The 111,294-nt window shown below is 43.8% G+C and overlaps 3 protein-coding genes and 2 long non-coding RNA genes across 6 annotated transcripts in view; 1 reads left to right on the top strand and 4 right to left on the bottom strand.

Moving 5' to 3' along the window:
- Window positions 1–5,488: 5,488 nt before the first annotated feature.
- Window positions 5,489–51,778, bottom strand: LOC119709395 (myosin-1B-like). Of its 2 annotated transcripts, none has more exons than XM_038157109.1 (38): window positions 51,560–51,778; window positions 51,328–51,471; window positions 51,080–51,236; window positions 50,735–50,762; window positions 50,522–50,636; window positions 50,344–50,436; window positions 18,150–18,213; window positions 17,959–18,057; window positions 17,750–17,853; window positions 17,525–17,663; window positions 17,071–17,189; window positions 16,830–16,979; window positions 16,032–16,202; window positions 15,480–15,786; window positions 15,210–15,292; window positions 14,703–14,790; window positions 14,491–14,608; window positions 13,684–13,807; window positions 13,464–13,600; window positions 13,105–13,360; window positions 11,919–12,161; window positions 11,636–11,812; window positions 11,405–11,550; window positions 11,227–11,317; window positions 10,749–11,138; window positions 10,507–10,633; window positions 10,154–10,272; window positions 9,689–9,885; window positions 9,140–9,323; window positions 8,888–9,053; window positions 8,592–8,716; window positions 8,097–8,405; window positions 7,751–7,954; window positions 6,964–7,089; window positions 6,699–6,869; window positions 6,503–6,607; window positions 6,265–6,360; window positions 5,489–5,761 (listed from the first exon to the last, which is right to left on the bottom strand). In XM_038157109.1, exons 1-38 carry the CDS (start codon window positions 51,761–51,763, stop codon window positions 5,609–5,611), a joined length of 5,829 nt encoding a protein of 1,942 aa, XP_038013037.1. In that variant the 5' UTR covers window positions 51,764–51,778; the 3' UTR covers window positions 5,489–5,608. The 2 variants fall into 2 exon arrangements, with proteins under 2 accessions (XP_038013037.1, XP_038013036.1); XM_038157108.1 differs by lacking the exons at window positions 5,489–5,761; window positions 6,265–6,360; window positions 6,503–6,607; ... (27 more) ...; window positions 17,959–18,057; window positions 18,150–18,213 and adding exons at window positions 38,151–38,431; window positions 38,837–38,932; window positions 39,072–39,176; ... (27 more) ...; window positions 49,128–49,226; window positions 49,311–49,374.
- LOC119709407 lies at window positions 25,213–30,731 on the bottom strand. Its single transcript, XR_005259355.1, has 3 exons — window positions 30,487–30,731; window positions 28,815–28,959; window positions 25,213–25,373 (listed from the first exon to the last, which is right to left on the bottom strand). It is a non-coding gene; the product is annotated as an uncharacterized LOC119709407 (long non-coding RNA).
- Window positions 51,570–53,879, top strand: LOC119709406. The gene is made up of 2 exons (XR_005259354.1): window positions 51,570–51,672; window positions 53,613–53,879. It is a non-coding gene; the product is annotated as an uncharacterized LOC119709406 (long non-coding RNA).
- Window positions 53,880–61,784: 7,905 nt separating this feature from the next.
- Window positions 61,785–79,097, bottom strand: LOC119709393 (myosin-1B-like). The gene is made up of 39 exons (XM_038157106.1): window positions 79,040–79,097; window positions 77,305–77,545; window positions 77,076–77,219; window positions 76,828–76,984; window positions 76,475–76,502; window positions 76,262–76,376; window positions 76,077–76,169; window positions 75,249–75,312; window positions 75,029–75,127; window positions 74,823–74,926; window positions 74,607–74,745; window positions 73,845–73,963; window positions 73,596–73,745; window positions 72,741–72,911; window positions 71,712–72,021; window positions 71,520–71,602; window positions 70,931–71,018; window positions 70,715–70,832; window positions 70,432–70,555; window positions 70,213–70,349; window positions 69,856–70,111; window positions 68,642–68,884; window positions 68,276–68,452; window positions 68,045–68,190; window positions 67,866–67,956; window positions 67,388–67,777; window positions 67,024–67,150; window positions 66,806–66,924; window positions 66,340–66,536; window positions 65,797–65,980; window positions 65,545–65,710; window positions 65,247–65,371; window positions 64,788–65,096; window positions 63,842–64,045; window positions 63,374–63,499; window positions 63,109–63,279; window positions 62,913–63,017; window positions 62,679–62,774; window positions 61,785–62,072 (listed from the first exon to the last, which is right to left on the bottom strand). Exons 2-39 carry the CDS (start codon window positions 77,506–77,508, stop codon window positions 61,917–61,919), a joined length of 5,835 nt encoding a protein of 1,944 aa, XP_038013034.1. The 5' UTR covers window positions 77,509–77,545; window positions 79,040–79,097; the 3' UTR covers window positions 61,785–61,916.
- Window positions 79,098–99,704: 20,607 nt separating this feature from the next.
- Window positions 99,705–111,294, bottom strand: part of LOC119709396 (myosin heavy chain, skeletal muscle, adult) — a 16,785-nt gene continuing 5,195 nt past the window's right edge. The window contains exons 13-39 of the mRNA XM_038157111.1: window positions 111,163–111,294; window positions 110,442–110,612; window positions 109,891–110,200; window positions 109,662–109,735; window positions 108,679–108,766; window positions 108,467–108,584; window positions 108,029–108,152; window positions 107,245–107,381; window positions 106,887–107,142; window positions 105,903–106,145; window positions 105,620–105,796; window positions 105,389–105,534; window positions 105,211–105,301; window positions 104,733–105,122; window positions 104,453–104,579; window positions 104,173–104,291; window positions 103,514–103,710; window positions 102,978–103,161; window positions 102,727–102,892; window positions 102,431–102,555; window positions 101,974–102,282; window positions 101,667–101,870; window positions 101,275–101,400; window positions 101,010–101,180; window positions 100,814–100,918; window positions 100,574–100,669; window positions 99,705–99,991 (exon numbers count right to left, since the gene is read on the bottom strand). The exon at window positions 111,163–111,294 is cut by the window's right edge and continues 18 nt beyond it. Of these exons, the coding sequence (XP_038013039.1) occupies window positions 99,836–99,991; window positions 100,574–100,669; window positions 100,814–100,918; window positions 101,010–101,180; window positions 101,275–101,400; window positions 101,667–101,870; window positions 101,974–102,282; window positions 102,431–102,555; window positions 102,727–102,892; window positions 102,978–103,161; window positions 103,514–103,710; window positions 104,173–104,291; window positions 104,453–104,579; window positions 104,733–105,122; window positions 105,211–105,301; window positions 105,389–105,534; window positions 105,620–105,796; window positions 105,903–106,145; window positions 106,887–107,142; window positions 107,245–107,381; window positions 108,029–108,152; window positions 108,467–108,584; window positions 108,679–108,766; window positions 109,662–109,735; window positions 109,891–110,200; window positions 110,442–110,612; window positions 111,163–111,294 (4,542 nt within the window). The 3' untranslated portion in view covers window positions 99,705–99,835. The remainder of the gene's footprint in view (window positions 99,992–100,573; window positions 100,670–100,813; window positions 100,919–101,009; window positions 101,181–101,274; window positions 101,401–101,666; window positions 101,871–101,973; window positions 102,283–102,430; window positions 102,556–102,726; window positions 102,893–102,977; window positions 103,162–103,513; window positions 103,711–104,172; window positions 104,292–104,452; window positions 104,580–104,732; window positions 105,123–105,210; window positions 105,302–105,388; window positions 105,535–105,619; window positions 105,797–105,902; window positions 106,146–106,886; window positions 107,143–107,244; window positions 107,382–108,028; window positions 108,153–108,466; window positions 108,585–108,678; window positions 108,767–109,661; window positions 109,736–109,890; window positions 110,201–110,441; window positions 110,613–111,162) is intronic.

Genomic DNA, 111,294 nt, shown 5'->3' on the forward strand with positions numbered 1-111,294 from the left:
TAAAATTGCTTTGTCTTCTTGGCCAAAGACAAATATCACCACACAAATTTGTGTTATCAATTCAAGTGAATGGGTGCAATTTCCTGACTGGTTTTGTCTCTAGCAGCATGTTTTTCCACTCGATTAATATGTTATAACTCAAATGAGACCATTCCAGAAAATAATCACAGAAGGTTGAAAAATTGTGCCGGATTTTCACCAGCAATTTTAACACTGCTTGTATTATCTCATATTTTCTTACAAGATTTCTAACAGGAATAATAGTAACTGTTCCTAGGAGGAATAAGATTGCTATATTATATATCTTAGAATATACTATGTAAGTATATATATAGTATTATTATATATTACACTATTTTAGTTTATATTTGTACATTATACCTACATTGTACATTGTGTGATTTTATAGACAGTGGATGCTTTTCTTACAATATATCCTTATGATGCTATCAAAAGTTATAATATATATTGTAGATTGGTATGCATCAATATTTGTATGTAATGTGTCAGTAGGCTGACTTTTAAAAGTATTAAACTATTTTCTTTTGATTGTTTTGTTTGACATTTCCTGAAATCAATTATATGCTAACTTTCCTTCACTGATTCAAAGCAGGCTGGTTATATTCCTTACAGGATTGCCTATTTACATTTTATAATTTTGAGGGATATATTCTAGTCACAATATTTGACAAAATTAATATAAATTACAACAGAAAGTAAACATGAAGAGTTTATTTTCCTGAGTGTAAATATTTAAAACTGAATTTAGAGATAGTTCCATCTCTCTTTTTCCAGTTATCCAAGTAGGTATCATCCTTTATTCAGTTCATTATGATTACAAATATTTGCTTATATAATTTTGTCACAATTAGGCAATACTTTCAGAGGCAGAAACAAGCCTATAAGGAAGCTCAGACTGAAATGCGTGCTTTTAACACTTTTGATGTTTTGATACACCAAATTCTAACCACATTCCTCAAGCTTCCATGTGAAAAAAGAACATATTAACATTATTTAAATATATATTTCTTTTCCTGTTGCTTCACAGTCAGTGCCAGTGACCCTTGATATTGGAGATAAATGCAAAAAAACCCCACCCCAAATAATTGGAAATTATTATAATTATTATAATTGGAATTTCTGATGGGGTTTTTGTTTGTTTGTTTGTTTTTCGTTTTCCCTCAGAACTGTTTCTCCAGGATCTGGTATCTCCTGGAGATCCCTGGGGAGAGTATAGGCAATGCTGCAGTGATCAGTACTTTAAAGATCACACTCTTTAAGAATCTTGTGACAAAAATAACATCAATCCAGCCCAATTCTCATACTGTATTTATACAATGGACACAAATATAATGACTACCAGGATTTCCAGCATACCTGCACAGAAGCCCTGCCTTACAGCAACTCTACCTGTCCCTAAAAAGTGAATAAATCAAGATCTTACCTTTTGTGAGACAAAGGCTTGCAGATTGGAAGATGAACAGTATTAAGAAACAGAATTAGTAACTTTCTTCTTACTGCTGCACCCCAGACAACATTTATAGACTGAAAACAAATGGATGGTTGGAAAGCAGACTGAAAATCCCAGCTGGCACTGGCATACCCCGATTGAACGAATGTGAGCATCCGTAGGAATGCACTGGAACTTGTGGAATGCAGAGCCAGTTTCCCTTCATTCTCAACCTCCCTAGTCCCAAGCCCTGAAACTCTTACCTTAGCGATTTCTGAGAAAGGACAAGACAAACAGATCCCAGGGTTCTTTTATAGGCTCTGATCTGCATATGTAGCCACCACCTCCTCTTTCTTAGGTCAAAACATTTCTGGCAATCTTAACTCCTAACAGAATTGCGATTCATATTAGAAGTGAATGGATATAATTAGACATAACAGGTCTGTGAATCAATGTCCTATAAATAATTTGACAAGAAAGCATGAGAAGGGGGGGAAGTGGGAGGGTGTGCTAAACGAGATGAAAGGGGCTTCATGGGTTCTGTAATCCATCAGATGCTGACTCGCACAGAAAAAGTGAAGAGTAAGAGCCAGTGTGTCGCGAAGGAAACTTGTAGGGATGGAGAGAAGTCACAGGCTCCTGCCTGCTGCAAGCACTCTGAGTCCTCAGTGTGGAAAAGCAGGAGGGGTCCTACTGAGAGGCAGTGATACTGCTAAAGGAAGAAAATTCCAGTGCAGGAGGAAGCATCTGAAAAGGAGCAGGAGTTGCAGAAGTGAGAATCAGGAGATTATAAGAATGACCAAGGACTAAGATGGAGCAAAGCCAAAGCAAGTGAAAGGGGGAAGAATAAGTCTGAATGTAGTGATAAGGAAGGATATGTGAATAAAGAAGAGGAGGTGTTTAAGTAAAGACTGGATGTGGCACTCAGTGCCATGGTTTAGTTGATAAGGTGGTGTTAGGTCAGGTTGTATTCAATGATCTCAAAGGTCTTTTCCAACCTAGTTGATTCTGTGATTCTGTGAAGTAAATAGGGATGTGATTCCAGTGGGCTAACAGCAAGTCACCATGGACAAAAGAAGCAATAAGAGAGCAGAACAAGTTTAGCCTAAAGATAAAAGCTTCAAAGCCAGAGGTCATCGAGTTAAGTCCCAGAGAAAAGGCACAGGAAACAAATTCTTGGTTTTGGAGCGGAAAGTTTTCTAAGATCCTATGAATAGCACTATGAAAGTATTGTACTGAACTTCAGACATACATCCCATTGGAATCAGGAGAGATGGCTGCTGTCTCAACATAGGGTAGTCATTCAGCATTACATTTGCAAGATAAGTGTGCTAGGAAAGATTTAATAAATTTCCATCCTCTAAAACAGAGTCAGTCATATCCTATGCTGCTCTGGAAGATAGGAAACTATTTTTAGAGAGATCTGAACCTCATGATAGTTTGTGTAAAAAGCCAATCTACTGTTCTGATCTCTGGGATATTCCTCACCCAGATGAGGGAGGGAACGTGTTCTATGTTCACAAGGATCTGAATGGTGAAGAGAGAAGTGGAACCATTCACTTTACTGAGAAGCAATTTCCTCCCCATGGAACAGATCCGGATTTGTTCAGGGTTTGGGGAGGTTTGGTTTTGGTTGGTTTTTTCAGTGTGGTGTTTTTGGTTGGTTGGTTTGCTGGCAATTTTTGTTTGTGTTTTGAGGTTTTTTGTTTGTTTGTTTCTTTTCATGTATTGGTCTTCACTTTCCAAATGACAGTTCCTATCACAAACAAGGGAATCTGAAGTGAGTCACATCTCAGCAGCTTCACCTGTCCCACAGCATATTGCCTCCTCAATTACTGTACCAGTTGTGCTCCTGTCTCTCTTAGCATCTCCTACTCAGAGGTCTGGATAAGAAAGTGAGGTAATTCCTTCCTCCTCTTCTCTCAGCTGTCTGCGTCTCTGTGATGGCACTGTAATCCTGGGTGTGGGAAGGAGATTGACAGACATCAGTTTCATGTTTGGAGCAAATTGCTTGATTAGGCCTGGCTTTTGCAATAAACAGATTCCTTTTGCACCTGCCCGGAGGGTCCATAATGCTCTGCATAGTTACAGTTCAAGGCCCTGCTGGAGGCTTCCCATCTCTCCTGTTGTGCCCAACCAGCGTCTTGCTCCCACTATTCCCCTCCCACGCCCTGCTTTTGCAGCAGAAGGAGCTGGACGGAGGTAGGCAGCCACACGGGGAAATACAAATGCATTAGCATTAGCAGAACAAAGTTCTCCCTCTTGTGCTTTGTTGGCAGAGGCCCCCTTTGGTTACTGCAGCTCCTGAAGCTGGCTCCAGGAGCATTTCCACCTTTATTGTGGCCTTTGTGGTGGGCAGGAGTGTTGTGGGGCCCCGCCTCCAGCCAGGATCTGTCCATACAAGGATTCTGGCACAACAAAAAAAAACCTATGGATGGAGGAGAAATGCAACGTGCTAGAAGAGCAGAAAAGAGCTTTTTGCTGCTCAGCTCAAGTGCAGTTCCCTCGTTCTCCCTGCTGCCCTTTCTGAAATGCAGTGGGTACAAAAGCAGAGATGTGTTAGTGGAGGTCTCTGATGAGCCCTTAGAAGAGCAGGGCACTTAGAAGCACACTGACCCATCCTGAGATGGGCCATGCAGCTGGGCTGTGTTTGACATCCCCAGAGTCACAGGGAAGACAGGTCCTGCTGATACAGAGTGTGCAGCAAGGGCCCACAGAGTTCAGGGGAGCACCAAAAATCCCAGAGATGCTCAGCTGTGATGGATCCTAAACTATCATTTCTACAATGGATGGAACAGTGTCCCTTCCCAGCTCCAGCTGTCATCTGGTGCTCAAATGTTACTTTTATATTTAATTAGGAATGTTTATAATATTAAAGCAGTGGTTTTACAGCACTTGAAGACTGACTGAAGGATTAGAAAGGATATCCAAAAGGGACATATGAAGGTCAGCTGGGGACTGACAGTTCTGGTGGGGTGCCCAAAGATGTTTAGGGCTTGCTTTAAATAAACAGCAAGTTTGAGAGAGCTGCTAAAGCTTGACAAAAAATACCAACTATGTCAGTTTCTCACTCTGCGTCTGGCAAAAACAAGTTTATCAGCAGCAGGAGAACCTATCCAGCTTTGCTTCTAATTTACCAGGCCCTTAGACACATTGAATGTGTTCCCAAACCATCTAATTTACTTACCCATCTATAAAGTGTGATCAGTATTTAGATATCTCATCCAACCACTGTTGTACTTTATCTTACTCTTCCAATCAATATATGAATGTTGACTGTCTCATTCAGCTAATGCAAAATACAATATTGTGGGCTAATAATCAGTTCTTAGAAAAATGAGCAGGCGCAGTGTGTTGAGAATGACAATAGACAGAACAGTTAGGTTGTGGACAGAGCAAAAGGGTTGAATCGAGGAAGGCAGTGGAAGGTTTCACTGAAATTATAAATAGAGTCCTCAGTCTTAGCTATTCTTTCTTCCATAGTATTTTAAATGTGGATTCTTCTCACTCATCCTACATGTGAATGGATATAATTTTGTGCTGTGCATGATATAGAATTACTTCAGAGAAAGGGAGTGGAGATATCTCTTCATGTCACTTCCTCACCATGTTGGTTTGACTGCTTGTCACTTCTTGGAATGAAATTTGAGTTTCCCCTACTTTTAATCTTAACCAAATAAGCAATATTTTCAATTAATAATTATTTACAAATTTATATATATATATGTGTGTGTGTGTGTGTGTGTGTATGCTAAATGCTTCAGGAATCTTTACTCCTGTTATTTTTTTTTCCTAAGAAGATGAAAATCACTTGAAACAATGTAGTCTTAGCCCATCAAAAAAATGCATACTTCTCATTACAAGAGGAAGAAAAAAATCCATAGAATTATTACCGTTCTTCATGCATTTTTTAAAAATGCAAATGTAAAAATGCTTTGCTGTTTGATATACTTTTAAATGTGAGGATAAACTGTGTACAGGTACTTCAAAAGTAATGAATACTAGAATAAATTAATAAATAAAACATCATAGTCACTGTTCGTATGCAAGGGTCTCTACTGTCTTTATTACCTAGACACAAATGATAATTACTGAAGAAAGCAACACAGAGGTTCACATTTTATGCATGCCTCAGGTCACTTTTTAGTCTTGGGAGCCTCATTCTTCCTCTTCTATCTTCTTATGAATCTCGCGGCTCTTGGCTCGGAGCTTGTTGACCTGTGACTCTGCAATGTCAGCCCGCTCCTCGGCTTCCTCCAGCTCGTGCTGGATCTTGCGGAACTTGGAGAGGTTGACATTGGACAGCTCCTCCTGTGTGGGGAAAGGCAGTTGTGAAAACAATGAGCAGCATGTGGATGTTTATTACCAGAAAACTGGGCAAACAAAAATTCAAAGCCACAGCTGGGCTAGCAGAGCAGATTCGAAACCATGATGAGAAGCTGCTCAGGGTGTTGTGTGTGTCAGAAGAGAAAAGAATACTGGAATGTCAAAAAGACATTATACACAGCATGGTCTAGGAAGAGTTCATGCCCTAGTCCTGAATACACAGACGGACAGCTCTTTCTGGCATCCAGGGCAAGGTAAAAGCAAAGAAATAGAGTGGGAAATGAGGCTTACAGCAAAACACATAGGGTTGGGAAGGTATATTTCCTCCCAAACTCAGCAAGTCTTATTCTCACAATCGCCATTGTATCAAAATATCATCGTGTTGCATCAAAACAGTCAAGGTTTCAAAAAGCAGTACAGAGGAAAACATGAATATAGAATTCCTCCTCCACCAAAAGAAAGTCTGGTTTGGACAAACTGGTACTTACAGCCTCCTCAGCTTGTCTCTTGTAGGATTTCACTTTCATTTGCAGCTTGTCCACCAGATCCTGCAGCCTCAGGACATTCTTCCTGTCTTCCTCAGACTAAAGCAATTGGAAAACAGAATACAGAGTCAATTCCTGGTTCTGCATCACGTGAGGTTAACAATTGCCCTTGGGGATGGTGGGGAGAAAATGTGACTCACTGAGAGAAAGCCCTGTGAGAGCAGCAGAGCTCCTGCCTTACCTGGTAGGTGAGTTCCTTCACCCTCCGCTCGTACTTGCGCACACCCTTCACGGCTTCAGCGCTGCGCTTCTGCTCAGCATCAACCTCCCCTTCCAGCTCCCGCACCTGCAAGGACAAGCCCATCCCTGCAGCTTCCCTGGCAATGCCTCTCCAAGGAGGGACATGCTCCCTCAGGCACAGCCCCAGCCCCACACACCCTGGCCTCCAGCTTCTGGATCTGCTTCTTCCCTCCCTTCAGTGCCAGCTGCTCAGCCTCTTCCAGACGGTGCTGCAGGTCCTTGACCGTCTGGTCCAGGTTCTTCTTCATCCTCTCCAGGTGGGCACTGGTGTCCTGCTCCTTCTTCAGCTCCTCTGCCATCATGGCCGCCTGATCAGAGCAAAGGGACAAAGCCATTTTGGGGCTGGAGATATTTGGGGGAGAGTACATTCACCATCAGCAATGCCAGGAGCGCCCAACTCACATCTGTGATGGCCTTCTTGGCCTTCTCCTCAGCATTGCGGGCCTCCTGGATGGTATCCTCCATTTCACCCTGGATCTGGGCAATGTCTGTTTCCAGCTTCTTCTTGGTGTTGATCAAGCTGGTGTTCTGTTGAAGAGTATGAACATGACTTTTTTTTATTAGCTTGCAGTGTCATATCAAGTACAGCTTTAGTGTTTTTTTTTTAAATATAGATTATGCCATCACGTCACATTGGATTCTAAGAGAACTACTGTTGTAGCTATTATTTTCTCAAGTGTGATGTACTTTGGTATTTCTTGAGCATCCTCTAAGAAGTCTTTTCTCAGACAACAAAGAAGGAATTTAGACTAAAAAATGAAAAAATGCTTTCCTTACCATTTTCACTCTAGCGACCATAAAACTTTGAGATGGTTTTATAGAATAATTATAGTGACATTGTTACATTACATTAATGACAGAGTTAGGGAGGTCCTATATTGTTCATGGTCAGCCTACATTTGCCTTTAAAGTCTGAAATGGAAATGTGGAAGGTGTTGAACTCAAAAAAAAAGAGTAAGAACCTCACAAAATTCTCTGCATTTATTAAGGTATCTATACTGCATTCTACTGAAAGTCATACTCTATCTACATCTGAAACAAAAGTCTTAATATTATCTATCACCTATTACTTCTTATTTACTGTGAAAGCCCCTGCATTTAACAAAACCCTGTTACAGTTCTGCCAGTCTTATGTTCATTTACACGTATGGAGCAATAGTATAAATGCTAACCATGTTTTTTAACTGACCTGGCTGTGGAGGAGCTGAACTCTCTCACTTGCATCCAGAAGCTCCTGCTCAGCCAATTTCCTCGACCGCTCCGTCTGCTCCAGGGCTGCCCGGAGCTCCTCAACTTCAGCCTGCAGCAGGTTTGCTCTGCGCTCCACCATGGCCACCTGCTCCTTCAGGTCATCCTGTGCTCTGACAGCATCATCCAAGTGCAGCTGAGTATCCTGGAAAGAGAGATACAATAGACTGGTAGACGTATGTTTTCGATTTCTGTATTTCCTATTTTCCCATTTACTTAAAAACCAAAATAGTTGTAACTTTGAAAAAAAATTTAGCTGTGTCAGAAATCAGCACATTGTGCCATACCTTGAGCACAGCCTGGGTGTTTCTCAGGTTCTTCTGTGCCTCTGCAGCCTGGCGGTTGGCATGGCTCAGCTGGATCTCCATTTCATTCAGGTCTCCCTCCATCTTCTTCTTCAGCCTCAGGGCTTCATTCCTGCTCCTGATCTCAGCATCCAGGGTGCTCTGCATGGAGTCCACGACTCGCAGGTGGTTTCTCTTCATCTGATCAATCTCCTCATCTTTCTCTGCTATCTTCCTGTCAATCTCAGCCTTCACTTGGTTGAGCTCAAGCTGCAGGCGCAGGATCTTCCCCTCCTCATGTTCCAGGGAGGCCTGGAAAAGTGGACACAAACATTGATAAGATTCCTAAAAGTTCTTCTTACATGCTAGGGAATTGCAAAATATTTTGTGATATCTCAGCTGTCTGTAGTCCCCAGCCAGAAGAGAGAACAACCCAGGCCTTTTCAGCCCTATTTCCTCATTTCTTTACTGCAGATGCCAGTGGTTGTGGTCACGTACCTCAGCTTCCTCGAGAGCAGCCTGGATTTCAGATTTCTCCTGCTCAATCTGCTTCTTCACTTTCTCCAGCTCATGAACTGCCTTTCCTCCCTCCGCAATCTGCTCCGTGAGGTCGGAAATCTCCTCTGTGGGAACAAAGATCAATGGCACGGTCAGGCACAGAGCAGAAAGGGAAGGGCCCTGTCCCACCAAGGTGACAGGCAGCTCTGCAGACCTGCAGGCACAGAGCCATGAACAATGGTGGTATTGGCTGACAGTGAGAAAGGCCAGGGAGGAGCAGAGCGCCAGGGACTTACGCTGCAAGTTCTTGTTCTCCCGCTTCATTGTTTCCAGGTGGTCCAAGGACTCCTCATAGGCATTCTTCATCTTGAACAGCTCCGTGCTGAGAGAGCGCGACTCCTTCTGTGAGGCCTCCAGCTCAGCCTGCGTTTCCTCATACTTCTGCTTCCATTCTGCCAGGATCTGAAGAGAAACGGGCTGTCAGTAGGGCTGTGGCCATCCCGGGGCCCTGCTCTGGCCAGGAGGGCTAGTGCTGGAGGCCAAGAGACCTTGTCAAAGTTCTTCTGCTTCTTATCCAGAGCAGCGCAGGCAGCATTGGATCTCTCCACATCAATCATCAGGTCCTCCACTTCATTCTGCAGCCTCTGCTTTGTCTTTTCCAGGGAGGCACATTTGGCATTGACAGCCTCAACATGTTCCTCTGCATCCTGCAGCCGCTGGGCCAGCTTCTTCCTGGGAAGCGGTAATCATAAGTAAGACTGTGGCATGAAGCAGCATGTTTTTCACAAGAGTAAGCTTAACCTCTTGGTACTGTGTGATCCACATTCAAAAGGGGGTGTAAGACTTCTCCCAGACAGCCTCTCTATTTCCATGTCTGAATTCTGGAGCAATCCTGCAGCAGCTCCCTTTCTGCTGGCCTCTCTCTGCTATTCTGTACCTTTCTGCTTTTCCTTAATGTATCCCTACTTTCTGTCATATTTTGTCTCTTTGTGACCCCACTCAAAGCGGAATACTGACTTCTTCCCAACAATGTCACAGAGGGGTCCTCAAATTTCCATTCTTAGTCCCTGACAGTATTCTCCACATTCCCCACGTACTTGGCCTCCTCGAGCTCCTCCGTGCGCTGAATCGCGTCCGTCTCGTATTTGGTTCTCCACTGGGCCACTTCACCATTGGCCTTGGACAGGGCTCGCTGCAGCTCCCCCTTGGCCTCCTGCTCCTCCTCATATTGTTCCCGGAGCAAGTCACAGTCGTGGCGAGCGGACTGCAGGGCGTGGGCCAGGGCGTTCTTGGCCTTGGTGAAAAAAAGAAAAAAAAACAGTGGGAAATTTAATGGAAATATCTTGGGAAATCTTCTTAATGAGAAGATCTTAGAAAGATATCTTATGGGAAAGGTATGTGAACTTGCAAAAGAATTACTGAAGAATTAATGGATAGACTGCAGGGAAAGAGAAGCAGTGCTTCTATGGGAAAACTTGCACTCCATTATCTAAGGGGTTATTTTTGTCCCTTTTATCTTTTTGATTAACTGATTTCATATATTTAGGAAAAAGCCTTCTCACCTTTATCTCTTCCTCTAAATGCCTCTTGAGTTCCTCAATCTGCTGGGTGAAAGCCTGTTTGCCTCTTGACAGCTGAGAAACCAAAGCATCTTTCTCTTCCACCTGACGTGAATATTCACCTGAGAAAATTAGAGATATACAACAGTATTAATGCCATTTATGATGACACTTCAAACATTGGGAGATATAAAACCAGATAATTTGCAGTCCATGGTCAAATTTATGATCCCCTTTCAAGCATTTCTCAGAAGATGGGACACAAAGTGTGTTGAAAAGATCACGTGCCAAGAAGAGTATTTTTGCAATAACTCTGAGACATTATTGATCTGCACATGTAGATGTGGGTGTCTCACCTGACTCTGTCTGCAGACGAGCTCTTTGAGCATTGAGATCATTGATCATGCGCTGATGTTCTTCTTCCTTGGACTTAATCTCACTCAGCTGATCTTCCAGAGTGCGGCACATCTTCTCCAGGTTGGCCTGTGTTTCAGCATATGGAAAGCGATGACTTACCCATCCACACGCTAAAGAAAGCAAGGAGCAAGGATTGCGTTGCAGTCCACAAGGTCAATGAATCAATAAAATAATTGTGTACCTTGGCTTTGGAGACAGACTCCATGTTACTGGCCAAGTCGTCAATCTCCATCTTCAGCTCACTCTTCTCCTTCTCCAGCTTCTGCTTCACGCGTTGCAGGTTGTCAATCTGCTCGCCCAGCTCAGCTGTGCTGTCCGCGTGCTTCTTGCGCAGGGCTGCAGCCGTGGCTTCGTGCTGCAGCGTGGCCTCTTCCAGGTCACGGCGCATCTTCTGGAACTCTGCCTCACGCTTCTTGTTCATCTCCACCTGAGCTGCTGTGGCCCCTCCTGCTTCTTCCAGGCGCTCGCTGATCTCCTCCAGCTCCCTGGACAGGTCAGCGCGATGCTTCTCTGCTTTAGCACGAGAGGTTCGCTCTGCCTCAATTTCCTCCTCCAGCTCCTCAATGCGGGCCTGCAGAACAGCAGGGAGCCTTCACAGCCGTGCCCCCCTCCTGCCTCAGCTGAGCCTGAGCAAGGCAGGGCAAGGAACAGGGACTTGCCTGCAGCTCCTTGATCTTCTTCTGAAGTTGCATGCCCAGGGCCTGTTCATCCTCAGTTTTACTCTGGATCTGGCTGATTTCAAAGTCTTTCCTTTGGGCCAAGTGAACTGTGTTAGAGCTCCAAGAAAAAAGACAAGTGCTGCAGCCCAGCACTCAGGTGCCCCAGAGACACACTTACTTCTTCAGTTTCTCATCCAGCTGCTGCTTATCATTCTCCAAATCCATGATGCTGTCCTGGGCCAGCTTCAGGTCCCCTTCTAGTTTCCTCTTAGCTCTCTCCAGGTCCATGCGCAGTTTCTTCTCTTGCTCCAGGGACCCTTCCAGCTAAACACAACAAGACCATCAGGCCTCTGCCAGCCAGGCTGGACTCCATACCTGTCCTGTTCCTGCTCTATGTCTGTGTGCTTACATCATCCACTTGCTGTTCCAGCTTGGTCTTGGCTTTGGTCAGAGTATTGACTTTGTCTTCCTCTGCCTGCAGGTCATCCAGGGTCTGCTGATGGGCCTCTTGGAGGGCTTTCTTCTCTTTTGTCAGCTTGGCAATGGTCTCGTCCAAAGCTGCCATCTCCTCCGTCAGGTTTTTCACCTTAAGGAAGAAGGGAGCAAATATAAATCAAGGAAGTAGATATAGAAGTCTTGTAATAGCACACAGCCCATTTTCTAGAGTGTGAGTGACAGGTTCTACCTCATACCTTGTTTTCGGTGGCATGCTTTTCCTTCTCCACCTTGGCCAGTGTGAGCTCAAGGTCATCAATATCTTTCTTCAGCTCTGAACATTCATCCTCCAGCTTCCTCTTCTTGGCTGTCAGCTCAGCATTAATTTCCTCTTCATCCTCAGCTCTTTCAGTCACTTCCTTAATTTTGGCTTCCAGCTGGATTTTGGTTTTGATGAGCTGGTCACACCTTTCCTCAGCATCAGCCAAAGCATCAGCTTCCTATTAGAGAAACATGGATTTGTTTGATAATCACAACTGTTTTTAAAAGCTGAATAGAGAAATCATATTTCTCACTGAGGAAAAGAAACATGGAATTATTATCTTTTGTTTTCTTCTAGGAAGTTTTCTTTTTTTGCACAGACTCTTTTAAATCAGATTAGGTTTTTATTCTGTTTCATTTTTTTACTCTCATCATATATTGCCTCCTATTTTTCCTATGGATATGATGATAATATCCTGCTGTTCTTTTATATTCAAGAGTTTAGATTACTTTCTTTGAAAATTAAGTACTGTATGTAAATGTGTAGTGTTTTTTTATTTTTCTTTTTGTAAGATTTTCTTGGCAAGACTGACATTGTAATAATTTTCTTTGAGTGAGATAAATTGATATATAGTCTAGGTGCAATCAAACGTTTCAATTTGAACCTGAGCTTATTTTGAATCTGTGAAGCAAATATCTAAATACACAAGGTAATGTTTAGATATTGACCAGTCCCGTGGTCTCACAGTGGACTTAGGAGGTACCTACAGGGCTGTGACAGAATGCAGAGGTTTTTTTTGTCCTCCTGGAAAAGTGGTTGCAGAAAGACAGGTGACATACCATGTATCATATAAAATGGTATAGAGGTCTTTCGCCAAACAACTGAAACCAGAGAAAGTTGTCAAATGAACTGCTCCACAGACTCTGCTAACTGTAAATTCTAAATCTCCAGTGACTACACTGGATGTTATGCGGTGAACCTGGAGAAGCAGACCTATGCGCATACACGCTCATTCCAAAAGTCTAGAACCTTATTAAAGGTTTATTACAAAGGTGACACTGAGTGGTCTGAATTCTACCTTCCATTATTCATATTAAAATATTTTCTCAGACAATTTATTGTGTAACATGAGAGTTATGTGGTGTGAGGATACCTGGATGAAATGCACTAACAATACTTACAGATTGCACTTGGAGCTGCAGGTCATTTTTCTCCTGCATTAGGGAGGCCATTTTCTCCTCCAGCTCCTTCCGCTTTGCCTCAGACTTTGCAAGCTCTTCCTTGGTTTTCTCAAACTCTCCCTTCATGTTGGCCATCTCCTTCTCAGACTCTGCACTCTTCAGCAAGGGCTTGATCTTGAAGAACAGCTTCATCCATGGCCAGTGTTTGACATTCATGAATGAACGAACGTTGTACTGGATGCAGAAGATGGATTCTCTGAGGCGTAAGTAAAAAGTGCAATGAATATTCTCAGTCTGATGAGTGTGAACACTTTCCCATGAGCAAAATGACTCTTTAACTGAAGAAGAGGAAGGTGTACCTGCGCTCCACCATTCTCTGGTACTCCACCCTCATCAGGAAGCCCCTGCACCTGGCCTGGGTGCGGGTGATGAGCTGTGCCAGCTTCTCATCTCTCATCTCCTCCAGGAGTCCCAGCAGCCCAGCTTTGAAGAACACCTTGAGAGAGAGAACGTTGCAGCACATCACTGTCAGGCAGAGAGAGCAAAGCCCAGGCAGTCAGTGAATGGGGGGGTTTGTACCTTGGTGTGTCCAAATTTGTACTGGGTGTGGTCCACATCGATTGACCCAAGGAGCTTCTCAGAAGCCTTCTTGCTATCGATGAACTGTCCCTCAGGGATGGCACTGGCATTAAGCACCTTGTATCTGTGGAATTAGAGGAAATAGACAATGTCCAGTCATAAGAATGTTCTGTTTATTGAAACCAAGAGCAGTGTTTGCAGCAGAATCAGGCTAAGGAAGTTGGAATTTCATCCCTCGCTTAGAGATACCCTTCTGATGAAGTCTTAACCTGGTAACAAATTTAAGGAAACTTTTCCAGCTTTTGGGGGACCAGCCACAATGAAGAAGACATTGATTGCCAGGGAGTTCAATCCATATCCTTGTACTTAAACTATGCTGTGGAAAATTGCTTGAGAGGAACATTGCCACTTTCCTATACCCTTTGTACTGGAGAAAAACCTCTTCGCCTGAAACTTATGGCTGATGCAATGGCCAAGGAACTCATGGTTTGTCATTTTTACCTGAGAACCTGCTGCTACCAATCCCAGTCTACATTTATTAATCTTGTAATCACTGGCTTCTGCAGTTCTACTGTGCTTCCATGCTCAGATGCCACAGCAGTCACTGAGGACTCCTGACACTCTTCCTTAGTCAACAATTTTTCTTTTCCAAGTCATATATGTTGCCTTTTGTTTCACACCTCAACATTTCCTTTTCTTCTAGTTATAGCCACAAAGAGCTAGTGTTAAAAAATATCCCCAAGTGATAAAAGAGTTGGCAGTAAAGTTGTCAGGAAAAACAGAATGGAAATCAGAAAGGAAACTGACCTCTGTTTGAAATCAGCATAGAGGATTCTGCTGGGGAACCCTTTCCTGCAGATCCTGATCCCTTCCAGCACGCCGTTACAGCGCAGCTGGTGCAGCACCAGCTCGTGCTCCATGGCACCTAAGCAGTAAGGCAATTATTTGATAATTCATGATAAAATATAGAGAATAATGGCTGCATCACACTGTTTTTTATTTCTGCTTGGGGTTCTTACCAGGTGTTTTAGATTCATTGGGGATGATGCAGCGCACAAAGTGGGGGTGAGTGCTCCGCAGATTGGTCATCAGCTTGTTCAGATTCTCCTGTGGGTTCATGAATAAAGGTTTTTAATTAACAAATAGTACCTCCTCAGTTACACTTTCAGATGTGAGAAAAATCTTGTAAAACATTAACAGATTTATATTTCCCAAATATAGCTATTTTTAATGTGAGTTTTCTTCTGTCTTTCAATCTTCAGCAGGAGAGAAAGTCACAAAACTTTGCAATGTGTTTTAATGAGACTGGGGAATATATCTATATCTTCCTCAGCTGGCCTCTGCTGACCTGCTGTCAGGTCATTTATGAATAACCAAAGAATTATTCTTGATAGAGAAAAATGTTAACAACTGCAGTTTAATGGCCTTATTGCTGCTAGAGTGAGGTTTTACGATCTTCAATTCAAAACAAACAAAAAAAAAAACGAAACCAGGAAAGAAGAAGAGAGAATGACTTTGGTACTCACCCGGAAAAGAGCTGAGACAGTCTGGAAAGAAGAACCCTTCTTCTTGCCTCCCTTCTTGCCACCACCACCACCACCACTAGCCTCTGAAGAACACCAAAAATAAAAAAGAAAAGGGAAAAAAGAGATGGTTTTACAACATCAAAAGACCAAGTTTTTTTCATATAGACTGGTCATGATAAGAATGGAATATGGAAAAGAACAATAGCTGATATTCATGGCTCTGGCAGAGTCAATAAGTAAACATAGAAATGTGAATTTCAGAGAACTGACCTGCCTCTCCTCCAGCAGAGGCAAAGAGTAAGGCCAGAGTCTTCAAGGATGACTTCTGATACAGCCCCACAACAGTTTCATTCAGAGGGTCCTTGTTCTTGTCAAGCCACCCAGTGATGTTGTAGTCCACTGTGCCAGCATAGTGCACCAGGGAGAAGTGGGCCTCAGCCTTGCCCTTGCCAGGCTTGGGCTTCTGGAAGTTGTTGGACTTGCCCAGGTGCTGGTCATAGAGCTTGTTCTTGAAAGAGGTGTCAGTTGCCTTGGGGAACATGCACTCCTCTTCCAGGATGGAGAAAATGCCCATGGGCTGGCAGAAATCACAAGGAAGGAGAGAGACGGCAAGGTGAAAAGGCAGAAAGACTTAGAGATGAAATAACTTCCTGAGTGGGACAATATCACTGCTCTTGGGAATTCTTCTGTTCAGCAAATCAAAAAAGAATACAAACTGATGTATCTGCTGTATCATATTTACCATTTCAAGCTGCATTTAAAAATATATATGAAATGAATGCATTTCTGAAAATTTCCTCACATTGTGAAATACAGAAATACCTTCTCAATGAGCTCAATGCAGGCAGCCAGGTCCATGCCAAAGTCAATGAACTCCCATTCAATGCCCTCCTTCTTGTACTCCTCCTGCTCCAGCACGAACATGTGGTGGTTGAAGAACTGTTGCAGTTTCTCATTGGTGAAGTTGATGCACAGCTGCTCCAGGCTGTTGAACTGCACAATTAGAAACCAAGATTATTATGATGTAAATTTTTAAGTTAAAGAACAGGGCTGCCTATGTGTACCAAACCCTGGAGGATCAGTAAGTACTTCGTCTCAATTGATCTAGAAGTTGAAATTTCTGTCAGTGTTTTTCAACCTGAACTTTATCCATATATTTATTAGTCTAGAAGCTTAGATAATTTTAATAACTCAGATTTTATCGGCTTTGATATCTACTAGACTGCACTAATTCAGTTACAGGAGAGTCTCCACAACACAACACTATATCCAACATTCACAAATGTTGATTTCAAATCATGTGCCAAGCCTTCAGCAAAAAATCTACACTTCACAGAATCACAGAATTTCTAGGTTGGAAGAGACCTTTAAGATCATCGAGTCCAAACCAAAGGATTTCATTGGCATATGTACAAAACAAAAACCTATTTCCAGTTAAAACCCTGTGGATATCAGCATGCTCTAGATACACTATAAAAGATCAAACCATTTATTAAAAAAAAAAAATAAGCAAAAAAAGAAAACCAAAAAAACCAACAAACCAGCAGCATTCCTTCTGAAATATTTTGTCACATAGCAATGTGATTTTAACAAGTGTGCTAATAAACCTCTGTTTCTTACATCAAAGATCTCAAAGCCAGCAATGTCCAGGACACCAATGAAGTACTGCCTGGGCTGCTTCGTGTCCAGCTGTTGGTTGATACGAACAACCATCCACAGGAACATCTTCTCAAACACTGCCTTTGCCAGGGCACCCACTGAGTTGTATACCTAAAATGTGAAACAGAAAGAGGGTAGTTATCATGCAGGACAAAAGAGAAAAGTCCAGAGAACCTATCCACAAAGAGAGGGTTATTGTTACCTGCTGCACAGTTTGGCCCTTGGTGACGTATTCATTCCCCACCTTGACTCGGGGGTAGCAGAGAGCCTTGAGCAGGTCTGCTGAGTTCAGCCCCATCAGGTAGGCAGCCTTGTCAGCAACTGAACAACAAAAATATTGTTGTTACAGTAGACATCACTGTTCCTTCATCAAAGGGCAATTCCAGTAAAAAACATAAAATTATTAAAGATAAAAAAGGGATAGGTAGTAATGGCAGCACTCTATGGGGGACTCCGGACCTTATAATCTTCATTATTCAAAATAACCAGATTTGATTTCCTGCAGAGAAGTCCTCTGGCTAGGACCCACTGCTATTCTACAATACTGGCCCTGGGGAAGCGCACAGGCTGAGTCAATCACTCTGACCCTCACATGCTGCCTTCAACTCGGTGAGTGTTCACTATCTCCCGTGCTCTGGGATGGGTTGTGCTGGTACCTTCTGTGCCATCAGGCTCTGCCTGCTCCTCTCGTTGCTTCTGCTTGAACTTCAGGTTCCCATAGTGCATGACAGCCCCTGTCAGCTTGTAGATGGCTGTTTTCTCATCAGCACTGAAGCCCAGGATGTCAATGGCACTCTGACAAAAGAGTTGATAAGGTGAGTATCCCAGCTGTTAAACGTCAGAGAAATGAAACTTCCCATGAGAAAACTTCTGCTACTTACATCAGTGGCCATCAGCTCCTCCTGGTCGTTAATGCTGGGAACTGTGATCTCGCCTTGACTCACGTACAGATAGTCATAGGGGTTGGTGGTGATCAGTAACATCTCTGAAAAGAAGGACAAAACAGAGCCAGGTCAAATGCAATCGACATGGAGATGAATTCAAAGTTGTTCCATGACCTTTGCCTGGAGGACTTAATGATCTTTCCTACCAATCAGCTCTGGCTTCTTGTTGGACATGATCTGATAAAAGATGTGGTAGCTCCTTTCCGCCTTGAGCTGGAAAGTGACTCTGGACTTCTCCAGCAGATCTGGCAAGGAAGGTAGGACAGAGTCAGGTCTGAGAAAGAATACGGAGGTGGAAAGGGAGGAAGGAATGGGATCAGGTCTGGAAGTCACTTACAAGTTTCAATGTCAGCAGAAGCCAGTTTGCCTGTGGCACCAAAGTGGATTCTGATGAATTTACCCTGAAAGCAGCAGGAAAGTCTCAAATGAGATTTATTTTACCAATCTAGACAGCAAGAATATTCAAATTGGTGTTGACAGTTGTAACGAGTAACAACTCACGAAGCGTGAGGAGTTGTCATTCCTCACGGTCTTGGCATTCCCAAAGGCCTCCAGCAGTGGGTTGGCACTGATGATTTGATCCTCAAGTGTCCCCTGCAATAGAAGTCTTCTTGTCATGATCTAGTTCATCAAGAAATGGGATAGTTGCAGGTTTCTATCCCTGGGACCTGACCTGCATTTTGCCTGAGGTCTGCTCCTCCTTTTTCTTGTCTCCACTGGCTGCAATTGTTGCAAAGTACTGGATGACACGCTTGGTGTTCACAGTCTTCCCGGCCCCGGATTCTCCACTGCCAAAGGCAAGAGAGAAGCAGAGGGTGCGTGGTCAGGCAGGAGGTGCCCTGGCACCGGGCAGCCCCGCAGGGACCCGTGCAGGGGGTGTACGTACGTGATCAGGATGGACTGGTTCTCACGATCTGTGAACAAGGCAGAAACAAGTAGACTTTGTAAATGAATAACTCAAAAATACTGAAAATTAATATTAGTTATGACAAGAAATCAACCTGCATTTCTTTTTCTTTTTTACTCCTAAGTATTTTTTGCTACTTCAATTCCTTGCAAAACAATTTGCCCTTGCAGTCTTTCCTTGAAACATATTCACAAATGTTCCTCCAAATGTCATAGGGAAGGCGCATTACATTTTTATCAATCCCTTCCAGCCCAAAACATTCTGCTATTCTATAATGCTTTGCCGCGGACATTGAAAACCCTTGAAGAGCCATATGCTCCTTCTCTGTTCCAGTCTATAGTCTTTTGCTTCTTCTGCATACAGTAAATGGTTTTAATTTTCTGCTACAGAGATTGCTTTTAGAGCAGCAGAGAAAAAGAGAGTAAAGACCCATGACAAGGGAATCCCTATCAAGGGTAACACTTTGGAAATCAATAGCACAGTGAAAGAAAGCATTGAAAAAGGCAGAAGTAAAACTAGCTACACTACATAATCCTATTTCATTTTTCATGACAGGGTTTTGTCAAGACAAAGCAGAACAGTTGTGCTCTGATGCTTATGAAGAGAGCCACTCACCAGTCAGCATGAACTGATAGGCGTTGTCAGAGATGGAGAAGATGTGTGGCGGGGCCTCCTGGCGCTTCTTGCCTCGGTAGGCCAACACCACCTCGGGGTTGTACACCGGCAGCCACTTGTAGGGGTTGACAGTGACACAGAAGAGACCCGAGTAGGTCTGCAAGGAAGGGACACAGGACGTTGGCTTCCCCTGAGCCTGGCCCAGCAGCCCCTGAGGCTGCCCAGAGGAAGCTGCTGCTGCCACTTACGTAGATCATCCAGGCTGCGTAACGCTCTTTGAGGTTGTACAGCACAGCGGGTTCGTGCAGGTGGGTCATCATGGCCATGTCCTCGATTTTGTCATACTTGGGAGGGTTCATGGAGAAGATTTGATCTTCTTTCACAGTCAGAGTCTGTCAGAGGGAAGGAAGGTACTTGCATGTCAGCTAAGAGCCAGAGTGGGAATGAGATGCTGTTCATGAATTTTGTATTTGACTCACCTCTCCCCCTTCAGTCTTGACAGTGACTTTGCCTGATTCCCTGCTTGTGATAGTGCTCTTCACATAGGATTCCTTTGCATGTACCACGAAGACAGATGACTTGGCATCAAAAGGTTTGTTCTGGGCCTCAATTCTCTCCTTCTCTGACTTTCGGAGGTAAGGAGCAGCCTCCCCAAAGATGGCCATCTCAGCGTCCGAAGACATGGCTGTGGTTTACCGCGTGCAGCAAGGCACGATGCTGAAATGGAGAGGCAATTCTGAGTGAAGGAGGAAATTTCTTTTCAGCAGCTACCTGAGGCTTTGTAGTGTTCTGCTGTGCCTGTTATTACAGTCTTCCTTTCTGCTTTACCTGCTTCTTACCCTAGATGTCTTTTAATTTACTTTAATCTTTAAGAAGATAGGTGTGTTTGATCGAGGCCAAGATTTTTTCCCTTTTTCCAGTTTACAGTTTCAGTTCATTAGATCTCACTGTGTTTTAGAAGGCTATGCAGAAAATTAGATTGATTTTCAGTGTAATCAAATATGCAGCAGAAATACTAAAAATGCCAGAAATACTCTTCTGCAAAAACAGAAGAGATACCAAGAGAAGTCATCAAAATTATTAAAGCAAACTTATATTCTTTCTCTCTCTCTCTCATTTCAGCCCTTGTAATTTGTGTCAATTATAGAGATGGAGTATCATCAGGGAACAGATGTGGAGTAAGCAGAAGTAGAGTTCTAAGCTGTCTATGCAAACCTTTTTCCTCTGCAGAGAAATCAGAGTTTTGTTTTCTCCAATTGTTCTGCCCTTTTGTGTTCAAGCTCACCCTTTAATATTAACTTGTATAGAAAAAGGAAAACTTCTCAATAAAAAGCATGTGGAGGGATTTGACAAAATCTTAACTGTACATGTGCTCTTCATTCACCTTTTCTTTCCTGGATTTCTGTTTACAGTCAATCTCCTTTTAAGAGTTCTGTGTCTGAGTGGTCAATTATTTCCCAGCAGGTGCCAAACAAATGCGTCCAACACAGTTATAAAAGGAAATTTGCTCTTTTAGACAGCACAGCTCAGGTAGAATTGCACTGCGTTAGCGTGCACAGATGTAAAGGGTTATGGGAAATGGCCTTAGAAATCATTAAAAAAGCAAACCTGGAGTCTATTCCTATGGAGTAAGTAAATCAGTCTTACCTCTTGTGTCAGTTGACTCTAAGCCTGGAAGCTGGTCAATACTGAAAAAGAGAAGTGACAACTTCTTTATTATTTTTACACAGACTCCCAAGAATAGGTCGCAGGGCAAAAACATGCCAGTGACTTCAAGAGAGAGGGAACATGCCTATTGAGACAGACAGTTCTTTGAGGAAAGCAGTTCCACAGGCAGCAGGAACGCTGTGGGGTTCTGCCAGCACCCAAGTGTCCCTATTCTTACCTTTAATCCTTCCACAGAGGCAGAACAGGCTTGTCCTACCAGCACTTTTATAGGTTCTGGTTTGCACACTCAATTCCCTCCTCCTCTTTCTTAGGTCAAAAAATTTTTGGCAAAGCATTGTTTGGCAAACTTGACTGAGTGCATGATTCCCATTCGTGCTTGTGATATATTTAGAAATATTTGAGGTCTTCCTAGCTATGAGAATAAATCTCCTATAAATATTATGACTAGGAATCTAGGAAGGAGGAAGTGCAGTCCAGCAAATAGAGCACGACACTGGATCTTGGAATTGTTGGCTTCTCTTCTCCTGTTAATTGCTGTTTGACATATAAGATTTGTGTGTCTCAGGACTCAGCAGTAGTTAGAAGGATTACTATTACAAGAGCTTTGGAGGGAACCTGTTCTGAAATATTCTGGAAATAAAGAATAGAAATAATCTTGTACAAGATTAATTCCAAGACTGGATGACCATATCATGCTTGTGTTACTGCACTTATTTACAACTCCTCAGCTTTTTGGTGGGTACTTTCAAAATATCAGATAAGACAGATTATTCCCCTTGATTCATACATTTAATTACATCTTTTGCCTTCTTCTGAAGTATTACTGAGTGGCTGTGATTTGAAATTCAATTTTAAAGGTATTATTTTGCCATTCTCCATATCTGGCTGTGCTGGTTTGCTCTGATGTATGTCCAGCAGAAATTGCAGTGTGCTCACACTAGCAGGAATTCCTGAGGATGCATGTTGCATCTTTCAGCTTTTATGTTTATTGGCAGTTTTAACTCACCAACATCCTGCTGTTTTAGAAATCTTGGACAGTGGCTGTGGTTACCAAATGCAAGAATGGGATTTAAATCCCAAGCTGTCCTCCTCCAGCCTTCCCAAGCACAAACACAAATGCCACTGAAATATAGCAAATTATCGGGAGACTTTGCATTTCCTTTGCAAAGAATTAGGAAGGATCTGCTGTTCAAAGTTCTTCCATGGAGCTGGGATGTGGTGTGTTTCTCTATGATGTTCTGAAGACTCACATTTTCTCTCGAACATCAGGAAGTTGAAGCAATGTGAGAAGGATGGCCAGTCTTCTCAACTCACTTCTTTAAAGAACATTTATGTGCTTATAGCTCTGCATGCATGACTGAAACATCTGAGATCATGTATTCTTTTAAGAGATTGCCAATGTCTTTCTGAAAAATGTATGTGGAGATAATTTCTGTTTGGAAAACAAAATTGTGTGTTTGTAGAATTGTCACTAAAGAAAACATCATCCTCCAGCATACAAAAGAGGGTAAAGGGAGAGAAAGAAAGGAGAGATTTTCCCCCCTTCTTCTTCTTCTTCTAATGCATTACATAATACCTTAACAAAGAATAGACTTGACTGTTCTTTAAGTGTCGCATGAAGTTAATTCCAAGATGAATTTGCAGTTTTTTGATAAACTTGTCTCTTACTGCTGACCCCTGAGTTGTGTGGGAGCTTAAAGCTTTCCAGCTGAGAGCCATATAGCCATAGGAAAGCTCCCATCCAATATCTCCTTTTATGGTTATTACTGTGTTTAGGTGTCTAGTTGCAGCTGCAAAATGATTCCTCATAATTTAATTTCCCTCCTGGGTTTTCTGCGCATGTCAACTAAAGAAGATGACATGGATTCCAGTGCACTGGTTCAAAGGTCACACTTGTAGTATATCATCCTCTCTGTCAGTTTGATATCTTGCATTTTGTTTCACCTCCTAGGGTGATGGGAATCATCTGGGAAAGCAACAGAGTCAAGAAGGAATGACAGATGACTTGTTTTTCTGTTTCTTCCTAACTAGAAGCCTGACAGTAAAGGACTACTGATTTTCATCTGCCTTGTTCAGGAAATAGCACCTCATCTATATTTTTTCCTGCAATGAGTACAGCATCAGGCCCAAAGCCATTCTAGGGCTCTGAGTTCTAGCAGATTGCCTTGCTTCTTCATGCTCTGTGAATTTTCTGAATATTTTCCATCTTTGTGACATCTCATGACCCCCTTATATTTCAGACTTTGTACAGAATTTTTTTTAACTAGGATGAAATAGTGTCAACTTGTGCTTAAGCTATTTTCTGCTGTTTTCAAATTTTGGAAAGGGTTGCATAAAGGATTTTCACTTGTGGATGGAAAAAAGATTCATAAATACAGAGAAGTGAGGGTTCTACTTCTGTGATTCTAGAGATGGACTTCATGCTACTGAAGAAGTTATTGACCTCAGTCTCCAACTCATCTTTCTCCTTTGACAGCTTCTGCTTGATGCTTTGCAGGTTTTTACTCACCAAATTCATCTGTCTACAGTAGTTAGTTTGTGAAACAAAAATTAAAACAACATGTTTCCCCCAAGACTTCTGAGACTCCACTTCATTCCTGATTCCTCTGCCTCCATCTCCAAGCAGTCCAGTTAGGTAGGGAATGGGAAATAGAAGTCATTCCATAACAGTTTCTCTCTGCTTCTTCTTCCTCTTCATACTTCTCCCTTCCTCCAACTTGGGCTCTCCATGGGCTGCAATTCCTCTGGGAAATTTCCACCTCCTCCAGTGCTGAGTCCTTGAGCTGCATCTGAGTATTTTGTCTACAGTGATCCTCTCCACAGGCTGCAAGGAAGTCTCTGCCCCAGTGCCTGGAGCACTTTCTCCTGCTCCTTCTTATTTGACAAGATGGAACACAGGATCAAAAGAAAGAAAACACTCACTAAGGTCAAACTCATCAATCCACACTGCTCTTTTCCTCTTCACTAAAATGGTAATTTCATCACAGAAAGCTTGATCAGGTATTATTTCTTCTGTTAAGGACTCCCAATGATCTTCTTGTCAATCAGTGTAGCTGGAATAAGTTTCCATGAAGATTTTTGTCTCCACTGAATAACAGTCTTGCAAGTTCATTCAGAAACTTGAGTAATACAACACAAAACCAGATAATGAGAGTACAGCAGAAGGTGGGGAATGTTGATGGACATTTTACACTTCTTGAGAGATCTAAGGATGATGGAAATGGAAACTGGGACATTGGATGTTGTAGGCTGGGTGAGGCCTTCTGCACCTTGTGGAGATATGACCACCCATCCTATGTACTGATGTATTTTGCTAGAGATACCTGGGATATATCTTTCCCTATATGTTTTTTTGATCTCCTGGCTCACTGGCTGCTTCCCAGATCTGAGTGTGCTGTTTCTGCATTTTTTTATTCTTACACACGATTCTTCACATTAATATTAGGCTTAGGGGTATAATAGTGTTGATTTTATCCCATTACAAAAATGATTTATACTGCAAAGATGTGTGAATTTTTTGATCTTCATAGCCCTCAGTTACAATTAATTTTCAGTGAAAATTTCGTGTGAGATCTGTGCTAGGGATTTGATTTGGGGTCATGGGTGGAAATATGGCTCTTATCAGAGACCATTTGTCTTTGGAGCCTTGTGTAAGACAAATGCATTCAAGGAGTTGGTGATACCTACTCGGTTGGTCCTTGCACTATGGACTTTAGAATTCCATATGTTATAAGTGTAAGTTTTAACTTAAATATCTATGAGAAAGACAAATTGTGTCTGTATCAAGGAGCAGAATGTCTCAGTCTTGACCAGGAGACCACTTTCCATGGAGAAGTCAAGGATCTGCATCTCAGTTAACCTCAGAGTGCCCAGGCCCATGCTGAGCTGTGCTGTCCATCCTGCACCACCTTAGGGCTGTGCTGTGCATTTCTGTGGGAATCATAAGCTTTTCTTGTACTCTCTGTCATTAGCTGCTGTTACTGTTCTTTTTCTTATCTCATTGCTATTTCCTGTAAATTGTCCTTATCTCAATCTTCGATCTTTGCCTTTTGTGCCTCCAATTCCCCTCTCCTGTGTGCTGCAGAGGAGGGGGAGGGAAGAAGGGCCCATGGTTTTAGAGAGTACTAATCTGGAGAACACCATTCACGACACTGCCTTATTCAACTGGCTGTTTTATTAAACCAGATTTTCTTGGACCTTCCTTATTGAGATCCACAAAAAAACATGCATTGTCCATCTCCTCCTCCCTGCCCTCTCCCATCCGCCTGCAAATCTGCAGCTTGTTCACGCCTTCTCACTTCAAGCCATGATTTCATCTTGAGTTACTGTGAAAATCCTTCTTTGCGGGCTAATTGGAAAGAGCACATCTCTCTGAAAGACAAAAATAACTATCTAACTAGGTGTGCTAGGACAATTGGACAATCTGCTTAACTGCCTCCCCTGCTTCTTGTGCAAGCAGGGTAGTATATTAGGAACTGGGAGCAGGATGAAATTATTTAGATTTGCCGATTTGAGTGCAGTTAGAAAAGAGGTTGTGACCTTTCTCAGCTGCTTTGTGGTTTGTTGAAGATAAACCCAGATAAAATGAACGATGTGATCAGCATTTGCCATGGCATTCTTTGGGATACAGTGCTTTGGAATTTTTGGCTTTCATCGAGTTCTTATTAGTTCTTTCTCACTCTTCCCTGCTGACATAAGTTTCCAGAGGGATTTGCCTCCCATACAGATTCAGCAATGTCACTAGCTCTTCTGTAAAAGTCATGCCAGAGCCCAATTCCTTTTTATCTGCTGTGAGAAGCAGCCTACTCTCACCCACCTCCCACAACAAATCCATAGGTGAGCACCTCCCAGGAAATTATTACAGAGACCAGCTTTGGTCCTTTTAGATATTCCACACGTGGAGGGTTTTTAATGCTTAACACCAAATTTACTTATTTGAAGATGTTTGATTCATGTTGTTGCCCGTGATTTTGCTTCAGCACAATGGCACAGCAGTGTGGTGGAGCCACAGTGCAAACACAGCAGAGTGATTGCAACATCCAGTGGGGTCACAAATCACACCTGGGTCCTGTCACCCAGCTCCACACACCCACCATCACTGAGGGGCCCCAGGTGCTGGGAAGGAATGTCCTTCCCATGCTGCTGAGAGTTGTCTTCCCACTCTATAATGGCTGTGAGGGCATGACACAAATGGGTTAAAAGCCTGTCTGGGCAGCCATCTCTGCACAAAAAGAGGCTTAAGCTGCAATTGGTGATGAAAAGAGTGATCTAGAAACCACTGACTTAAGAAGCAGCAAAACCCAGCTTGTATGCGAAGGGTAGTCAATACCAAACCTGTCTGTGAAAAGAGATACATGAATAACATTTTTCCAGTGGCAGGAAAGAGTGCTTGGTCTAAAGAACTGTTAAAAAAAAAAAGCACTGTAAAATTGCCAAGAACATAACGTGGTCACAGATAACTCTGGGAGAGAATTTGGTTTCTGAAGACTGTTTTGTAGTCCTTGGGCCGCCAAGAAGGTCAGGGGGTTGGAGCACATGATGTGTAAGGAGAAGCTAAAAGAAATGTGTTTATTCAATCTGATGAAGAAGAGGATAAAAGGGAGATCTTACTATCTACAGCTATCTGATATAGTGAGAAAGAGTGGACACAAGCTGGAACATGGGAAATTTAGATTAGATATGAGGAAAATTGTTTTTATCCTGACAGTGATCCAAGTCAGAGAGGTTCCATGTTTAGAGATGTTCAGGATGTGGCTGGACAAATCCTGAGCAACCTGAAGTAATTTGGCTTGCTTTGAATAGGGTGTTGCATTAGGTGACCTTTGAAGAGCCTTGAAATCTCAGCTATTCTGAATGATTTCATGATCCCAGCTAGAGAGCAGGCTAAGCAGCAGGGCAAGGCTCTTCTACTTAAGGAAGAAGCAGCACACATCAGGTTCAGGCATTGCTGCCTGGCTTTGCAGATTGTGGTACACATGTGCAATAACAGCATGGCTCACTAAATTAGCTTGTAATCTCATCAGACAGCATTAACACTGAGGTTATGGGCCAGGCACTGAAGAAGAAACCCAGGATCTATGATAAACTTCAGCAGCTTTGCTGAAAGCCCTGCTGGTGTGTCCCACTGCCCACAGCAGCCCAGGAGAGGGCTTTGCTCAGCTGTGAGCAGACCCAGCCGTGCTGTGGTCATACATTGGCTCTTGAACCCAGTGGGCATCTGGGACTGTGGCTCAAGCCTCATGGGATGGATGCAAGGAGCTTTTCCCCTGCCAGGACTGTGCTCTGCCCAGAGGCACAAGCACTGGCTGTGTCTGGCACTGCCTGTGCAAACAGAGGCTCTCCTGGCTGCAGAGCAGCAGCACCTGGGCTCCAGGCTCAGGACACAAAGGCCAGCCCAGAGCACTGTCCTGGCAGTGGCTGGATGGTGGCTGAGGCTGGGCAGTATGGGAAGTATGGACAGGCAGATGTGCTGAGGCTTTCCCTAAACACTGCCCCCCATTCCTCAAGTGCTCCTGGCTCAGGCACATCCCAGTCCTGCTTTGTTCTGTGTGGGATCAGGAGCCTGTACCTGGTTCTGCTCCCATGCATTTGTGTGGCAGATCTCTGAATTAATGAACACCTTCAGTAGCCACTGCATTGGTGGTGATGTTCTGAGTAGATAACAATGGCTGGTTTGAAGTTTCCTGTCCCTCTGTGTTTGGCCACCAGCTGACTTCACCTGATGCCCCTACTTCTGGTACAGGGAAGTTCAGCAATCCATCCACTCCTTTTCATTGTTCTATCTAGATTTTACAGACCTTATCTTACATCTGCTGGCTGCCTCCTCTTCAGCTTGAGGGGCACAAGGCTGACGGAGCATTTTCAAGAGCTGACATTTCAGATGCCTGTGTCGCATGACACTGAATGCTGTTTCCAGTGGGAGTGCAGGATGCCTGAAAATATCCCTCAATCTGGTTCATGTTAGTGTTGGAGAGTTGAAAAAGATGTCATAAAGCCTGCAGTGTACATAAAGCCTACGAGGTTCTCAAAATGAACTCGCCTGTGCTGGGGAAACCCACTGGAGCTTGATTTGGTATGAAAATCTCTTGGCTTAGCAAATCCAATACAAACACATCTCTGATGACCCCAGCTGATGGGCCTATTTTTAAGACTATTGATATCAGTGCTCTCAGGGGTCAGGTTTCAGAAGAAAGAATCTAATTTTTCGCTGACATTGTAAATTTGAGGGGGAGGTTAGAGGTCTCTGAAGCATTTGACTCCACCAGCTGCAAAGGGAATATGATCTGGGCCAAATATAAGAACTCAGGGATTTATACATTTGTTTTAGACGCTAGAATTTTATTTAAAGTGATAGTTCTCCTCACAACCATACCCACATATGCCTGTCCCACACCATTTATGGTATGCTAATGTTTCTGATCTGTATTTGCTATGCTGTTGCTGTGCAGAGTTTGAAGCCCTCCAGGGAGTGAATGTCTGTGTGACTTTGTAGGTGGATTCGTTTTTCCTCAGAGAACTATGGACACTGTTGGCTGTGCATATATTCACTCCTTTTTTTTTGCTTAGTCATCCCATTTCTCACCTAAGTATTTGAAACAGCATTCATAGATGTCTCTGATAAGAAAAGAGGCTCCTTTATGTCACAGAGTAAATTTTTTCCTCTTATTAGGTCATAAAACCGCTCCAGAGAGAGCAATTTCTCCACCTTTACTTTTGCATTGGGAGATGGAATTATTTCCTCCTTTGGCAGTAGAAGTGTGGCTGTGGAACTGCAGAAAAAGGGCCCTTGTAGCCTGTTGGACTAACTCCTACCTGTGTTATACAACAGGAGAGAGGTATCCTATGTGGCATCAGATTTCCACAGGGAACCAGGATCACCATGTGTTTGGCTCATGAGAAGGGTTTGCAGCATCATCTCTGCTCTCTGAGTCTTCAATATCAGGAGTATCCAGAGGCACTAACTCAGAAAAAAAAAAACCAGAGGAAAGTTGTAGAGTGCATATCTGAATGCCATGGAAGATTTCACTTAGCAACCTATTTCATGCTCAAATGAGTTCTATCCTCCTTCTGTTCAGCCAGGAATGATACATCAGTGCCAGAGAAAACAGCATGTGCTCCCTGGTCACAGAAGAATTGCAGAAAAGGGAGTCCTGTTATTGGGAACTTGACAGTGTACCACAGAGACTGGACAGCATTGGGCTGTGGTTGCCAGTGACTTGAATTTAGCTGCAGGGAAGGTGCTGGGCTTCCTGCAGTTTGCTCCTGCCAAATCAGCAGCTCCCTCTTGTCCTCACCTGAGATGTCCATGCAGCAATCCTGCCAGTGGCAAAGGGCAGTTAACATGCCCAGGAAACAATCCCATTTATGCGATGGCTCCTTGGGCTGTTTGGGAGCAGGCTGTGGCACGGCATCTATTAATCTGCATAACAAGGAAGATTGGCTTCCACATCATGCAAAGCATTCAGGGTGCTTCCAGCACAGGCAGTGTGTTAGCAGGGAGGCATGCACAGAGCAAGGGCAGGCACAGGCTGGGTGCTGAAACTAGCACAGCTTCGTCCTCTCGGAAGGGAAAGGGGAAATTAATGGTTTGGCTGTAAGACTCAGAGAAGAAAATGCTGGAAATAGGTTCCTTGAATTGCAATGGTCAAATTGCAGATGATGAGGGAAGGATTTTTGGGCTAAATGACTGTGCAGGAGAGTGTGTATGTCTGAGAGTTTGTTCTCTGTGGAAAGGAACAGGGGTTCTCACACACACCTGCATTTTCTATTGCCTTGAACCAAATGCTCTGTCATCTCTTCTGCCAAGAAAGGTCTCAAATAAACAAGCCTGGTTTGCCTGTGGCTAAAGGCTTTTACTGATATTTCTCTGAGGACATATTGAGCTGGACACTTTGATCCCAACCCCACCATTCTGGCTGGTTTCTCTCCCTTTTATTTTGATCTATTTGCTTCCCATCAAGCTTCCTCCCTGTCAGCACTGAGCAAGTAACACGTGTGGCTAATACAGAAGAGAAATAGGGAGGTTGGTGCCTTCCAGCCAGGTCAGCCAGAGGAACTTGCTAAATATGTTTGTCATTCACTTGTTGTCTCAGACACTGCCAGAATATTTTGAGCAGCAAAGGCCCCTGCAGCCCTGCTAGCTGAAGGGCATCAGCTGGCAGATGGGCTGTCTGGTGGAAGGGCTCCTTTCCCTGTCTCCCAGTGCTCAGTGCCTGCCTGGTTTCCACCTTAACAGCAGTTTTCCATGCAGGATTTGTTCCCCAGGTTTTCTTGTCAGGTAACAAGGCTGAGTCTGGCACCATGGCAGAGACAAGACTGCCACAGATCCAGGTCCAGGTCCAACCAAGTAGTGAGGCTAGCAAGAATTTCCAGAATACACAGGCACGTGCAGAACACAAATATACACAAACACACAGCTGGCCACATGTCAGAGCAGGTGAACACGCTGAGCACTCCCACAAATAAGAGGGCACAGAGACCTCACCTCATTCTCCTTGGGCAGTTCAGGGTGAGGTCCCAGCAGAGTCAGTGTAGATGCTCATAAGTACAAGGGGAACCTGTCTGGGCATAGACACTGCATGTGCCCAAGAGCTGTCCCTGGGTCCCAGTATCCTCAGGCCACATGGTGTGCTGCTCATGACTTGTACAAAGGCAGATCTGAGAGGTGTTGGATATCTGAAGGAATCAGAGGACTTTCCCACTTCTTCAGGTAACCTACTGCCATTGTACAAAGCAAGGTTTATGGATATAATTTATATAAATTTTTAGAGTGTGCTTCACTGTTTTCTTTTACCGGTCTGTGACCAACAATTGCTTTTTCTTTTTTTTTTTTTTTTTTTTTTTGGGGGGGATGCCAAATACTGTCTCTTCCCAAGCTCCTGAGTTGTATCTGGTTGAAACCTGCAGAAACCTGCAGCCTGTGATTTTTTTCCAGAAATGTTTGTATGTGTGGGCTCCAGCAGCTCCAGTTCTCTGATGACAATAATTCTTTTGCAGTTGTCATCAGATTTGTTCTGGGCTGGCCTTTCTAGAGCAGGAGACAAATGTGCTGCTGCTTAACTGCACTGCATGATGGATCAGCTGCTGTCACTCATGTGAATGAAACTGTTCCACATTGTTCATCAAGGGCTAAATGGCTGGAAAATGAAAAGGAGGAAAGGAACTGGGGTTACATATTCCTTGTGTAGGACTGGAGTTCAGTGTATAGATTCCTGATGGGAGACTCCTTCCTGCCATTGGAGACAGGGTTTGTTCTTGATGTGTATTGACATCTGCCTTGTGCCTGATCCCAAAAATACCATGGCATTGCACATTTCCTCAGCTGAGAAAAGTAATTGGTCCATTTTGACCCTGCTCCATTCCCACATCTGAGAGTCAGAAACCAGAGCCATGCCGATACAGGTATCCCAGTGGATTTTCTTCCCCAAAGCTTTTGAGATAATGTTGTCTGCTTGCAGAAATTTCATAGCAAATTCATGCTGTGGCTGCCCTGTGCCCAGTCTTGGTGTCAGAAAGTCAGAAAAGCACTGCATGCCTACGCTGTTATTCAGTCAGACACTGCACTACAACCACTAATTTCTGTTACATTTCATTTCATAGACAGTCGTGTTCACTATTCTTGTTTTATTTGTATGTTTTCTTTTTGAAATTCTTTCTTAAGGTGATGTTAATTTTCTTACTCTCATCACAGTTTTCTTTTTTATTAATTTCTTACTCTAATCACAGTTTTCTTTTTTATTCAATTTCCTTCTCTCTGGCCTACTTATACCTCCATCCTTTCTGAGGTTGCTCTGCTGGGAACCCATTCCTGCCAATCATTCCCATGGGCTAATCAGGATAGAATACCTGGTAATGTTAGTAATATTGGTTTGAAGATATTTGAAACTGGTCCACACCCAACATTTTGATATTTCTGATAACGTTTGCCAGGGGGTTTGGTAACAATATTGGTTAAGCAAATTCTCATCTCAAACTTCTTCCCTCTTGTGTAGAGAAAGACAGATATTTCTGAAACTGTACCTGAACTGAATAAAGGAACAGACAAAGTTAAAAGTAACTCTGCCAAAAAGAGGGTGTCTCTTAGTCTCATGTCTCTTCCACTTCAAACTTTGTTCACAAATGAGCTGCCCACATTGAATCCTATTGTCCTAGGAAAGATCTTAGGCCTGGGATAAAACTAACAGTGTTGTGGACAAATCTTTGTCATCTAAGTAGAGAAATGAGCTACCATCAATGGAAAATTCTGTTTTCCTTGGTAACTTTTTAGGTATTTTTTTAGCTGTAGTTGAGCACAGCTCTGCACTGGAGCAGTTCTGGCCTCAACCAGGGAGCTGGCAGGAAACTTCTGTTGCTGCCACTGAATTTCTCTTCTCCAGCCTGAGCACTGAGGTACTCAGCACTGGTGATGACACCTTTTTGCACACAGTTTGGTTTTACTCTACAAAAGCTGTGTTGGTACTTGCAGCATGTTTTCTTCCTTATTTAGCAGTGTTTATTGATACATAAATTACAAGTCCTGGGATATATTCTCAGATTCACTCCTGAGTCCCTCTTAAAGCCTGATATTCTGTTTGCAATTTCCATTTCCCTGGCATTGATTTCAGCACTGTTAATATGCACCAGAAAGCAACTGAGTTTCTTCAGATTTTAATTCATTTAGCAATATTGGATGAGTACCCTCTATTCTTGGTGCATTGCTACTCTTCTATTTATTCCAAAACCCACTGTATTAACAAAAAAGCAGGAACATTCTTAATTGCTCTCTATTGAAAAATTAGCTTTTCTGTGCTCTTTTTAATACCCTGATCATCTGTTGGCCTTTTTAGATGCTCTTGAAATCTTCATTGCAACCAAAAAACTCACAAGCAACTCCCTTGATATTTTTGGTAATCTAGAGCTAGCTCCATAAACAACTTTCATTTTTAAGTAATTTTTCTCTTAATCACATTGATAAAAAATATTCTTGGTGCAGCACTGTTGCTATTACAGCAAGTCTCTGAGTGGTCAACAATAGGACAATTATGTCTCCAGACTGCCATTGCTAATCTTACCATGGAAGCAATTTTATTCCCCTGCTATGAACAGTATTTTTTTTCTTCTTTACACTCAGCTGTGCCAGATGTGAATCTTGTCAGACACAAAAATTAAACTGTGATACACAAGTAATGAAAACTATCAAGATCTCCAGAAAAAGAAAAGAAAAAAAAAAAAAAAGAAAGAAAAAAAAGGAAAAAAGGTGGTCAGATTTTATAAACCTGTGGATTATTCAGTGCAACACTATTTGAAAAGCATTCTCCATGGGATTTTCAGCTTGCCTGTGCTGTTGTCAGCCATGCTGTCAGTATGACAGGGCATGCTGGAGGCATCAGTGTGCTCTGTGGACCCCTGATGAGCCCTCTGACAGGGAATGCTCAGCTCCTGCTGCAGCAGCATTTCTGCTGCCCTCTGTGTAAAACGAGAGCTGCCAGGAATGTTAGCACCAAAGAAACAGAATTGCTGAAACACTGATCATTCAGAGCAAGGCTTCTCATCCCAACACTTCCAGTTTTAAGATGCAGCTGGGCACTGGACTCTGGAGATGGTAGGACACACTTTCCTTAACCTAACATCCCTTTCTCCTGTTGACTAATGAAATGCATGGATTTGGTGAAATGCATGCTTCCCTGCAGGAAGTGTCTAGTCCAAAGTGGTGTGGTAGTGCTGTGTGATTCAAAATTCCATATGAGGTAAGACTGGAAGGGTTAATTGATTTTTGAGTCAAACAGGTTGATGAATAAAACCCCCAGAATCTTAAAAATATTTAGAGGGAGAAATACAGAATAGGTACAGGGGAATTTTGGCCATGGCAAAGGTAAGCTCGTATTTCTGGGGCTAGATCTTACTTGTGAAGACTGCCCTCTCCCATGCACCAAAACATGGAGGGACTTTGAAGATCCTTCTGTCTCCTAATTCTACTCTCTTGAGACTGCTTCAAGGTTAATTTTTCGATTCATTTATGGCAAAGCTTAATGGCATAGCATAATATGCCACATAAGCCTGTACAGTATTTCACACCTGTGTATTTCAGAAAAGAGAGAGGGAAGAGAGAAACTTCAGCTCCAAAGATATCTCAGCATCACTTAACTGTGAAGTGGAGCAGAAGGTAAAAATAGGACACCTGGGCAGGTGCTGAGTGAGTACCAAAGTTGCACAGTTACTTAGGCTCCTCATGTCTTTCCAGGAAGCATCCATGGAAGAGAGCAGGAGAGAGGGTCCTGGATGAGGACACGACCTTCAGGATGGCCTTTCCATCTCTCACCAAAGCAGCTGAGGAGCTCCTGTTACAGAACAGGTGTGTGGGGTGAGCAGGCTGGGTGGTGTCTGGGTGGAACGGCCAACAAGAAAGGCAACAGGTGGTAGAAGGGGTTGAAGGTGGAGAAGGATCTGGATCAAAAGGGAATCAGGGTTACTGAAATAGTGCAATTTTGAAAAAGTGACTGCTCCTCCCAGAAAACATCAGAGAACATGTTGAGCAGTTGAAATCACTGAGAGATAACAGGTGCCATAAAGGCACCTGTTTTTGATAACCTTGCTTTTGAATGCCATTGTTTGAAGAAGCACACATGTTATCCTTGTCTGAGATGTGGCTGTACTCTTCTTAAGAATTGTCACCTGTTACCTATGACCTAAAAACTGGTTTTAACACCCATAATACCTCCTGCAACAGAGTAAGGTTCAGGCAGTTACACACAGAGCTATTGTGGGTTATGTTGTATTATGTTTTTCATGCCTGTTTTCCCCTCACTTCCACAAGGGCTGATTCACAATCTCAAATTACTCCTAGGAAAACCAGATTTTTCTCTGTGTTAGTTCTAAGCATCTCCTAGTTTGATTTCAGAAGTTCTGTACTGCAATGTGGACATAATCCATTCTTCATTAAAGCCAGATTTTTAGCTAACCAAGGCAGGTATCTTCCAGGATGGCAAAAACATTAAAAAGTGTTTTGGAATACCAAAAGAGGGAGGAAATTGTGAACATTTCCAAGAGCATTTAAGGCTGGGAAACTTCCTGCATTGCTTTAATTCTAATACTCTGTGCACTGGCTTGCGTGTCTGCCATGAACATCATCACATTTAGACTCTGTGTCTACAAGCATTACCAGCTTGCAAAGTAGTTGGATGTCATGCAAAGCCTGCAGTGTGAATCCACTCTCTCCTCTCTCCAGTGAGTGTCCCACATTCTCCTCATCCTTCCCAGTCCCCACGAGCACTTCTGCTTTCCCAAGCTGCCCCACTTTGGTGTTTTCAGCCTTTTCTTTTAACATCACTGCTCACAAGGTCTTGGGAAGCGAGGAGGCGCCAGGCACAACCTGCCTGCCAGGACAGAGCAGATTCAGAGAACAGATTTGTTTCTTAAGGCACACTCTTATCTTCTTAGCAAGGCAGCCATTGTAGGATATTGGGTGTGATATGAGTCATGAACAGAGGGCTCACAAGAGCAGTGATCAAAACCAGCAGAGTTCAGTCCAGTGTCAGGTTGTCAGGTATCAACACCCAAACAATGCTAAATTGTTTGCTCTCTTCCTTTCTCTTTTTCTTCCTTCCACTTCTACTTTCTGTCTCTTTCTCACCTCCTCTTTATGAATTTTCTTGCTCGCCATCTCAGTATTTTTTCTCAGTCTTGCTTTCTTTCTCATCTTTCTCAGTACCTTCCCCCCTTCCTATCTTTTCTCTAACATTTTCTGTGTTTCACTCTTTTTCTCCACTTCTTTCTCACAGTATCTACCCAACCCACTTCTCCTCTACTCTCCCTCTCCTTCTCCACCTGCCTCTGCCTCCTCTGTTTTCTCTCTTCCGTTCTGTCCTTCACTCCCTGGCCCCCTTATTTTCTGCTGTTGGGGAAGAAAACCTTTCTGGTCAAGGCAATGTTGCTGTGGGCTGAGGGCATAGACAATGAGTAGTTGGAGAACTAGAAAGCTGAATTTTTGGCAAGAAGCCTCTGTGAGGAGCCTGTGTCTTCAGGACAGAAATACTTTCTCCATGTCTTAGTGCCTCTTAAAGTGCTGATGCTTTTGTGCTCAGGAGACACAACTGTCCATGCCCAAGCTGGTGAAGGTCAGAGAACTCCACAGTCCACATGGGGCAGCAGCTCTAGTGGAGCTCATCAGCTGCATCTATTTTAAACCTTCTCTGAGACTTGCTTCTTTAGGCCAGTTATGGGCCCATGTTTCTTCCTAGATCAGTTCCCTGTGCATCAGCACATTTCATATCACAAGCAGCCTGACTCCAGAAATAGTGTGTTGATGCAAAATGACTCCTGTCCTCCTGCCAAGGCAGCAAATCAAAAGTGAGGAGAAACTGCTTTTCCTTACTCATCCCTTTAATATTCCACTCTGATTCCAACAAGTCTCCAGCCCTGCTTTCCAGGATGGCTGGTGGCAAGGCCAGCTCAGCTCAGGGCAATGTGTGTGGTTGCTCTCCCTCTCCCACCTGTGCAGTTGGAATTCTGGCCCCAGGTGTTGTCTCTTAAGGAACCTGCAATGTTACCTTTCATCAGCTGAGCATTAGTAACAGCTCCTCAGGCCATACTTTCTTACAGGTGAGAGAGAGAGGAGCCCCAAGAGTTTCAGGTGCTCCATGTGCAGCCTGATTCTTCCACAGTCAGAGCAGCTTGTTCATTTTGGAGGGTGATTGTAATATTGTCCAAAGGGAACAGGGGGTTTTGGCATTGAAATATGGTCCCCAAAGTTGTTGTGATATTTACTACTCTGTCAGCAGGTCTAAAAAGGTACCTAAGGTTTCTTATCCTTGTTGCCCAGATATCACTGGCACTGATGAAGTTTTCACAGCTTCACACATAGAGATGATGTCTCTGAAGAGCATCACTTACAGTGACACAAGAGTCAACACAGGGCATCATCTATTCCTTAAATATATTTAGCTGCTGCCGAGCAAACTATTTCCATATTTAGTTGTGACATGGAAGGATTCCTTGGGTGTAAACCTCAGTGTGTTTGGGAGGAGGAGGACCTCCCTGTCCTGAGCGCTGTTGCTGCAAACACACTGACTGCTGTGGTGCAGTGCAAAAGGCTGTGCAGTACCTCCAGCTCCCTTTCCCAGCCCTTTCACAGCTCTTTGGAGTACTCCCTGTCAATGGAGATGTGTAGAGATAGCCAGCAACTTTGAGGGACTTGTAAGAGTCCCTGTAGTCAAAGCCAAGTGTCATTTACCATTCCTCACAACTGCTTCTAGAATCTTCCCTCAGCAGCTTCCTGACGTGCCAGGGTCTAGTGAATGGTGTGTTAAGCTGCCTCTTGCTGCACAGGTTGCCTCTAAACACCTATTCCAGACACAGGAAGCTCCAATGTGAGTGTCAGTGTGATGTCCCAGTGGGCAGTGATCTCTTTGCTTCAGGGTTGGAGGTACCTGTTTTCTCCAGACTCACCACCTGCCCAGGCTGCACAGCCTCCACTGGGGCACTGAATTAGAATGGCCAGGGGAGGGAAACATTCTTGCCGCCTTGCTTTCCCTCATGGTCAGCTTTTCCTCATTTTTGTCCTGCTCATGCAGCGTTATTATATTCTGCAGTGTTACCCCATGTGGAATGAAAAGAAAAAAAAAAAAAGGCAGGGTCTATCAGCTACTTTTTTCCATCCAGTTTTCAGTTCCCTTATACAACAAAGCTCACGCATTGCTGCAAAAGGAAGACAGGAAGCACTGTTTGGCAGTGTGGAAACACCCTGTTTAGAGCTTCTTTGTATTCTCAGGGTGCCAGACTTGGAGATTTCTTCATGGTGTTGTGTTAACAGAGTTGCTCTCAATTCCAGTGTTAAAAAATAAAAAACAGTTCCTTTTGATATGTATGCTTATGAATTTGTAAAACACAGGCTTACATTTTCTGTTCCTAAAAAGCATTATTTATTTAATATTTATTTATTCTAACTTTAAATCATAATTCCATTTCTGGGAAACACTGTAGTACAGTGTAAAAATTTTTATTTGCTCTCATGCCTATTACTTTTACTGTAGTTGGAGTACTGGAGTTTCTGAATCATACTCCAGAAAATTCAGGAGCTTACACCTGAATATTAATTGTTTGAGAGATAATCAACAATCAACAAAATCAACACCTAAATAACTGCAGAACTAAAATGTAACTACCGCTTTTTATGCAAAGAAATCTACGGTCTTTGTCTTTAGACACTGACTACTTTATAAAGCCTCACTGCAGAAAGAAGTGACAGAGGGCACACATTTTGTGCAGCCCTCAGGTCACTTTGATGCCTCGTGACATCCTCACTCTTCCTCCGCTATTTTCTTGCTGTGAAACTCGCGGCTCTTCACTCGGAGCTTGTTGACCTGTGACTCTGCAATGTCAGCCCGCTCCTCGGCTTCCTCCAGCTCGTGCTGGATCTTGCGGAACTTGGAGAGGTTGACATTGGACAGCTCCTCCTGTGAGAGCACAGGGAATCAGGGGTCAGGAGCCCAGGGCAGGGGTTTCACTCTGCTCCAAGTCAGCCTTATGGGGCTGTAAATCTCCATCCCCCTCCCACCACTGCTCACACATCAGCCTCACACAGAGCTCCTCATCCTCTCCTTTTCAGGACCCTACTGGGACAAGCTTCACCAGGACTGGGACACATGTGAGGAGCAATTTCATAATTTAAGTTTGTCATTTCTGTACTTATTCTCCCACTTGTTTACTGCTCATGTGCTGGGGGGGTATATCTGGATGACAAAGTTCCCCTTCTGAACTGATGATTTTTGACAATTTCAAAACTTCTGATATTCATCTCCTGGACACCTGTGTGACACCCAGAGGAAGCAATGCTTTTTATTTCCCTGAGCAATACTCACAGCCTCCTCAGCTTGTCTCTTGTAGGATTTCACTTTCATTTGCAACTTGTCCACCAGATCCTGCAGCCTGAGAATATTCTTCCTGTCTTCCTCAGACTAGAGGGTTGGCAGAGTGGAAAGAGTGAATTACTGCTTTCTGCACACCACAATATAGCATTTATCCTTGGAGTCCATGAGAACCTCTTTTGATTGATGGAATAAGGGTGCATCAGCCCAAGTAGAGCTCCTGCCTTACCTGGTAGGTGAGTTCCTTCACCCTCCGCTCGTACTTGCGCACACCCTTCACGGCTTCAGCGCTGCGCTTCTGCTCAGCATCAACCTCCCCTTCCAGCTCCCGCACCTGCAAGGACAAGCCCATCCCTGCAGCTTCCCTGGCAATGCCTCTCCAAGGAGGGACACGCTCACTCAGGCACAGCCCCAGCCCTACACACCCTGGCCTCCAGCTTCTGGATCTGCTTCTTCCCTCCTTTCAGTGCCAGCTGCTCGGCCTCTTCCAGACGGTGCTGCAGGTCCTTGACTGTCTGGTCCAGGTTCTTCTTCATCCTCTCCAGGTGGGCACTGGTGTCCTGCTCCTTCTTCAGCTCTTCTGCCATCATGGCCGCCTGATCAGAGCAAAGGGTCAAAGCCATTTTGGGGCTGGACATATTTGGGGGAGAGTACATTCACCATCAGCAATGCCAGGAGTGCCCAACTCACATCTGTGATGGCCTTCTTGGCCTTCTCCTCAGCATTGCGGGCCTCCTGGATGGTATCCTCCATTTCACCCTGGATCTGGGCAATGTCTGTTTCCAGCTTCTTCTTGGTGTTGATCAAGCTGGTGTTCTGTTGAAGGAAAAAAGCGTATTTTTTTTCCTCCAGTTGCTACACACCATTTTTAGAAAAATCAAATTACCTATTTTTATCTATGTTTTTGTTACAATTTCATATGAAGAATGCAAAGAACTGATAAATGGCAATCGTAGACTGCTGAAGACTAATTGTGGTATTAGTATTAAGAAAGGAAAACAGACCTATTGTTGACTTTAATCCTCTAAATAGTTTAGGTGTTATATATCTTCAATTCTAGAATTTACCTGAGTGTGGAGGAGCTGAACTCTCTCACTTGCATCCAGAAGCTCCTGCTCAGCCAATTTCCTCGACCGCTCCGTCTGCTCCAGGGCGGCCCGGAGCTCCTCAACTTCAGCCTGCAGCAGGTTTGCTCTGCGCTCCACCATGGCCACCTGCTCCTTCAGGTCCTCCTGTGTCCTGAGAGCATCGTCCAAGTGCAGCTGAGTGTCCTGGAAAGAGAGATAAGACAGATTGGGAGGCATATTCTTCCTATTTATTTTTTTCCTTTCCATTTTGATATTAAAATAGAAGAGATAGAACAGTAGAAGAGAAATATTTGCAGCTGTGTAAGAAACCCATGAGCACCTGGTCTGTAATGTCATACCTTGAGCACTGCCTGGGTGTTCCTCAGGTTCTTCTGTGCCTCTGCAGCCAGACGATTGGCATGGCTCAGCTGAATCTCCATTTCATTCAGGTCTCCCTCCATCTTCTTCTTCAGCCTCAGGGCTTCATTCCTGCTCCTGATCTCAGCATCCAGGGTGCTCTGCATGGAGTCCACGACTCGCAGGTGGTTTCTCTTCATCTGGTCAATCTCCTCATCTTTCTCTGCTATCTTCCTGTCAATCTCAGATTTCACTTGGTTGAGCTCAAGCTGCAGGCGCAGGATCTTCCCCTCCTCATGTTCCAGGGAGGCCTGGAAAAAAGTATAAAATCCAGTTAATTATAAAAAATAGCAATGTAAACAACTTCACATGAATTTTTATCTCAAAGAATAATGTATAACCAAGGTCTGAGATTGCAGGAAAGGAAAGAAAAAAGCATACCCGGGGATTCAAAGATTTTACTGGTGTGAAGAAAATCTTCTTCCTATGCCTCCACTCAATTCTCAGTGCATAGAATGTAAATGTTATCTGAAGTTGACTTACTATGTTGTAACTAATCAGTTAACAACAGAAGGCTTTACCTCAGCTTCCTCCAGGGAGGTTTGCAGTTCAGATTTCTCCTGCTCAATCTGCTTCTTCACTTTCTCCAGCTCATGAATTGCCTTTCCTCCCTCCGCAATCTGCTCCGTGAGGTCGGAAATCTCCTCTGTGGGAACAAAGATCAATGGCACGGTCAGGCACAGAGCAGAAAGGGAAGGGCCCTGTCCCACCAAGGTGACAGGCATCTCTGCAGTCCTGCAGGCACAGACCCATGAACAATGGTGGTATTGGCTGACAGTGAGAAAGGCCAGGGAGGAGCAGAGGGCCAGGGACTTACGCTGCAAGTTCTTGTTCTCCCGCTTCATTGTTTCCAGGTGGTCCAAGGACTCCTCATAGGCATTCTTCATCTTGAACAGCTCCGTGCTGAGAGAGCGCGACTCCTTCTGCGAGGCCTCCAGCTCAGCCTGCGTTTCCTCATACTTCTGCTTCCATTCTGCCAGGATCTGAAGAGAAACGGGCTGTCAGTAGGGCTGTGGCCATGCCGGGGCCCTGCTCTGGCCAGGAGGGCTGGTGCTGGAGGCCAAGAGACCTTGTCAAAGTTCTTCTGCTTCTTATCCAGAGCAGCACAGGCAGCATTGGATCTCTCCACATCAATCATCAGGTCCTCCACTTCATTCTGCAGCCTCTGCTTTGTCTTTTCCAGGGAGGCACATTTGGCATTGACAGCCTCAACATGTTCCTCTGCATCCTGCAGCCGCTGGGCCAGCTTCTTCCTGTGTTAAACACATCTCATAGTTTAAGAGAAAAGGTAATGTTGTGGCATGTGGTTTATGGCCTTTTCCTTGTGTCTCTGCCAGTCCCTGTCTTCCACGTTTGTCTGTATCTTTTTCTCCCATACCACATGCATTACAGAATTTATTTGCTATTCTCCTTTTGCCCCAACCCCAAGTGGAACACTGACTTCTTCCCAACAATGTCACAGTGATATAAAAGAACTTCTGGTACTAATCTCTGCCAGCCTTCCTCACTTTCCCCACATACTTGGCCTCCTCGAGCTCCTCCGTGCGCTGAATCGCGTCCGTCTCGTATTTGGTTCTCCACTGGGCCACTTCACTGTTGGCCTTGGACAGGGCTCGCTGCAGCTCCCCCTTGGCCTCCTGCTCCTCCTCATATTGTTCCCGGAGCAAGTCACAGTCGTGGCGAGCGGACTGCAGGGCGTGGGCCAGGGCACTCTTGGCCTGCAGCAACAAGGGTATTGGACCATAGAACAGAAATATCCTGGGAAATCTCACTAAATATTAATTGGACACTGGATCATGCTTCTATGCAAACAGACAACCATGCACTCAATGAGGAAAGAAGCTGGGAATGACAAAAAGGAATAGTGGAGAAACTCAAGGTAAAAGTAAGCATGAGATGACTTGCACCAAATTTCATGAGATTTTTTTTTTCCATTTCTTGTCATGCAGTTCAGTAGCCGCATAAGTGCCTGGAGCACCTCTGAGAGGAGGAATCACCTTTATCTCTTCCTCCAGATGCCTCTTGAGTTCCTCAATCTGCTGGGTGAAAGCCTGTTTGGCTCTTGACAGCTGAGAAACCATAGCATCTTTCTCTTCCACCTGACGTGAATATTCACCTGAGAAAATTTGCAGATACACAACAGTTTTAATGCCATTGATGCTGATGCTGCAAACATTTGGAGATGTAAAAACAGAGAGTTTGCAGTCCATGGTGAAATTTATGATCCACTTTCAAGCATTTCAGTCACAGTAGATGTGACACAAAGTGTGTTGAAAAGATCACGTGCCCAGAAGAGGATTTTTGCAATAACTCTGAGACATTATTGATCTGCACATGTAGATGCAGGTGTCTCACCTGACTCTGTCTGCAGACGAGCTCTTTGAGCAGTGAGGTCATTGATCATGCGCTGATGCTCTTCTTCCTTGGACTTAATCTCACTCAGCTGATCTTCCAGAGTGCGGCACATCTTCTCCAGGTTGGCCTGTGTTTCAGCATATGGAAAGCGATGACTTACCCATCCACACGCTAAAGAAAGCAAGGAGTGCATTGCATTCCACAAGGTCAATGAATCAATAAAATAATTGTGTACCTTGGCTTTGGAGACAGACTCCATGTTGCTGGCCAAGTCGTCAATCTCCATCTTCAGCTCACTCTTCTCCTTCTCCAGCTTCTGCTTCACGCGTTGCAGGTTGTCGATCTGCTCGCCCAGCTCAGCTGTGCTGTCCGCGTGCTTCTTGCGCAGGGCGGCAGCCGTGGCTTCGTGCTGCAGCGTGGCCTCTTCCAGGTCACGGCGCATCTTCTGGAACTCTGCCTCACGCTTCTTGTTCATATCAATCTGGGCTGCTGTGGCCCCTCCTGCTTCTTCCAGGCGCTCGCTGATCTCCTCCAGCTCCCTGGACAGGTCAGCGCGATGCTTCTCTGCTTTAGCGCGAGAGGTTCGCTCTGCCTCAATTTCCTCCTCCAGCTCCTCAATGCGGGCCTGCAGAACAGCAGGGAGCCTTCACAGCCGTGCCCTCCTCCTGCCTCAGCTGAGCCTGAGCAAGGCAGGGCAAGGAACAGGGACTTGCCTGCAGCTCCTTGATCTTCTTCTGAAATTGTATGCCCACTGCTTGTTCATCCTCGATCTTGCTCTGGATCTGGCTGATTTCAAAGTCTTTCCTTTGGGCCAAGTGAACCGTGTTAGAACTCCAAGAAAAAAGACAAGTGCTGCAGCCCAGCACTCAGGTGCCCCAGAGGCACACTTACTTCTTCAGTTTCTCATCCAGCTGCTGCTTATCATTCTCCAAATCCATGATGCTGTCCTGGGCCAGCTTCAGGTCTCCTTCCAGTTTCCTCTTAGCTCTCTCCAGGTCCATGCGCAGTTTCTTCTCTTGCTCCAGGGACCCTTCCAGCTAAACACAACAACACCATCAGGCCTCTGCCAGCCACGCTGGACTCCATACCTGTCCTGTTCCTGCTCTATGTCTGTGTGCTTACATCATCCACTTGCTGTTCCAGCTTGGTCTTGGCTTTGGTCAGAGTATTGACTTTGTCTTCCTCTGCCTGCAGGTCATCCAGGGTCTGCTGATGGGCCTCTTGGAGGGCTTTCTTCTCTTTTGTCAGCTTGGCAATGGTCTCGTCCAAAGCTGCCATCTCCTCAGTCAGGTTTTTCACCTTAAGGAAGAAGGGAGCAAATATAAATCAAGGAAGTCGATATAGAAGTCTTGTAATAGCACACAGCCCATTTTCTGGAGTGCGAGTGACAGGTTCTACCCCATACCTTGTTTTCAGTGGCATGCTTTTCCTTCTCCACCTTGGCCAGTGTTAGCTCAAGGTCATCAATATCTTTCTTCAGCTCTGAACATTCATCCTCCAGCTTCCTCTTCTTGGCTGTCAGCTCAGCATTAATTTCCTCTTCATCCTCAGCTCTTTCAGTCACTTCCTTAATTTTGGCTTCCAGCTGGATTTTGGTTTTGATGAGCTGGTCACACCTTTCCTCAGCATCAGCCAAGCTATCTGCTTCCTGGTGTGTAGAAAAGATTCTGTTTGTTTATAGCATTTGAAAGTTCCTCTTTTTTATATTTTAGCCTGTCAACTCAAACAAGTTTACAATGTTGTCAGGTTTTCTTCCTGGGAAATAGATATGGAATTTCTCAGTTCGGAATGTTCAAATTTTTTGTTGCTTTTTAGTCTTTCAAAAATACCTCACAGAATTTGTAGTTGTAATAATATTAAATGGTGCAGGGGGTTCAGGTACAATCCTGTCTTGGATATCTGTAGATGGTATCTTCCTCAGAAAAGCAGAAGCCCTCTCACCCACTTGAAGCCCCTCGCTTCTTTTACTATCTATAAGAGAGTTTGTGATGCTACTGCAAGACACTACTATCTAAGCTTCCTGTTTAATAGAATGGAAAACTCACCTACTGCCCAAGACAGAGCAGTCAGAAGGAGTAGGTGCATTTACTGAGTGGGAAATAAATGGTGATACTCACAGCCTGCACTTGGAGCTGCAGGTCATTTTTCTCCTTCATTAGAGAGGCCATTTTCTCCTCCAGCTCCTTCCGCTTTGCCTCAGACTTCGCAAGCTCCTCCTTCGTTTTCTCAAACTCTCCTTTCATGTTGGCCATCTCCTTCTCAGACTCTGCACTCTTCAGCAAGGGCTTGATCTTGAAGAACAGCTTCATCCATGGCCAGTGTTTGACATTCATGAATGAACGAACGTTGTACTGGATGCAGAAGATGGATTCTCTGAGGTATATTTAAAAAGTGCAATGAATATTCTCAGTCTGATGAGTGTGAACACTTTCCCATGAGCAAAATGACTTGAACTGAAGAAGAGGAAGGTGTACCTGCGCTCCACCATTCTCTGGTACTCCACCCTCATCAGGAAGCCTCTGCACAAGGCCTGGGTGCGGGTGATGAGCTGTGCCAGCTTCTCATCCCTCATCTCCTCCAGGACCCCTATCAGCCCAGCTTTGAAGAACACCTTGAGAGAGGGAACGTTGCAGCACATCACTGTCAGGTAGAGAGAGCAAAGCCCAGGCAGGCAGTGAATGGGGGGTTTGTACCTTGGTGTGTCCAAATTTGTACTGGGTGTGGTCCACATCGATTGAACTAAGAAGCTTCTCAGAAGCCTTCTTGCTATCGATGAACTGTCCCTCAGGGATGGCACTGGCATTAAGCACCTTGTATCTGTGGAATTGGAGGAAATAGGAGGAAGACAATGTCCAGTCATAAGAATATTCTGTTTACTGAAACCAAGAGCAGTATTTGCAGCAGAATCAGGCTAAGGAAGTTGGAATTTCATCTCTCTGTACTTAAAAACTCTGGCAAAGCTCAGTTGTGTGATGGAGAGCAGTTGGTGAGGACACCTGACTTATCTCTTCATTTCACAGAGCTCACCTCTGTTTGAAGTCAGCATAGAGGACTCTGCTGGGGAACCCTTTCCTGCAGATCCTGATCCCTTCCAGCACGCCGTTACAGCGCAGCTGGTGCAGCACCAGCTCGTGCTCCATGGCACCTGACAATGCAGAGCACAAATGAGTGGCACAGATTGCAGTGCAGGGGGGAATGGATGTATCAGAAAGCAGGATATTTCTGCTTTGGATTCTTACCAGGTGTTTTAGTCTCATTGGGGATGATGCAGCGCACAAAGTGGGGGTGAGTGCTCCTCAGATTGGTCATCAGCTTGTTGAGATTCTCCTGTGGGATCACGATTTGTTGTGCATTTATACAAAACATGGGAAGAATAACCCTTTGCATTCTTTGAATTTTACATGAATGACTGATCAATGGAGATACACTGGGTTGAAAATTGTCAGCTGAGAATGCCTCAATCAGTTACTCATTTCATTCTGATTCCCAGCATTAAACCTCAGCTTGTAGGACATGAAAAATCTTACCATCAGCCTAATGAAAGATGGAAAGTGGGCATGTTTTATGACAAAAAATTAGGCTTATATTAAGTGTAAGTTTAGGTTTTTACAGTGCCGTTGTTCAATCCATAAGATTTTTGTTTCCAATGGTGGTCTAAAGAGAAATTATACTTAGAACATTTGTTGGTTGGTTGGTTGGTTGGTTGGTTGTTGGGGATTTTTTGCTTTTTTTTCTGGGTCTGAGCCAGCTAAAAATACAGAATAATTCTCTGCATATATGGAAAGAAAAGGTGTTTACGTACCCGGAAAAGAGCTGAGACAGTCTGGAAAGAAGAACCCTTCTTCTTGCCTCCCTTCTTGCCACCACCACCACCACCACTAGCCTCTGATAAAGTAAAGATGAGGAAACATCTGTTGCTTTGGAGACCAACCACCAGGCATCAATGAGATGACATTTCAGAGAACTGACCTGCCTCTCCTCCAGCAGACGCAAAGAGTAAGGCCAGGGTCTTCACAGATGACTTCTGGTACAGCCCAATGACAGTTTCATTCAGAGGGTCCTTGTTCTTCTCCAGCCACCCAGCAATGTTGTAGTCCACTGTGCCAGCATAGTGCACCAGGGAGAAGTGGGCCTCAGCCTTGCCCTTGCCAGGCTTGGGCTTCTGGAAGTTGTTGGACTTGCCCAGGTGCTGGTCATAGAGCTTGTTCTTGAAAGAGGTGTCAGTTGCCTTGGGGAACATGCACTCCTCTTCCAGGATGGAGAAAATGCCCATGGGCTGGCAGAAATCACAAGGAAGGAGAGAGAACAAGGTGAAAAGGCAGAAAGACTCAGGGATTAAATAACTTCCTGAGTGGGACAATATTACTGCTCAGGAATTCTTCTGTTCAGCAAATCATAAAAGAATACAAAAATTTATGTATCTGCAGTATCATATTTATCATTTCAAGCTGCATTTAAAAATATATATGAAATGAATGCATTTCTGAAAATTCCTCACATTGTGAATTACAGAAATACCTTCTCAATGAGCTCAATGCAGGCAGCCAGGTCCATGCCAAAGTCAATGAACTCCCATTCAATGCCCTCCTTCTTGTACTCCTCCTGCTCCAGCACAAACATGTGGTGGTTGAAGAACTGTTGCAGTTTCTCATTGGTGAAGTTGATGCACAGCTGCTCCAGGCTGTTGAACTGCTCAGTGGAAAAAAACCACAACAACCAACCCTCATCAATATGCCCAGTTCTTCATCATTCTCCTCCACCCTTTATAAATCTCCCCAGTTAAAACACAACTGTATTACCAGGACCTCACCATAACTGCACCTATATGCAGCCCCAGAAAGAAATACCTACATAATGAAAATGAGGGATTTTTTCCAGAGCAGATTTTTTTTAGTGAATCTGCTAAAATTAATAAAATACTTTGGATTTTTTTTTATTTTTTATTGAACAATCAAGATGAATGAATGCTCTTGTATCCAAACTGAAAAACCCTTGATATCTCTGACTAAACACATAACTATTCATTTCTTGGTTCTTTAAACATTTTGAACATCTTTCACTCATTATATATTTCCCAATGCATCCCTTAGCTCTGCTCCAGAAGATCCTTTATAAATGTGTTCAAAATTTTTTGGGTTATTTAATCCGTAATATTAAGCTCAAACAGTTGTAATATTACAACATACAAAAATTCTATTTGCTGCTTCTGCACAAACAACATGATTCTGTGCTTGTACTGACGGAGCTTTGGAGGATTTTTTTTTTTCTGCTAGTAAACAAAAATATCTGTGCTTTCTTCTGCATAAAATTGCAAACGCCTAGGATGTTAAACCTTCGGAGGAATATTACTTGCAAACTCTCTGATGTAACAATCCTTCCCTCCAAGAGCAGCCCTCAAACCTGAAATCCTTACATCAAAGATCTCAAAGCCAGCAATGTCCAGCACACCAATGAAGTACTGCCTGGGCTGCTTCGTGTCCAGCTGTTCGTTGATGCGAACAACCATCCACAGGAACATCTTCTCATAGACAGCCTTTGCCAGGGCACCCACTGAATTGTATACCTAAACCAAAGGAGAATGGGGCAGAAGAAATACAATATCCAGAGCAAGTAGCAAGCAATTCAAGACAGAGGTTCCCTGTCACCAGCTGGTTGTTGTTACCTGCTGCACAGTTTGGCCCTTGGTGACGTATTCATTCCCCACCTTGACTCGGGGGTAGCAGAGGGCCTTGAGCAGGTCTGCTGAGTTCAGCCCCATCAGGTAGGCAGCCTTGTCAGCAACTGAACACAAAGAGAGAGGGAGGAAGCAACAGAGGAGAAGTGAGAATTGAAAGTGGATATCCTCTAAGATGTAGCTGTTGGTCTCATCACTGACATTCTGTGGTATCTTGAAGGGAAATTTAGAATCATGAATAGTCTGGAAGCTGAGATTTCTGCATTTGTGATACTAAACAGAAGGAAAATGCATGATTGCCCACTTCCAGCTATGTAACCATATCTGTTATCAGGAGTTCTACAAAGCTTTAATACCTTCTGTGCCATCAGGCTCTGCCTGCTCCTCTCGTTGTTTTTGCTTGAACTTCAGGTTCCCATAGTGCATGACAGCCCCTGTCAGCTTGTAGATGGCTGTTCTCTCATCAGCAGTGAAGCCCAGGATGTCAATGGCACTCTGGCAACAGAATCACTCAAATAAACCTCTGGGGCATCACAAGGAAGTTTCACCACACCAATATCCTGTGTGACACTTACATCTGTAGCCATCAGCTCCTCCTGGTCATTAATGCTGGCGACAGTGATCTCACCTTGACTCACAAATTGGTAGTCATACGGGTTGGTGGTGATGAGGAGCATGTCTGTAAAGAGGAATAGGATGTATCTTGGTGTTAGAATGAAGATAAATGTTGAACACATTCAGATTTAATCAAACAATTCATAATACTTCCTACCGATTAGCTCTGGCTTCTTGTTGGACATGATCTGATAAAAGATGTGGTAGCTCCTTTCCGCCTTGAGCTGGAAAGTGACTCTGGACTTCTCCAGCAGATCTGGCAAGGAAGGTAGGACACAGTCAAGCACAAGAAGTGGGGAAGGCTGGAGGGAAGGGGGATCAGGCCAGAAGGGTGTCTTACAAGTTTCAATGTCAGCAGAAGCCAGTTTGCCTGTGGCACCAAAATGGATTCTGATGAATTTGCCCTTTTAGAGGGGAAAGAAAAAAAGACATGTTGAAATTTCACCATGACTGTAAGCATGTGACCTCACATTTTCCACCAAGGACAGGCTTCAAACTTAGAAGTTGTTTCACTTTTATTTTTTCTTTAAAAAAGCAAAACAGGACAAAAACAAATTCAGGAAATTCTCTATATTGATAACACTAGATAGATCTGAGTTTATTATCCTCTACGATTTAATGGATAACCATGAGTGCACATGAATGAGAAGACCACTAATAAAGCATTTTATTGGGTCACTTATGTTGCAATTCAAACACATGGATCTACTGAAAGCCATTTTCTAATGGCAGCGCACCCAAAACAAGGAGCTTTAGTCTGAGACTGAAGATTGGTATTGTGATTTTTCAAGGAAAGTCACAGTTTATCTAATAGAGCTTATGAATGGCTTTTTGCATTAAAAGGCTCAAAAGAACATGCCATAGAGTAGTTTGTTTTCTGGTAGGATGTAATGAAGGAACCCTGTCCCTACCCCTTTCAAAACAACTTATATCAAGGTGTGAACAGTCAGATTAATACATGCACCCCGTTTCGTGCCTAAAATCCAGAGATTCATTTTTTTGCTGGTCTGATGAAGGCCAGAAAAATTTCCATCCAGCAATTACTATCCTGTATGCCCCATCTTTCCCTTCTTCTATGTTACATCAATTTCCACAAAATTGTGTCTTCAGCCAGTATGAAGAATGTGTATATATGTTTATAGGTAAGTAATTATATAGTTATTAAAACATATAAAAAATTAACCCCCTTTGTATACTGTATTGTACTTCTAAGGATATATTTTTAATTAGATAGTCCACTTTAACTGGCAAAAATATTTGGGAAATAGTAGTTTAATGAATACAGTCATCTGACTTTGACACTTCAGAAATGACAGCATGTTCTGACATCCTTGTTCCGATATAAATGACAACTTCTCTAATGAAAAACTCACAAAGCGTGAGGAGTTGTCATTCCTCACGGTCTTGGCGTTCCCAAAGGCCTCCAGCAGTGGGTTGGCGCTGATGATTTGATCCTCAAGCGTTCCCTGCAGGGACATCATTCTTCAGTGACTGTGTTTGGTGGACAGGGCAATGACAGGCCAAGCATTCGGTCTGTCCTTCCTGACTCACCTGCATTTTGCCTGATGTCTTCTCTTCTTTCTTCTTCTCTCCACTGGCTGCAATTGTTGCAAAGTACTGGATGACACGCTTGGTGTTCACAGTCTTCCCGGCCCCGGATTCTCCGCTGCCAAAGGCAAGAGAGAAGCAGAGGGTGCGTGGTCAGGCAGGAGGTGCCCTGGCACCGGGCAGCCCCGCAGGGACCCGCGCAGGGGGTGTACGTACGTGATCAGGATGGACTGGTTCTCACGATCTGTGAACAAGGCAGAAACACCGTACTTAAAACTCCGTCAACAACAGAGAAAGAATGAAACATAGTCAGGTGAGTCTGATGTTTTGCCTGATGTCTGCTTGACTTAAACAAGCAAACCTTTCCAAAGCTCACCACTGAGTACAGAGATGTCTTTCATTTGAAAGAGTAGAAACAATGCTTTGAAGATAGTAAACTCCAACAGAAGTGTGTGTCAGATCCAAGAAAGCTTTGAAAAAGTCTGTCCACTTTGCTGAGACAGAGAATCCCTTCATGGAATTTAATGTTCCAATGCCCCTGAGGCAGACAGAGCCACTCACCAGTCAGCATGAACTGATAGGCGTTGTCAGAGATGGAGAAGATGTGTGGCGGGGCCTCCTGGCGCTTCTTGCCTCGGTAGGCCAACACCACCTCGGGGTTGTACACCGGCAGCCACTTGTAGGGGTTGACAGTGACGCAGAAGAGACCCGAGTAGGTCTGCAAGGAAGGGACACAGCACGTTGGCTCCCCCTGAGCCTGGCCCAGCAGCCCCTGAGGCTGCCCAGAGGAAGCTGCTGCTGCCACTTACGTAGATCATCCAGGCTGCGTAACGCTCTTTGAGGTTGTACAGCACAGCGGGTTCGTGCAGGTGGGTCATCATGGCCATGTCCTCGATTTTGTCATACTTGGGAGGGTTCATGGAGAAGATTTGATCTTCTTTCACAGTCAGGGTCTTTTAAGGAAACAAAAGATCCACATGTGTCGCTGAAAAACTCATTGTTAGGATCATATGTTTTCCTTCTCTCTTGTTTTTGACTCACCTCTCCCCCTTCAGTCTTGACAGTGACTTTGCCCGATTCCCTGCTCGTGATTGTCCCTTTCACAAAGGACTCCTTTGCATGTACCACGAAGACAGATGTCTTGGCATCAAAAGGTTTGTTCTGGGCCTCAATTCTCTCCTTCTCCGATTTTCGGAGGTAAGGAGCTGCCGCCCCAAAGATGGCCATCTCAGCGTCCGAAGACATGGCTGCACTTTATGGAGGGGCTTGTCCACAGAGAGCACTGTGGAAGAGCAGATATATTGCCCAAATGAGTCAATATTTTTTCTTGTCACACACTTTATTGATAGACCCCAACAGTGCAATAGAAAGTGTGATTTGGGAAGAATCTTGAATAGTTCTTTGGTTCATATTCCTGTGCAACCAGGGCAAATGTTGGACGCAGGTTCCCCCAGCTGTTTCTTCTTATATTAATTGTTTGTGGAAATAACTATAGGCAAAGCTAGAAACCTCAGTTAGAGAATTTATAAATCAAAGCCAGATATCTAAATCCAGTATTGGACTTCCAAAGAAATACCATGTGTATAGAATAGAAAGTATCTGAATTCCAAGGAAGGCAGACAGACAGGCAGCTTGATAAGATGTCATGTAATAAATTTTAGTTAGGTAAGTAACCAAAATGTTAAGAAACAGTTGCAGCTACTTCTAGTTGCATGCAGATCCTCCATTTTACTCAGTCTTTTTTCAGAAGAATAGGAGCAGTACCTCCCCCTTTTCATTGTTTGGTTAGTTAGATAGCTATTTTTGCAGTTTTATCAAGTTTACTAGTAGGAGGCCTACATGCAGATTATAACCCCGGAGTATCATTTGGAAAGCATTTTCAAAACATTTATTGGCCAGTTTCATATGCAGAAATAATTACAATTCTCAAGTCTGTAAGGTTTTGCAACATTCTGTTCTGTTGGCTAGCTCTGTCTGTCTGGACTTCATGCCAGAATAGATCATTTACCTCACTGTTCCATAATTAAACATAAGGAATCCCCAAGAAGCATTTCCTGGCATTACATAGTGGCTGTATCTTCAAGCACAGCCACTTATGAAACCTTGCTAGCTGTGAGCAGCCTGCCCAACCACCAGCATGCTTTATTAGTCATAGCAGAGCACTGGCTAGAAACACATACAGCAATTGCCTACAAAATTCTACAGTGATTTGTCACCATAAAGAAACCTGTTCTATAGAAATCTTCCACCTTTTTCTGTCCCTTAAATGCAAGGAAATGTGGCTCTTACCTCTTATGCTACGAGGAGATGCCTTGCAGGCTGGGAGGTGATCGGTGCTGTAAAGCAGAACCATGAGATCTCTCATTATTGCTGCACATAATTCCACAGACAGGTCACAAAGTGAAAATACCAACATGCTTTATGAGACAAATATCAAATCCTTCCAGGTGCATGTACATACATCAGGACAGCAGGGCTGGAGTGGGACTGCAGGGACACTGTCCCTTTCTGCCAACCACTTACCATGAACTTCCTCTGCAGACAGAGCAGCCCAGATTGAAGGACTCTTTTATAGAGTCTGGTCAGCGCATGCTGCAGATGCCTCCTCTGTCTTTGGGCAAAGCATTTCTGGCAAACCTTGTTTTTGGCAAAGCATTGTCTGGCAAACTGAATGTACTGAAAACTGGAAAGTGATGTTACTAGATATAATTAGAAAATTTTGGTCTCTTCCTAGCTATGTGAATAAATCCCCTATAAATAAAACGAGAAGATTCCTAAGGAGGGAAATACAGCTAATGATGACTAGAGGAATGAGGGTAACCACTAATAACTGTAAGGCCACGGATGCTCCATGAATCTGAGCTAAGGGAGCAAGGGAAAACCATTCCCTGGGCAAGCACAGTGACATTTGAATGCATACTTCAACTTATTCTGAGGACATCATATGTCTGACAGTCGTCCTTTCACAGAGCTCTCTACTTACAGATCTTGGATGTGATATGTGGATTTCACTGTTGTCTGCATTACTTACCTCAGTCAGATTATTACATATTACTCTGTATTCATATTACTCTGTTTCCATATATCTCTGCAGGGCTGGATTCCACCAATGCTGGAAGCAAAACACAGCCCAGCTGAGCGAGACAGGACAGAATGAAGGATGTGTATGGGAACAGTCTGTTCTGCCCAGAAATGCAGCTTGGGCAAAGCACTGGAGTGCTGATATTCTCCGTGGAGGAAAGGGGATTCAGGCATCCTGAAGACAGGCTCTTGATGAGAAGAAGATCACAGAATGACAGAACCTGGTCCAACTCCTCCTGGACAGGGGAGTTTCTTTAATAAATAAGAATATCTGTATCCAGATGTTTGTAGCTCCTTCCTCTGACACTTGCCAAGAGAGGATTCCCAGTTAGAATATGTAAACATAACATGCATGTAGTGATCCTGCTGAGAATGCTCCCACATCCTCTCTGATGTGTTCCTTAGAGATTTTCTGAGTCAGCAACAATGTCTTTGATGTATTTTACATCTAAACACAATTTTTATACTATGAATTTGTCCATTACCTGGCACCAAGTAGTTGTACACCAGAGGGACATGCACATCACTTTGGTGCAAAACTTGATGTATTCCATAGCAAGTTCCATTATTTATCCAAGTCTGAGGCCTACAGACATATATTAAATTTAAAAAAAATAATAAAAAGAAGGAACAAAAAAAAAGAGAGAGAGCACTTATTGCTGTTGAAGAGCTATAAGTGAGCTTCCTGCTCTCAATGACAGAAAAATCCACAGAGAACAAGGTTGCAGATGAAGTGAAAAAAATTATTATTTTAGTGTAAAAAATGAATGGAATTTGTCAAAAATATAAACATTACAGATTTAGAGAATGTAACACTGAGATTGTATTTGCAAAAAATAAAATGGAACAAGTTAATGTTAAGAAATTTGGACTCCCAGGCAGTGGCACATTGTCCCCAACTTGAAATGAGGGCATGTAAAACGGGGTCAATTGGATGTAAATGTATATTTCCTAGGAAGTGGAATGTTAACAAGCACCATGCCTGTAAAGTATGCTGTCATAAATAAGGCACAAATCACTTCCTAGAAGCAAAATTCTGATTTTCCTGAAGTGTGTGTGTACTGAAGGCTAAAATGAGAGCAGAGATGATAACTTGATGTTTGATCCATATAAGCTGTGTGACAATGGGGTAAATATAAATGGTATATAAATTTATAGTAGAAATTAAGTAATATAAATTATAGATATTATATATTAATATAAATTTATAATAAATTTATATTATATATAAATTCTGAGGTGGGATGAGAGCTTGTTAGAAAGAATGGCTGGGAGAGAATTCAGATGATCAGATATTGGTTTCTCTGGGGCAGGATTGAAGGCCCTTCAGACAGTAGTTAATGTTCAGACTCAGGTGTTTATTACTTATCAGTAAAACAGCTTCACAACCATGAGTTCTGCAGCCTTTCATTAGCAAGGCACAAAATTGCTAACTATCTCTTGTTACAAGGTCTTTTAAGACTAAACCATCCAATTAAGAAACGACAGATTATTTTCCCTTTTAACCCAATAACTGATCCCTCGAAGCCCACAATGTGGACTTTCCTGTCCAATTACAAAACATCACCCAAACCCATGAAGAAGAAGAAAGGAGAAGGTAAAGAAGAACAACCTGCCTCTGCCCTGAAACCTCCATCTTGCTTCATATCTGTTACTATATTCTAAAACCCCAAACTCCAAGTTTTCCACCCTGTGAGATCACACACTTCTAACCAACTACACACCTGTAATCCCAGTGCTATCAATCAACTTTGGAAGCCTTCTGCACAGCCTCAGGTCAATTGCAGTGGTCTCTTGTGGGTCTGTGCCTTTCAGCACAGAAAGTTTAAAATTCTCAGCATCCAGAGGTCCAGCAATGAGAGGAAGTCACAGGGGTGCTGCAAGTCTTCATCAAGAGGCAAGATAATGCTGAGTTCATGAACTAACACTGTACTGGTATGGGGTAAGACCCTGATGACACAGAAAGGCCCTGTACAGTCTCAGCCAAGTCTGCTGTAGGGGCAAGACATTCTTGAGCTTCAACTCACCCAATGCAGCAAACCTTTGCTCTGCTCCAGACCTGAGACAAGGTACTTCAGGGTCACCATGTGTGCCCAGCTGCCACATGTTTCTGCCACCCTATTTTCTCCTTTTTCTGATATGGCACTTTGCTGGCCCCTCAAAAACCCCAAAGGCAGCTGATGGTGTTTCGGGCCTGCCATCAGTCCCAGTCATTCAGCTTCTTCCCTCTCCAAAATGTGCCAGCCTCATGTTCTTCCTTCAGAACTCCTCCTCCCTCTGCCCTTGGCCAGTACCCAAGGGGCACTAGTGGGCCACCCACTTGCTTTTAGGTGGGACAGACCTGCCAGGACCTACAGGCCAGCCCAGAGCATTGTCCTGGCAGTGGCTCAGCCTCGATGGTGTCTGAGGCTGTGTGGCAGCAGTGTCTGCACACCCCTTCTCCTACCTTAAACCAAATGCCCTCCCACCTCTCCTGCCACCTGCACTGCCACCTGAGGGTGAGCTCTGTGTGTAAACACATCTTCATTTCACCCAGGAAAGAACACTTTTCTGTGGTTTGCCCTTTGACAGCCTGTTCTCTTCATTTGGACCTGAGAAATGTCCCAATTTAAAAATAATTGGCTCCCCTGTGCCAAAGATTTTACCAATATTTCTCTGAGGACATACTGAGCTGGACACTTTGATCCCAACCCCACCATTCTGGCTGGTTTCTATCCCTTTTATTTTGATTTCTTTTCTTTCCATCAAGCTTCCTCCCTGTCAGCACTGAGCAAGTAACACGTGTGGCTAATACAGAAAAGAAATAGGGAGGTTGGTGCCTTCCAGCCAGGTCAGCCAGAGGAACTTGCTAAATATGTTTGTCATTCACTTGTTGTCTCAGACACTGCCAGAATATTTTGAGCAGCAAAGGCCCCTGCAGCCCTGCTAGCTGAAGGGCATCAGCTGGCAGATGGGCTGTCTGGTGGAAGGGCTCCTTTCCCTGTCTCCCAGTGCTCAGTGCCTGCCTGGTTTCCACCTTAACAGCAGTTTTCCATGCAGGATTTGTTCCAGATCCTGGCTGTTCTGATCCAGCTGGGTCAGGAATGCCACAGCTCCTTTGCCTGGACAGTCTCATCTGCAGAAGATGACAGGTTAATCTGTCATGGCCTGCTTTTGACAAACTGCCTTTCTTCCACTTTTCCTTGTAGTGTGGACTCTGTTGCAGCTCTTGCGGAAGGTCACAGCCCTTTGGAGAGTCATTCCTTCCCCAGACTTTGTCATTCCCAGTCCTTACTCCAACCCATACATGGTGTGTGCATGGTGTATGAAGGCAGGTCTGGAAATCCCTCCTGAAGGGGAACTGAGCAGCTATGGTCCCAGTAGAAGATAATTTCTCCCCAGCTTGTTGTCTGGTCCCACCAAATGTTGAACTATGGTTGGTCTCTGTAATGGCCACACGAGCACTCCATGGCAGCCACTCCAGAATGAGCTTTCAGTGGGCAGAACACTGGAATCATGATTCACAGAGGCATTCAGGGCTGGCATGACTGGTGGGAGAATCTTCTCCAGCCTCACTGAGAATTCCTCACCATTCTGGATCATTCAGTCAGTCTGTTATAAATTTGAACCAGAATGGGGTGCAGATAGAATAGAGGATATAGGTAAACATCAGCTTTTTTACCTACAGGCAGGCAGTGAAAAGGAACTGCCTTTGTTACCATGAAAGTTTACTTACATTTTTGATAGTGGGCTCTCACTATATGTGCCTGAGCCTTGGACTTCCTGAATATAATTCCCAGTCCCGAGGCAACTCCACAAAGTAGAATGTGATTAGTCTTAAAGGTTGCCAGGGATTGGTGAACAGTAATGTTCTGTTTTGATGGTGAGCAGATGCTCTGCCTTGCCAGAGGGAGAACCATTCATGTGTAAGTGAGGAGGTGTGTGGTGGAAGGATTAAGGTGTTTAGTGTGGATGTGTCCTGAAGGAAGATGAAGAATGTTCCCCCACCTTGCTCCCCACAGCCCCCCCCATTGTGAGAAAGACCTCATGGCCCCTCATGGACTTTTCCTCCAGAAATTCACTGGTTTCTCTACTTTTTCCTTAGCTTTCCAAAAAACTCGACAGACAAACATACAGCTATTTCCATTTCAGCTTTATAATACTTCAAATTATCTGATACACCAGATATTTTATTCAAAAACCTTCCCAGTGGGATCTGCAGCTTGCTAGTGCTGTAGCCAGCCATGCTGTCATATGAACAGGGCATGCTGGAGGCATCAGTGCACCCTGTGGACCCTGATTAACTGTCTGGCAGGGAATATTCACACTCTGCTGCAGCAGCATTTCTGCTGCCTCTGTGTAAAACGAGCTCTCCCAGGAATATTAGCACATGCTGAGAACAAATGCTGATGCTCTGATCTGCTGGAGCAAAACTTCTCATCCCTACTCTTCTGCTAAGACCTAGCTGAGTGCTGGACCATTGCAATGGTAAGGACATACTTTGTACATAAAAAGCAGTAAGAATCAGATCAGACTGAAGTAAAGTGTATTTCTTGCAGGCTGTTTGTGTGTCATACTGTGGCTGGCATGATGAGTTGCCCAGCAAAGATCTATTAGGCATCCCTAATCCATGCTGGTGCAGGGAATGAAAAAAAAATAGTAAGAAACATGAACTGACCTAGAAGAAAGTTGCTAATTTTCATAAGTAATGACAGACTTGAATGCATCCTTTGGGATGAAAAGCAGTTCAGGATGTTCACTGCGTGAGCTATGAGAGATAAGAGCTAAAATCCATGGAAATAGAGCATAAGGCCCTGGATAATGCTGATGGTGAAATTTGGGGCTGGGGGCAGCTGTTTAGCTGGGGATTTTTTGGGGCAGAGAGGGGGTGAGGCTTGTTAATTTGTATGAATTGGTGGCTTTTCTCTCTTCAAGTTCTTTTCCTCTGGTCTTAGTGGTTGCTATGCTTGCGATCTTGCTTCTGTTCATGGAAATCAAAGTGTTACTTTTCCTGGTATGAACTGTTGTGAGTGACATGTTTGTAAAGGTGATGCCATCCTTTTTCAGTGGGAACTCCAAGTGGCTTCCTGAAAAGCTGCAGTGGCAGATTATCTGCAGTTAAGAGGAAGGTGTCATTTCACTGAGCAGAGGAAGGTAAAAACTGTGACCTGGAATGTCAGGATAAACAGTTCTTGAAATTACATCACAGTTAGCTAATCATTCTCCTTCTACCAGTACAGCTAACATGAGAGGATGACATCTGAGCAGCGTTCTAAATAATATCAGAGTAATGTAGAGGATACTTTTTTCCCCACACCCTGGAGCTTCAGTTACATAGAAGATGAGCAGGGTGGAAAGACTGATAAGCCAATGGGAAGAAGACTAGGGCCTGGAAATGTCAGAGATGCTGGAAAGTGAAGCAGAAATTACAGAAATCAATGTTCAAAGTTCAGTATGAGAACAAAAAAAAAGGCCAGCTTGAACTGAGAAAAGAAAAAGAAAGGATGATGGTGTATGACCCACATATAATGTCTTAGTGCCTTTTAAAGTGCTGATGCTTTTGTGCTCAGGAGACACAACTGTCCGTGCCCAAGCTGGTGAAGGTCAGAGAACTCCACAGTCCACATGGGGCAGCAGCTCTAGTGAAGCTCATCAGCTGCATCTATTTTAAACCTTCTCTGAGACTTGCTTCTTTAGGCCAGTTATGGGCCCATGTTTCTTCCTAGATCAGTTCCCTGTGCATCAGCACATTTCATATCACAAGCAGCCTGACTCCAGAAATAGTGTGTTGATGCAAAATGACTCCTGTCCTCCTGCCAAGGCAGCAAATCAAAAGTGTGGAGAAACTGCTTTTCCTTACTCATCCCTCTAATATTCCACTCTGATTCCAACAAGTCTCCAGCCCTGCTTTCCAGGATGGCTGGTGGCAAGGCCAGCTCAGCTCAGGGCAATGTGTGTGGTTGCTCTCCCTCTCCCACCTGTGCAGTTGGAATTCTGGCCCCACGTGCTGTCTCTTAAGGAACCTGCAATGTTACCTTTCATCAGCTGAGCATTAGTAACAGCTCCTCAGGCCATACTTTCTTACAGGAGAGAGAGAGAGGAGCCCCAAGAGTTTCAGGTGCTCCATGTGCAGCCTGATTCTTCCACAGTCAGAGCAGCTTGTTCATTTTGGAGGGTGATTGTAATATTGTCCAAAGGGAACAGGGGGTTTTGGCATTGAAATATGGTCCCCAAAGTTGTTGTGGTATTTACTACTCTGTCAGCAGGTCTAAAGAGGTACAGATGGAGCTGGAAATACTTCTCCATGTTTTCACTGAGCCACAGTTGCAACACACTGATTTTCAAGTTATGTTTTTGGGATTTTTTTGTTGGTTTGTTGTTTAAAGAAAGATGTTCTTTAGAACAAAGAAATTCTCCTGCTTTCTTTCAAGGTGCGGCAGGTAAGGTTTTGTGTGGAAAGAAAGAATACCACCTATCTCTTAGGAGCATATTGTGGGAAGGGAAAACGAGTCATTTCCGTTCTTTGTTGCCCAGATATCACTGGCACTGATGAAGTTTTCACAGCTTCACACATAGAGATGATGCCTCTGAAGAGCATCACTTACAGTGACACAAGAGTCAACACAGGGCATCATCTTTTCATTAAATATATTTAACTGGTGCCTAGCAAACTACTTCCATATTTAGTTGTAACATGGAAGGATTCCTTGGGTGTAAACCTCAGTGTGTTTGGGAGGAGGAGGACCTCCCAGTCCTGAGCACTGTTGCTGCAAACACACTGACTGCTGTGGTGCAGTGCAAAAGGCTTCAATCCTGCTTTTTTTTTCATCATCTCCTTTCCAACATCTCCAGCTCCTTTCCCCAAGGTGTTTCACAGCTCCTTGAAGCACTCCCCATAAATAAAGAGGTATAGACCTAGCCAGGAACCCTGAGGGACCCACAAATGCTCCTGTAGTGTGATAGAGCCACGTCTCCTTTACAATGGTAAAATGGAAAATGGTATCTGCATGCAGAATCTGCCCTTGGCAGATATGAGATGTGCCTGGGTCCAGTACTGCTACAAGTGGAGCTCCCTATTTTAAGTACTGCTTCTTGCCTTGCAGGAAATAGCCTTTCATTTAAGACTTCAGACTAGTAAACCTTGTGTAGATGTCTTGTTTCCTCTCTGGTCACCTCAAATACAGTTGGCATCTACATTCCACTCCAGTGCTGCAAGAGTCAGACAGTAGGACACAGTTTGTCATTATTGTCTGTGGATTTTTGCCTCTGTAAAGTGTTAGAGTTTATTATTCCTTTCAGGTTGTAATGTTCTCAGTATTATTTCCACTTGAAGACTCATCTTGCATGATGAAAACCAGTTCTTTTACCTTTTTGTATTTGTACATTACTCTCAATTATTCTTTAGAATAAAAACTCATACATTTCAGTACTGGAAACACTATACAGTAGTGCAGCTGTTCCCACTTGCTCTGGTGGCTCTACATGTTAAACTGCTTGGGGTTTATCCTCTTGTTCACACTTCTACTAAGCTGTTCATTCAGTTCAATTTAATTTACAACTGAAACATATTATTATTGGCTAATCTGCCTCACAGAAGAAGTAAGTCACTGCAATATCCCCTTATCCAAATAATACATTATTTGTTTTTCTTTGAAACTGATTGTTAACATCATATTTGTGAAGTTATTAACAAGGCTGTATGATCTTTACATTTCCTCAGTAACAAGCCACTCTCTAGAGTTACTGGCCTTCACTTGCCTTGTTCTAAGGCAGCACATCAGTCCTTGCCTAAGTTCCTCCATAAGGACTCAGAGACATAAAGATGCTTTTGGGACTACAGATGTTTTCCTTTGGGGAAACTTGCCTCTCAATATCACCTGCCCAAGTGATAATGGGACTATCAATGAGAACCTCTGAGTATTGTACCCATGTAGAAACACGATTCACAAAGGAAAACCAATTTTTTCTATGACAGGACAGAAAAGGTGCGTGTCCTGCCTTTGTCCTGATCCTCTCCCAGTATGGAAATTAAATTAGTCTTATTCCCACCTTGGTAATGGGAGTAAGACAGAGTGGAGAAGTATTGGATAAGGGATAAGTAAAGCTGTACTGTTACGCAAGGCTTATAGTGAAATAAATATTTCATTTGAAAATGCCCTAAACTTGTGTAAATGCAGAACTGAATTGTAATGACCAAAACCACTGGTTCTGCTGTGTATGCAATGAAATCTATGTTCTTTATTCTCTACATATTAACATGGTTATGAACACTTGAAGAAGTGACAGAGGGCACACATTTTGTGCAGCCCTCAGGTCACTTTGATGCCTCGTGACATCCTCACTCTTCCTCTCCTATTTTCTTGCCGTGAATCTCGCGGCTCTTGGCTCGGAGCTTGTTGACCTGTGACTCTGCAATGTCAGCCCGCTCCTCGGCTTCCTCCAGCTCGTGCTGGATCTTGCGGAACTTGGAGAGGTTGACATTGGACAGCTCCTCCTGTGAGAGCACAGGGAATCAGGGGTCAGGAGCCCAGGGCAGGGGTTTCACTCTGCTCCAAGTCAGCCTTATGGGGCTGCAAATCTCCATCCCCCTCCCACCACTGCTCACACATCAGCCTCACACAGAGCTCTTCATCCTCTCCTTTTCAGGACTCTACTGGGACAAGCTTCACCAGGACTGGGTCACATGTGAGGAGCAATTTCACCCCTTCGATTTATCATTTCTGTACTTACCCTCCCACTACATCCTGCCCAATTGTCAATTCAACTTACTGTATTGGGAAGACCAGGAAGCCTTCTGCTGCTAATTATTAGCAGACATTCAGGAACTTGTCAGTCACTGGCTGTGGCCCCTGGGTTTGTTTACTCTGGCCTCCTGTGTAAAACAGGCTGCAGAACTTTCACTTAATGAATATTCCTGTCTGCAGGGTGCCCAGAGCTCACCAAGGCCTCAAGACAGGATAGAGAAGCAGCGTGGCCAAGAGAGTTGTGTCTTGCAAGTTTCTTTCATATCCCTCTCCTGGTATTCAGACTCATTCAATGTCTGTTCTGCTCCAATGGAATGGAGCAAAGGGTGTTTGCCCTTTCTCCAAGCAATACTTACGGCCTCCTCAGCTTGTCTCTTGTAGGATTTCACTTTCATTTGCAGCTTGTCCACCAGATCCTGCAGCCTGAGAATATTCTTCCTGTCTTCCTCAGACTAAAATGTTTGGCAAACACGAAAGAGAGTCAATTCCTGGTTCTGTGAGGTTAACAATTGCCCTTGGGGATGGTGTGGGCAACAAAATGTGACTCACTGAGAGAAAGCCCTGTGAGAGCAGCAGAGCTCCTGCCTTACCTGGTAGGTGAGTTCCTTCACCCTCCGCTCGTACTTGCGCACACCCTTCACGGCTTCAGCGCTGCGCTTCTGCTCAGCATCAACCTCCCCTTCCAGCTCCCGCACCTGCAAGGACAAGCCCATCCCTGCAGCTTCCCTGGCAATGCCTCTCCAAGGAGGGACACGCTCACTCAGGCACAGCCCCAGCCCCACACACCCTGGCCTCCAGCTTCTGGATCTGCTTCTTCCCTCCCTTCAGTGCCAGCTGCTCAGCCTCATCCAGACGGTGCTGCAGGTCCTTGACCGTCTGGTCCAGGTTCTTCTTCATCCTCTCCAGGTGGGCACTGGTGTCCTGCTCCTTCTTCAGCTCCTCTGCCATCATGGCCGCCTGATCAGAGCAAAATGTCAAAGCCATTTTGGGGCTGGACATATTTGGGGGAGAGTACATTCACCATCAGCAATGCCAGGAGCGCCCAACTCACATCTGTGATGGCCTTCTTGGCCTTCTCCTCAGCATTGCGGGCCTCCTGGATGGTATCCTCCATTTCACCCTGGATCTGGGCAATGTCTGTTTCCAGCTTCTTCTTGGTGTTGATCAGGCTGGTGTTCTGTTGAACAATAAAATTATGTGTAGGTATTTCCAAAAGAGAACAATTACTCAAGACATTTACTGTTTCAATGTAAAATTATCCTCTAAATATCTAATATGAGCATCTTCCTGACATATCTTGTCAGGTCATACACAGCTGGAAAGAAAAGAATTACTGAAATTTGAAGCAGCTCTTCTGACTGCTCTTGCAATTCTACTCATTTTGCTGTAATCCATTTCCTTGTACAAGTGTAATAATTCTGGTTCAGATAAAGTACTTCATTACAAGAGCTGATTTAGGAATTTACACTGAAGAAAATCTGTAAAGGAAGAAAATTGCCCGTGAGATTTTGAATCTAACCTGGGTGTGGAGGAGCTGAACTCTCTCACTTGCATCCAGAAGCTCCTGCTCAGCCACTTTCCTCGACCGCTCCGTCTGCTCCAGAGCTGCCCGGAGCTCCTCAATTTCAGCCTGCAGCAGGTTTGCTCTGCGCTCCACCATGGCCACCTGCTCCTTCAGGTCCTCCTGTGTCCTGAGAGCATCATCTAGATGAATCTGGGTGTCCTGTAAAGAATAAAGAGAAATTATAGGGCGAAGAATCAAGAGAAATTATAAGATGACACAGCAGTGTTGCACAATGGCAATTGCCACCAGTCCCATAATTATTATGGTAGTATAATATATATCACTTTAGGAATATATGTATATGTGGACTTGTTGTCCATCTAATCACAGTATCTTAGAAAAATCAGTTGGAGGTTGATTCATGAGAATCTGGGACAGCTGAAGAGTAAGGTCAAGTCCCTGAATTTTAGGAGAGTGGACTGGAGTTTCTCAAGGAATTCCTGGATGGAAACCCCTTCAGAAACTCCCCTCAAGAATAAAAAAGCAAAAAATGAGTTAAGAATGTTTTTTTTTTAGAATGCAGGAGCTCTCAATTCACATGTCGAAGCAATCAGGTAAGAGAGATAGGAGATCAGCATGGCTGAGGAAGGACCTTCAGGTCAAACTGAGGTGTAAAAAGGAAATGTATAGGTGGTAGAACAAGCGCCAGATGTCTTCAGAAGAATATTGAGGTGCTGCCAGGATGTGTGGGGATAAGATTATGAAGGCCAAGGCAGAGCTAGACCTGAATTATTGTTTTGTGTGGCCTCACATTGATGATTACATCCAGTTCTGGGATCTTCAGTTCAGTAACTAGTAACTGGGCTCTTCTATCAAGGAACTAGAATGTATCTAGATGACTGCAGCAAAGCCAGTATTGGAAAAAGTAAAACCCAAAGTGCACATTCTTAGTGTAAAATACCTTGAGCACTGCCTGGGTGTTTCTCAGGTTCTTCTGTGCCTCTGCAGCCAAACGATTGGCATGGCTCAGCTGGATCTCCATTTCATTCAGGTCTCCCTCCATCTTCTTCTTCAGCCTCAGGGCTTCATTCCTGCTCCTGATCTCAGCATCCAGGGTGCTCTGCATGGAGTCTACAATTCTGAGGTGGTTTCTCTTCATCTGATCAATCTCCTCATCTTTCTCTGCAATCTTCCTGTCGATCTCAGATTTCACTTGGTTGAGCTCAAGCTGCAGGCGCAGGATCTTCCCCTCCTCATGTTCCAGGGAGGCCTGGACAAGTGGACACAAACATTGATAAAATCAAAAAGATTTTCAGAAATCTCAGCTGCACTCCCCAGCCAGAAGAGAGAGCAACCCAGGCCTTTTCAGCCCTATTTCCTCATTTCTTTACTACAGATGCCAGTGGTTGTGGTCACGTACCTCAGCTTCCTCAAGAGCAGCCTGGATTTCAGATTTCTCCTGCTCAATCTGCTTCTTCACTTTCTCCAACTCATGAATGGCCTTTCCTCCCTCTGCAATCTGCTCTGTGAGGTCGGAAATCTCCTCTGCAAGGAAAGGTGAAAAGAGCCATGGTCAGGCACAGAGGTGAATGGAGAACGGCTCTGGTGCATCAAGGTGCCAGGCAAGATCTTATCCCTGCAGGCCCAGAGCTGTTAAGTGTGGCAGATAGACAAGCTTGTGAGAAAGGCCAGGGAGGAGCAGAGGGCCAGGGACTTACGCTGCAAGTTCTTGTTCTCCCGCTTCATTGTTTCCAGGTGGTCCAAGGACTCCTCATAGGCATTCTTCATCTTGAACAGCTCCGTGCTGAGAGAGCGCGACTCCTTCTGCGAGGCCTCCAGCTCAGCCTGCGTTTCCTCATACTTCTGCTTCCATTCTGCCAGGATCTGAAGAGAAACAGGCTGTCAGTAGGGCTGTGGCCATCCCGGGGCCCTGCTCTGGCCAGGAGGGCTGGTGCTGGAGGCCAAGAGACCTTGTCAAAGTTCTTCTGCTTCTTATCCAGAGCAGCGCAGGCAGCATTGGATCTCTCCACATCAATCATCAGGTCCTCCACTTCATTCTGCAGCCTCTGCTTTGTCTTTTCCAGGGAGGCACATTTGGCATTGACAGCCTCAACATGTTCCTCTGCGTCCTGCAGCCGCTGGGCCAGCTTCTTCCTGGCAGGAGAGAAGCACAGTTGCATGTTAGAGCTTGGAAAGACATCAGTTCTATTCTGTCATGAGAGGTCAGCTGGTCACTCTAAGGGTTTTGAACGATGCACTTTTCACAGATATGTAAGGACCTATCCTTTGCTGAGTCCTATCACCTATTAGGCCTGTCTTAGCACTTCTAGTCCTAAAGCCTTTATTTTCCCTTCCTATCTCCATTTTTTCTCTGCCTTCCTCTCTCTCCTTTTTATAAAAATTTATATCCTTGCCTTATCCAATTCTTGTCTTAACCCACTCTCAGAGATTCCAATTTCTATTGACCAGCCTGCATTTTCTCCTGTCATTTGCCATCCTGCTTCCCCACGTACTTGGCCTCCTCGAGCTCCTCCGTGCGCTGAATCGCGTCCGTCTCGTATTTGGTTCTCCACTGGGCCACTTCACTGTTGGCCTTGGACAAGGCTCGCTGCAGCTCCCCCTTGGCCTCCTGCTCCTCCTCATATTGTTCCCGGAGCAAGTCACAGTCGTGGCGAGCGGACTGCAGGGCGTGGGCCAGGGCGTTCTTGGCCTAGATAGAGAGTGGGGTTGTGTCAAGGAGCAGTAATATCTCATAAAATCTCTTCCAATGAATTAATTTCACACTACAAACATGACTGCTAGAGGAATGTTTGCAGTGAAGGATAGATGTAAGCCTGGGGACAAAATCCATTAATCAAACTTATTGTGGAAGCAAAAGCCATCCCCCAGCATAGCTTATGCTAAGCAGATCCTGTCCCCACTAGGAAATATGAAGCTACAAGTGTTGTCAGTGGCCAGTGGTAAGAAATCAGGAATAACCTTAATTTCTTCCTCTAGATGCCTCTTGAGTTCCTCAATCTGTTGGGTGAAAGCCTGTTTGCCTCTTGACAGCTGAGAAATCAGAGCATCTTTCTCATCTACCTGGCGTGAAAATTCACCTGGGGAAGCACACAAATAACAAGATATTCTAATTGTCATTTATGACCCAAACAAGCGGGTTTAGGAGTCATGCCAAAACATACGGTAGTCTCTCTAACCTGCTTCTGTCTGCAGCCGAGCTCTTTGAGCATTGAGGTCATTGATCATGCGCTGATGTTCTTCTTCCTTGGACTTAATCTCACTCAGCTGATCTTCCAGGGTGCGGCACATCTTCTCCAGGTTGGCCTGGGGAGATCGCAGAGAATGAAAGAAGATTATTATCTGGATGCCTTCTTATTATGAACAGCAGGATTCACAAAAGAAAAAAGTGAACAGACTTGCAAGTTACAGAGTGTTCCTGGGTGTTAGAAGATTAGAAACAAGTTCCATACAGAGACATGGTTAGATGGTAATCTGTCCATAATTTTAAAGGATGTATTTCAACATTATTTATACTCATGTTTTTTCCATATTTTTCTATACCTTGGCTTTGGAGACAGACTCCATGTTGCTGGCCAAGTCATCAATCTCCATCTTCATCTCACTCTTCTCCTTCTCCAGCTTCTGCTTCACGCGTTGCAGGTTGTCGATCTGCTCGCCCAGCTCAGCTGTGCTGTCCGCGTGCTTCTTGCGCAGCGCGGCAGCCGTGGCTTCGTGCTGCAGCGTGGCCTCTTCCAGGTCACGGCGCATCTTCTGGAACTCTGCCTCACGCTTCTTGTTCATCTCCACCTGGGCTGCTGTGGCCCCTCCTGCTTCTTCCAGGCGCTCGCTGATCTCCTCCAGCTCCCTGGACAGGTCAGCACGATGCTTCTCTGCTTTAGCGCGAGAGGTTCGCTCTGCCTCAATTTCCTCCTCCAGCTCCTCAATGCGGGCCTGCAGAACAGCAGGGAGCCTTCACAGCCGTGCCCTCCTCCTGCCTCAGCTGAGCCTGAGCAAGGCAGGGCAAGGAACAGGGACTTGCCTGCAGCTCCTTGATCTTCTTCTGAAGTTGCATGCCCAGGGCCTGTTCATCCTCAATCTTGCCCTGGATCTGGCTGATTTCAAAGTCTTTCCTTTGGGCCAAGAGAACCGTGTTAGAAGTCAAAGGAAAAAAGACAAGTGCTGCAGCCCAGCACTCAGGAACCCCAGAGACACACTTACTTCTTCAGTTTCTCATCCAGCTGCTGCTTATCATTCTCCAAATCCATGATGCTGTCCTGGGCCAGCTTCAGGTCTCCTTCCAGTTTCCTCTTAGCTCTCTCCAGGTCCATGCGCAGTTTCTTCTCTTGCTCCAGGGACCCTTCCAGCTAAACACAACAACACCATCAGGCCTCTGCCAGCCAGGCTAGACTCCATACCTGTCCTGTTCCTGCTCTATGTCTGTGTGCTTACATCATCCACTTGCTGCTCCAGCTTGGTCTTGGCTTTGGTCAGAGTATTGACTTTGTCTTCCTCTGCCTGCAGGTCATCCAGGGTCTGCTGATGGGCCTCTTGGAGGGCTTTCTTCTCTTTTGTCAGCTTGGCAATGGTCTCGTCCAAAGCTGCCATCTCCTCGGTCAGGTTTTTCACCTACAAATACAAGAATGTTTTAAAATTTGGAGCAAACATGTTCACTGGTTTTATGTTTCAAGTATCTTTTGGATGCTCAGAGATGCACAGATCAAGATTTTCCAAAGCCAGCATGTCTTTTGGTAAGTTGCCTTTTACTCTGAGAGTCTGTAATTTCCTGACCATTTATGTAACTGCCAGTGTGTGTACCTTGTTTTCAGTGGCATGCTTTTCCTTCTCCACCTTGGCCAGTGTTAGCTCAAGGTCATCAATATCTTTCTTCAGCTCTGAACATTCATCCTCCAGCTTCCTCTTCTTGGCTGTCAGCTCAGCATTAATTTCCTCTTCATCCTCAGCCCTTTCAGTCACCTCCTTGACTTTGGCTTCCAGCTGGATTTTGGTTTTGATGAGCTGGTCACACCTTTCCTCAGCATCAGCCAAAGCATCAGCTTCCTGGTGGGAAAGTGCAGGAAATATTATTTAGTACTGAAGGAACCTATGTGAATTGGCAAGACTTTCAGAACTGCTTCCGGGGAAAAAACACACTGTACATTCACCTTGGAAACTACAAATCTACAAAAAGCTTTTAGTTAGTTTTCTTGTTTGACCTTTTGTATCTTTAATACGGCTCTGGCTACATTTCATTTCAACCTATTTATTTTGGGTATATCAGAAAGTCACGTAGATTTAACTGATGTTTTCCTTTTCTCCTTTAGAAAGTGATTGTGCCTTATTATGTACTAAACTCAAATTTATGTGGAAGTGTTGAGAAATGTAAATAACTCTAGCTCCGAGGAAATATTTGAAACTCCCATTAGTAGCTTCATACTCAGCCAATGGTGTCAGTAGACAAAAGAATGAGATTCATCATTCCCTGAGACAGACATTTCAACTCCAGGGTATTGCCAAAATGTTTTTTATGGTTCTGGGAGACCAAAAGCCATTGGTGATAGACATATGGAGATGGTGCTCGTGGTGTAAGTTGTAATGGACATCTGTGTCTTCTGGGAGTAGTAGCTACAGGAGGTGAGGTGAGATCTGTTATGAGAAATAGTAATCAGCTCTTCATTTTGACAGCTGAGTTAAGGCAGAGTAGTGGGTTAGTCCAGCTACTGTCTCTGCTCCACTAAAAACACTACAGTGACTACAATAAGGCTTTATGTCTCACATAATGTCTCTCATATGGCTTTATGAACTCACACAGACACATGTAGGTATGAAGACTAGAAACTCATAATTTTTAAACTCCAGCTCACAATGTAGGATTGAGTGGAGAAAGAACGTGGCCTTAGTTTTACCTTTAGTTACATGGTATTAGGCTTAAAGTATTTTAGAAAGCTTACTATGTAATTTGAGAGTCCTGTATTAGGAAAGAATAGTTAGCTCTTATTTACTTATAAAAGTATAGAAAAAATGTTACTCACAGCCTGCACTTGGAGCTGCAGGTCATTTTTCTCCTGCATTAGGGAGGCCATTTTCTCTTCAAGCTCCTTTCGCTTCGCCTCAGACTTCGCAAGCTCTTCCTTGGTTTTCTCAAACTCTTCCTTCATGTTGGCCATCTCCTTCTCAGACTCCGCACTCTTCAGCAAGGGCTTGATCTTGAAGAACAGCTTCATCCATGGCCAGTGTTTGACATTCATGAATGCACGAATGTTGTACTGGATGCAGAAGATGGATTCCCTGAGGCATAATTAAAATGTACAATGAATATTCTCAGTCTGATGAGTGTCAACAGTTTCCCATGAGCAAAATGACTTGAACTGAAGAAGAGGAAGGTGTACCTGCGCTCCACCATTCTCTGGTACTCCACCCTCATCAGGAAGCCCCTGCACCTGGCCTGGGTGCGGGTGATGAGCTGTGCCAGCTTCTCATCCCTCATCTCTTCCAGGATCCCTATCAGCCCAGCTTTGAAGAACACCTTGAGAGAGGGAACGTTGCAGCACATCACTGTCAGGCAGAGAGAGCAAAGCCCAGGCAGGCAGTGAATGGGAGTTTTGTACCTTGGTGTGTCCAAATTTGTACTGGGTGTGGTCCACATCGATTGAACTAAGAAGCTTCTCAGAAGCCTTCTTGCTATCGATGAACTGTCCCTCAGGGATGGCACTGGCATTAAGCACCTTGTATCTGTGGAATCAAAAGAAGACAAGGCTATTTTTTTTCCAAGCAACACACAGTAGCCTCTAAACCCCATCAACTGTCTTTTTGAAACAGAGCACAGCCTAAATGGACCCATGAATGAACCAACATTGCTTTTAATGATGCTGACAAGCACAGAGCTCTCACCTCTGTTTGAAGTCAGCATAGAGGACTCTGCTGGGGAACCCTTTCCTGCAGATCCTGATCCCTTCCAGCACGCCGTTACAGCGCAGCTGGTGCAGCACCAGCTCGTGCTCCATGGCACCTGGCAATGCAGAGCACAAATGAGTGGCACAGATTGCAGTGCAGGGGGGAATGGATGTAACAGAAAGCAGGATAGATATTTCAGCTTGGGGTTCTTACCAGGTGTTTTAGTCTCATTGGGGATGATGCAGCGCACAAAGTGGGGGTGAGTGCTCCTCAGATTGGTCATCAGCTTGTTCAGATTCTCCTGTGGGATCATGCATAGTAGTTTAGATGAAAGAAATTTACTTTTGCATACTTTGTACCTAGATGCCAAGGAACTAATATAATATATCTTAGAAGAAGCTTTCAAATTCAACGTCTAGATTTAATGAAACCTTCTACATTCTTCATATTGATAAGTATTCCCATTACAAAAATGTTTAAAATTCTTCGCCTTATTTGGGAAGAAGTAAAACACTACTCTGTGAATATTCTAACGCAAGCCTTTTTGGGATAAATATTTATAGTAATATTTCATTACTAATTCTGAAAACTAGTTTTCAGAAAAAATTGAATTTTTATATGAAATTCAGAGAGCCAAATGAAGACTGCATCCTAAATTTGAACACAAAATCCCTATAAAATGCAATTCATACTTAGTGTCACTTCTTTAGGAAACCAATGCCAGAATACAAAACTGAGTGAATTTATCTCAGTTTTGACATTATGTTCATGTCACTTTAGAAAAAATGAATCCATACTTTACCCGGAAAAGAGCTGAGACAGTCTGGAAAGAGGATCCCTTCTTCTTGCCTCCTTTCTTGCCGCCACCACCACCACCACTAGCCTCTTAAAATAAAATTTAAAAAAAAAAAAGTTTTTCAGTATAACCTTATAACCTTTTTTGTTGTATCCTTACATATCCCAACTGTTGAAAAAGAAAATTTAGAAATATAACCTGCTTCTGCTCCACCATAAGAAGCAAAGAGTAAGGCCAGGGTCTTCACAGATGACTTCTGGTACAGCCCAATGACAGTTTCATTCAGAGGGTCCTTGTTCTTCTCCAGCCACCCAGTGATGTTGTAGTCCACTGTGCCAGCATAGTGCACCAGGGAGAAGTGGGCCTCAGCCTTGCCTTTGGCAGGCTTGGGCTTCTGGAAGTTGCTGGACTTGCCCAGGTGCTGGTCATAGAGCTTGTTCTTGAAAGAGGTGTCAGTTGCCTTGGGGAACATGCACTCCTCTTCCAGGATAGAGAAGATGCCCATGGGCTGGAAGATAGTTCAACAAACAAGAGAGAATGCCTTTAGGATATATGATTATGGCTTGGTCTCAAAGGGAATGTAGTAAAAGACAGGAAGCTGAAAAAAAAACTTTGCCACGTAGAAAATTTATTTCTAAAAAGTGAGTTCAAAAGATTCACCTGCTTGATTTACACTTTGGCATCGTGACTGATAATGCTTCTATGCCAAAGATTATGTTAAAATTCATGAGGAGAGAGAACATATTTTAAAGTGTTTTTCACAATTGTGTCCATGCCATATTTACTTGTGTTTTTGAATTTTCAATCAGTGACCTAAATTAAAAGGAACTACAAGAAATCTCTGTTTCTTCCTCTCAGAGGTTAGGCACAGTACTTGCTTTGCTGTGAACCATTACAGATAGCTGTATGAATAACCATACAGTAATCCATTTCCAGATAACTTTATTCCAGAACCCTAAGAAACTGTTTTAATTTTACTTTAGGAACTGCCCTGTGTTTTTGAAGGCAATATCATTTAGTCAAGCAAATTGAGATACCTTCCATGCAGAGAATGTGTGAGAATTACTTCTATAGTTTTTGGTGGACTTTGTAATATCTAATGCATAATTCGCGATAGTAGAGGTCAAGACTTTGTCTGCAATTAAAATGGAATACAAGAATCCAACCATTGGAAATTTAAAACAATGAGTTCTTGAAAATGGAAGACATCTTGAATTAAAAACATACCTTCTCAATGAGCTCAATGCAGGCAGCCAGGTCCATGCCAAAGTCAATGAATGTCCATTCAATCCCCTCCTTCTTGTACTCCTCTTGCTCCAGCACGAACATGTGGTGGTTGAAGAACTGTTGCAGTTTCTCATTGGTGAAGTTGATGCACAGCTGCTCCAGGCTGTTGAACTGCTCAGTGGAAAAAAACCAAAACAACCAGCCCTCATCAATATGCCCAATTCTTCATCATTCTCCTCCACCCTTTATAAATCTCCTAAATTAAAACACAACTGTATTACCAGGACCTCACCGTAACAGAACCTATATGCAGCTCCCAAAAGAAATACCTATATAATAAAAATGAGGGACTTTTTCCAGAGCAGATATTCTAGTGAATCTGCTAAAATTAATAAAATACTTTGGCTTTTTTTTTATTCAGCAAACAAGATGAGTGCATGCTCTTGTATCCAAATTGAAAACCCTTTCTATTCCTTGGTTCTTTAAACATTTTAAACATCTTTCACTCATTATATATTTGCCAATGCATCCCTTAGCTCTGCTCCAGAAGATCTTTTATAAATTTGTTCAAAATATTTGGGGTTATTTAATCCTTAATATTAAGCTCAAACAGTTGTAATATTACAACATATAAAATTCCATTTGCTGCTTCTGCACAAACAACATGACTCTGTGCTTGTACTGATGGAGCTTTGGAGGATTTTGTTTTCTGCTAGAAAAGAAAATGACTGGGCTTTTTTCTGAATAAAATCACAAATTACTAGCATATGAAACTTTCCAAGGAGTATTACTTGCAAGCTCTCTGATGTACCAATCCTTCCCTCCAAGAGCAGCCCTCAAACCTGAAATCCTTACATCAAAGATCTCAAAGCCAGCAATGTCCAGGACACCAATGAAGTACTGCCTGGGCTGCTTCGTGTCCAGCTGTTCGTTGATGCGAACAACCATCCACAGGAACATCTTCTCATAGACAGCCTTTGCCAGGGCACCCACTGAATTGTATACCTAAACCAAAGGAGAATGGGGCAGAAGAAATACAATATCCAGAGCAAGTAGCAAGCAATTCAAGTCAGAGGTTCCCTGTCACCAGCTGGTTGTTGTTACCTGCTGCACAGTTTGGCCCTTGGTGACGTATTCATTCCCCACCTTGACTCGGGGGTAGCAGAGAGCCTTGAGCAGGTCTGCTGAGTTCAGCCCCATCAGGTAGGCAGCCTTGTCAGCAACTAAGTACAAGGACAAGGAGATAGAAAAATTAGGGCTACCAATACATGCAGCATTTTGAGGGATGAACCCTTCCCAAAACAGCTGCAATATTTAATGTTCTTGGTATCAAATTTTGCTTACTAGCTCTCAGAGGAACCATGACATAATTATTCAATTGAAATCATCCTTTCATTGAATGTTTTACAGAGCAGTACATCTAAAGGAGATATGTGTCTTTAAAAATCTTCACAGAAACATTTAGAAATAATGTATTTATTTAAAATTATTCCTGGAAATCATGAGTAATTTTGTCCCAAAAATGATTTATGAAGTAGAAGTTCTGTAACTGAACATAATGCCTTAATTTTCTTTAAGTTTCAAGCAGAAACAAGTTTTTTTCAAAAAATCTTTTCTTTCTCAGTGGGTCTAAGCACACTGAGCAATTTATGCTGATTCAGAGTGGTAGCTCAGAAGAGATTTTTGGACATATAGGCAGTTGGTAGTGCAGATAATGAGCAGTGATTGAAGAAAGAATGCATTTTGGGTGGCAGTTTCATACCTATGTACCACCTCACCTAAACACATTTCTACTCCATCTTCCAAATATTGATTTATTATTGCCACTTCTATTTCTAACAGGTCAGCCAAAGATTTTGCTGATACCTTCTGTGCCATCAGGCTCTGCCTGCTCCTCTCGTTGCTTCTGCTTGAACTTCAGGTTCCCGTAGTGCATGACAGCCCCTGTCAGCTTGTAGATGGCTGTTTTCTCATCAGCACTGAAGCCCAGGATGTCAATGGCACTCTGCAATAGGAACAGTAAAATAAAAAGCTCTGCCTGGGAGATGACAATAGTTGCAATGCTCTGAAGTTGCTACTTACATCTGTAGCCATCAACTCCTCCTGGTCATTAATGCTGGCGACGGTGATCTCACCTTGACTCACAAATTGGTAGTCATATGGGTTGGTGGTGATGAGGAGCATGTCTGAAAATAAGAAGATGGGTCATGTAGGCTTAGTTTAGTCAATCAAGTAATAGTGTGAGCAGCTATTCAGCAATCTTCTTCCAAGTTAGTAATTCTTCCTACCAATCAGCTCCGGCTTCTTGTTGGACATGATCTGATAAAAGATGTGGTAGCTCCTTTCCGCCTTGAGCTGGAAAGTGACTCTGGACTTCTCCAGCAGATCTGGAGGGAAAATTTAGTTAGAAACAAGAAGAAACAGCAAAAGAAAGAAAGTGGGATGAAAATATGTTGTATGGATTGATGGGGGAATGGATGGATTGTGAACTGCTGAGAAGTGTCTTACATGTTTCAATATCTGCAGAAGCCAGTTTTCCTGTGGCACCAAAATGGATTCTGATGAATTTGCCCTTTAAAGGAATAAAAGTGTTTTAAGATTTACAACACAGAAAATATAGGTGAAATAGAGATGTTGGCACAAGTTACTTAGAGATATTTTCTTAAAATCTCTGTATTTGCACCACTAACATAAAGTTATCTTTTTCATTTTTGACCATGAAAATAATCAACAGTGACAAAACTGTATTTTAAGTATACTGAGTGTACAAATGAGAAGGAATGTGTGAAATTAATTTAAAAAAATATTCTAACTATATCCTGCATATAGAGAGCAGTTACCTTAATGATACAGAAATATCAATTTAAGTAGAGATGCTTAAATCTGAATTGTGATCTAATAAACAACTTCACTACTGATTAATTAAATCTGAAATACAGCATATATATTATTTAATTAGAAAATATCTCTCTCTTTCTTCCTTTCTTTCTCTCTCTCTCTCTCTCCCCGAGCCTCATTCCCTTTTTTCCTGAAATTCTACCTGTCTCTTAGAAAATTAATAGAAATGTAAGTAAAAATAAATACAGCTAATTTTTAAAATTACAATATGTTCTAGGAGAAACACCACATGACATAGTATTTTTATTTGCATTTTAATGTAAAACAGAATTATTTTTTTGTGTTGTGAAATCTGGACAATGATCTATAGGAGAAGTGGCAAAGCCATGGTAAGAAAATTCAGTTATACTCTTGAAAACATGATGGCTGAACAGAAAAGAATATTCATATAAACTCCTATTTACTATGCTACAGGAAATGTTTTGCAAAGCAACTCACAAAGCGTGAGGAGTTGTCATTCCTCACGGTCTTGGCATTCCCAAAGGCCTCCAGCAGTGGGTTGGCGCTGATGATTTGATCCTCAAGCGTTCCCTGCAGGGACATAATCATTGCTAGTTGTCCTTCCCAAAAATCATGTCAGAACAAAGGAAAGCATTAATCCCAACATGTATCTACTACTTTACCTGCATTTTGCCTGATGTCTGTTCTTCCTTCTTCTTCTCTCCACTGGCTGCAATTGTTGCAAAGTACTGGATGACACGCTTGGTGTTCACAGTCTTCCCGGCCCCGGATTCTCCGCTGCCAAAGGCAAGAGAGAAGCAGAGGGTGCGTGGTCAGGCAGGAGGTGCCCTGGCACCGGGCAGCCCCGCAGGGACCCGCGCAGGGGGTGTACGTACGTGATCAGGATGGACTGGTTCTCACGATCTGTGAACAAAGCAGAAACACCGTACTTAAAACTCCGTCAACAACAGAGAAAGAATGAAACATAGTCAGGTGAGTCTGATGTTTTGCCTGATGTCTGCTTGACTTAAACAAGCAAACCTTTCCAAAGCACATCACTGAGTACAGAGGTGCCTTTCATTTGAAAGAGTAGAAACAATGCTTTGAAGGTAGTAAACTCCAACAGAAGTGTGTGTCAGATCCAAGAAAGGTTTGAAAAAGTCTGTCCACTTTGCCACTTTGCTGAGACAGAGTATCCCTTCAGGGAATTTATTGGTCCAATGCCCCTGAGGCAGACAGAGCCACTCACCAGTCAGCATGAACTGATAGGCGTTGTCAGAGATGGAGAAGATGTGTGGCGGGGCCTCCTGGCGCTTCTTGCCTCGGTAGGCCAACACCACCTCGGGGTTGTACACCGGCAGCCACTTGTAGGGGTTGACAGTGACGCAGAAGAGACCCGAGTAGGTCTGCAAGGAAGGGACACAGCACGTTGGCTTCCCCTGAGCCTGGCCCAGCAGCCCCTGAGGCTGCCCAGAGGAAGCTGCTGCTGCCACTTACGTAGATCATCCAGGCTGCGTAACGCTCTTTGAGGTTGTACAGCACAGCGGGTTCGTGCAGGTGGGTCATCATGGCCATGTCCTCGATTTTGTCATACTTGGGAGGGTTCATGGAGAAGATCTGGTCATCCTTCACGGTCAGGGTCTGTCAGAGCAAGAAGGATACACATGTCAGCTAAGAATCCAGAGTGGGGATCATATGTTTTCCTTCTCTCTTGTTTTTGACTCACCTCTCCCCCTTCAGTCTTGACAGTGACTTTTCCCGATTCCCTGCTCGTGATTGTCCCTTTCACAAAGGATTCCTTTGCATGTACCACGAAGACAGATGACTTGGCATCAAAAGGTTTGTTCTGGGCCTCAATTCTCTCCTTCTCTGACTTTCGGAGGTAAGGAGCAGCCTCCCCAAAGATGGCCATCTCAGCGTCCGAAGACATGGCTGCACTTTATGGAGGGGCCTGTTAGCGGAGAACACTGTGGAAGAGCAGATATGTTGCTCAAATTTTCCAGAAAGTAAACACTTGTTAGGAGAAGAGAAATTGTGGGGAAAAAAAAGAAACTATATTAATACTGCTTGTAGCCTTTTGGAAGGAATTTCAAATTTTTGCATTGGTGAAATTCTTTATTTATGGAAAATGTCAAAATTATATTTTGGGAGATTATTTGGCCTTTACTCAAATTACATTTTAATAATCCATAGATACTTAGAATTCAACTATTCAGGCACTGTACTATGGAATTAAGAACCTCAAAAATCCTTTCAACTGCTTAAGCACTCCTAAAATTAGTTTGGAATTATTATAGCACTCTTTTCTCACAAGTGATAGTTTTTTACAAAGATCAGAATGGTCATACTACACTGTCTGAACTGCATACTGAAAAATCTAGCTTCTTAAGGACTCAGTTTCAGTATTTAGAACTTTTTTATAATTGTGTAATAATACAATTTTCTCTAATTTTATTGACTGCTTGAATCCAGGCATAAATTGCAATGTGACTGTTAAAAGAAGATTAATGCTGTTCAAACCACACTGAGATAGCTCCTTTTCTAGTACTTTCTTTTGTTTTTTAAAAATTAGTAGAATTTTAGAGAAAAACAAAGTTCAAACATTTAAAGCTCTATTGAAGTATTTAAAAATAAGAAATTTCAAAGCCTGAATTAATTTATCTGAAATATATTTTTCTTTCCCCTGCCCCAAGGGGAAAAAAATACCAAAAACAAACACTTGGCAGCTTAGGAAAACATTTAAATATCTCTTTCTGTATACAGTTAGGTACCTGATATTTACACAACATTTAATCTTGTGGTACTAAAATGAGAAAATATAACATGATATTTCTTTGTTTGTCTCTGGAGGAACGGGTAGTGGCTTCCAGAGGAGGGGGCCTGTGTCTTCCATTTCTTGTGAGGTAGAAAACAAGCAGAGCAGGGAGCAAAGGGCAGCATTGCCTTTTACAGAGGTGACAATCAGAGCTTGGTTTCTTATATTACAGCTCTTACTGCTTTAGTGATTCCCTGGCAAATTTCAGACAAAATATCCTATCACATATTCTGAGACAAAATGCTGATTTTTGCAGTTTTTCTACTGAATTCTTAGTTCAGTTACACAGCTACAACAGCAATGATGGGAAGGCAGTACACCTCACTCCCTGTTAGGTGAGTTAAGCAGAAGTGAAGAATGTCCCCATGGGATTTTTTGGCCTGCCATGGGTAGTCAGAGACTTCAAACACAGCTCCTTAAAGAGTGGACCAGATGACCTTATGAGATCCCTAATAACCTAGACTGTTCTGTGATTCAGTAATTCACTTGAAAACCTTACCAACCTTCAGCACCCCACCACCTTATACTGTGACTACAGTGGACTTAAGAATATACAGTGAAACAGTGATCATTCACTCAGCCACACACACACCCCACCCAAAAGGATCTGTCTCTGTCCCTATAAATTAGGAAATCAGCTTCTTACCTCTCGTGACACCAGATGTGTGGCTTGTGGGCTGGCAGCTGGTCAGTGCTGTAAAACAGAAATGGCAGTTCCCAAATTGCTGCTGCACAAAAATCAAGAGTGAAAATATGCAGATGCCTTGAAAACAGATTTGTAATGGAGTCCCCTCCTGCACAGGAGCACCGGAGGCAGCAGGAATGTGGTGGCACGTTAGGCTGCCATCCCCTTCCTGGCAGCCTGCAGACCCCATCTCTTACCTTGGAGCTTTCTGTGGAGCCAGGGCAGACGTGTTGCAGGGACATTTTATACGATCTCGCCTGCAGATGCTGCAGATGCCTACTCTTTCTTCGGTCAAAAATATTTGGCAAACCCTCTTTGGCTAAGCATTGTCTGGCAAACTGAACTAAGGGCATAATTGTCATTTGACATGACTAGATATAATTAGAAGATTTTGATGTCTTAGTGGCTATATGAATACATCTCCTATAAATAATGTGACAGGGGTGTTAAGGAGGGAATCTGGACTAGTCGAAGCACTTAAAGAACTTGGATTCAGGACTTATGGATTCTATTGCTGGCTTTCCCACCGACTCACTGCACGACCTGGGATGGATTGCTTGGTATGTCTGTGCTGCAGCTACCCCAGCTGTACAATGGGAATGTCAGCTTTTATCTTTCCCTTGTAATGGTGTGAATATTGTAAGAAATGCCTAGGAGGAATACACTGGGGAAGCCACTAAGGGGGAAGTAAGTATTACAAAAAGCATTTGGCGGATGTGCTGGTAAGATTCTGAGAGCAGAGGAACAATCTCTGTGATAGTGTGATAGTGCTGGTGCCTGAGAGTCATTGACAGGGCAAGATAGTATAAGGGACAAAGATTTTGTCACAGAAATGAGAGGCTGAGGTGTAGCTGAACTGCTGGGGTAGGTCTCAGAGAGAGATGTGAGATCACTTCTGATACATGAAAAGGAGCATACCTACATTAGTGCAGATATACCAACCTGTACACTTGAAATTGCAAAAGAAGTGGGAGATTCTCCAAGAAAGCATAGTAAACCTATGCATGAATTTGTGCTAAGGTGAGTATCGCAAGATGTGCTGTAGTTTCTGCTATGTAGATCAATGTAGCTTAAAAATACATGTTTCTTTCTTTTCTTGATTATGTTTTAATTAATCAGAAAGTACCCATATCCAGGACAGGACCTTGTTGTTTCTTATATCTTTTTTTCCAAGTTTGACCTGTCAATCTGTACCATAAATAAAAGAAATCTTGAGGAAAAGATTTGGGCTTGTAAAAAACGATGCCATTTGAATAGCCATCCCCTTTCAACATGGAACATGAGGTTTGGTGTCATTGGCAAACTTGCTGAGGATGACCCTGAACCCCTTGCTCCTGTTGGCTAAAGAGATATTAAACACTTCTGGTTTTGTTTCCCCTTCCACAGTGGCAACTTCACCAGACAGCCACGACTTCATAAGTATAATGGATGGTGGATAATGGATTAGCCATTTCCTCTGCCAGTTCCCTCAGGACCCGTGGATGGATCTTATCAGGTCCCATGGACTTGTGCACCTCTAAGTTCCTTAAATGGTCTCAAATCTGATCTTCTCCTACAGTGGGTGGTTCTTCGTTCTCCCGGTTCCTGACTTTGCCTTCTGCAAATTGGATGATGTGGCTGAAGCACTTGCTGGTCAACACAGAGGCAAAAACCTCATTGAATACCTCAGCTTTCTCTAGATCACAGGTAATGAGGTGACCCCATTTCTTCCAGAGAAGACCCACATTTTCCTGTCTTCCTTTAATCACCAACATTCCTACAGAAGCTTTTCTTGTTGCTTTTGATGTCCCTAGCCAAATTTAATTCTATCACAGCCTTAGCTTTCCTCTGCTCCTTGGCTGCTTGTACAATTTCTCCATATTCTTCCCAGGCTACTTGTTCCTGCTCCCACCCTCTGTAGGCTTTCTTTTTTGCATTTGAGTTCATCCAGGAGCTCCTTATTCATCCATGCACACCTCCTGGCATTTTTGACTGACTTCCTCTTTGCTGGGATGTATCACTCCTGAGTTATCCCTGAAAAGTCCAAAGTCTGCTCTCCTGGAGTCCAGGGCAGCGAGCTTGTTGTGTCCCCTCCTCATTGCCCCAAGGATCTCTAACTCCACCATTTCATGGTCCCTGCAGTCAAAGCTGACCTTGAGCTTCACATTCCCCATCAGCCCTTCCTTGTTGGTGATAACAAGGTCCAACACAACCCTCCTCCATATTGGCTCCTCTATCACTTGAAAAAGAAGTTACCATCACAAGAAAGTCCTGGACCAGTTAGAGTGGTTCCAAAGGAGGGCTAAGAACTGGAACACCCCTCCTATGAAAAAAAAAGCTGAGCTACTTCACATAATCATAGAATCATTATGGTTGGAAAAAGCCTCCAAGATCACAGAATCCAACATTTGACCAAACAGCACCACCACCCTCACTAAACCACAGCACTAAGTACCATGTCCAGTCATTGGGGTTGTTCAGCCTGGAGATGAGAAAGGTTCAAGGACACCTTCTTGAGGCCCTTCAATACTTAAACGGGGCTTGTAAGAAAGATGGAGCAAAGAATTTAAAGCACAAGAAGGACTGGCTTTAAGCTGAAAAAAATGTAGATTTCAGATAGACGCAAGGCAGGAATATTTTATGATGAATGTGGTGAGACACAGGCATGGGATTCCCAGAGAAATAACAAATGTGCCACTACTGGAGACTGGGTTTGTTGGCGTTCTGACCATTATCCCTGAGGTCTTCTCTGAGTGGCTGCTGCTGCCTTTCTGTTAAGTCCTGCTCTCAGTGGCACGTAGCAAGCCTGTCTTATGCAGTGCTGTCAGGCTGGGACCTAAGGTAGCTTCTCACATGTGAGTCAGGCTGTGAAAAAGAATTCCTTCCTTGCTCCCTAATGTCCTCTCAGTAGTCAGATGACATTTTCTCTAGCTGCAAATCATTCAAGTTTTATTTAGTCAAAGGCCAAGTGTGTTTGGTCAGTGTTCCCAGGAGGACACAACTGTCACCTGTGTTATGTAGCTATATTATATGTTATTCTGCTTTATAGCTTTCTACAGCTAGATAGCAGAATAAATTTACATATATATTCTTTGTGAAGGAATTTCTGAAGTTATTGCAGTAAAGGTGAAAGAAAGATATTCTCAATTCCTAATTTTACTTCAGGAAAAAAATACATTATTGTGTACATTTCAATATAGCATCCATAAATATGATATGCAACAGTCCTACAACATCTAAATGTAAGTATATATGGATATTCATCTCTAATTCTTACTGCTTTACAACTTTTCTGTGCATGAGCAACATACTCTTTGCCAGTATATTTCACTGTGCTAAACTCAGGTGACACCCTCTATCATTACAAATTGAGTTACAATGGTTTTCTGTATTTTCAAATATTCTAGATATTTTTATTAACTTTTTACTGAATTGTGTTCTCAAATTCAAATTATAGACAGTTTTTTTCCTGATGTGATTGTTTTGTATTGTCCAAAGACTGCAAAAAAATCAAAATACATAATGATGAAGAACTTTTGCTTAGTTTATGGAGTCTCATACAATTTCTACACGTTGAATGAAATCGATTTAGAGAGAGTAGCAGTAATTTAAACCTGATGATGTTTATATGCACTCAGGCATAATGACAAATTCAGGTAATTTTCAGTGTACAGAGAGAACAGAATTATCTATGCTCTACCAGGGAAGTTGAGGAAAATGCCTGTGTACTGAGCTCCTCTAAAATATGATAAAATGTATGTCATAAAAGAAACTCTCCTGCTGCCTTTTCCATAAGCCACACATCCAGTGCAGCACTGACCTGTCTTCTCAATGTGACCTTCAGGGGAGCCTTTCAGGGCTCTTTTTAGGTTACAGCAACAGCTGAGAAAAGAAGTCACTGATTCCCACTGCTGCCAGGACTTAATGGAAACTCAGCAGGGGATGGCTGGAAAATTTAATTTCTTCTTATGTGTTCTCTCTGATATCAATGTCTGCTGCTCTTTGCCCACCATTTGCAGGGTGAACCTGCAAATACCTGAACCCTTTTCCTTGTCCCTCTCAAGTCTCTTTCCATGTACAAACACAGAGGGAAATAACATTGAGCTAGCACAGCAAAAGTTTGCAGTGCTGCAGTATTTGCTTCACAAGATCCAGGATCCAAGGCAGTGGTGATGATCTCAACAAGATACATTAATAAAACTGAACTTCTTCAGTGTATTTATTCCTGGTCTAGCTCTGGTCCTACTCAACAGCAGGTAACTTTTGACAAGCCTGGCTGGGGCAGTACTAAGTGTATTGAAGAATGTGGTCTTACATTTGAGTTAATTCAGAAAATTCAGAGTTGAGTGGAGAATTAGAAGTATCTTAATGGTGTTCTGGCATGCTCTGTCCACCTGAGTAGCGAGGAGAGTCATAGTGCCAAAGATGATGTATCATATGACAGAAACCGTGCCATCTCGGTGGCAGTGCTGTAAACATGCTCCTGCAATGCCAGCATCTCGCCAGGAATGGGAAGTTCTACTTCTTTCAAAAGCAGGTGATAATTTAGAGACATCTTAACTAATAGCTTGGGAGGACTTCAGCCTTGTGTCTTGTAGGAAACATTCAACTATCTGGTGAACTCAAGGACTGATTAAACTCCAGCAATCTATAACTAGATGTATTTCATTATGGAATGAGATTTAAATAATGATGGTTTCAATATCAGAACAAAGTAACAGCCTAATTAAATAGCTGGAATGAAAAGCTGAATTAATGTGTCCAGATTTATCTTATTGGACACTGTGTGACTGAGAGATGCTAAAGTCATCATCAGTTCCCTATAAGCTTCAGAGCAGGAAGACAGAAGGTGTGGGCAGGTAACATAAATATCTGTTCACTCTAAGCATGATAGAGTGAAAAGGCATTACTCTGAGTTTCTAACTACTACATAATTGCATTGCAAACTACTAGAAAAACTTTCAATATAAATAGACATTTCAATGTCTTAGTTGTTTCGGTGGACCATCATTAATCCTTGCAAATCTGGTCATCTTGATCTAAAAAATCCCAGCTGACAGCTCCTGGTGACATCTCACAGTATATTTTCTGTTCCAGAGAAAGTCCCTTGATGACATTAAATTTGGTATGCTGTAAAAATAAAAAGGAGTATGTTAAAATATTTTTTTTTAATTTGACTGTTGTCTTCTACCTTCACCTAAATAAGATTATACAAAAGGGACAATTCTTTAGCTGATATTTTAGTACACTGCTGTAAAACACCTTGTTCATTGGAGCTACGGGCCAACTGAGAAACGTTGACAGTTTTTGATATTTTGACTAAAAACCAGCAAGTATAAAGGAAGAGCATCTAGATGAAAAATGTAGGTGATTTACACATCTTGCTTGAAAATGTATTGATAAATTTATTCCAAAATAGCATGGTGCCATGAATGACTTGGATACTTGTCAGAAGTTTGGCAGATGATACAACCAATGATATTAGCACAGATTTGCATAAGTCTTCCAAGAGAAGATTTACATATTAGCTAAGGCTTTGCAGGGACATAATCAGGACTGTCGGTAGTGTTTTGAACTAGGAAAACACATAAAGACAATGGAAGCACAGCTAAGAAATACTGAAGAGTAATTTAGCTGAAAAAGTTAAACTAAAACATATGAAAACAATAATCTGAAACACTCTTAAGTAATCTTTGACAAAATACTGGTGTGTTGGTTTTGGGTTTTTTTCCATCTTGGTTCCTTGTTCACAGGCTAGGAATTTCAGGAAGTAATCTCAATGAATAATATCAAGGCAAATAAACTAAATATTACATTGAATTTTCAAGGAAAAGTGGAAAAGAAAAAGTAATTTGGACTATGTTTATAGAGGTCAAAGATGGAGATAAATATAGGAAGAGCATCACGGAAAATCAGTGGATGTTTTTGTGTCATTGAAACTGCCAATACTGATAGCACTTCTTAAATTTCCTGCAGTGAAATTAGAGAATCAATTATAGAATGAATTCATTTGGAAAGAGCCTGAAAGAACCATGGGCAGGCACACCTTCCACTATCCCAGGCTGCTCCAAGCCTGCTCCAACCTGGCCTTGGACACTTCCAGGGGTCCAGGAGCAGCCACAGCTTCTCTGGGCAACCTGTGCCAGGGCTTCCCTACCCTCACAAGGAAGAATTTCTTTCTAATGTCTAATATATAACTCTTTTTCAGTTTAAATCTGTTACCCCTTGTCCTACTGGAGACAAGTCCATTTCATGCTGCCTTTCCTAGAACACTGCCTCGTGCCAGGGAACGTTTGCAGACAGGGGAAACCAATCCCTTATACTGATAAATCATAAGCCCATTTCTTGTCAAGCTTTTGACCTGTGCCAACAACACATCTCCTAAACAGATTTAAAGGCATAACTGGACAGCTGGCATTTTCTGGGACCCTTCCCAATACAGCCTGCATCCAGCCTCACCATGCTTGATACAGAAATAGTTTACTTCTATAAGCACAAACAGTTCCATGCCAATTGGCCTAAGTTCCTGGACATGTTTAATTTACTAGTGGAGCTGCAGTGTTACTCTGGAAGGGTTTGGAGGAGCAACAGCAGAATCTATCCATGGGAAAGGAAGGACCTGTTGGAAGAAGCAAAGACACCTTGATGAAAAAAGGGAATTAAAATCGATTGTGCCTCTATTAACTTTCTGCTAATGCTCCCATCTCTTCAGGGCTGGGCTCCTCTACAGCTGGATGCAAAATACAGGGGAGTCAAAAGAGAAGAGGCAGATTGAGGGTAGACTCCAGCTTCAGGATGGAGTTCAGACTACAGCGACTGCACAGTAGGGAGGAGGGGGCAAGGATCTGCAGTGCTGACATTCCCATGGAAGAGGGAGGATTTATTGTGCTGAAAATAGATCCTTCTTGAGATGAAGACTGGGCAGCTGCCTCACCCTTTGACAGCTCTTAACCATGGCTTCCCCTGCCCTGTTTTCTGGGACTGGCTGTGAATTCAGGAGCATGGATTACAGCAAGGCAGCAGAGTCAAGTGGGAAAGTGGAGCATCTCAACATTACTAGTCTGTATCCCTTTAGGACACCATCCTGAGCCCCCGTCCATGTTTTTACCTCGGTATCATTCGGCTCACAGACTAGAAACTTGACTTGAGTGTGTGGATGAGGAGATAGAGGAGGAAATAACACATGATATGAAATATCTTTCTGAACATCCTGAGGCTATGTAAAGTGCTCTCACAGTGTATATTGCAGGCATGTCATTTGGAAGCTGAGGATGGGCTGGACAAATGGGAGGTTGTAACCTTTGAAAATTGTCTGAACTGTCTCAACTGTTCAATCAGCAGCTAATTAGTAGCTGGCTGGCAGTTGTTAATGAGAGCAATACCTCTGTGGCTCACAAGGAGCCTTATCTTTCAGAATCTCCATCAAAGCCAGATGAGTGAGTCACAGATTGCACCTTTGCAAATTTGCCAATAACGTTAAGGGATTGGAGTGACAGAGATTTATTCTGTCTGCAACTTTGAATGAATAGGGCTTGTCAGATAAAGCTTATTGCAGTTAACCGAGTTTTTCTCCTTCCTAAGGCCAGTTTTGGTGATTCAGATGCATTCAGACTGTTCTCAGACATGGCAAATGCAATCTTTTGTGCACATCCAGGGATGTTTAAGTCCCATTTCATTCAGATTTCCTTTTTGTTGCCCGTGCATTCAGATTTCTTCTGCTTATAGCTGAGGTAGCAATCCTGTGCCTCAGTGAACATGGAGAGTCCCAGTGTTTAACGTGTCAGTGACACTCTTGCCTCTCTAATGGAAGTTAGAGCCAAAGAACAAGAAAACAGACTCCATGGATAGCCATGCCCAATACTGTTCTTGAGCTACTGTAGTCCCACTAGACAAGGCAGGGATTATTATTATTCATGGTGTCAAGCAAGCCCAAAGCCTTTCCCAGCTGGGAATTCAAGCTCTAACAAGTAGAGAGCAAAAACATGTCATTCTATATGTCTCTATTTCCTGAAAGTATTAATAAATGAAGCCTTTAAAGAGAGCCACAGTATGAAAGCAGATGTGTTACAGACAAGAAATGTCTCAGCTGGGCTCCTGTATCCTGTAGCTGAGAAAATGGGATAGGAGGTACTGTGAATATTTAGGGAAGATTGTCTCAGCATAAGGGAATCATGAATCATGTACCTCCATCATCCAGAGGGCATTAAAATGCTAAGTAATAGATGCATTTTGGCTTGAAAATGGGGGCACTGGGTTGCCTGCTGGAGCCTTTCCAGTCAGCTGCTGGCTGCTTGTTACCTTAAGCAAATGAAAATCACACACAGAAAGATAAGAGTTTTTGATGAAGCCATCAGTGGGGCATGTGGACTGCAGGCCAGAGCTGCAAACCACAGACTTACCTCATGGGGATGGCAGGAAAAAGTCAGCAGGGAGTCAGGATTCAAGAAGAAGTCTATTTTTCCCCACGTCATGGGCTGGCCCTCCCTTCACATCCATGAGCTTCCATAACTGCCAGAATTATCAGGGTCCTGGCTTTAACCAGCTGCTGCTCTCCCAGGGGAGACAAGTCACACTGAGGAAGAGCAGACAGAGATTGCAAACTCTCTGCAGGTGCAGAAAGGGTCCCTGAAGAATCCCCCAGCATGTGGGTGTGAGTGGCACTGCTGCCCATTGCTGGCTCAGTTGGTTGTCTGGATTATAGGTGGTGAAGGTTTGGTGTAGGTGTAGTCCTGTACTGCTGAGAAAATTTCAGGTCAAGATATCTTTCCTGATCTTAAACGTAGGAGGATGAAAAAGGCAATGGGGAGGAAGAAGAGGAGATAATACCTGTGCTTTTTACTGGGCTAGCAACTTGCCAGTTCTTCAGCCTTAAAACATATATTGGGCATCAGTAGTCAGTCAGCTCAAGGCTAGCAAAAAGCTCTAATTAAAGAAACTAATAGGAAATCCCAGGGTGAAAGAGCAAGAGGAGGTATGATGTCACTTTTTTAATTGGCAGAGTTCTTGCAATAACTCTTCTGAGAAATAGGGAACACCACAAGCCTCTTGGGAGAAGCCTGTACTACTCATTAAATCCCTTGCATCTAAAGCCAGTCACAGGTGTACCAAGTTAGCTGTGACTGCTGGAAAACCTGCATTATAACATGAAAATCAGGATTGTTTGTTGCTGTCTTGACAACTGAGATGGTAACTTAATATTTGATCCTCTGCTGTGTAATGCTGCAGTAAATAAAAACAATCCCCCATTAGTTCAGAGGTAAGATGAGAGGACAGCAACAAAGAGTGACTGAAAATAAGAGCTGGGAGCATTAGCAAAAATCACGTGTTCTGCGGGTTTCCCAAACAGGCACAGTGATGAGCATATCAGCGTGGTACTTTGGAAACTGTTAGGGAGCAGATGGGTGATTCTGTATAAAACGTTCTGGTGGTACCTCTGCTGAAATATTCTGTGCTATCCCAGCATTACGCATTCAGAATTACTGACTCAAGGGGAAAAGGGGAGTCTGTGACACTACAGGGGAGCAAAGAAACTCCCTTGAGGGAGGAGCTTGGAAGAGTTCAACTTAAAGCTCTTGGGTCTTGGCCAGCACCCAAGGGGCACTTGTGAGCCACCCACTTGCTTTCAGGTGCTTCAGATCCTTACAAATCCATCCTACAGCATGGTGCCTCCCCGGGCTCTGTCTCATGCACTTTGCAAACTTGACTTGCCAAGTTTGAAACCCACATCAGCCTGGAGCTGGAATCCCCAGGCACAGCACAAGCTGCTTTGCCCACACAAGAAGAGGCCCCAGGTGGCCCTGGCTGCAGCAGCTTTCAGTGCACTCCATGAACACACAGAGAGCTTTTCCCCTGCCAGGAGTGTGCTCTGCCCAGAGGCACAAGCACTGGCTGTGTCTGGCACTGCCTGTGCAAACAGAGGCTGTCCTGGCTGCAGAGCAGCAGCACCTGGGCTCCAGGCTCTCCATGGCCTCTTGGCAAGGGGGACATCCCTGCCCTGCTGCTGCCTGTTGGCTGCTTGTGACAGACGTGTCAGGACACAAAGGCCAGCCCAGAGCACTGTCCTGGCAGTGGCTCAGCCTCGATAACATCTGAGGCTGAAAAGCCCAGGAATGATGAGACAGGCAGATGTGCTGAGGCTTTCCCGAAACACTTCCCCATTCCTCAAGTGCTCCTGGCTCAAGTACATCCCAGTCCTGCTTTGTTCTGAGGGATCAGGAGACTGCACCTGGTTTTCCTCTCATGGATTTGTCTGGCAGATTTTGAATTGGTGATGAGTTGTGTAGATTAATTACAAGTGTTTTGAGGAATATGTGACACTAAATGGTCTCCAAAGGATGGTTCTTCTCAAAGGGGAGGCACTCTTTGGGCCATGAATGTTCTCTCCTCTATTTTCTGCCACACATGAACCATAACCTTTCCAGATTTATGATGTGGACATCTGCACTGTCTTGGCCTGAACAATTCTGTCAGCGATACATCCCTAAGGATCCCAGACCAGTTATTTTTATGGATGGTAGTATCATTGCTCCTTGGGGTTGGGTTTCAGAAACAGGGATTGTTTTTCACTGACATCTTAAAATTTGAGGGGGAGATTAGAATTCTCCAGGGAGTAAGTGTGGCATTTGTCTCTGTCAGCTGCACAGAGTATATAATCTGTTCCTATAAAAAGAACACCAAGATTTATACAATTCAGGACATCATAAATTATGCTAAAATGTGGGGGTCCTCTGAATTCAGGAAACTGAAATGTAAATTAATGGAAAAAGGAAAGTGCACCCACATTTGCCTGCACACTGTTTATGTTACTCTCATGTTTTCTTTCTGTGTCAATCCTGCAGTGGCTGTACAGAGCTTGAACTCTTCTTGAGAAGTCTCTGCATGAATGCACAGAAGGGGTGAAAACTTTTGTAGGCTGTTGTACTGAAAAAATTCCTGCAAAACAGATTTTTTCCAATGCTGATTTTCCATGTAGGTAGAGAGGACACCTTCTCTTTTTTTTGACAGGAGGAATGAGGTGACAGAAATGTCCCCCTTGTCTGGTTTCCATAGAATTCCCTTGGACAGACATCTCCTGTGTGGCATTAGGGCTCCTTAGGGAATATGTTGGGCACATCACAGCTACCCTAAGAAATGTCTGCATGAGCTTCTCTGTGCTATCCCCTCACTGCCCCCACTCCCATCTTCAGTATCAAAAATTGTAGTAGGAACTAATGCAGCAAAGCTGTCAGGAAATTTCCTGAATTTTCCTGTGGAAGATTTTACACAACAATATGCTCTGTGCTTAGACACGTCCTGCCCTCCCTCGATTTCTGCTCAGCCAAGCATTTCCCAAAAGTTCTGGAGTAAGGGTTAGTGAGTGGGGGTGCTGTCATCCTCTTCTGCTGTCATCCCAGGCCCACTGAACAGGGAAGAGTGGGAGAGCCTGGAACCTGCCTACCACAATCAGCACGGCTCAGTCAGCCCTGGGTCAGAACAGCATCATCATCTCCTGAGGGACAGGGATAAAAGGAAGGGAAAACTGGGCCAGAGAGGAGTCTTAGACATCAGAGCAGTGCTGCTGAAATAACTCATCCTCTCCAAACTATGAAAGAATCACTGACCCTGTATCAGTCTGACAGTTTTCCCCCCTCAGAGAAAATTTCTGGTCCCTGGCATGACAGAACAATCACCTGGTGTGGGCCTCCTCAAAGCTGCAGGGAAACAGGGCTGTTGATGTGACTTGCATTTACCTCAGCGGAAGGTGCTGGGCTTCACGCAGTTCTTGCCAGAGCAGCAGCTCCCTCATGTCCTCAGCTGAGATGTCCATGTGGCAGTCCTGAAAGAGCAGTCCTGGCAAAAGACTTGTTAACATGCCCAGGAAACAATCCACACATGCAATGGCTTCTTGGATTGTTTGGGAAGAGCCCATGGCATGGCAGCTAGCAGACAGTGGATTATCTGCATAACAAGGAAGTTTGGATTTTGTTTTATGCAGAGCATCCAGGGCTTTTCTGGTGCAGGCCAACAAAGTGGCATGTGCAGGAAGAATGTGATTCCCCTGCTAGTGTCAGGAGTACAATGTGGCATGAATGAACCCTTTCCTAGCATGGTATTGTGTAACCCCCAGTGAGCAGCTCATCCAGAAGAAAAGGCAGGTGCATGCCAGAGAGCACAGGGAGAGCTAATCTCCTGCTAATAACATAGACAAAGAGAAGCAAAGTGAAAAAAAAAAAGAAAGAAGATATGATGTAATAGAATGATGAACAGTAACTCTGGAAAGAGTCCATCCCATCAGTCATTTTAGAAGAACAGAGTCACAACAGTCAGTGTAAAATTCCCAGCCCTTGTTATAAATTCAGTATTTACAAGGCACGTGGCTCTCCCCCAGACAATTCTCTCCCTAATGGTGAGAAATTTTTGGCATATCATGAAGGCTTTTGTTAAATGATTTTTGTGATTTGCAGATCACTATTCATGAGTGGGCATTTTGGTATATCATTTGTCTATCTAAGACTATAGTTCATGCTACACACATCTGTCTGGCTAGAGAAGCTTGATTAAATATCCCTGTCATTCATTTGCTATCCTTGACAAAGCCAAAACTTCTTGAGCAGAAGAACATCGGGAACTCCTGGAAGTCTATCTGGAACAAAAAAGAAGATTGAGCCTTACATTAAAAGCAAGACTGCTGTCATTTGGAAACGAGAAGGATAGAAACACAGAAACAATCACCTCCCTAGTCTGCCTGTAACAATCAACCTAATTTACAGTCAATTATATTATCTCATCAGGTCACAAATTATTGCCAAGTTCTAGTGAAAACAGAAAGTGGGATGGAGAAAAATTTCTGATATAGTGCTTACATTGCAGTGACCAGAATTTTATGGCATCTTCCAGATCTTAATTTGGATAAAATTTGTTTACCTCTGAAGTTCTCAAAATATCTATATATAGGTGTTTTAGGATCAGAAACGTACCTCTAATTTTCAAAATGAATTAGCAAATGGACTCTGTGCATTCATTAATTTTACTCCTAATATTTTCCTTCAGCCTTTTTTTCTCCTTGTTTTTTTTTTTTTTTTTCTCCTCAGCAGAGTTATATAAATAAATCCATCTTGTATCAGTTTCATCTCCCAGGACTATCTTTTCAATCATTCAGCAAGTGTGACCCATCATCATTCAAGCCAATCTTTTCAAGTCTCTCATCATAAAGGAGTTCATCCATTCTCATGAACATTTTAATAATTCTGATGGGGTGGAACAAGAGACAGGGAGAGAGAGAAATGCAGTATGGACCAGGAGGCAGGAGGAAACAAAAAGCAGTGGAGAGGTGAGTAAAGGGAAAGCTGTTTTCAAGCAGTGGGAGAAGGTGTTTACTGCTCAGTACTAACTCTAATGACCACCTTCTTCAGAATAAATATTTCTTCTCAAATAGATCCTTTCAGTAACTTGACAGAAACTGACTGGAAGTGTTTTCCAAGCCACCCAAAACGCACAGTGTTTCTGCATAGGATATGCCACCTCAGGGGTCAGGCTGGCCTCGTGAGAAGGACCATGATCTCACTGCTCTATGCTTCACAGTTGCTTGCATGAAGGTCACACTCAATCTGTATTTACAAGAGTCACCTGCTTGTAAAATAGCTCACCCTGCAGTGGCCAGTGAGCACATATCTCTCAGGGGTGTCCTAAATACCTTCTGTCCTCCCAGTCACCACAAGTACCTCTTCTTCCCCTTCCTTTGATGTTTTCAGCTGTTTCTTTGGGCGCTCCTGCTCTCAAGGATTTGTGGTGTGTGAAGGCACCAGACACAACCTGCCTGTCCCTCCTGCAATGCCAGGAAAAAGCAGAGATTTGGCAAATTGATCTTTTACCCATGGCCTAAAGAGACAGTCGAGGTACTGGGCAATGGGAATGAAATTGGGTGGAAAAACACAGAATATACCCCAAGCTGGTAGACCTTTTCTTCAGACATTTCCTAGAGATTCATCTTTGCTCTTTCTTTTGAAATTATATATTTGCCTTTAAATATTGAAACCCTCTACTTATCACTGCTTAAATAATATTTATTCATAATTCCTCTTTATCTTGAAAGAGCCCAGCAGCCTGGGCAAATGGTGAGCATTCCCCACAGTGAATAAAATTGCCAGTATCAAGCCTTTAATTACATGTCACAAATCAAATACTGTAGTTTTTTGGGCATTAGATTATTCAGAGTAAAGCACTTTCTCTAGTAGTCTTAAGCAAATAAAGTTGCTCAAGAAAAATAGCTTCAGTGGAACGGAGATGTGTTCATCCACCTCTGATGACAGGAAAGGGAATGGAGCTCTGATGTTCTAAGATATACCTGTCACTCTTTCACATCAAGATTATTATGGACTTGGAAGTCCCTGCAATAAAAACAAGGTATCAGATGCATCTATTTTAAGCTTTCTCTCAGAGGTGTATATTTATGCCTATTATGGATCCATGTTTTTCCCAAGATCAGTTACCTTTACATCAGCACTTACCAGCTGACAGGCAGCCTGACTCCAGGAATAGTGTGTCCCTGCAAAATGATGCCTGTCCTCCATGTATGGCAACAAATCACAAAGTGAGGAGAAATTAATTTTCCATTTCACCTCTATTAATATTCCATTTTGATCCCGATAATCCTCTGTAAGTTACAGGGTGTGCAGTGAAGTTCAGCACCGTGCAATGTGTGGGAATTTTGTGTTGCCCAAATCTACCATTTATAACAGAAAAGCCAACTAGTATTTCTAATTTTAAAAATTTGCAGGTTTTTTTTCTATTAAAAAATCCCACAATATCAGTAGTTTGTGCAAAGCACTGTAAGATAATAATTTATTAAGAAAGAAAAAAAGAAAAACATTTTATTTAAAACATGTTGTGATTGCTTTAAAATAAATATATATCATCCATTCCGTATCTTTTGTGACATCATCAAAAGCAAAGAGAATGGACAATGGCTAGTTACAGAGTCTATTTGCCCTTCAGCAAACAGACATAGACTTCAAACTTTTCTACACTTTAAATGCAATTTTTTACGGGAAGCCACAAGAGCAGCATGTAAATGAAAGGATTTACATTCTGTTCTTTCTTTTATGGTGTTATGAAAGACTGTGGGATGGCTCCAATCACTTTCAGTCCCTCTGGTGGACACCAGACTGGTATCCAGATACCAAATATTATCACTAGTGCCCAATAACCCTTCACTGGGTTGAACTTATTTCTGTAATCTTATGCAAAACCTCTGAACACTTTTTATCATGACACCTAGGATGCTGTTGGCTTTGTGTCCACCAGGTCTTTTTCTGCTTTCCAGCCAGTCATCCCCAAGCCTGTGCTGGTTCATGGGGTTATTGCTCCCCAGGTATGGAATTGTCCATTTTCATTCACTGAACTTATGTCAGCCTGTTTCTCCAAGTTGTCAAGTTCCCTCTGAATAACAGCACAGCTATGTGGTGTATCAGCCACACCTCCCAGTTCTGTATCATCAGCATATTTGCTGTGTGTGCACTCTGTTCCAGCATCTAGAATGCCAATGAAAGTGTTAAAAGAATGTGGGCATTTGTTTTGATCACTGGAACACAACACTGTTTCTCTGTTAAACTTTTTTTCCCAGCAAGAAAGTCAAAACATGAAGAACATTAATGTAAATCGCCTGTGAGGGACCACAAAAGTGCAACAAAAAGTTGTTTCAGGAATTTTAAGCTGTCAGATGCTGAGTTCAGGAAGGCAAAATGTCATGTTAGCTTCTGCTCTTATGTCAGGGACTGCATACCCTTGCACCATTCACAGTTTCCCTGCAGAAAAACTAACATTAACAATTAAAACTAGATTTTTATCTGAAGGGTTTAAGGCTCAATCTGACACCTCGAGAAGGCATTCTAGGTTGCAGGAAGGACAGCCTCCTCATTCCTTATTAGACAACCACTGATATCCTTACAGAACACTGTCCTCAAGAGAGGGTGCTCGATAACCAATTCCCAGGCTCTCACGAGCTGTATCCCTTGTCTTTTAGCTACAATTATAAATCGCTGGCTATCATGACTGGCAAGATATTCAATAATAGCACTGCATTTCAGGGTAGGGGACCCCTGCCCTGGAAGCAGACCAGCATACAAATCACAGCCCATCACTCTCTGTCTAAGTATTTAAACTGTTCTTCAAACTTTCATGGAGTCAGAGAATTTCAACACTGTAACAAAAATTTCTTTTTAGGATTTGTTGTTGTTGTTGTTGATGATGATGATCCCAACGTGGTAAAAGTAATTCTGTAATGATCAATACACCAAAAGAATAACCATGAACAGGCTGGTTTCCTGGCACAGCAGTCCTCTCCCTCTGTGCAAGTTCCCACATTGATGAGGGACAAATCTTCATTTTGTGGCAATGGAAATTGTAAATCTCAGCAACAATCCACAGGAAAGCATCGAGTCCCTGCCATGTTTTCCTGTACAGAGTTCCTCATTTGGCCATGAGATTCTCTGCCACAGCTGAGGGTCCCAGCCTGTTCCCTTGCACACACAGTGCTACATTATAGTGTCTAGCAGTGTGCCCCTAAATATTTTTTCCTGTTTTTTGCATAATCATGGGAGATAAGAATTAAAATGATCCATCTAGATCGAATAGTTAGGAAATGAAAGAAGAGAAAAAGACCCTGGAGAGAAGGAATAATACAATCGGATCCATTTAAAGTGTATGCATCAGAGTGCAATGGAGAAGGACTTCCTGCAAACACTGGCTCTTAACAACACAGTTCCTGCTCTGTAGCAGGAGTTCATGCTGGATCAGCAGCAGTCCATTAGTCATGACATGTTAGTAAATCACAGAAGAAATTCAACACTGTTTTTGACAGGAGCAGGTGCATCACACGAATGTCTCTAGACTTTGGCAAATCTTCAGGAGTGTGTAATTTCATTCCCCAAGAAGCAAAACGAAGCTGAGCATTTTCAGATTGTCCAGTAGCTTAGTTCTTTAACAAGTTGCTTTTAACAAATTTACCTCTATAGTCACACAATTAGCCATGCAAACAGCTTCAGGGTTGGATTGTGAACATAACCAATGGAACAAAGCAGCTGGCAAAGTACCAAAGCCATCATCATCTGACAATTCTTCTTCATTTCACAAAAGCGAGACAGAAACTTGTGTAATGTGTTCTCATGTCACACAGGGACACATCCAGTCAAGAAGACACGGGGAACCAAGAGATTTTGGGCACAAGATGACATGCTTACCAAGAAAAGATTATTCTCTGTCATCACCAGATTCTTACTCAGCATGGACATTGATTTATGGAGGGCATACAAACAAAATCTGGAAGAAGACAAAACAAAAAGGGCTGAGGACAATCATGAAGAGCTCAGCGGGAACAAACCATGCAGACCTGTAAAAATCTCCTGTGAAAGAGCAGGTGTGTGTGGAGAAAAGCCAAAGGGCTGTCTGTGGGGCAACAGTGGAGTCAGAGCTCTCAGAGAACGAGCATCTGTAGAGAATGAGCATCTATAGAGGACAGCCTGCAGGAATACTTTTCTGATGTGGGATTTAATCCTAATTTTACCTGCCACTTCTCCTGGGCTGGACCCAACTGCTTTCAATTTAGCCTTGTTTTGGAGCAGTAAGTGGCTGAGCCATTCAGAAATGTGCCCTTTCCAGAGTATGCCAAATTGTTGAGGATGTCAGGAAGCAGCTGGACACCACAGGAGCTCAAACAGGAGTATTTGCACCTACCTTAAGCTCTGTGCATCAGAGGGAAGGTAACTGGCCTTGCCTTTCCCTGTTGATTTAGCTCCATGGACAGAATCTCTCATGCTACACATTCCCTCACACAGGCAGCCAGTGACCCATTTGGCTTATGTTAATAAGACAAGTCATCTGAGAGTGAACAGTAATACTCTAGTGAGAATAAATATACACTATCCTTCCTGGTGCCTCTAAAACCCTCTGATGGAAATTTTACTATGCATTCAGTAATTATATTATCAAGCTTTCCACTTCTGACTCTTTGAGGAGTTGTGACAAAACGTTTGAGAATGTCTAGAACAAGACAAAGAGCTTGAGACTTTAATGAAGCATTTGTTCTTGAGTTGTTTCTGTCACTCAGAATTACTGTTAAATAGAAAAGAGCTCTTCTGGACTACATTTGTATCTTTTATAAGCCAAATGCTCTTTAGATGTCTTCTCTGTCTGCACTGATACCTTTGGGAATGGTTTCTAAACATGACTGAATTTGGTTTAGTAACTCAGACTTTATTCAACAAGACTTAGAAGTAGGACGCCTTGCCTTTCAGAATCCTGTTTATTTTGAAAGATTCTTCTTGATTCTTCTTTGACTGATGTACTTTCCAACAAGCTTCCTACCTGTCAACACTGACCGGTCAATTAGTGGGTTTAAAGTAGATGAGAAATGGTAGCATTTGTGATTTAGAAGCCAGGCAGACTGTGGAGCTTTCCAAACATGCTTGTCATTCACTAGGTACCTGAGACACTGCCAAAATATCTTCAGTATTTGTTATTGCATGTCTCCCAGTCCAGCTAAGACCAGATAAAATGTTAGCTTTATAATAAGAAAACAAACCTAGAAGAGTGGCATAGCAACACTGAACCAGGAGGAAGTCCTGCCCTCTTCTTTTATAAGCCTCAACATTGCAAAAAGAGGGAAACATCACCCACTTACTTTCTAATAAATACAACCCTGAGAGCAGTCGCTCCACTTGGGCTGCTCCACAGGGTGTGCAGTGGAGGTGGCAGGGCCACTGACACTGTGTCTTGTCCTTTTCTCAGTCACACACTCCCAAGCACCTCCGTGGTTCCCTTTCTGGGCACAGTGCCCTGTGCCCTGAGCAGTGCCTGCTTCTGTCAGCTCAAGCTCTTTTCTTCCAACATTGAGGACCCAAACAATTCCAGCTGTTCTTTGGCCCATCCCACCTGTTTTTTGTTGTGTCCCAGTGGGGAACACATGAAACTGGCTGATCCACCTGGCTGGATTTTAACCTCTCTGCTGTGATTGATTTGCTCCTAACAGGTAGGCCAGGCAGTTTCAGCAGGTTTGAAGCACCCAGGTTTCAGGGAGATCTCCCTGCTGGTCACTCAGGTTTCAGGGAGACGGGCCAGAGAATTTCAGCAGGTTTGAAGCACCCAGGTTTCAGGGAGATGGGCCCAGCAGTTTCAGCAGGTTTGAAGCACTCAGGTTTCAGGGAGATGGGCCCAGCAGTTTCAGCAGGTTTGAAGCACCCAGGTTTCAGGGAGATGGTCCAGGCAGTTTCAGCAGGTTTGAAGCACCCAGGTTTCAGGGAGATCTCCCTGCTGGTCTGCAGTGGAGCAGGGCCCAGAGCTTGGCTCCAGGCTGCCATCCCCTGGCACTGGGGCCTGGTCAGCTGCAGCCCAGGAGCTCCCTGTGACTGACAGGAGCCTGATGGGCCCTGAAGCTGAGAATAAAGCTGAAGGAGCCTTGTCCTGATATCAACAGCCCTGATATCAACAGCCTTTTGCCTAATAGTGAGGCAAAAGGCACAGCCACAGCCCAACCTGATGTCTTTGTGCCCTACAGCAGCACCCACCCTGGGGCATTGCCACAGCCGTCTGTGCTTTCTTCACATCACCAATGGACAGAGGTAGGTGTGGGACAGTGGGCCACTGCCTCATTGCACCCATGGTCATTCAGGCTCTCTCCACCTGTGGGGGAGCAGACAGGCAGTTTCCTTGCAATCCCTGCTGATGCTTACCCCTCATCTCAACTTCCACAAAGCTGGTGAGGTGCTCACATTCCTGCCCAGTCCTCAACACTGCCTTGGGCCTCCAGCCTGAAGCTGATCTCTCTGATGGGACTCACTGGTACCATTTCATATAACTCCATGTATGTAGCCCAAGATTTCAGGTCCACATGCAGGGTTCAAACCTGTATGGCTATCTCCTGAGACAGGGAAGGCATTTGATACACGTTTCCAATAAATGGTGTGTCTTATTGCAGAACTGCACTTTCCCCTTTTCCTTCTGTACAAGGTTATCTTAGAAAACTTGTTTCTGTAAATCCCAGGGTATAATTTGTCTCCTTGGCCTTGTTTCTTCTTATTTTCCCCTATGTTACCACTGCTGAGAAACGAGCTGATATTTTCACACAACTACGCAGAACATGTGGCAGAACTCCCTCCTGACAAGGGATTATCAGCCCAGAGTCCATCTCTTGACAAATGACACTGCATTTTGTTTCTCTATCTGTACAATTTTGTGATGTAACAGTATTGAATTTGGTGTATTATTTAATGGCACTGTATGCTGAGAGTCATGGAAACCTTCTAATGTACATTTCTAATGTATAATTTCTTGTCCTTCCTTAGAGCCTGAAATAACTAACATAATTTCATTGAAAATGTGTTCTTCCTGTTCAACACCACTCTGACTTACTCAACAGCTGCTTGATCAACACAGGCAACAGCACAAAAAACTTCTCTCTTTCAATCTGTGTCTTTCAGGATTTCTTATGTAAGAAAACATCTTTGTTCATTCGCTAAAGTGTTATTGAAGGGATAATCATTTGGAAATTAGATGATAAAAAGCTGTACCACCACAAAGCTAGACAAAGCTTTTATAAGGCAAAATTGTGTCCAAAGACTAATGGTGATGCAGAACTCACCCATAAAAAACAAAAACAAATGATAACTACTCATGATGTGAATGCAAATTAATCTACTTTTTATTGCCTATGGATTGAGATGGTTGCAAATATCAAATCTGGAAGACAGTGACAAAGGGTTCACATTTTGTGCAGCCCTCAGGTCACTTTGATGCCTCGTGACATCCTCACTCTTCCTCTTCTATCTTCTTGCCGTGAATGTCACGGCTCTTCACTCGGAGCTTGTTGACCTGTGACTCTGCAATGTCAGCCCGCTCCTCGGCTTCCTCCAGCTCGTGCTGGATCTTGCGGAACTTGGAGAGGTTGACATTGGACAGCTCCTCCTGTGAGAGCAGAGGGAATCAGGGGTCAGGAGCCCAGGGCAGGGGATTCACTCTGCTCCACGTCAGCCTTATGGGGCTGTAAATCTCCATCCCCCTCCCACCACTGCTCACACATCAGCCTCACACAGAGCTCTTCATCCTCTCCTTTTCAGGACTCTACTGGGACAAGCTTCATCAGGACAGGATCACACGTGAGGAGTAATTTCACCCCTTCGATTTATTATATCTGTACTTACTCTCACACTACTTGTCTATATGGGTAATTGGGTTAAGAAGACCAGGAAGCCTTCTGCTGCTGATTATTAGCAGAGATTCAGAACTTGTCAGTCACTGGGTGTGGCCCCTGGGTTTGTTTACTCTGGCCTCCTGTGTAAAACAGGCTGCAGAACTTTCACTTAAAGAAGCTCCATAACTGCAGGGTGCCCAGAGCTCACCAAGGCCTCCTGACACGATACCAAAGCAGCGTGGCCAAGAGAGTCTCGGGAGTTTCTTTCATATCCCTCCTCTGGTATTCAGCCTCATTCAAGGTGTGTCCTGCCCCAACGGAATGTGGTGTTTGCCCTTTCTCCAAGCAATACTTACGGCCTCCTCAGCTTGTCTCTTGTAAGATTTCACTTTCATTTGCAGCTTGTCCACCAGATCCTGCAGCCTCAGGACATTCTTCCTGTCTTCCTCAGACTAAAGAAGTTGGTAAACAGAATAGAGAGTCAATTCCTGGTTCTGCATCACGTGAGGTTAACAATTGCCCTTGGGGATGGTGTGTGGGCAAAATGTGACTCACTGAGAGAAAGCCCTGTGAGAGCAGCAGAGCTCCTGCCTTACCTGGTAGGTGAGTTCCTTCACCCTCCGCTCGTACTTGCGCACACCCTTCACGGCTTCAGCGCTGCGCTTCTGCTCAGCATCAACCTCCCCTTCCAGCTCCCGCACCTGCAAGGACAAGCCCATCCCTGCAGCTTCCCTGGCAATGCCTCTCCAAGGAGGGACACGCTCACTCAGGCACAGCCCCAGCCCTACACACCCTGGCCTCCAGCTTCTGAAGTTGTTTCTTCCCTCCCTTCAGTGCCAGCTGCTCGGCCTCTTCCAGACGGTGCTGCAGGTCCTTGACCGTCTGGTCCAGGTTCTTCTTCATCCTCTCCAGGTGGGCACTGGTGTCCTGCTCCTTCTTCAGCTCCTCTGCCATCATGGCCGCCTGATCAGAGCAAAATGTCAAAGCCATTTAGGGACTGGAGATATTTGGGGGAGAGTACATTCACCATCAGCAATGCCAGGAGCTCCCAACTCACATCTGTGATGGCCTTCTTGGCCTTCTCCTCAGCATTGCGGGCCTCCTGGATGGTATCCTCCATTTCACCCTGGATCTGGGCAATGTCTGTTTCCAGCTTCTTCTTGGTGTTGATCAGGCTGGTGTTCTGTGCAACACGAAAGACAGGATTCCTACTGTCAGAACAAATGCCTCCACATCAAGGCCTGAAAATGCAGCTAGAGTTTAGAAAAGTCTTTAGTGCGAGAGATTTCTTTAGCACCAGAGCCGTAAACCAGATATGAGGGCTGGAGGGAGGGGATAAATTGCAGCACATTTCTTCAAATGTTTACAGAGTAATCACTTACAAGAAGAATAACAATTTAAGTCTTTGTTATCACTTGTGAATGGCAATAATTTCCAGCCATGCCTGACCTGGGTGTGGAGGAGCTGTGCACGTTCAGTGGCATCCAGAAGCTCCTGCTCAGCCAATTTCCTTGACCGCTCGGTCTGCTCCAGGGCGGCCCGGAGCTCCTCAACTTCAGCCTGCAGCAGGTTTGCTCTGCGCTCCACCATGGCCACCTGCTCCTTCAGGTCATCCTGTGTCCTGAGAGCATCGTCCAAGTGCAGCTGAGTGTCCTGCAAAGACAGAGAAAAAGGAAATTACCAGGCATCAGTGGGTGCTTGAATGGCAAAAATGTCATGGATCTCATTTCTCTTTCTGTAGCTCTGCTGAACAGACCTTGAGCACAGCCTGGGTGTTCCTCAGGTTCTTCTGTGCCTCTGCAGCCTGGCGGTTGGCATGGCTCAGCTGGATCTCCATTTCATTCAGGTCTCCCTCCATCTTCTTCTTCAGCCTCAGGGCTTCATTCCTGCTCCTGATCTCAGCATCCAGGGTGCTCTGCATGGAGTCCACAACTCGGAGGTGGTTTCTCTTCATCTGGTCAATCTCCTCATCTTTCTCTGCAATCTTCCTGTCAATCTCAGACTTCACTTGGTTGAGCTCAAGCTGCAGGCGCAGGATCTTCCCCTCCTCATGTTCCAGGGAGGCCTGCACAATTCAACACAAAGAGTGTCTTACTTTCTAAGTAATCTTTTATGCAGTTTGACATAAAAAGTAGGCTTGCTTTCCTGCTGTCTGTCCAAAGGACTACACACATACTCTTGGTGCGGGCATAATTAATTAGCATTATCTGTACCTCAGCTTCCTCCAGGGAGGCTTGCAGTTCAGATTTCTCCTGCTCAATCTGCTTCTTCACTTTCTCCAGCTCATGAATGGCCTTTCCTCCCTCTGCAATCTGCTCCGTGAGGTCGGAAATCTCCTCTGTGGGAACAAAGATCAATGGCACGGTCAGGCACAGAGCAGAAAGGGAAGGGCCCTGTCCCACCAAGGTGACAGGCATCTCTGCAGACCTGCAGGCACAGACCCATGAACAATGGTGGTATTGGCTGACAGTGAGAAAGGCCAGGGAGGAGCAGAGGGCCAGGGACTTACGCTGCAAGTTCTTGTTCTCCCGCTTCATTGTTTCCAGGTGGTCCAAGGACTCCTCATAGGCATTCTTCATCTTGAACAGCTCCGTGCTGAGAGAGCGCGACTCCTTCTGCGAGGCCTCCAGCTCAGCCTGCGTTTCCTCATACTTCTGCTTCCATTCTGCCAGGATCTGAAGAGAAACGGGCTGTCAGTAGGCTGTGGCCATCCCGGGGCCCTGCTCTGGCCAGGAGGGCTGGTGCTGGAGGCCAAGAGACCTTGTCAAAGTTCTTCTGCTTCTTATCCAGAGCAGCACAGGCAGCATTGGATCTCTCCACATCAATCATCAGGTCCTCCACTTCATTCTGCAGCCTCTGCTTTGTCTTTTCCAGGGAGGCACATTTGGCATTGACAGCCTCAACATGCTCCTCTGCATCCTGCAGCCGCTGGGCCAGCTTCTTCCTGGGAGGAGAGAAGCACAGTTGCATGTTAGAGCTTGGAAAGACATCAGTTCTATTCTGTCATGAGAGGTCAGCTGGTCACTCTAAGGGTTTTGAACGATGCACTTTTCACAGATATGTAAGGATCTATCCTTTGCTGTGTCCAATCACCGGTGGAATATTAGACCTGTCTTAACACTTCTAATGACTATGTTTTCTAGTTCCAATCTACACTTTTTCTCTCTCTCCCCTTTTTTTACAAAGACAGTCTATCCTTGCTTCCCTCCCATTCTTATCTTAACCCACTCTCAGAGATTCCATATTTCTCAGCCTGCATTTTCTCCTGTCATTTGCCATCCTGCTTCCCCACGTACTTGGCCTCCTCGAGCTCCTCCGTGCGCTGAATTGCGTCCGTCTCGTATTTGGTTCTCCACTGGGCCACTTCACCATTGGCCTTGGACAGGGCTCGCTGCAGCTCCCCCTTGGCCTCCTGCTCCTCCTCATATTGTTCCCGGAGCAAGTCACAGTCGTGGCGAGCGGACTGCAGGGCGTGGGCCAGGGCGTTCTTGGCCTGTGGGGACATTGGGTTTGGTAAACTTGAATACTTATCCTTAAATACCCCTTGTCTGTGAACTTGAACATGAAAATGGAATGAAACTCTAATTGAGCAAATGTGGAGCTTGGAGCTGGTGAAGGCCTCATTATCGTTCAGGATCATCGGGATGCATTAGTGATTCTTAGGATAATAATCTGCTGTTTGTCTATATGTTCTGACTTGTATGGCTGAATCGTGTCTCAGAGAGGATAATCAGAATCTCATGGAAGAATCTCATATGGATTACTTCCTCCAGCATATACTGTATTGTGCTTCTTTCCCTCCCTAGTAGTAGAGTGAGGGGTTGTGCATTAATGCTGTTTCTTCCAGCCCTATGTGTGTCTAGGAAAGGAACATTGAGGCAGTCTAGGGTCAGACAGGATTTTGCATATGCTTTTGGGGGTGGTATAGGGTGTGGACAGTTGGGTATTTCCAGACCTTGATTTCTTCCTCTAGATGTCTCTTGAGTTCCTCAATCTGTTGGGTAAATCCTTGCTTGCCCCTAGACAGCTGAGAAATCAGAGCATCTTTCTCCTCCACCTGGCGGGAATATTCACCTGGAAAAGGAAAAGAAAGAAAACGAAGCAGACTGTTACTCCTATGACACCTTCTCCCTGTAACCTTGAATCGCCTGGAGAGCTTATTCCAGCTGCCACTCTCTGGCTCAATCAGGGCATTTAGGTCCTGCTATTGAACTTTGGGGATGAGGATCTCTCACCTGACTCTGTCTGCAGACGAGCTCTTTGCGTATTGAGGTCATTGATCATGCGCTGATTCTGCTCCTCCTTCGTTTTAATCTCACTCAGCTGATCTTCCAGTGTGCGGCACATCTTCTCCAGGTTGGCCTTGAGAGGAAACACAGGAAGGGAAAAGAAATGATGGTCTGCACTCCCCCTTATTGTCTTAGTGGGGGTTTTGTATTCTGGGAATATGTGTGGAAGAGGCAGCTTTTGTGCCACACTTGGTTCCTGTGAGCATTATCTCCTGCAACTCCATACCTTGGCTTTGGAGACAGACTCCATGTTGCTGGCCAAGTCGTCAATCTCCATCTTCAGCTCACTCTTCTCCTTCTCCAGCTTCTGCTTCACGCGTTGCAGGTTGTCGATCTGCTCGCCCAGCTCAGCTGTGCTGTCCGCGTGCTTCTTGCGCAGGGCGGCAGCCGTGGCTTCGTGCTGCAGCGTGGCCTCTTCCAGGTCACGGCGCATCTTCTGGAACTCTGCCTCACGCTTCTTGTTCATCTCTACCTGGGCTGCTGTGGCCCCTCCTGCTTCTTCCAGGCGCTCGCTGATCTCCTCCAGCTCCCTGGACAGGTCAGCGCGATGCTTCTCTGCTTTAGCGCGAGAGGTTCGCTCTGCCTCAATTTCCTCCTCCAGCTCCTCAATGCGGGCCTGCAGAACAGCAGGGAGCCTTCACAGCCATGCCCTCCTCCTGCCTCAGCTGAGCCTGAGCAAGGCAGGGCAAGGAACAGAGACTTGCCTGCAGCTCCTTGATCTTCTTCTGAAATTGCATGCCCAGGGCCTGTTCATCCTCGATCTTGCTCTGGATCTGGCTGATTTCAAAGTCTTTCCTTTGGGCCAAGTGAATCATGTTAGAGCTCCAAGAAAAAAGACAAGTGCTGCAGCTCAGCACTCAGGAACCCCAGAGACACACTTACTTCTTCAGTTTCTCATCCAGCTGCTGCTTATCATTCTCCAAATCCATGATGCTGTCCTGGGCCAGCTTCAGGTCTCCTTCCAGTTTCCTCTTAGCTCTCTCCAGGTCCATGCGCAGTTTCTTCTCTTGCTCCAGGGACCCTTCCAGCTAAACACAACAACACCATCAGGCCTCTGCCAGCCAGGCTGGACTCCATACCTGTCCTGCTCCTGCTCTGTGTCTGTGTGCTTACATCATCCACTTGCTGTTCCAGCTTGGTCTTGGCTTTGGTCAGAGTATTGACTTTGTCTTCCTCGACCTGCAGGTCATCCAGGGTCTGCTGATGGGCCTCTTGGAGGGCTTTCTTCTCTTTTGTCAGCTTGGCAATGGTCTCGTCCAAAGCTGCCATCTCCTCAGTCAGGTTTTTCACCTTAAGGAAGAAGGGAGCAAATATAAATCAAGGAAGTAGATATAGAAGTCCCGTAATAGCACACAGCCCATTTTCTGGAGTGCGAGTGACAGCTTCTACCTCATACCTTGTTTTCAGTGGCATGCTTTTCCTTCTCCACCTTGGCCAGTGTGAGCTCAAGGTCATCAATATCTTTCTTCAGCTCTGAACATTCATCCTCCAGCTTCCTCTTCTTGGCTGTCAGCTCAGCATTAATTTCCTCTTCATCTTCAGCTCTTTCAGTCACTTCTTTAATTTTGGCTTCCAGCTGGATTTTGGTTTTGATGAGCTGGTCACACCTTTCCTCAGCATCAGCCAAGCTATCTGCTTCCTGGTGGGGAGGCAGAAATTTGTGGGTTTTAATATTTTGAACTTTCTCTGCCTTTTTTAATCACAGAATAGGCAGGTTTAAAAGTAGCAGCTGAACCTGACCTTCAAGTCCAGCAATAGAAGGATCTTGAGTGGTTTCTACAAGTAATCCTTGTCATTTGAAATCATTATTTATTCCAAGTTTTTCTGTCTCCTAAATTTCTCTTTCAGGGTGACTAGCTATGAGAATGCCTCATAGCACAAGCACCAATGCAGAAGAAGAACATTCTAATTCTAATTCGATTTCTAATTTCAGCATGAGCATGGGCTTGGAATATGGCTTTTTTTTCATGGAAATTGTATCTACTCACTTTTCCTTTAGTTGTCTCAACAAAGCCTTAAAATTGTTATCATTTAGAGGGTTTTCAATTTCTGAGAACACTTTCAGAAAGAAATGTATCAGTTTTTTTACAGACTTCATGGCCAATAGAGTTCTGACCTATCAGCTACCTTTGTGGCTTCTTTCCAGGCCACGTCTAGGATCTTCTGTGGTAACTACCTGATCATTTCATTTGGTGTTAAGAAACTCCCTTGTCCTATTTGAGTTTAAATGAGGGAGTATCCATGTTTCTTAAAATAATCAAGGCTTTCTTGGAGCTGTATGTAGGAAAAGTAGATCTTTCTGCGAGTCTCTTTGCAGGACAAGAAGCATTCTGACAGTACATCATTCTTTTTCCAGAGGAAAATGAACAGTGATACTCACAGCCTGCACTTGGAGCTGCAGGTCATTTTTCTCTTGCACCAGGGCCACCATTTTCTCCTCCAGCTCCTTCCGCTTTGCCTCAGACTTTGCAAGCTCTTCCTTGGTTTTCTCAAACTCTTCCTTCATGTTGGCCATCTCCTTCTCAGACTCTGCACTCTTCAGCAAGGGTTTGATCTTGAAGAACAGCTTCATCCATGGCCAGTGTTTGACATTCATGAATGAACGAACGTTGTACTGGATGCAGAAGATGGACTCTCTGAAATGAAATTCATGCAGTTATTACATGGATATGGTGTGAATAATTTAAACATCATCAGTAAAGTTCCATGAAAATCAACTAATTATGAGAAGTACCTACCTCCTCTCCACCATTTTCTTATACTCCACTCTCATCAGGAAGCCTCTGCACCTGGCTTGTGTGCGAGTGATGATTTCTGCTAACTTGTCATCTCTCATCTCCTCCAGGAGTCCCAGCAACCCAGCTTTGAAGAACACCTTGAGAAAGGAAATGTTGCACCATGTCATTCTGATGTAGGATAGAACAGAGCACAGTGCCATGCAGATTGCTGAAAGACTTTAATGGCCATGATCAGTGTCACCTTGGGCCCTCTTCCACATCCTCTATCCAAAGGCTTAGGACTTTCCATAATCTCAGCCCTAAGCATTCAGTCCTTGTCTGAGCTACGTGTCATGAGTACTGGTTTCCAGTTCAGCCACAGCCGCAGTCACTCCTGTGCCTGGTCATGGACACTGCTGAGCTCTACCATGACTTATTAATCCCTGGCTTGATGTTAGACCAATCTCACTGCTGTGTCTATGTCCATGAATTAATGACTAGGGCCTTGCCTTTTTAGCCTACATATATCTGACCCTGACAAATGTTGAAAAACAAGGTTTTATGGCTTCAACATAGACCATTATTATTGTAACAAACTTTATTGATGGCATGGGCTCTCAGTTGAGCCTGACTGCCATTCCTGGGTCATCCTCACTTGCCTTGATTGAGTACTGTGAGACTGGGCACTTGCTGACAGCGGCCCCTAGTCTGGCAGCTCTGTTATGTTTTTGTGCTGTGCCTGATTCCCAGACAGAGCCCACTCTCCCTTCTTTGGACAAACTTTAGACACAGGTCTTGTTTTTACCTTGGTGTGACCAAATTTGTACTGGGTATGGTCTACATCAATGGACCCAAGGAGCTTCTCTGAAGCCTTCTTGTTGTCCATGAACTGTCCCTCTGGGATAGCACTGGCATTAAGTACTCTGTATCTGTAGGAGAAAGCAGAACATTAAGAAATCTCATTCAATGAAACCACCACCAGAACTTTTCAGACTGTACCACTGAACCAATCTCATGCCTAGAGACAGTTCACCCTCTCAGGAGAGGATATGGGAAATGCTTTTAATAGTAATTCTAAGTACAAAACAATCCTGATCTCAGCACTGCCACATGATCATAAACTGTGGGTGGAACATCTATAGTAATGATCAGTACCAATTTAAAATGTAAAAGTTCAAAGTATATTGTAATGATCAGGCTCCTCAGCTTGGTCTGAATTAGCAGAAAGGTTCAGAGCTCTCACCTCTGTTTGAAGTCAGCATAGAGGACTCTGCTGGGGAACCCTTTCCTGCAGATCCTGATCCCTTCCAGCACGCCATTACAGCGCAGCTGGTGCAGCACCAGCTCGTGCTCCATGGCACCTGACAAACACCACCATTAGTGACTACCCTGCTGTGTGACACTCAGGAGAAGAGCTTCTGCTGCTCAAGCCTTCCTCCCCTTGGCTTGCCTTACCAGGAGTTTTAGTTTCATTCGGGATGATGCACCGTACAAAATGGGGGTGAGTGCTTCTCAAGTTAGCCATCAGCTTGTTCAAATTCTCCTGTGAGATCATGAAATGAAGTTTGCATTATTAAGTGTAAGCACTGGAATCTTAATAGTGGATGTATCAAACAAGATGTGTTTCAGGATGCAGATGTGTCTTCTCTAAAACAACTTGCAGAACTCCCAAAAGGAAAATTGAAAGCTGAAGGGTTCCAAATTTTGGTTTTGAAGTTCTTTTATAAAATAATGGTTAGCATTACTTTTCCTTGACCTCCTCATCCAAACAAAGGGCTATCATCTCACAATTTTCCATTGAGCTGGTAATTCTGGTTGTATTGTGTTAGAGATATTAAATAAATGGCACGCTCCTGATTGAGCATGACTAGCATCTGATTTTTCAGCTAAGTAAGGGGTTTCTAAATGGAGGATATAATTTAATAGTCCATATAAGATGACCCTTTTAATAGTAATTCAGTCTCAAACTTTGAAAACAACTGAAAACCGACCTCACAAGTCATTAATTTTATATAATTTAACCTTCACTCTTTTTCCACATTGAAATCCAGTCATTGTCTTAAAATCCTGTAATCTTGCAGTAATTTCTTTTGCTTTTTATGCTTGATCTATTATTTTCAAATTTTACTATGAGTCAGTACTGAAAATTTGCCTAGAGACATAAAAAAAAGTCTAGGAAATATATCTGAATGCTACGGAGAGGATTTTAAGGAAGTTAGCTGATAAGTTTTGCACTCTCATCTAAGTAGGTGAACTTTACATAGTTTTGTGGAATATTTAAAGATGGCATTATAAAAGGAACATTGTGTAAGTTACAAGGATGGAAAGAGAAGGGTTTTAAAGGATGACAAGAGTTATATCCACAATGGAAACAGACCTTTCAGATTCAGAATAAAAACACTTTCCATCTTTAAGGAGATAATAAATAATCTAATTACCCTGAAGAGAGCTGAGACAGTCTGGAAAGAAGAACCCTTCTTCTTGCCTCCCTTCTTGCCACCACCACCAGCATCTGAAAATCAAAGAAAAGAAAAAAAGGTTTAATAATATGGACAAGATATATTAGATACTGCAGAACACAAAGCCTCTTTCTATTTCTACCGTTTGCAGCTTTAATTCTAAGAAAACTTTGTCCCACATTAAAAATACTATTTCCACAAAACTAACCTGCATCTCCTCCACCGTAGTTGGCAAACAGTAAAGCCAGGGTCTTCACAGATGACTTCTGGTACAGCCCAATGACAGTTTCATTCAGAGGGTCCTTGTTCTTCTCCAGCCACCCAGTGATGTTGTAGTCCACTGTGCCAGCATAGTGCACCAGGGAGAAGTGGGCCTCAGCCTTGCCTTTGGCAGGCTTGGGCTTCTGGAAGTTGTTGGACTTGCCCAGGTGCTGGTCATAGAGCTTGTTCTTGAAAGAGGTGTCAGTTGCCTTGGGGAACATGCACTCCTCTTCCAGGATGGAGAAAATGCCCATGGGCTGGGAGAAGCACAAGGAAGGAGAGAGGGAAAGGTGAAAAGGCAAAAAGACTCAGAGATGAAATAACTTCCAGAGTGGGACAATATCACTGCTCTTGGGAATTCTTCTGTTCAGCAAATCAAAAAAGAATACAAACTGATGTATCTGCAGTATCATATTTACCATTTCAAGCTGCATTTAAAAATATATATAAAAGGAATGCATTTCTGAAATTTCCTCACATTGTGAATTACAGAAATACCTTCTCAATGAGCTCAATGCAGGCAGCCAGGTCCATGCCAAAGTCAATGAACTCCCATTCAATGCCCTCCTTCTTGTACTCCTCCTGCTCCAGCACGAACATGTGGTGGTTGAAGAACTGTTGCAGTTTCTCATTGGTGAAGTTGATGCACAGCTGCTCAAAGCTGTTGAACTGTCCAGAACAAGGAAAGGTGCACAGGTTCTCAAGGGGTGCCAAAACACACAGGCCTTTGCTGCCATTCTCCTAAGGCTGTTTGAAGTTGAAACACCTGTCCCAACCCTACTAGACCAGCATGTGTTTCTACTCTAACACTCACTGTCCATGAAGGACATTTTCATTAGTACTTCGCAAGTCAAGCCAAAAGTGACAATTCTTATTCACTGTGCTAATCAGCTGCAAGTCTTTGGTAAACTCAGTAGCTCCATGGTGTCAGTTCTCTGAGCTACTGGATGATAGAAACCTCCTCAGTATCCCACCCAAGAATTTCCCTGGCCTTAGAACAATAATCTCAGGGTTTTTGTGCTCTGACACAGAAGTCCTTGCATCATCACTGCATTCACAAAACAGGAAACACGCTTGAACTTGCCCAGACCACTGCCTTTACAAGAGCATACACCCCTTTGGCCCATAGCTGTGTGAGCCTTAGTCCTCTGTGTTTTTGATTCCTCCTAACCCCTCCTTGCCCATCGCTTGACTGTGGTGTCAAACTCTTGCTGCTTACATCAAAGATCTCAAAGCCAGCAATGTCCAGCACACCAATGAAGTACTGCCTGGGCTGCTTCGTGTCCAGCTGTTGGTTGATACGAACAACCATCCACAGGAACATCTTCTCAAACATTGCCTTTGCCAGGGC

The sequence above is a fragment of the Motacilla alba genome, chromosome 18 (assembly GCF_015832195.1).
Source record: "Motacilla alba alba isolate MOTALB_02 chromosome 18, Motacilla_alba_V1.0_pri, whole genome shotgun sequence".
Classification (NCBI taxonomy): Eukaryota; Metazoa; Chordata; class Aves; order Passeriformes; family Motacillidae; genus Motacilla; species Motacilla alba.

Coding starts and splice junctions, on each gene's coding strand:
- LOC119709395 (XM_038157108.1), bottom strand. CDS start 51,763: ATGTCTTCGGACGCTGAGATGGCCATCTTTGGGGCGGCAGCTCCTTAC. Junction 45,499..45,708: donor TATGCTGACTTCAAACAGAG/GTGAGCTCTGTG, acceptor CCAATTCCACAG/ATACAAGGTGCTTAATGCCA. Junction 44,330..44,798: donor TGCAGCTCCAAGTGCAGGCT/GTGAGTATCACC, acceptor TCTACACACCAG/GAAGCAGATAGCTTGGCTGA.
- LOC119709393 (XM_038157106.1), bottom strand. CDS start 77,508: ATGTCTTCGGACGCTGAGATGGCCATCTTTGGGGAGGCTGCTCCTTAC. Junction 65,981..66,339: donor GAGGAGCTCGAGGAGGCCAA/GTACGTGGGGAA, acceptor CTCTCCTGCCAG/GAAGAAGCTGGCCCAGCGGC. Junction 62,775..62,912: donor TGAAGGAACTCACCTACCAG/GTAAGGCAGGAG, acceptor CAAACATTTTAG/TCTGAGGAAGACAGGAAGAA.